General features: G+C 43.8%; 1 protein-coding gene and 3 pseudogenes across 1 annotated transcript; all 4 read left to right on the forward strand.

Annotated features, from left to right (window-relative positions):
- The first annotated feature begins 24968 nt into the window (after nucleotides 1-24968).
- Nucleotides 24969-25313, forward strand: LOC103265217 (annotated as a pseudogene).
- Nucleotides 25314-38229: 12916 nt separating this feature from the next.
- Nucleotides 38230-78162, forward strand: LOC103265220 (annotated as a pseudogene).
- Nucleotides 78163-88932: 10770 nt separating this feature from the next.
- Nucleotides 88933-90346, forward strand: LOC103265221 (annotated as a pseudogene).
- Nucleotides 90347-96209: 5863 nt separating this feature from the next.
- Nucleotides 96210-119509, forward strand: LOC103265222 (interferon-induced GTP-binding protein Mx2-like). Its single transcript, XM_021714946.1, has 13 exons — nucleotides 96210-96443; nucleotides 97253-97445; nucleotides 98326-98463; nucleotides 100667-100821; nucleotides 105213-105351; nucleotides 107990-108188; nucleotides 110446-110524; nucleotides 112664-112786; nucleotides 112968-113109; nucleotides 114480-114638; nucleotides 115269-115345; nucleotides 118062-118316; nucleotides 119261-119509. Exons 1-13 carry the CDS (start codon nucleotides 96210-96212, stop codon nucleotides 119507-119509), a joined length of 2142 nt encoding a protein of 713 aa, XP_021570621.1.
- Nucleotides 119510-123840: the final 4331 nt, after the last annotated feature.

Below are 123840 nucleotides of genomic sequence, written 5' to 3' on the forward strand. Positions count from 1 at the left end.
ATCGCCGGAGCCCAGCAGGTCGAGGCTGCGGTGGCCGGGAGCAGCCACTGCACTCCAGTCTGGGTGACAGAGTGAGATTCCAACTCAAAAAAAAAACCCAGAAGAACAAAATAGTAAAAACCAACAACAACAACAAAATCAAAAGATGGGCACTCAGTCATTCACATACACACATAAACAGAAAACAACAAAAGAGGAAAGAAACAGAAAAAGAAAAGAAAAAAATCTGGGGGGATGCAGATCAAACTTTCACATACACATTCATCCACAAAGAAAAAATATTTTAAAAGTAGATGAATTCAGAATGAATGTGCCATAGATTTTACCAGAGTGTGCAGTCACAATATGATGGGGCATGAATAGAAATCAAATTCAAAGAGATGCCGGCCTTATTTTATATTTCTATTTGTGGGATATCTGAAAATTACTGAGGCTCAAACTTGGCAGTGACTGCCACCCTCAGCAGAGGGAGTACGTGAGCTAAGATGAAGACAATATAGAATCCGGCTTTGTTTCCCTAAACTGAAACTCACAAAGAAAAATAAATTACTGATTCAACTGAAAAAAAAAAAGTAGGTGAACTAATGAACAGTCAAAAAAATTTTTAAATTAAAAAAATAATTGAAAATTAAAAAAGAAAAAACCCTACCCTCTTGTTGCAAGCTCTGTAATTGTTCCTCTAATCAGGTATTTTCTGCAGAGCAACCTCTTTCACTCTCTCTTCAGGGAATGAAGCAGGGAAGGAGGAGAGGCAGTGGAGATGGGTGGGGCTGAAGTCCTCCCCTCCCACTCTCATATGGTCAGGGAGATCTCCTCCCATGGGGCGGTATGGGATTGTCTCTTCCCCAGGTATGTACTCTCACCAGGGGTGCCCCAGCCAGGCCTATCCTGGAATGGAGTTCTCCTATTGTGGCTGACATTCAGGCTCTGTCTGGGTTTGTCCCTCTCAGTCATGGCCCAGCTGTGTGGATCTGACTTTCAGAGGATTCCTGGGGAGGAGGGGGTTTGGGTCAGCTCTGGACTCACCATTGATCTCTTTGGAGTTCTTCCTACCTTTTCTGGCCACACCCTTTGTCCCACAGCTGGATCAGGGTAAGGGGTGGGGTGCCTGGAACTCAGCACTCATCAGGTCCCTCTGAAGTTTGTCTTCTCAGGATATTCCCTCTGGGCCACTATCAATCCCTGAGTAGTTGATCCACCAGTCACAGAGATCAGGTCTGTTGCTCTGTGGTAAGCAAGTCAGAACACTTCCTGCCCCGCCTTCAAGATGGTGGTGGATTGCCTCTCTTGTCCTCTTCATTGGGAACTTGCCTCTGTACTCCCTCTGCAGCCCCTGCCATAGCCCTGCCAGGTGCTGAAGTGGTGAGGCAAAGCCAGGAGCTGGCAGTCTCTCTCCTGCTTCAATGATGAGGGAGAGCCTGGGGCGATAGATATTCCCCACAGCTTTTTCAAAAGAAAACTTCTGTCTGTTTTTCAAAACACAATGGTGCTTGGCTTCTGCAACCTGGGAAGAGCCAGGGACGAAGTAGATAAGTTGCAGTACCAGCTGTTGCACCAGGGGCCTGGCCACGCTCACAAGCCCCACTTAGATAATCTCTCCCAGCATTTTCTTCCCAGGAAGGGTTTGTTGACTAAAAAAAGAAAAGAAAAAGAAAATGGTGCTTGACTTCTGTGTCCTGGGAATTGCTAGTGTCCAAGCCCAGCAGCTGTGGCACCAGCCACTGCACCAGAAGAGCCCTGGCCCCTAGCTCCCTAGCTGTCACTCAGTCAGCCACTCACATGCCCACTCACTCACCAGCACATACACAAAATTTTTCATACACTCACTCACACATTCGCATAGTCCGACTGGCTCAGCCACCATCTTCCCATCAGACAAACTTTCAATAGAGAGGTCAACAGTACAAAATCAAAGTAATCTATCTACATTCCCACTTCCCAGAGGTAGCCATTGCTAACAGCTTGTCTGTCTTTCCAGAAATAAACAATGCTTATGAAATAATATATAATATAGAGAGAATCATAAACAATTAATTTTATCATAAACAAGCTATAACAAATATAAATCATAAGTTGAATCCACAGATGCATAACCCACTAATATGGAGAGTTGATTATATATCCCACTAATATGGAGAGTTGATTATATATAGATAGATAGATAGATTGATGGTGTGTGATTGGGAGATGATCAGAAAGATGATAGATAAAGATGATTTAAAGTCAATGGGTGATTGTTCATCGATTGTATGCAAATACTACATCTTAACTATGTATCTATGAAAGTATGCATGTATGTCTGTATATATACGATGTATGTATGTATGTATGTATAATCAACCCTCCATATTAGTGGGTTGTGTATCTGTGGATTCAACAAACTAGATTTTTAAAAATTGGGAAAAAAGGATGGTTTCTTCTGTACTGTAGATGTACAAGCGATTGTTCTTGTCATTATTTCCTAAGCAATAAAGTATAGCAACTATTTACATAGCATTTAAACTATATTAGTTGTTACAAGTAATTGAAAGATGATTTAAAGTCAATGGGAGATTGTTCATTGATTGTGTGAAAATACTACATCTTAACTATGTAACTATGTAAGTATACATGTATGTATGTATATTTATGTATCTATCTATCTACTCTCTGTCATCTTTCTGACCATCTCCACTCACACACCATCAATCTATATATTTATTTATTCCCACTTCACACTCTCATTTTTCCCTCCTCTCACAGACAACCATTCAAATGCTATAGATATATCTTTTATTCTTGTGAGTTATTGTTAAATGTGATTATACTAATAATCACATTATAATAAGGAAAAGAAGTATATATGTGCATTATATATATGTGTATTTGTGTGTGTAAACAATATAGATAGATTGATAGATAGGTGACAGATAGATGATCAATGTTCTCAAGAGTACTTTTGTATGAGGTTGTCTATAAACTGAAATTCTTAGTAGTGGAATGTTCAGTTTGAATTCCCATTGATGTTGTCCGGTGACTCTTCACAGAGAACAATTTCTATGCCTACCAATAGAATCTGAGTTTTCTGACTAAAAAATTGGAGGTCTTTTCATTTAAAATTGTTAGGTTTTAAAACAAAACCCCATCATGGACTGAATGCAATGTGTGCAGAGACATGATGGTGTCAAAGACCTTCCCAGCAGGAGTGAACATCATTTTGATCACATTCCATGGGAGAGAATGTTTTCACATGATCATACCTTCCTGCTGGGGCAGCTGGGAAATGTATTCCACCCACGTTCCACTAGAAACTCATGATTACAGGAGGAGAGCCTAGGGTAGACATTAAGTGGCTCTGCCAGCCCTGTCAAGTGGTTGGACATGATCCTGAGGTACGTGGAGGGTTTTAGAAGTGCTCACTCCAAACGGTGACAGCCACCCACTGACAAAAACCTCTTCCAAGCACTCCTGCAGTGGAGGAAGGAGTGGGTAGTTAACTGAAGACCTGCTATGTGCCAGTCAATAGGCTTGGTGTTTTACCTGGTGCACTCAATACACACCTGCTAAGTGGGCCCCAGGACTCCCATATGCACAAGATTTAGAGATGTGCAGGGACCTTCTAAGGCAGAGGACTTGAATCCACATCTATGTGAATGCAAGGTCCACACAGTTCTTTCCCACAGCTCTGGTCACGTTGGCACATACCATACATACTTCAAGTGCTCCACTTAGATTCTTGCTGGCCAGATGTGAAGTACATACTGCCACACATTCCTTCTCTAACTCGGACTCTTGTCATTTTCCAGGTCTACTTTAACTCCTTGGCCTGCTGCCATGGCCTGGGAGGTGTCCTCCCATGGTGGTCAGCTGAGGGCTTCCTCCACTATGCAGTTCCCAGCTGCCTCTGCTGAGGGCTTCAAAGTTCCCCCTCATTGGGGCCTACAAAGTTTATTCCTTCTGTTTCCAGCCTCGCCATGAAACCATCAAATGACACGACACATTAGTGCCTTGGACATGGACCATGTTGCCCAGGAGCTGGATGTGGCCAGTCTGCAGGCACATGTCACTGGAATCACCTTCTTCAACTTGGAGCAGGAGGTGTGCCTCCACTGTGGGCAGGCCGTGAACCCAGCGCTGCTCAAGGTGCTGCGCCTGGTACAGCTCACCACTGAGTAGCTGGGGCACTGTCAGGATTGCCTGAGCACCAAATCTGCCCAGCTGGAGGGGCAGCTGCAGGCCAGCTGGGACCAGCAGCGGCACAGCCATGAGAGGATGGGCTGCCAAGCTGACAAATTCAAGAAGGTGCAGTTGGAGAGCTACCAACATGAAAAGATGATTGACACTCCACAGCAGCTGCTAATGCAGAGAGGCACCCTTGACCATCACTGGGTGATGAATCTGCACCAGGCAAGGAGAGTGAAAGCCCTCTGTGCTTGAGCCACCAGGTCACCGGAACAGCACTGCCCTGGTCCATGAGGCCACTGTAAGCCATTCTCACTGGTTAAGGGCAGATTTTAGAGATGCTGCTCATGGCTAGAGTGACTGAGGTTGTCAGGAGGTTCTACTGCATTTGTGTGTGTGTTTATGTGAATGTGTGTATATGGAGAGAGGGTTCGTGTATGTAAATAATGAGTGTGTTGTGTGAAGGTGTGTGTGAGGTGTGTGTGTGGTGGGGTATGTGTGTGGGCTGTGTACAATTCATGTGCAACAGGAGACTAATGGAACCAGGCCCATTCTAGAATAGTGACGCATGATCCAACCGTGTCCTTGGCCATTACCCAGAGTAGCATTGGAAAATTTCAACTAATCTCCATGGAAAATGTGAATTGGGGATATTTGCCCTTAATAAATTATCAAGATGGCCAGACCCCCAGTCAGGCTTTGATGATGTAGGAACATGTCATACTGGTCCAGGTTTTCAGAAATTGTATAGTTTGTGGATGGGTGGGTGACCTATTTCTACTCACACTTCTGAAACCAAATGTGTGTTTTCCCCCTTAAACCAACCATTCCCCAACACCAATTGCTTGTCCTGCAATGCGATTCAATTCTGAAACTTTCTACATGGACAGATCACAGAAGGTAAAAGGATCAATCCCACTAGACTAGCCCCACTTCAGATGCATGGGCTTCTTATACTTGCAAGTCCTAGGCCTCCTGTACTTCTGACCAATGGGCTATAAATTGAGTTTCCACAACTTCATTCTTGGGTTAAAAACAATTGTTAGAATGGCTCACAGAAATCAGAAAGAAGACACCTGAAATAAAGATTGAAACTCCTAATAGTCAGATGGAAGAAATTCACAGGGAAAGGTGTGGCAGAATGGACTCAGAGCTTCCATGCCCTTTCTAAGTGTGCCACCCTCCTAGTACCTCGGTGTATTCACCAACATGAAAGTTCTCTAAATCCCATCATTTAGTGTTTTATGGAGGCTTTGTCATGCTGGCATGATTGATTAAATAATTGGTTATTGGTTATTAAGTAAATACCCAGTCTGTTTCTCTTTCCTAAAAGATGGAATGTATGGCCAAAAATTCCAATTCTCTAGTTATACTTTGGTCTTTCTGGTGATCAACCTCCAACCTGAAGCAGCCACCAGTCATCTTTTTATCATGCAAAAGATACCATTTTAGTCCATGTAGTATTCCTCTGAAAGGAATAACAGAGTCTGGATTATTGATAAAGAAAAGATGTTTCTTTAACTCAGAGTTCTGGTGGCTGAGAAATTCAAGATTGGGCATTGTGGTGTGGACTTCAGGCAGCTTCCACTATGGAGGCAGGCAAAGGGGAGCTGATGTGTGTGGAGAAGAAACCAGAGAGAGAGAGCATGCACAGGAAGGTGCCAGGCCCCTTTTAAAAATGCATTCTCTCAGGAACAAAGAAGAAAGAGAATTCATTCATCCCCAAGACAGGGCAATTCTCTATTCATGAAGGATCTGCCCCCATGACTCAAAACCTCCCCAAAGACCCTCCTTCTTACAAAGACATACTGAGGATTAACTTTCAACTTGAGTTTTGGAGGGGACAAACATTCAAACTATAGCCAGCGCTCTTATCTTTCTGGAGAGTCCCAGGATCTCAGAAGCTCTTGTGTCATGAACCGGGGTCTAAGACCAACTATTATTAAAAATATGGGCCAGATTCGGTGACTCAGCCTGTAATCCCAGCGCTTTGGGAGGCCGAGGTGAGTGGATTGCCTGACCCCATGGGTTCAAGACCCACCCGGGCAACTTGGCAAGACCTCATCTCTACAATAAATCAAAAATTAGCCAGGTGTGGTAGTGCATGCCTGCAATTCTGGCTACTCGGAAGGCTGAGGTGGAAGAATCGCCGGAGCCCAGCAGGTTGAGGTTGCGGTGGCCGGGAGCTTGCCACTGCACTCCAGTCTAGGCGACAGATTGAGACTCCAACTAAAAAAAAAAAATGCCCTTCTCACCCCTATCACTCAGGAAGTTATAAGTATTTTAGGAGCTCTATGACAGGAACTAGAAACAAAAACTAAATATATATTTTTATTATACCAACATATTACCATGGCTCAGAAGGAATCATGATGATATAGTGTTGATTGATAAAGTGATAATTGATACACCTGATATACTGTTTATAATTAAAAGAATAAGAAGCTTTGTAGTAGTGAGTCACATAGCCACACCTATTTTCAAGGGATACTGGGATGTAAAGTGTTGATTCTCATTGGTCCCAGTATCACAATTCATTTTACTAAGAAAGAAAGGGAAAGTGTGTGTGGAGGACAATTCGCACTTTATGTCCCATTTGCCTATGTAAAAAGATGGCAAATAATCTGCACTATAACTCTGATTTACTGCCAATGACAGTCCCCAAAACTGTGCTGAGAAGACCTCTGAAGATTTACAGTGAAAAGAAGATATGATAGGTTGATCATGTCTGAAAAGTTTTAGGAGAGGGCTGTGATCTTATAGAGGCTATGTATTTGCTAATCTCCTCCTCTTGTGGTTCCCAACCCTGGGGTGAAACTTAGGCATCGGTATATTTTTTATTCTGAGAAATTTCACACATATACAAAAGTAGAAAATAACAGAATGAACCTTCATCTACACACTATGAAGTTCCACAGTTATCACCCCATGAACAACGTTGCATCCTGTTCTCCTACCCACTTTCCCTTGCTCCTGGATTATTTTGAAGCATATTAGTCATTTAACCTTATTTGAAATATTTCAGTGTGTATCTCTAAAAGGAAAGGACTCTATTAAGCATAAAAAACACCATCATCACACTCTGCAGAGTCAACAGAAATTTCTAGTACTGTCAAATATCCAGTCAGCCTTCACAGTTTCCCAAGGCCCTGATAGCATTTTAAAGTCCCCAGGTGGTCCTAAAGTGCAGCTTGCGTTGACATCACTGCCTTACTCACTATGTCTAACTCTTCATTTCTGAAACTGCCCAGGAGTCCTAAGGAAATGTGTTTTCATAAAAGGAAAAACCAGGCTGACTCGGGTGATCTAATCCTTCACTCCCCATTGTACTCCCCTATGTCGTACAACCTGTGTGACAAGAAGTTTGTCAATGTCACCTGTCTCCAGGGCCATATCCAGTGCAGGCATGCAGACATGGCTGAAAGTGTTAGTCCAGACAGCAGTCTGGAGCTCTCCTGGGACTGTGGAAGGTGCTGGGCTGGTCTTCAGTGGGTGGCATCACATATACCACTCAAACCTGCCCTCAGAATCTCATTGTTCAGTTCAGGATGGGGTGATCTCACCATCCACCATAGTGGGATCCCACGTAAGCTGGAAAGGTGTCCGACCATGGGTGGAAGGAAAGGCTGAGTGTCAGGTAGATTCCAGTCTTTGCTATGTCCCTATCTATGATGTAATCTTGGACAGAGCTTTTTTCTCTGTATCTCAGTGACCTTCATGGTGAATGGGGATGTTAGATGGAATGACTCTGAAGTGTTCTTACCTTCTAGTTTTCTGAGAACCTGAATTTCTCTGTTGATAGTTATGAATAAGCTTCAATGGGTGTCAAAGGGCAGTGAGGTCAGTTCTTTGACTTTTCTATGTACCTGAGATTATCCATTTAATTTAATCATCTAAAATGAATAGCAAGGCTGTATTTTTTAAAGTTTTGGTTTGTATTTCAAAATTAAAAAATAAAATGTTGAAAAAAGAAAAGAAAGCGTATTTAGAGAGCAGATCAGAGAAAAAGAGTGACTCTACCTGTCCAAGACTGGAGAGGGGGACCGGATGCTTAAGGAACATTTGGCCTGCTATATTTCTTTTTAGCTTTTAATTTTTTATTTTAAAGATGTGGGGAGCCAGGATCAGTGGCTCAGCCTGTAATCCCGCGCTTTGGGAGGCCGAAGTGAGTGGATTGCCTGAGTCCGCAGGTTTGAGACCCGCCTGGGCAACTTGGCGAGACCTCATCTCTACAATAAATCAAAAAATTAGCCAGGCATGGTAGCGCACGCCTGTAGTTCCAGCTACTTGGAAGGCTGAGCGGAAGGATCGCCAGAGCCTAGCAAGTCGAGGCTGTGGTAACCAGGAGCGGCCACTGCACTCCAGTCTGGGTGACAGAGTGAGACTCCAACTCAAAAAAAAAAAAAAAGATGTGGGATACAATTGGGGTTACGTATATAAATGTTCATTATGCAGGTACCCTTGTTGATGAGGTGTGCCCCCCCTTCCCCAGGCAGATTCTCACTACTGCCAATTCCACTTCCCCTATCCCTCCCAGCAGTTTCCCACTACTGCCAATCCATTTCTTATAGTATTGTGATGATAGTTCAAGGTTTGCTTATGAGTGAGAACATATGATACTCAGTTCTTTGTTTCTGTGAAAGATCACTCAGTATTATAGACTCTAAGTCCATCCAGGTTGCTGTGAAGTTCATGATTTTGTTCTTCTTTATGGCTGCATAATATTCCATTGTGTATATGTGCCACATTTTTTTATCCAGTCCTCTTTTGATGGGCATCACAGTTGGTTTCATGTTCTTGGTACTATGAATAATACTGCGATAAACATACATGTGCAGGTATCTTTTTTATAGAGTGATTTGAGTTCTTCTGGGTATATTCCCAGTAGGGGGATCACAGGGTCATACAGAAGGTTGATTTTTAGATCTTCTAGGAATCACCACACTGTCTTCCACAGAGGCTGTACTAGTTTACACTCCCACCAACAATGTAGACGTGTTTCCTATTTCACCATATCCTCTCCAGCATCTTTTGTTTTTTGAGTTATTGATGATAGCCATCCTGACTGAAGTTAGGTGGTATCTCAGTATAGTTTTAATTTACATTTCTTTGATGCCTAGTGAGGCTGAGCATGTTTTCATGTATCTGTTGGCTGCTCATATGTCTTCTTTTGAGAAGTGTATATTCATATCTTTTGCCCACCTTGTAATAGGGCTGTTTGTTTGTTTGTTTTCAGCACATTTGAGTTCCTTGTAAATCCTAGATGTTAGTCCTTTGTCAGATATACAGTTGACAAATATTTTTTCCCAGTCTGTGGGCTGTCTCCCCACTCTCTCAATGGTTTCTCTGACTTTGCAGAAGCTTGTCAGTTTGATGAGGTCCCACTTGTCTATCTTATTTCTTATGGCATAAGCACTTGGGGTTTTGATCAGGAATTGGTTGCCAGTTCCAATTTCCATAAGGGAAATTTTCTAAGGTTCTTACATTTTGAGGTTTTACAATTAGGTCTTTGCTCCATTTAGAGTTGATTTTTGTATATGGTGACAGGTAGGGATCTTGTTTCAATCTTCTGCATGTGATCAGCCAGTTTTCCCAGCACTATTTACCGAATAGGTTCTCCTCTCCCCAGTGGTTGGTGGTGGAGGCTTTCTTGAAGATGGATTGGTTGGGAAATTGAGATTTTGCTTCTGGAACCTCTATCCTGTTTCATTGGTCTCTATGCTTGTTCTTCTACCAATACCAGGCTGTTTTAATTATTGTAGCTTTATAATAAAGTTTAAAGTCTGGGAGTGTGATACTTCCTGCTTTTTTTTTTTCTTCTGAGAATTATTTTGACAATTCGTGGTCATTTATTTTTCCATATGAATTCCTGTATTGTCATTTCCAGGTCTGAGAAGAATGGTGCTGGTAATTTAATGGGTATTGCGTTAAATCTGTAGGTTGCCTTGGGTAGGATGGACATCTTAACAATGTTGATTCTTTCAATCCATAAGCATGGAATATTTTTCCATTTGTTTGTGTCATCTTTGATTTCTTTGAGCAGTGTTTTGTAATTTTCCTTGTAATGCTGTATTTTTTATAAAGAGATTTGCATACTTTATATACACTTTTTGAGGTTCTCAAGAAAAATATCTATTATAACATAAGAGAAATATAAAATACCATATATCAAGTTTTTTTCCTGCTTTCCATGATTTTATTTTATCTTTTATTTTTTAGCTTTTCAATTTTTTTATTTTAAAGATGAGGGGTACAATTCAGGGTTAGGTACATTAGTGGTCATTGTATAGGTGAAGGTTGTTTCTCCCAAAGGTTCTCACGTTCCCTGATTTGGGACCAGGTACCCTCATTAATGTTATGTGCTCCCTGCATCCCCTGACAGTGACCTGTTACTGCCAATCTCTTTGATGTGGTATTATGATAAATATTCAGGGTCCACTCATGAGTGAAAACGTGTGGGACTCAGTTCTTTGTTTCTGTGATAGATCGCTGAGTATGATAGACTCTAAATCCATTCAAGTTGCTGCAAAGTCCATAATTTTGTCCTTTTCATGACTGCATAATATTTCATCATGTATGTATAGCATGATTTTTTATCCAGTCCACTATCTCTGGGCAGCACAGCTGGTTCCATGTTTCTGCTATTGTGAATAGTGCTGCAATAAACATGCATGTGCAGAGTGATTTAAGTTCCTCCGGGTATATTCCCAGAAGAGGGATTGCAGGATCATAAGGAAGGTCAATTTTTAGTTCTTTTAGGAATGGCCATGCTGTTTTCCATAGAGGTTGAGTTAGTTTGCATTCTCACCAACAGTGCAGAAGTGTTTCTTTTTCTCCGAATTCTCACAGGCATCTGTTGTTTTTTTGTTTTATTAATGATAGCAATTCTTACTGGAGTTAGATGGTATCTCAGTGTGGTTTTGATTTGCATTTCTCTGATGATTAGTGAAGTTGAGCATTTTTTCATGTGTCTATTGGTTGCTTGTATGTCTTCTTATGTCGTTTGCCCACTTTTTCACAGAGCTGTTTGTTTCTTTCAGCACATTTGAGTTCCTTGTAAATCCTGAATGTTAGGCCTTTGTCAGATATGCAATTGGCAACTATTTTTTCCCATTCTGTTGGCTGTTTCCCCACTCTATTGATGATTTCTTTTGCTTTGCAGAGGGCTTTTCAGATTGATGAGGTCCCACTTGTCCTACTTATCTCTTATGGCATGGACTTTTGGAGATTTGATCACCAATTGGTTGCCTATTCCAGTTTCTGTAAGAAAATCTTCTAAGATTTTTTAAGCTTGGAGTTTCACATTTACATCTTTCACATTTATGTTTTTGTGTATTGTGATAGGTAAGGATCCTGTTTCACTCTTCTGTGCATGGTCAGCCAGTATTCCCAGCACCATTTGCTGAATAGGTTCTCCTCTACCCAGTGGTTGGTGGTGGAGGCTTTGTTGATGGTGGAGGCTTTGTTGAAGATGAGTTGGTTGAGAAATTGAGGTTTTGCTTCCAGAATCTTGATCCTGTTCCATTGGTCTATATACTTGTTCTTGTACCAATTCCAGGTTGTTTTGATTATTGTAACTTTATAATAAAGTTTAAAGTCTGGAATTTTGTTACCTCCCACTTTGTTTCTCTTGCTGAGGATTATTTTGGCTATTTGTGGTTGTTTTTGTTTTCATATGAATTTCTATATTGTTGTTTCCAGGTCTGAGAAGAATGATGTTGGTAATTTAATGGGTATTGTATCGAATCTGTAGATTGTCTTGGGTAGGATAGACATCTTAGCAACACTTATTCTTCTAATTCATGAGCATGAAATATTTTTCCATTTGTTTGTGTCTTCTTTGATTTTTTTTGAGCAGGTTTTGTAGCAAAGATCTTTCAATTATCTGGTTAGAAAAATGTCTTTTTCTTTCTTTTTTTTGGTAGCTATTGTGAATGGGATTATGCTTTTTATTTGTTTCTCTGCCTGCTTGTTGTCAGTGTATAAAATTGTGACTTCCTTTTGCATATTTATTTTGTATGCTGAGACTTTGCCAAATTTTTTTTATCAGTGCAAGGAGTTTTTTGACAGATTCTCTTGGGGTTTTGAGGCATAGGATCATATGGTCAACAAAGAAGGATAACTTGACTTCCTCTTTTCCTGTTTAGATATCCCTGATACCCTTCACTTGACTGATTGCTGTGGTAAGGACTTCCGACACTGCTGAACAGGATGGGTGACAGTGAGTAGTCTTGACTTATTCAGGTTTTCAGGGAAAACACTTCTAACTTCTGTTTAGCAGCATGCTGGCTATAGGTTTATCATAGATGGCTATTACTATTTAGAGGAATGCTCCCTCTATGCCTAGGTGTTCAAAGGTTTGGTTTTTTTTTTTTCATCTAGAAGAGTTGATGGATTTTGTTGAAAGCTTTTTCTGCATCTGAGATAACCATGTCGTTCTTGTTTTTACATTTGTTGATGTATTAAATTGCATTTATGGCCTTGCAGATGTTGAACCAGCCCTGCAACCTGGGGATGAAGCCTACTTGGTCATGGTGGATGATTTTTGAAATGTGTTGTTGAATCCAATTTGCTAGCTTCTTGTGGAGAATTTTTGCATCTATGTTCATCAGAAAATGAATCTGTAGTTATCTTCCTTTGTTGGGTTGTTACCCCGTTTGGGTATAAGTGTGATATTAGCTTCATAAAATGATTTGGGGAGAGTTCTATCTTTCTCAATTGCTTGGATTTGTTTGTTTGTTTAGAGTCGGAGTCTCACTCCATTGCCCAAGCTGGAGTACAGTGGCATGCTCATGGCCACCACAGCCTTGACCTGCTGGACTCAGGTGATCCTTCTACCTCAGCCTTCCTAGTACCTGGAACTTACAGGTACACACCACCACACCTGGCTAATATTTTATTTATTGTAGACATGAGATCTTGCTAAGTTGCCCAGGTTGGTCTTGAACTCCTGGGCTCAGACAATCCTCTCGCCTATGTCTCCCAAAGTGTGAGTCACTGTGCCCAACTGGAATACTTTCAGCTCTTCCTTGTATGGTTAGTGGAATTCTGGTGGAAAACCATCTAGTCCAGGGCTTTTTTTGTGTGTAGGTAGTTTTCTTTTGACAGTGTCAATTTACTCGGTTGCTGTTGTCCTATTTAGGGTCTCAGTTTCTTCTTGTTTCAACCTTGGGAGGTTGTGTGATGTCAGAAAGTCCTCCATTTTATTTAGGTTTTTGAGTTTGTTTCTAGACAGGTGTGCACAGGAATCTCTGATAATCATTTGTATTTCTTCAGGATTGGTCAAACTGGTTGGGAGTCTATCATTTTATTTTATTTTTTCAAAGTACAAATTGAATTTTAAAATAGTGCCATTTACCTAATGACTTTGTTTTTATTACATATTGATATATAGATTTTTGGTTCTGCTTTGGAAGTTGCTTAAGAAAATGAGATATTCCATGTTGTAAATAATTTGTATTGGTTAAAATATGTCTTTGTTAAAGATTTTTAAGACAGCTAGTAGGACAAAGAAAGTTAAAACCATTGGCAATATCACCAGCAGTTAATATTTTAGTGTATTCCCTGGCATATTTTTTTCTGTAGACATATAAAATCATATTGTATATACTTTGACTATTGCTTATTTTCATTTCAGAATATGTCACATTTTACAATGTCATTTACTTATCTTTGAAAATGTGATTTTTAAAGGCTTACTAGTATTTCATCATTTGACTATCATAATTTATTTCACAATTTCTCCTGTTGAATGTACAACTGATTCAAAATTTTTCTAATATACATCCCATGATGATTGATAGTCTTTTTCTAAGTTTTAAATGTTCATCATTTGTATTTTTAATTTTTAAATATTTTTGTAGCGACAAGGTCTTGCCCTTTTACCTAGGCTGGTCTCAAACTCCCGGTCTCAAGCAGTCCTCCCGCTTCAGCATTTCAAATTGTTGGGATTACAGGCATGAACCACTGTGCCTAGCAGATATTCTTGCATGTAAATCTTTGTGAATATTTTTTACTACTTTCTTAATGTAGAGTGCTGGCAGGAGAGAGGAAAATGTGTTCTTGAGGTTTGTTTTGCAACATTCATGTTCATGATCTTTCTATTCTGAGGAAGCTGGCTTCCCAGATGCCCAGCTCTCCTATTACACACTCACCTTAAACCAGTTAATTCCCCACATTAATTTCCTCTCAACTGAAAATTGCTTGCTTCTAAAATCTTCACACTGAGAAAAACCATACCTCTTTTCAAATAAAAGGCTCAGAGTTTTAAAAATAGAACCATCTATCTCATAATCAGTAAATAGACTTGAAACTTACAGATTTAAGTATAATTGATGTCCATTTTATTAACCTTTAACTCTTGCTGGCTGGGCTTGGTGGCTCACACATGTAAATAATCTCAGCACTTTGGAAGACTTAAGTGGGAGGATGACTTGAGAACAGGAGTTCAAGACCAGCATGGGCAACATAATGAGACCCTGTCTCTACAAAAAAAAAATTTAAATATTAGCCAAGTGTATTGGCCCATGTCCGTAATCCCAGCTACCCAGGAGGCTGAGGTGGGAGGGTCACTTGAGTCCAAGAGTTTGAGGTAACAGTGAGCTACACTCCAGTCCAGGTGACAGAAAATACCCACACCCTATTTCAAAGAAAAAGAAAAAGAAAAAAAAGAACACTTGCTTTGTCAGCATGTGGCTTAGTTAGAATGTTCTTTTATGATTCATTCTATATCATTGTTTTTAACTTAAAAACTTCAGAGTATACACATAAAGTAGCCTTGTTTAACATGTTCCTTTATAATGCATGCTGCCTTTTTCATTCAAAATTGAAAACTATACACTTAAATTATACTATTTAAATTGCTCTTTGATATCTCTCAGGATGCTTGGATGATATGTTCTTTGCATCAATAATCAGTGCTTACACATTAGTTTCTCTTTTACTTCTATTACCACAGTAATTCCCACCATGTGTCGGTACTGTCAGAATACTTATTTTAAGTAACAATACAAAAACAGCTCACATTTGTGGAAGAAAAGCTCACAGAAGAGCTTCAGGTCAAACAATGGGGGACCCAAGGGGAGCTAGAAGTCCAGTGGAGGCCAAGAAGCAGTGACAGCTCCAGGTGGGGATGAAGAAGAAACGCCAAGGAGACCCAGGTCATGGAGTACCTAGGAGACCCTCGATACGCATGACCCTACAGGGCCAACATTCCAGCTGGCTTCCCGAGCTGGGTGTTAGAGCTAGGATGGTGCCTTCCTGGACATGGCAAATGATCTTGGGTAGTCTGGAAAGGAAAACTGAATTATTTTTGCAGACCTATGTGGACAAAAGGAGTGAAGAGAGAGGTAGTTTCTTGCATTAGTGAGCATCCTCTGAGAGCATTTGAGCCTGAATTGTGACTTTTGCTACTGCACTGTTAGGTTTTGGAGGACAAAGACTAGATCTGATTCTGAAAGCTCCAGAATTCAGCCTAGGGGAAGTGCTCAGTCAATGGTTGTAGAATGAAGGGACGGAAATGTGGTCTGCTCATTCCTTCATGTATTCATTCATAACTTATCCCTCACCAGGCATTTATTGAGCACCAGCTCTGCCAGATCTTTTGAGGAATGCAGGCATAGCTTGTCTTCTTACACTTTGCCTTCTTGTGTTTATGAATGGAAGGTTTGTGGCAACCTGGCCTCAAGCGAGTTCCTCAGTGTCATTTTCTTTTTTTTTTTTTAACTTTTAAAATTTTTATTTTAAAATCATGGGGTACAATTCAGGGTTAGGTATACAAATATTCATTGTGCAGGTATCCTTATTGATGAGGTGTTCCTCCCCTCCCCCAGGCGGATTACAACTACTGTCAATCCCACCTCCTCACCACCACCCATCCCCGCCGCAGTTTCCCACTACTGTCAATACTTTTCTTATAGTATTACGGTAATTGTTCAAGGTTCACTTATGAGTGAGAACACGTGATACTTAGTACTTTGTTTTTGTGAAAGATCACTCAGTATTATAGACTCTAATTCCATCCAGGTTGCTGCGAAGCTCATGATTTTGTTTTTCTATATGACTGCGTAATATTCCATTGTGTATGTACCACATTTTTTTATCCAGTTCTCTTTTGATGGGCAGCATGGTTGGTTCCATGTTCTTATTATTTTGAACAACGCTACAATAAACATAAGTGTGCAGGTATCTTTTCATAGAGTGACCTGAGTTCTTCCAGGTATGTTCCCAGTAGGGGAATTGTGAGGTCATATGGAAGATGGATTTTTAGAACTTTTAGGAATCGCCACACTGATTTCCAAAGAGGCTGTACTAGTTTACACTCCCAACCAACAGTATAGAAGTGTTCCCTTTTTGTCACATCCTCTCCAGCATCTGTTATTTTTTGAGTTATTGATGATGGCCATTCTGACTGAAGTTAGATGGTATCTCAGTGTAGTTTTAATTTGCATCTCCTTGATGACTAGTGGGAGGCTGAACATTTTTCCATTTATCTGTTGACTGCTCGTATGTCTTCTTTTGAGAACTGTCTGTTCATATCTTATGCCCACTTTGTAATGGGGCTGTTTTTGTTGTTGTTGTTTCCAGCATGTTTCAGTTCCTTGTAGATCCTATGTTAGGCCTTTGTCAGACATGGAGTTGGCAAATATTTTTTCCCAGTCTGTGGGCTGTCTCCCTGCTCTCTTGATGATTTCTTTGACTTTGCAGAAGCTTGTCAGTTTGATGAGGTCCCGCTTGTCTATGTTATCTCTTATGGCCTGGGTACTTCAGGTTTTGATCAGGAATTGGTTGCCAGTTCCAACTTCCATAAGGGTGTCTCCTGTATTTTCTAAGTTTCTTATAGTTTGAGGTTTTACGTTTAGGTCTCTGATCCATTTAGAGTTAATTTCTGTGTATGGGGATAGGTAGGTGTCCTGTTTCAATCTTCTGCATGTGGTCAGTCAGTTTTCCCAGCACCATTTACTCAGTGCCATTTTCTAATGTCATGTGCTCACTCCATGACTCTGCATCCCATTTTGGTAATTCTCACAAACAGTTTCCTTGCCAGTATATCTGTTATGGTGATCTGTGGTGGTGATCTGTGAGGTTACTATTGTAACTGAGTTCACATAATTTTTAGATGTTCTGGAATATCAGAAAATTCATTTGGCTTGCTTTACTGCAATATATACTGTATTTCAATATTCTCTTTGTTGTTGTGTTTTGGATCCAAACTTGCAATATCTCCAAGGTATGCCTGTGTCAAAAAAAAGAAGACAAGTCCATGTACTCAGGGACTTTATAATTCAGATAACACTTGCTTGAGCATTTCTCAGTCCAAACAATGGGTACTGTGGGACAAATTGTCTCTGGGCCATAGTGACTTACATGGACAAGGATCCCTCAAAGGTTCTTAGAAATATTTGCTATAATGCGGATTTAATGTAAATATTGTTCTCGCTATTCTCTATAGGAAGAGAAATCGCTCATCAAAGGGAAATCAAGGTTAAAAAAGACATTTGATGAATGGAAAGAAAAAGAGAGAACCAAAGTTCATGAGGAGCTGACCAAGCTAAAAACATCACTGTGGAATGAATTTAAAAGTGTTGCCAACCAGAACGCTATGCTAGACCAGATGCCCAACATAAAAGGTTCTTCTAAGTTGTTTTGTTGAAAACATGCATATTTGTTCTCAAAATTTATTTCTTAGCTTATACTAGTTTTGTTCCATCTGTTGTGAGGCTCAATGTCAATATCAGAGGCCAGTGCCCAGGATTGAATCACAGCTCTATCACATCCTGTTTGTGAGACTTGGGTGAGTTAGTTAAACTCCCTGTACCTCAGTTTGTTTTCTGTAAGATAGGTTGCTGAAAGGGTTAAATTAGCCCATATACAGTCCTTAACATTATCTGGTGTCTAGTCATAACTCTAGATAGTCGTATTTTTACAAAGAGCTTTCATCATTGGATAAGAAATGAGGAGTGATATAAATGAAAGCATCTCTCTCCCAACAAACATTCTCTGAGTGCTAAGTACATGCCAAACTCTGTGTTGGGACCTGTGGAGGTTCCACATAATAGCTTACATATAGGCTTCAACTGTATTCACAATCTTTTAGCCCCTGTGCAGTGTTTACTTTGTATCTGCCCTCTAATCTTCTCAAATACATTCTCAAAGTGAATGTATCTAGTTTATTAATTTCCTTTAAAAATCTCTCTCTCTCTCTCTCTCTTTCTGTCTGTCTTTTAAAACTATTATCACTACTTCTTTACAGATGAAGAAATTGAGGCTGCATAACTTGCTAAAGGTCACTCATCTAGGAAAAATTGAAGCCAGGATTTGAACCTAGCAATTTAAATTCCAAAGGCCTGTTCTTCTACTGGATACACTATCAAATGCATGCAGAAAAATCTTATTTGCATTATTCCCAGACTCTATCTTTCTATATAAAACTGTATGATTAAAGCTGTATCAAGGAATGAGTTTGGAGAAAGAATATTTTTTAAATGTGTTCATGTATCATTGGTCCTTTTAAATCAAAGAGAATCTTGTTTTTGACACTGAACTGTCTAAGAGTTTTCTCGCCATCATTCTTTCTTTTGTCTGATGACACACCTAGACAGTTCCTTTCAAACGGGGATCTTCAAAGGACATGAGTGGGGTATTGGGTGATCCAGCATCTCAGTCTGAGATGGAAAACCAAGGATGGAAGGTGGTGGGATTGAAATGAGAATTCTGTGTATGTGTGTGGCATGGGGGAGCAGTGGAGGGGCTCTCTGCAATGACCCAAGCCCTCTCATCCTAAATGCTTCCCATTTGGGTCAGGGATGATTTTTAGAAGACAAGATGTTGTTCCACCATTTCCCTCATGCTCCTAATATCACCCATCACTTCCAATCTCTTGTCTCTAGACTCCCACACTTCCTCTCACACAGTGCTGGCTGGCAGGATTTTTTTTTTCTTTTTTCTTTTTTTTTTTATTGTAGAGATGAGGTCTCGCCAAGTTGGCCGGGTGGGTATCGAACCCTCAGGCTCAGGCAATTCACTCGCCTCGGCCACCCAAAGCGCAGGATTACAGGCTTGAGCCACCGAGCCCGGCAATATTTTATAAACAAGTATTGATTGAATTTAAAGTTCTCTTTCAGAAACCATGTCACCAAGGATCAAAGGGTCACTTTTGATTAGAAATTTAAGTTTTAGGAAATGAGGACATGGCCTATACCATTCATGATTTCGTAATTTAGCTTGGATCACATTCTCCTAAACTGAAACATCATATCCTTTTTAAAAATGTGTTCTTTCTCTTATACCATTTATGTTTTGTTGTTTGTGTCTCATTCCTGTCTCCCAACATTCTGTTATTTTTCATTTATAAATGTATAGGAACAAAACTGGATGTGCAATTGTCAGTGTAGTTGGGTAATCATTTTATTAATTTTTTTTTAATTTCAGGAGCAAAACAGATAAGATTCCATTTAGAATTATCATAAAAAGTCTCAGTAAGATAGTCCATTTTCAAAACTCAAGAAAAGACTCCATGTTAAGAGGGCTAATGAGATTTTAATTCCTTGTGAAATTAGTTCTCCTCAAAACATTTCCCCTGATACAAAAGTGTGAGAGCTTGCTTTGGCCGGGTTACATGACTGAAGAGAGAGCACTAGACAAGCTATAGGGTAAATCCAGAGTCCAAAGGAGTCTAATGGAAAGAAAAATACCATGAAGCTTTGTTTGTCCAAGAAAGCCAGCTCTATGGTATGTCATGAGCAGCAGTCTGGAAACAAGAACTGACACAACAGAAAGCCAGTGTTGGACAAACATGTGCTCCAGCATTTGATGCTAGGAAAACATTAAGGAGTTAAGACGTGGCTAACGTTTAAACCCAATATGGCTTTAGCAGTTATTGAGAAGAGTTAGCCAGTGTGAGATCATGTGAAACTCGGGGGCTTGCAGTTCCTTAAAGCTTCAATAGAACTTTTGAGTTTTACACTGAATAGACATGAAAATATGTTGCTTTGGTCACTGCAAGAGTGATAAATTTAATAAAAAACCATAGGCAGGTGGAAAGGCATCCTCTCGTGGATCCAATTTTCTGAAGGAAACTTCAGGTCGCATGCCGTTAGCTCAGGCATCACCAGATATTGCTGACACAGCTCCAGGCTGTGTAAAGTCATCTCTTTCTTGAGACAGCCAGGATGTTTTATGTGGGGGAAGGGCAGGAGTCCTCAGAAAGTAGCCTGGGGTGCCTAAGATCCTGCCATAGGTCCTGAGTCCTGTCTTCTTCAGCTGATTCCAGACTGAGGAAGGAATGGAACAGTAACTAGGGAAGATTGGGTTTTGAGTATAGTGGAATTTGAGTGAAATGAAAATGACCCTCTTTCATTCAGTTCTTCCATCTTGCTTTTTCCTATGCAAGGGCTGAGACTTAAGGAGAGCCCTAGTAAAAAGGATTGCTGATTTGTGTGAATCTTTTTAGGTAAGCAGGTATCTAGTAAAGACCAGTCGGGGGTTCATGGTGACTGACTAAGGTGTGTTCTACTGACAATGTTCAAGATGTAAAAGACATCATGATTAGATTTTTCATCTACATAAAATGATGCCCTGGCCTTCTCAGAAAATGTGGGCATTGGAGTCCCACTGTGCGATGCAGTCCAACTTTGTATTGCTGATAAAGATATGTGAAGAACGTATCTAATGTATACAGTAGGTCATGGCCTTGAGAGATACGTTAGAATTCCAAGTGAGCTGCTCTCTGCCTTTCCTCCCAAAGCAAGTCATGGGCCTTCTTTTCTTCCAAGTTTTCTATATATTTAGGAAAGCTGAAGGACAGCAAAGTTCTTTAATTTCAGGCCTTCTGTGAAAATATGAAAAGTGTACAATAGGTTTCTCAGGTGAAGTTGGAGATATGCATGCATATCAGATTGGACTAAGATCTTTTAAAAAATACATATAGTTGTATCTCTTTCCTAACATCTTTTCTTCCATTTTGATCCACTTGAAACGACTCTTAGAAAGTCTGACTCCTTCAAAGTATGAATGGATTTAGGCCAGACTCGGTGGCTCAGCCTGTAATCCCAACACTTTGGGAGGTAGAAGTGAGTGGATTGCCTGAGCCCGTGGGCTTGAGACTCGCCTGGGCAACTTGGTGAGACCTCATCTCTACAATAAATCAAAAATTAGGCGGGCGTGGTAGAACACGCCTGTAATTCCAGCTACTTGGAAGGCTGAGGCGGAAGGATGACCAGAACCCAGCAGTCAAGGCTGCAGTGGCTGGGAGCATGCCACTGCACTCCAGTCTGGGCAACAAAGTGAGACTCCAACTCAAAAACAAAAACAAAAAACAAAAAACAAAGTGTGAATGGATTTAAGGATATTTGAAACTGATTCAGTACTATGATGGTCAATGCTTAGCAACCAGTTCTCTGAAGTAAAAAAGCTTTGACTGGAAGCATTGACCAATTTCTGTGGTGTAAATACTCCCACTATGGCTAATTTCATGTGGTCAGTGTGAGGTCACTGAATGGAATTGAGAAGACTTGTGCACACTTTGCTTTCACAGGCTGATAGGTGGTGGCAGAGCCACCACTGGGTGACTTATACTCCAACGTCTTTAAGATGGTCTGTACTACTGATAATTCCATGGCAGGGAAAGGTAACTGGCACAGGCATTCAATCATGCTATGCTTCTGTTTCTTCTCCACACTATTATTGAGAAAGTGCTTGCAGTCTACCAGTAAGCAGTAGTGTTTCTACTGATTGTTGTTTCCCGTTTCCTACTATAGAAAAGTCAAAGTGAACTTTGTTCACTTTCCTGGCCTATTTTTCTGTTACTGTGTTTTCCTTACCACAGTGTGAGCTTGTATAAAGCATGGAAATCAACCCAGCCCTTGGTAGCTCTGGTTGTGGCTGTTTGCTTTGTGTTAAACCTCCAATGTGTTTATCGTGGTTTGCTATTTAGAAATGAGTCATGTTTATGGGGTCAATTTTATTAAATTATCAATCTTTTCTTTATGACCACTCCACTGTGAGAGGCAAAAGAAACAATCCAGTGTTTTGTGGTACGTTTATGGCCCAATTTTATATTTCATTTGTGACCCACCTAGAATTTTTTTGGCTTAACCTATTAAACACAGATCCTAGTCCCTATTTTCTACCAAACTGTTTATCACTTGTTCCAGCATCATTAGTCAAAAATCGACCTCCCTTTTTCTCCCTCAGCCTAGATTCCATTTTTTCCCTATCTTTGTTAGGGCTGTCTATTTTTTTTTCCATTGCTTTGCCTAATCATGTGTCAGTACATGTTAATTTCTGTAGCATTATAACATGTCTCAATACTGGGAGGGGAGCACATTCGACAGCATTTAATCACTTTGGGAACACTGAGAGAAAGGGAAAAAATACAGAACTGCACCAAGAGCATGTGGATGAGAATAAATAGGTGGCTCTTTTTGGGTGGTCTGAGGGAACTTGGTTTCCTGTGACCGCCACTTATAATTCAGCATCCTCCCCTCACTCCAACAACCTTCCTAAAACTGGTTGGCAGATATTATGTTGCCATATTGTTCCTGGCTGCAGAAGGAGTCAGCTGTCTAGCCAGGGCCTGAATTCCATTCTCACTTCTTCTCAGGCACAGCTCAAAAATGTACCCAAATTGGAACGTCATTAGTCTTGTTAAAAAGCTACCAGCTAGCCTAGCACAGGAGCTCACACCTGTAATCCCAGCACTTTGTGAGGCTGAGGCATGAGAATTGCTTGAGCCCAGTGTTTGAGACCAGCCTAGGCAACATAGCAAGACCTCATCTTTACAAAAAAAAAAATAGCCAAGCATGGTGGTATGTGCCTGTAGACCTAGCTACTTGGGAGGCTAAGACAGAAGGATCACCTGAGCCCAGGAGGGGGTCAAGGCAGTGGTGAACTGTGATCTAGCCACTGCACTCCAGCCTGCCACCTGCCCAAGTGTCAGAACCTTCCCCTGTTTCAAGTGAAACCCTTGATCATTATTTGCCTCTATGTGCTGGTCTTGCTGACACTGGGCACGTAGAGGCCCTTCTAGATATTTGACCTACCGACCATCCTCTATTCAACAGGTACAGGATGAGATTCAGAGACTTCAGCCATCCCTTTTAGATCACAGGGAATCAATTGCTCAGCTGGAACAACAGATCCCCTTCCTCCAAGTCCAGCTTCAGGAATAAGAATGGTTCATGTCCTCCCAGGGCTCCTGGGAGAAGACAGTAGCTTTGTTCCTTCTTTCAGTCAGGTATCTTCCTAGAGAGAATCTCCTTGAATTCTTCGGGGTTCATCAGTGCTAGCCTTATTTCTCAGTTTCCTTAAGGGGAGAGGAGTTCTCTGGAGTGGGGGCACAAAGTGATGAAAATGTGACTGCCTCTTTTCAGGCTGTAGAGACGCCATCTTGCTTGGGGGCTGCCACAGATGGGGTCACTCTAACAGCAAAGACCACATAAAGTGCCTAGCACCTCTTTGACCTTTGACTCATTACCTCACTTAAGCCTCCCTCCTACCTCTCAAGGTAAGCTTTCTTTTCTCCTCACTGCAGGATAGGTATGTATGAAAATTTGCATATGCTGGTTTTGTTTTATCTGAAACATTTTCCAATGGAGAATACATTTACATTTGTTCCAAAAGCAGGAGAAATGCTTTAAGGTCATCCAGTATAGTCTCACATTCCCCCATCGCCATTCCCCACCTTCCCAGATAAGACTATTATGGCTTTCTACAATGTTCTACTAGAGTTTATTTATGCCAATCTCAATAGATAGTTTAACTTCATCTCTGCTCTTATATCTGTGGGAGCATATTAACATATTTTCTTCACCTCCATTTTCACACAAAAACATTCATTGAATGATTTTTGAATGATCTCCATTTGCCTGAATGTCCTTAAACAGGTGATCACATCTAACCAAGATCCCATTCTCTCATGGTCTTAGCAACCTGCGTTTCATACTTACATTTTAGGAACAGTTCAAAAATGTTCCCAAACAGGAAGATAATTGGTTTTGTTAGAAAGCCACCTGCCCAAGTGTAGAAATCCTTTTTTCCTGCTTCCAGTGAAACCTCTGACCAGCATTTCCTTCCAGGTGCTGGCCCTGCAGACACTGAGCAGTCAGAGGTTCCTGCAGATATTTGTGCCCAACAGCTGCAGGAAGAGATCCAGAGACTCTAGACCTCCCTGCAAAAGAACCAGAGGGAGGTAATTGCCCAGCACCCTCCAAGGCAGATCAGCACCCTCCAAGGCAATCTACAGCAACAAGTCAGGCTCACTGTCTCCCAGCAAAAGACAGTAGGTCTATTCTTCCTTTCAGCCAGAACTTGGTGTCTCCAGGCCTCTTTCCTGAGAAGATCTCCTTGAATTCTTCAGGACTCATTGGTGCTAGTATTATTACTCAAGCTCCTAAAGGAGAGAGTAGTCTTCTAGCATGAGGGGCACAAAGTAATGAGGATGCAGCTGCCTCCTTCCTGGCTGAAGATGTGCCATCTTGCTTATGGGCTGTCAGCATACAGGGTCACTGTCACAGCAAGGACCACATAAAGTGTCCAGCACTTGATGCTTTACTCATCACCTCACTTAAGCCTTCCCACTGTCACCAAGATAGGCTTCCCCTTCTCCCCATCTTCATTTGACAGTTGATGAAACAGGCTGGAGAAGTTTGGTGGCTCACTCAAGGTGACCTGGGCCTTTACATATGTGATGGGTGAGAGTCAACCGTAGGCATGCAGCTGAAATATGAAGCTTGTTGTCTTTAACAAAGTATCGCTTTCTCTGGGGCTGTTGCACAGGCAGTGGATGTGGGAAGCAGGCTCCAGGCTTCATGTACTACAAGTTTACTGGCTTTATGCAGAAGTTGGCGGGAGCATGGATTTCCAAGGCCTATAGCCCACAGGGATTAAAGCCCATGGTTTCCACAGAAGCACTGCCTATCATATTCACCACACCCACTAAGCTGGCCTCTGAGTTCATTGCGTATGATTATGCCAGGAAATACAAAGCTCTGGAGCTACAGAGGTTTTTCCAGATATCTGACAGTGTGTCCATCCACCTGAAGTGAGGCCTGCCTGACCAAATTCCGTATCAGACCACCATGGCACTGATGCTGGGATGTACCCTCTACTGCCTGGTCACCCTCTACATGGCGTCGCAGTCCAGGAGCAAATGAGTTAGGTTGCAGAGGACTGGTGTGCTTTTTTGGCACAACCCCTTTGATTTTTCATTGTTTGCATTAAGATTTTTTTTAACTTAGATTACAACATTTTTGCAAGAAAAATAGAAAGATAGGAAGGCAGTGTTTTGGTTTGTTTTTGAAAGGCTTTAGTTTGTCAGCTCATTCAACAGTTAAAACTGTTGTTTAAGGAAATGCTGCTGCATTCTGTGTTTGTGCATCTGATTTCCCTGAAGATTCTGGATGAAGGTTGCACACAGGCTCATTTGCATCAGTCTGTGCTGAGGACCTTGGGGATTTGGGGTTGCAATTTTGAGAATGTTGGGAGCCAGCCATGGAGGTCCACTGAGCGTTAGGGATCAGGAAGGGCTGTTGACCCCAAGACCACTAGGATGCGTTCGGGAGCTATTTGACCCCATTTCCTCCCCCTTTCTACTCAGCACTAACCAGATTAAGCTCCTGTGAGCTCAAAACATAGAAACTCAGATCAGGACAAACACAAGCTAACTTTAGAAGCTCATTGCTCCCATTCTTCCACAAACTGCAGTTTTGGCTTTCACACAACTTATAATTCAAACTCATGTCACATCTAAGAGCCTTAGTATTGGTCACAGGCTTCTGGGTCATGATCTTAGGATTTATTGAAGGTGTAAATTGTAGAATACAGTTTTAGAAGACAGCCATTTTTTGAAAGAATGCAGCTGGGTTACTTAGAGGTAGCCCACTGTGAACTTTGGACTGGGCCACATTCCAAACATTCTGGAATGGGCCACTTTCGTTTGTAAAGTAAATACTTAAGCTTCTAGAGAATTGTTTAACTTGGCATAAATCAATCAGCTTAAGATGAAAAAGGTTTATAGAATATGTCAGTCATGGATTAGGTTATCCTTTGTTATGGGATTTTAAGATTATCATATGAAAAGGGTTTAAAGGCAATCATTGATTAAGTTTTCATGGATTAAGGTTTCTGGTGGGCGGGGGATGCCCCTCCCACATCTGACTTTGTGTATGAAAGACCCATTGTAATTCCCAATAAATCAACATCTCTTCTGCACTAGACTGGAATCCAGTCTCTTTCTTTCTCTTCTTCCCCCCAATCACCGATGCCATCTCCACCTTTGGGGTACCCTGAACCCAGCTGGAGCCGGACTCCGACAAGTGGTGCCCAACGTGGGGCCTCAAGGTAAGCTTTTTTTTCTATTTCGGGATGGATATGACCCCTCTGTAGAGACAGGCAGAGCAAGGAAGGGTGAGCAGTTTAAGAGCCATGGCAGAATCATGGGCCAGAGTGAATTTGTTCATAAGTATTCCGATGTCTATTAGTATTTTGCACATATTGTCCGATAGAGGAACCAGTTGTCTTGACTCTTGTATTTTGTATGCCTTAGCTTTATGAAATATTATCCAGGATGTTTTAAACCCACAGTATGATTCCTCCAAAATTCCAGCCAAAAATAAAGACACTCCCCTGCTGGCCATAGCCTCGGCACCTCCTTTAGACGATGAATTTTTCCCCGAGGAGGAGATGGAGGAAGTGATTGGGTATCATAAGCAAAAAAATCTTGCTAATGTTGTCAAGGCACCTCCTCCCATACCCCTTACTAGAAATAAGGTGAAAACACCAAAATTCACACCTGGGTATGTGTCTCTGGCTAATGTAGGTATGCAGGGAGCCAGAAAAAAGGCAGAAGAAGAGGGAGATTTTACCTTGTCTTCTTGCTTTCCAGTAATTTATATGGAAGAAGGCACAGTAAATGAGGCACCTCACTGGGAGCCGCTACCATATAAATTAATTAAGGAACTTAAAGAGGCTTGTACTCTGTATGGTCCTATGGCTCCTTATACTATTACTATTATGGAACAATTTGCCACTCGGTGGATGACACCACAAGATTGGTGACAACTTGCTAAAAGCTGTTTGTCAGGAGGAGCCTATTTACTATGGGAAACTGAATTTGAAAATCAGGTAAGGATCCAAAGGGCTGTTAACCCGCAGAGGGATCCAAATCAGTTTCATATCTCTAGCAATATGATGTTAGGAAGAGGATTATATGAGTCAGTTGACAGTCAACTAATCTTACCCAAGGAAGTTTTACTCCAGGTAAATTCTTGTGCAATAGCTGGGTTCGGTGGCTCAGCCTGTAATCCCGTGCCTTTGGGAGTCTGAGGTGAGTGGATTGCCTGAGCCCATGGGTTCGAAACCCGCCTGGGCAGCAAGACCTCATCTCTATAATAAATCAAAAAAAATCAGCTGGGCATGGTAGCACATGCCTGTAATTCCGGCTACTTGGAAGGCTGAGGTGGAAGGATTGCCGGAGCCCAGCAGGTCGAAGTTGCGGTTGCCAGGAGCGGCCACTGCACTCCAGTCTGGGTGACGGAGTGAGACTCCAACTCAAAAAAAAAAATTCTTGTGCAAGTAAGGCTTGAAAGAAGTTGCCTATTAATTCTACTCAGACCACCTCACTATCTGATCTTAAGCAGAAAACAGATGAAACTTGTGAGGAGTTTCTCTCTAGACTTACAATAGCAGTAAATAGAGTAATCTCTAATGCAGAAGCAGCAGATATCCTTATTAAACAGTTGGCTTTTGAGAATGCTAACAGTACTGACTTTGTGTATAAAAGACCCGTTGTAATTCCCAATAAATCAACATCACTTCTGCACTAGACTGGAGTCCAGTCTCTTTCTTTCTCTTCTTCCCCCCAATCGCTGACGCCATCTCCACCTTTGGGGTACACTGAACCCAGCTGGAGCAGGACTCCGGCATGAGAACAGAGTACAGAAGCTTTTCTGGATTTGGATGTGGATGAGGAGGGAAGACAAGCCAAGTTTAGGTGCATGAAGTGAGGGGTTTGAGTCAGTGTCACCACGGGGGGGAGTTTCCATCTTGCAGTAAAATGTTAACAAATTATTTGTAGCCTGCCTGTATTCATTAGGCAGTTCGCTTCAAAGGGTTATTTGCCTCATCTCAGATCCTTCATGAAATTTTATGTGTGATTGCTGTCTATTTATTCCACCATGGGAACAGAGAACACCAGTCTAGTGCTGCGGTTTAGACCATTCATTTTGTTAATGCAGCTAGCTATGCAACAAATTCTCCTTGATCTTTTAAAAAGTTATAGCTTTAAAGTGTGATTTATTCTTGCTGTGGAATAAATACATGAATGAGAAATTTCAAAAAAAATTTTTTTTAAATCTCAGACATAACTTCTTTCTTTTAATATTTCTTTAAATTTCAATAGCAATGGTGTATTATATGTATTATGTGGTATTATAAATAATTTTGGTCTGGGCTTTAAGTGTACTCATCACTCCCACCAGTGTACATTGTACTTGATAGATAATTTTTGACCTCTTCTCACTTCCTGTTTCTGAGTCTCCAGAGGCCATGACACCATTATCTATGTCTTTGTCTCTCCCTAATTGAACTCCCACTTATAAATGAGAACATGTGGTGTTTGAGTTTCTGTTTCTGAGCTAGTTCACTTAGGATGAAGTTCTGCAATTACATCCAAGTTGCTGCAAAATACATTATTTCATTCTCTTTGATAGTTGAATAGCATCCCTTGATGTATATAGGTATCACATTTTCATATCCACTGATTAGTTGATGGGCATTTAGGTTAATTCCACATCTTTGTTAGTGTGAATTGTGTTGCAATACACATGAGGGTGCAGGTGTCCTTTTTATATATTGACCTGTGGTTCATTGTATAGATGTCTAGTAGTGGAATTGCTGGATCTAATGATAGATATACTTTTAGTTTATTGAGAAATCTCCATACCACTTTCCATAGAGGTTATACTACTTTACACTCCCACCAACAATGCATAAACATTCCCTTTTCTCCACAATTATGCCAGTATTGATTACTTTTTGATTTTTAAAATAATGACTATCCTGACTGGTGTAATGTGGTATTTTATTGTGATTTTAATTTGCATTTCCTGATGATTAGTGATATTGAGCATTTTTTCAGATGTTTGTTGATCACTTGTATAGCTTCTTTTGAGAGCTGTTTGTTCATATCATTTGCCCACTTCTAAAGGGGGTTATTTGCTTTTTGTCTTGCTGATTTGAGTTGTTTATAGATTTTGAATATTAGTCGTTATCAGATGTGTAGTTTGAGAATTTCTTCTCCCAGTTAAGTACACTTAAAGCCCAGATCAAAATTATTTAATAGGTTGCCTATTAGCTCTGTTGATTATTTCTTTTGCTGTGCAGAGGCTTTTTAGTTTCATTAAGCATCACTTGTTTATTTATATTTTAGTTCCATTTGCTTTTGAGGTTTTAGCCACAAATTCTTTGCCTAGACTGGTGTCCTGAAGAGTTTCTCCTAGGTTTTCTTCTAGGATTTTTACATTTTCAGGTCTGACATTGAAGTCTTTAATCCATCTTGAGTTAATTTTTATATATGGAGAGAAATACGAATCAAGTTTCATTTTCCTGCATGCAGCTATCCAAATTTTCCAGAACCATTTGTTGAATGGGGTGTCCTTTCCCCAGTGTATGTTTTTGTCTGCTTTGTCAAACATCAGGTTGTTGTAGGCATTTGGGTATATTTCTGGATTCTCTATTCTGTTCCATTGGTCCATGTGACTGCTCTTGTACGAGTACCATGCTATTTTGGTTGCTAGAGCATTGTAGTATAATTCAAAGTCAGGAAATGTGATGTCCCCAGCTTTGTTCTTTTTAATTGGAATTGGGTTGGCTATCCTGGGTCTTTTTAGATTCCATGTGAATTTTAGGATGGTTTTTTTTCTAACTCTGTGAAAAATAAGACCGGTATTTTGATAGAGATTACACTGAAACTGTAGATTAATTTGGGTAATATGGTCATTTTAACAATGTCAGTTCCTGCAATCCATGAAGATGCCATGTTTCTTCATTTGTTTGTGTCCTCTACAATTTCTTTCATCAGGGTTTTGTAGATATCCTTGTAGAGAATTTCATCTCCTTGATTAAATATGTTCCCATGAATTCGAGTTTTTGGGTTGCTATTTCAAATGGAATTCAGTTCTTGATTTGATTCTCAACTTGGTCACTTTTGGTATATAGCGCTATTATGGATTTGTGTGTGTTGATTTTGTATCTGAATCTTTACTGAATTAATTTATCTAGTGTAGGAGTCTGTGTGATTCTCTAGGTGTAAGATCATATCATCAGTATGTAGGCATGGTTGAATTTTGTCTTTTCACTTTGGATATCCTTTACTTCTTATTCTTGCCTGATTGCTCTCGCTAGGACTTCCAGTACTATGTTGACTAGGAGTGGTGAAAGTGGGCATCCTTGACTTGTTCCAGTTCTGAGTGGGGATTCATTAAACTATTCTCTGTTCAGGATGACATTTGCTGTGGATTTGTTGCATATGACTTTTATTATTTTGAGGAATGTTTCCTCTGTGCCCGTTTTGCTGAGGATTTTTATTAAGAAGAGATGCTGGATTTCATCAAATGCTTTTTCTTCATCTATTAAACCATCATATGATTTTTGTATTTTATTTTGTTATGTAGTGGTTCACATTTATTGACTTGTATATGCTGAATAACCCTTACTTTCCTGGGATAAAACCCACTTGGGCATGGTGTATTTTTTTTTATGTGTTGTTTAAATCAGTTTGCTAATATTTTGTTGAGGATTTTGGCATCTTTGTTCATAAAGAATATTAGTTTGTGTCTTTTCCTGGCTTTGGTATCAGAGTGATATTGGATTCATAGTTTAAATTAGGGAAGATTCCCTCCTCTTCAATCATGTGGAATACCTTCAGTACAATTGGTACCAGGTCTTCTTCGAAAGTCTGGTAGAATTCAACTGTGAGGTCCTTCAGGTCCTGAACATTTTTTTTTTTTTTTTGCTGGGAGACTTGTACTTACTGTTTGCAGTCTCACTACTAGTTATTGATCTGTTCAGGGTTTCTCTTTCTGCTTAATTCAAAGTGAGAGTGCTGTGTGTTTCCAACAATTTATCCATTTTTTTCTAGATTGCTTAGTTTGTTCGCATAGAGCTGTTCATAATAGTCTCAGATGAACTTTGAGTTTGCATTGTTTCAGTGTAATGGTCCTATTTTCATTTCTAATTATGCTTTTGAATCTTCTCTCTTCTTTTCTTCACTAATGTAGCCAGCAGTCTTTCAATTTTGTTTATCTTTTCAAAGAACCAAATTTCTGTTTCATTGATCATTTGTATTATAATTTTTTTAATTTCAACTTTATTGAGTTCTGCTTTGGCCTTTGTTATTTATTTTTTCATCAGCTACCCTCAGGTTTGGTTTGTTTTTCCTAGTTCCTTGAGGTGTGATGTTAGGTTGTCAATATACAATTTTTCAGTCTTATTAATGTAGCCCTTTAGTGCTATGAGTTTTCCCCTGAGCACAGATTTGGCTATGTCTCAGAGGTTTTGGTAATTTGTTTCATATTGTCATCCACTTTGAGCAATTTTAAATGTCTATCTTGATTTCATTTTTGACCTAATGGTCATTCAGGAGCTGATTGTTTAACTTCCATAATTTTGTTTGGTTTCGGAAGATCCTCTTAGAATTAATTTCTAATCTTATACCAATGTGGTCTGAAAAAGGTGCTTGTTATGATTTTGACTTATTTGAATTTGTTGGAATTTGATTTGTGGCCTATCATATGACGAATGAATTTGTTGGAATTTGATTTGTGGCCTACCATTCTTGGAGAATATTTCATGTGCTGATGAAAAATGCATATTCTGTAGTTTTGAAATGCAATGTTCATTAAATGTCTGTGAATTCTAGTTGCTCTAGGGTCCAGGTTAACTTCAATGTTTCCTTGTTGATTTTCTGCCTTGATGATGTGTGTATTGCTGTCAGTGGAGTGTTTAAGTCTTTCAGTATTATTATATTACTGTCTATCTATTTTTTAGGTCTAGTAGAATTTGTTTTATTAAGCTGGGGACTCTGGTGTTAGGCACCTATATATTTTAAATTGTTATGTCTCCTCATTGGATTGATCTTTTAATCATTATATAATAACCTTCTTTGTCTTTTTTTGCAGTTGTAAATTTAAGTTCTGATTTTATCTGATATGAGAATGGCTACTACTGTTCATTTTTGGTTTCTATTTGTGTGGAATTTATTCCCCCTTCCTTTTACCTTAAGTCTATGGAAGTCTTTGTGAGATAAGAGAGTCTCTTAAAGGCAGCAAAAATTTGGTTTGCTTTTTTTAAAATCCATGCTTCCAGTCTATACCTTTTTAGAGGGACATTGAGACCAATTTACATTCAGTGTTAATAATGATAGGTAAGGTACTCTTCCATTCATCTTGCTAGTTGTTATCTGGATACTCTATCTATCAATCAATCTATCTATCTATTTCTTTTTTTTTTCTATTGTATTGATGTTCCATAAAGCCTGTGGGCTTCTGGTTTTCAGCATTTTTCTATTGGAGTATTTCCATCTTATGCTTCAGTATTTAGAACTTCTTTGAGTATTTATTGTAGAGACAGTCTAGTGGTGACAAATACCCTGTGTTTGTCTGGGAGAAGGCTTAATTTCTTCTTCATTTATGAAACAATTTCATGGGATACAAAATTCTTGACTGACGGTTACTCTGTTTGAGGAGTTTTAAGATGGATCCTCAAACCCTTCTGGCTTGTAGGGTTTCTTCTGAGAAGGCTGTTGTTAGTCTGATAGATTTACCTTAGTAAGTTATTTGATGCTTTTGTCTCACACTCTTAAAATTTTTTTCTTCACATGAATATTGCATAACCAGATGATTATCTGCCTTGGGGACAATCTTTTTGCAATGAATCTTCTGTGGGGTTTTGGGCTTATTGATCTTGATATTTAGATCTTTGGCAAGGCCAGGGAAATTTTCTTCCATTATTCCCTCAAATAGCTTCTCCAAACCTCTTGTTTTTTATTCTTCCTCAGCAACACCTATGATTCTTAGTTTGGAGATTTTACAAAATCTTGGATTTTGTGTACACTTTGTTCCATTCTGATTGGGTTAATTCAAAGGCCTTGTCTTCGTGTTCTAAGATTCTTTCTTCTGTTAGTTCTAGTCTTCTGGTAAAATTTTCCACTGTATTTTATACTTCCCTTAATGATACTTCCATTTCTAGAATTAAAACTTTTTTGTTTAAGGTGTCTATCTCCTTGAAGTATTTTTCAGTCATGTCTTTTATAGTTTATAAAAATTTTATGTTAGTTTTCAATTTTCTCCTGAAGTTTGCTGATCAATTTTATCATCAACCTTTCCATTCTATGTCTGGAATTTCAGAAAATTTATTTTGATTAGAGTTTGTTGCTAAAGAGTTGGTGTGTCTTTGGAGGTGTTGAAGTACTCTGTTTTTTCATATTATCAGAATTATATTCTGGTTTTCTCTCATTTGAATAGACTATTTATTTGTAAGGTTAGAGGGTACTGACACAGGCACTGTAGGATCCCTTGATTTTATAAGGTTTTGGTGTGGTGAGTTTCTCAGTTGCCGGCTGTGGCCATCCTGTGCTGGCTACCTGAATTGTCTCATGGCATCCTGATTTGCCGGAGTGACTGGGAAAGTGGTGTTAATTGGGGTTTGACATCAGGCCTTTCTCCAAATTGAAGGACTATAATGTTATAATGTTTATAATAGCTATACGATGTGGGGCTATAATGTTGACCTCCAGCCAGGAGATGGTGCTTGTGGGAGAAAGTCAGCTGAGATGGTGGCTGTAGGCTTTCTCCTGTGTTTGTGTTGCTTCAAAGAAATACCAGCCAACTTAGGAGGAGGGGAAGGCTCTGAGGATTATCCAAGTTCTCTGTTTTCAGCCTTTGATGGGACTGTGGGGCATGTGGGAAGGAACTTGAGCATCCTGCAAGGGTGGACACTTAGCTACCCCATTGGGGACTAGGAGGGTGTTCCAGGCCACTGGAGTAATGGTATTGTTCAGAGTGGGCACCAAAAATTTTACACAGGGAGTGAGGTTGCTATGGCAGCAAATCCCATTCAGCTTTTTTACCTTGGCCTCAAGCAGTTTTCCTTGTGAATGTAAAGTTCAGCTGGCCTCAGGGCCTCAGGTGTTTTCAGGAAACCTGCCCCAGACAGGAATTGTCTACGGTTATGGATTTTTTCCTTAGATCCTGTCCCCTCCATGGCCAGATAGAAAGTAGCTACAGCACCTACAAGTGTGGAGGATCTCCTTGCACTCTTCAGGACTCATTGATGCTAGTCTTATTACTCAGGCTCCTTAAGGAGAGAGGAGTCCTGCAGCATGAGGGGCACAAAGTGATGAGGATGCAGCTACCTTCTTCCAGGTTGAAGTACCATCCTGCTTAGGGACTGACACAGATCATGTCATTCTCACTGCAGAGACCACAAAAGGTGCCCAGCCCCTCTTTGATAATTTATGTATTACCTCACTTAAGCCTTCCTAATGCCTTCCAAAGGAGGTATCTCCTTCTCCCCACTTCATTTGACAGCTGGAGAACTGCGGTGCCTCACTGGAGTCTACATGGAGCACTCCATAGATGACAGGGTGAGAGTCCACCCTAGGCAGGCAGCCGGAAAACAAAGCTTGAGCTCTGTACATGTTCTCAGACATAATCTCTTAAGCAGTATGTTTTCCACATATGAACAGTCTCTGAGGAGGTTGTCAGAGAAACAAGTGTGATGAAGAGGCACTTGCTCGCTTAGCACCTTTCTCCTGAAAGTGACCCTTGTGACTCTTTACTCTTCACTAGTACTAAGAATTATCTGCCCAGCTCAGCTCTTCCTCCCAAGTACCAGTCTGTGGGAAAGCTGTATCTCCCCTGCACTGGGCCCCTCCTGTGGCCTCAGTTCTGACACCACTCACCTCCTGGCCCAGCTTCCACACAACTTCCCTGGAAGCGTCTACTACCTACTGTAACAGTCTAGACCCTGTACCTCTTGGTCTTTGTACTTTTCTGCATACCCAGGAACACTTCATTCAGTCAACATATCTGCCCATGCCCCTGCTGCTTTCCCTAACACTCTTCCCCCTCCCCATTCCCACACTCCCTCAGCTCTTCACTGTTGTGGCCACCTCAGGTTTAGTCTGGAGGTTTCCTCTTATGGTACCCAGAACCCTTGTTTGCCAGTGATTCAGCTGGCTAAAGATAACACCATGGCCTAATAGGGGTTAATTTTTATTATAGCACCAATAAAAATTGCTATTAGACTTTATTAGCAGAAATTTATGCCTTTGGCATCCAGACTCTTTTTCTGTCAACTATGTTCAGTGTGGTAACTGTTGACTCTCAGAGTTCCAAGCATTCTGCCATAGCCCCAGCCACACAACTTATTTGGTAGAAAGCATTGATGAAAAAGACTCTTCGCAAGACTTCTGTCAAAGATGTTTCTCTTGGGCAGCTACAGCTTCAAGGAAAGCTGTGAAAATAAGCAATTCATTTCACATTCCCTAGCATAGAGGTAGGCATGAAAAAGAACAGTGGAGGTTGATGTTGGACAAGTCCTATGCCACTATGTGCCACGGCAGGTAATGAAAGCCACCCAAGCTTAGACAGAAGACAGCATTTGTCATTAGGTGTAACATGGTAACCCCAAATCTGAGTGGGCTTGTACATAATGTTTACCTATTTCAAAGAAGTCACCAGGAGGTCCAGCAGGGAAAGACAGTGTTTTTTTATTTTTTTTAACTTATGAGAGACACCAATGGCAGCAGGTCAGTGAAGAGGCCATAGCTGAGGGCAGTAGAGCAAGCAGTTTTATAATCAAAGCAAGCAAGTTAATTATTCAAATTCCCATACGGTGTTTACAATTACATTGATTAAGAGTGATGACTCCATTGTTTTCAGCTTTGCTTGGTCTCCTGCATCCTATGACTCATTACTGGGAATAAGCCTATCCTCAGAGACCAGCTTTGGCCAGTGGCCACTCCCTGGGGGAGGGGGCAGGGAGAGGCCTGATATGGAAACAGTCCAGGTCAGACAACACCTCATATAAGGGTAGAAAGAGCATCTCACAGAGCTTAAGGCAGGATAGCAGTTGAGTCTGGCAATAAATGAACTGGATACGTGAATGTGGGCAGGAGTTTTCCTCTTGGTGCATCTCTGTATCTGCTTCAGTTTTCTGTTTTACTCTGAAGACCAGCTTCTGCTTCTTCCATGTGGCAAAACAAACAAATGAATACACCATGTAAACCTAAAACTGGTTGCCAACAGCCATTAAGGTCACTCATGACCAGTCCAGGATCTCTGCCTAAACCACACAGTTAGCTCTGGCTGTGCTCTCGCTATTCGTGTGTGGCTGCCGTTCCCTCAACCACGTGAGAAGAGGAAAGGAGAGACACTTCTTGGAAATTTAGGGTTGAGCAGACAGTTCCATGAACAGGCCTCCTGACAGGGAGCATATCTGGCCTCCTTCCTCCCAGGAGGTGTTCTACTCTTCCCATGTTGCAAGAGGGGAGCTTCTACCTTGCTCTGGCTCTTTTCCATGAATTGTAACAATAATACTGACTGTGTGCCTGGCCTTGTCTTCTTCCATTGGGCTCCCTTCTCCATCTAAATCCTTCCTTGAAGAAGGGACGTTCTTACCTCCCCCCAGCTTGAGTATATGCACCACGTTGCCACCCCTTCTCACACAAGGACATAGAGTTGTGTTGGGGGGCTGGGGTGATGTACCTGATCTAGTTCCCAATGGGTAGCAGGAAATAGTGGCTTCCCATTCCTCTCTGAGCAGCATTCCTGCAATATCACCTCCTAGCTGAAACCTGCTCTATCTCTCCTCTTTGCAGATCCAGATGCTGTCCCTGAAGAAGAAGGTGGAGGATAAATCTGCATGGGGCATTTAGTAACAGTTCTGGCTGTTGTCTTGGGCTTTTCTCCTCCTTTCCTCTTCCCAGCCAATCGATAGGTTGAGGATTGATGACAGCAGCTTGTGAGACATGTGGTAACCACTGGGCAAGGGAGGGAGTTTGGGAGAAACTGTGGCCTGATGTTTGTGTTCATGGCTGCACGTGCAACTGACAGGAGGTCTCTTGCCTTGCTTGTTCCTCTTTGTAGAGGATGGAGGCCATAGAGAGGGCTGAGGCTTTTGGGGGCAGTGACTCATAGAGCAGGGTTCCTCATTCATGCAGGCTTTTCTCATTCATCATGCTAGTTGTAAGGCCTCAGAGTAGCTGGTGACCTTCACCTTGTTCCAGTGTGTAGTGAGTTTACCCCACATCCATGTAATGTGGGCTGTTTGGCATATTCTCTCTCTCCTCCTGGGGACTCTGGTGTGGGGATGCAGGCATATGTTGTCACAGAGTGAAGGTGCAGGCATCTAGAGGTGGCCAGCAACACACAGGAGATGCTGCTGCTTGGAGGGCCCTGGAACCCCCCTTGGGAAGCCTGGCCCTTCATCCTCTACCCTAGGTCCCCCATCCTATGTCTTAACTTCACTTCTTCCTTCTCATGTGATCTCACATCTCTTCCTGTGCCCTAACCTGGGGCTAGACATGTCTTTCCCAGCCTTGCAGCAAGTTCAAAGAGGCACTACTGCTGGGGTCCTCAACTTTCATAGGGCTGGATTTGGAACAGTGTCATTAAGAATAGCTGTGTGCAGCATGCGTCCCCAAGTGCTTCAGATTCATTACCTCATGACATTGACCCTGTGATTGAATTTGGAAGGGGAAGTGGTTATTATCTTGAGTTTCTAGGTGAGGAGACTGAGGCTTTGGGTTTGATAACTTGCCATGTCCTGCACAGCTAGCTAGCAGATCTGACCTGTGGATTCTGATCTTCCTGCTCCAGGCTCTGAGGTTGTGGTTATTGCTCCATTCTGCCTCTCTTCCATAAAGAGGAACTGAATGAAGGGCTTGTTGCTTCTGGTCAGCACTCATATGGCTCCCTCACTTTACATTGGGGATGGAGTCCAGTCCACTGGAGCCACTAACTGTTCTTCTTCTCTTTGGAGACCCAAAAGGAACCAAAGGCTACAGACATGGAGGAGGATACTCCTGAGGAAGGTGGGCACTTCTTTTCTATCCTGGGTGTCCAGAGTAGACAAGAAACATGCTGCCCTCATCGTTGTAGAGTTTGTCTCTACTGAATTTGAATCCCTGAAGCTTGACTGGAGGGAATCAAGCACACACAATACTATATCTGAAGAACCCCATCTGCTGGGTGTATTACACACAGACACTAACATGCAATCTGCTGGCTCAGTGATGGGGAAACCCAGGCTCAGAGAGGGTTGATGACTTGCTTAGAGTCACAGAGGTAGCAGGTAGCTGAGTCAGGGTTTGGAGCAACATCTGATTCACAGCCCACCCCCTGCCTCTCACTGGTGACTATTCAGTGCAGCAGAAGAATTCACTGTGCTGATGAGGACTTTGCTGTCCTATTCTGCACTGAGTGTGTTGGAGACAGATCACACCCAGCCCAACTAAGGTGCAGGAGTCCACCTGGGCTCCCTTCTCAGAATACCGGGGACCTACTGTTTCATTTGCCTGACTCCTGGGCTCCCTTCTCAGAATACCGGGGACCTACTGTTTCATTTGCCTGACTCAGTGACTGATAGGGATTCACAGAACTCTCAACCAAAAGTGGCCAAGAAATCAAAAGAAAAGTGAAACATATGGGCATGTGCCCCAACTGCAAGAAGCTCCACAGACAGGAAGAGGAGGGTCCAGAGAAAGATGGGAGTGTTGATGGGGAACCTGCTGATCAGGGCCTGCCCACTCCAGCAAGGCTGTGATGTGACAATTCCTGTTTCCCCAAAGACATGCCAGGAAAGGACTTGACTGTGTCCTCAAAGAGTCCCTCAAGGGGATTTCATTTTAATATATGAATATTCATATATTTTTTAAAGGATCATCTACTCCATGCACTTTTTAAAGAAAAACAGTAGTATAAGAGGGTGTCCAGTGAGAAGTAGGAGTCACTCCTGGCCAACTCTCTAGCTCCCTCTCTAGAAGTTTCACTGTGGATGGTTCCCATGTATCCTTCCATTATGCAAGAGGACATGGGCAAACACAAGGACATGCCTGTCCCCATCCTTCTCCTTTCCCAAATGGGAACATGCTGCATACACTGTTCTGCAGTTGGTTACATTGTTAATGTACTCCAAAGAGTATTTCAAGGACTTTGCAGTCTTCATGGGATGGATGACCGAAACTTACTTAACCAGTCTTTTACTACTCTCCCCTCCACCCCTAGTGAGTTAACCTCAACATAGAGTTGTAAGATTAGAATGACACATGACTTGAGAGAAGATATCTGTTGAGTGCTGCAAGGTCCTCAAGTGGAATGAACCAAATGCTCAAACAGGGAATGCAGAGTTCTGAAGCACAGGGGGATGAGATGGTGGGTCAGAGGAAACCCTGCCATGCCCTTGTTGCTACAGTAGAGGTTCCACTTCCTTGTCACACTGTGCTGTGCCCCTTCATGGGCTCGGCTCCTTCTTCCCATTTTGAACCAACAGGCAACAATATCACTTGGGAACTTAAGTGAAACACAAATTTGCACATTCTCAGGCCCCATCCCAAGCTGAAACAGAGGGTCTTGGGCAGGACCCAGTAGTGTGTGTTTCATTCACCCTCCTGGACACTGATTCTTGCTCAAGTGTGAGAACCACCATGGGACCAGTGGCTCACTACCACTAGCTGCACATTAAGAATCACCCAGGAAGCTTGTAGCTATCTGGAGGACAATGCTGCACCCCACATGACCTGAAGCAGAACATGGAGGGGGTGGGCTTTGGGCATGACCAGCATCAAGGCTCCCCACGTGATTCCAACATGCAGCCAAAGTTGAGCCTCATGTCCAAGTGTAAACGTGATTGAGCAGAATCACCTGGGCTCGGCAGGTGGGGTTGGTGGTAGGCAGGACTTGTTGTGACACAGATTGCTGGGCCCCACCAGTAGAATTTTTAAATCAGTAGGTTTGGAGTGGGAGCTGAGGATCTGCCTGTCTCATAAGCAATTAGGTGACACCAATTCTTGGGCTCACATGTGGGGACCACTGTCCTCGAACAATCATTTCTCAGACTTCACTGTCTTTTAGAATATCTAGAGAACGTTAAACATCAATCTCAAGGGTTGGGGTACCCCCTGAGAGGACCTATGGCATTAGCCTGAGTAGTTCTAACATACAGCCAGGGTGGAGATACTTCAACCTTGACTGAGCTCCTTGGGGAATTGGGACGGACGGTGTCTCTTCTGTCTCCAGCATCCAGAGCTGGCTTGTACACATGCATGCTACTTGCTCAGTGAATGTGCACTGAGGAATAAAAGTGCTTGGTCCAGTCCTTACTATAGGGGCGCCAACAGAGGACCTGAAGAACACTCTGGGAGGTCTTCTCTGACTATTCTAGACTGCCTCTTTGTCAGACTTAAAACATTTCATTGTAACTGCTTAATTTATTAACCTATGGATTGATAATTCTTAAAGAGTGGTCTGTGGCTCACCTCCATCATAATTATCTGGGCATGTCAAGATGCAGATTCTAGGGCCCTTCCACAGTCCTATGGAACCAGGATTTTTGGAAAGGGGGCAGGGAGTTTGGAACCCATGCCCAGGCAATTCTCATGTATGCTGCTATTATAGGGAAAAGTCCTGATCAAGTCAGTAAACTTGAGGGAGCAAGATTCTGACTATCTTGTCCACCGATTAATCACCTGACCGGCACTGAGCCTGACATAACATAGGAGAACATCCGGTGGACTAGGATTATGCCGCAACTGGCAGCAGGAGGGCCTCACATCTGTGATCAGAATGGAGCCAAGGGAACAAGCTGCTGCCAGGGCTCAAATGCAAGCCCAAAAGTCCTACGTTAACCTGTGGCAGGACTGACTGAGCTCATATCTTAGAGGTCTAGACTGTAGAGGAAGAGAATGCTAAAGGTGAGTGGAGGGTCCAAGGCAGAAGTGTTCAGGAGCACAAACACCATAACTTCTGACCCAGGAATGGACACTTGGGAGGAGTTAGTAACCCTAGGCTAATAGGCTGGAGACCAGGATCAGTGGCTTGGCAAGCACAGTGTGGATCTGGGAATGGAAGTCATAGGTACCCAGGCTGACCTGGAAGATGATCTTGTGCTACAGAGCTTGAAGACTCCTGGAATGCTGAACGGAAGGTACTGGCAGCCCCAAGGCCTGACTACAGCTTGTGGATAAAGATCAGGAAAATCCTGGAGAAGGACCTGGAAGACAGGATGAAAAGCATGGGGATCAAGAGAGTGTTTGACACTGTTTGAAGGGCCGACACCTACTATTTAGACACAAGGTGTTCTCCAACTGGCAAATGACAGATGGTTTTTACACTATAAATTCATCCATCTCATCTATTCCAAACTGGGCTCTTTTGGTGTCCAGGAAGGGAAACCTACATGACTTTCATCTTAACCTCATGGTAGCAGTGTGCTCCTTTCTCTCTGTCTCTTGCAGTGGCTTCTCAGGATTGACCCTACTTGGCCAGTGATGCCACCCGAGTCCTGACTATTCAAGGTTTTCTACTTAATGGACCTCTATGTCTCTGATGAAATCTTCTGCCAGAGAGCATTTAATGGGCTCAGTCTGGCCTATGGACACATTCCTCTTGGGCATGTGTCCATCTCCAGGTCCATCATCTGTGACACAGGTGACCATCCCCCCTAGGCAGGTAACTGTGGGTGGGCAGGCACTAGAGCTATAACTATTACCAAATGATGTGTGAAGGCCAATGCGCTGAACCAGAGCATGCATGTTATTGTTGGAGGCATCAATGAAATCTGTGATTAGATGAAAACACACTTTCTATCAAAGTAGCCAAGCATCACCACCTCATTGAAAATACGATTTGCATAGAGTGAGTTAGAAAAATTAGACATCTATGTCACTTAGCAAAAATACTCACTTAACTTGACTTTCTGCAACCTCTGCTGATGGAAACTTTTCTTGTGAACCTGCAAGAACCCTCCTCTTGGATTCAGAGCCTCCTAAGACTCTCCTGTAGGCTCTGGGTGAATGTCAAAGGCCCAAGCAACTTGCCATCGATTTTGGAGGGATCATTGGCTTTTGTTGCATGCATAGCCATGGACAATGCTTCTGGCATAATGATAGTGCTTGGAGGTACAAAAATGAGCCAGCCATGGTCTGTCATCCTGGGACTCACATAGGTGGTAGAAGATCCTGTCCTATCCAAGGCTCTTACACCGTGATGCAGATGGAGTGTAATACAGTCATTTCCACTGTCCTGCTATGTATATTTCCAAGGGGCTTGCAACCTCAAGCCTTTACACTTCCAGCAATGTGTGAAGCCACTGTTCACCACTCTGACCCTCACTTTCCATGCACCTCACTTCCACAAGAAAAAGACCAGGTGCTCATCACACACTCTCAGATCAGCAGCAGGTGAGAGAGACTTGGGGGAAGGAGAAAAAGGGGACCTCCTGTATGTAGAGGTTAACTTAACTTCTGTCTCCTCTAGGATGAGAAGAGAATCTCAACCCAGACCTTCAGATGCCTGCAGTCCCTGCTGAAAATCCCACGGGAGAAGACAGCCCAGAAATTTCCTGAATTTCTGAGTTTGAGGGCAAATTTCCTTAAGGAAGTACAAATCAGAGTGAAGGAGTCAAGGGAGAATGGGACTGTGGTGTCACAAGCAGATGGTCAGCCTTCAGGTACATGTGGGAGAGGGCTTGTTCAGGGGCTGTGACTGAATGGGTTGCGTTTTATGCCAAGGCTTATTTGCAGTTGAGGAGAATCTGACCCCTGCCTCCCATCAGGGGCATTTCTCAGAAAAGTTGAGCTGGTAGGGTTCTCACAGGTACCTGTGTCCAAAAGTCCCAAGTTGGGGAGACAGATTTGGGAGTGGGGGTGGGAGCACTTGCTCAGCATTACTCAGGGACATTGGAGGAGAGCAGAGCTCGAGCCTGTGGTCATCCTGAACTGTCCCTGTGCAGACATGCTGCCTTCCTCAGCAGATTTATTCTACACTACTTGACTTGCTTTGATCACAGCTGAGCTTCACTCCAACAGAAAGTGGCCCCTTCAGTTTTGGGCTCCACACACCAGGCATGTCAGCACTGGGAGACAGGCCAGAGGACTGGGAGCACTGAAGCTGCAGGAGGAAGCAGAGACAATCAAATGAAAACTTCCTCAGAACTAAGCTATCACTGCTCTGAGTAGCAGCAGGGCAGGAGAGACAGTGGACAAATTCTCAGAGGTCAGACTTGTTTCCCTGGGCCAGGCGTTGGCCACTAGTTTGTTTGTCACTTGTCCCAGCCCCTGTGGATCACGAAATGAGAAAGCCCTGGGGTTCTGGTGGAGAGCTTAATTCTGAGAATGAGGCCTTGAAGTCTCTGTCTTCAAAGATCCTATGGAGCAAGGGAATTTGCATCCCTAGGTCCAAAAGGCCCCATTTCTAGAAGCTTCCCAGATGCTCTGGGTTGCTGTGATTGGGGGATTTGGAGGACGGGTTACCATGGGTCTGTGTCAGCTCGTGTAGGGCCTGCCCTGCTCCTTTTCCCTCTCCTCAGACACATGTGGCCAGACCCAGCCTGGGCTCTTTACCCAAAGGCATTTTGCAGAGAGTTGCTTTTAGTTGCTCCTTGGACCTGTCGTTTCAATTTTGTTTTTCCTCATGCAAAGTAGAAGGAAATAACCCTAACATAGCAATCCTGGAGCTTATGAAAATTATTACTTGGACAAATATAAAGTAGCTATTTGGTAATTAAAAGTGATATCATTTTATATTAAAATGTTAATCAGATAATAGGATATTTGGGATGAGAATATAGTAAAAATTATGTTGGTAACCTGGGAAACTATTTAGATTCAACTTCTGTTCTTTAAATCTCTAAGGAGTGGACAATTAGTTTTGCACGGAAATCTCAGACACAAGGGTATTTGTCCTGGTTGCTAATCTGTCTGTCACACTCCAATTCAAGCTGATATTCTTTTGCTCATTCCTTCAAATGTTCATCCACTCATTCATTCATTCATCTAATCATTGATTGAATACGGTATTTGCTGAGGTTGACTCTGTGCCAGGGCCTGCCATACCACCTGGGAAACTGGCCAGGACTAGGCAATGAAGCCAAGCACAGAGGTGGTGGGAACTTAGAGGAGGGAAGAGACAGGACATGGGGAGGGTGAATGGACACATCCTCAGAGTGCCAGCTTCCGAGAGAAAGGAAGGATGTCTTGCTCTTTGTTTGTGTTCCCCAATCCCAGTTGTTCCTGTAGTAAGAAAGCCAGCAGGGGGCACTTTTCCCAGCCTTCCCTCCCCTTCCCTGGCCCTTGAGTTCTGCCTTCTCTAGTCACATCATTGAGGCATGGGATGAGTGCTGCTACCATGGCACTCAGTAGACATTTTATGTAAACCAGTCTTTTCCTGGGTCCCACAAGTGCTGTGCTAGTGCTCTGCTTATACCATGTCTCTTGTTGTTTGGGGACAAGGCTGTGGGACATGGAGAAAGCAGTGGAGACAGCCCAAGTTTAAAACAGACTGATGATCTGGGCTGACATCCACCACTTTCTTCCACGGAATTGTGGGCAAGTCTCTTGATCTCTTAAAGCCTCTGTAGGAAAAATGATCGTCTCCAACAATACTCTGGTGGCCAAATGAATGTTGTAGGAAAGTGCTCTGCTTGGTCTCTGGCACACAGTAACTGTAAGTTCTTGCTACTTTGCCTCACATGTTTCATTTTGTCTTCCCCTTCTCTTCAGGTCACTCTTTCCTGGTAGGCCCACTTCTGAGTAAATACACTCTCTGAGAGTAGTGTGCCTTTAACCTTTGAACAACAGAGGGGAAGAGGTTTAAACCCCTGTGACGTAAAAAACCATGTATAACTTTTACCTGCCCCAAAACTTAACTATTAGTAGCTTACTGTTCACCAGAAACATTATCGATAACATAGTTGTTTGTTTTGTAGGTTGTATGTATTATATTCTGTATTCTCACAATAGGGTGAGCTAGAGAAAAGAAAATATTATTAAGAATATCACAAGAAAGGGAAAATAAAATGACTCTTCATCAGTGGAAATAGGTCATCATAAAGGTCTTTATCCTTGTCGTCTACATGTTAGTAGGCCAAGAGGGAGGAGGAAGAAGAGGAGAGGTCTGTCTTGTTGTCTTAGGGTGGCAGAGGTGGAACAAAATCCATATATAACTGAACCTGCCTGATTTAAGCCTGTGTCGCTCAAGAGTCCTCTGTATTTCTGACAGTTTTGAATTATACTTAGAAACGCATGTTACATGGTGACAATCCACACGTCATAGTTTCACAAACAGCACTTACTCTGACTCCTTGTGGTGCACTTTCCTCTCCTGTTTCCATACAAAATTGGGGATTCTGGACCCCCTCTGCCCCTCAGTGGGTCTTGATGCAATACGGGAAACAGGGACTGTGTGTAATTGCCTGCCTTGGGCACTACCTCCTGCCAGTCTTGTGTTTGTAGGAGTTTGCCAGTGCATCTTGATGGCTATGCAGTGACCTCTGGTGGCACCAAGGCTTTCCTGCAGGGCTAACTGAACTGGGGTTACTGCAGTTTGGGGTGGTGGGTGGACAGGTTGGGTGGCTTTGGTGAAGTCCTCCCCTAGAACTGTGCCCGGTAGTGTGCTACAGACATACTGAGTCCATCTTCAGACCTACTGACCCCTGCTGATCACCCATAATGGCAATGTGACCCTGGAACACTGGTTGCACTGGGATCCCAGATCCAAGCAGTGAAACACCTGGGGTGAGGGCAATTAGAAGATCTTGGTGGCTCAGTCTGTAATACCACGCCTTTGGGAGGCTGAGGTGAGTGGATTGCCTGAGCTCACGCGGGTTCAAGACCCGCCTGGGCAACTTGGCGAGACCTCATCTCTACAATAAATCAAAATTAACCGGGCGTGGTAGCGTGCGCCTGTAGTTCCAGCTACTTGGAAGGCTGAGGCGGAAGGATCGCCAGAGCCCAGCAGGTCGAGGCTGCAGTGGCCGGGAGCGGCCACTGCACTCTAGTCTGGGTGACAGAGTGAGACTCCAACTCAAAAAAAAAAAGAATATCTGGTGTGGTGTTGATGGTGCACCGGCATGGAGTGGCTTGGCCATTTCCCACATGTCAGAGCCTCCTTCAACCTCTTCTCAAGCTTGAGAAGTGAGGGCATACTCTGAACATCATTTTTCTTTGTGTTTTTAGTCAAAAGCCAGCAGAGCACATGATTGGTGGTGGTGCCTCCTGGACTTGGTCAGCCTTGTTCTCAGCTTCCCATGGGCTTCTGTAGAAGGAAAGGGACAGAGAGACACATGAATAGGAGGTACTTGGGACCACCTGAGCTCTACAGAAGAGACTTGGACTCTTCACTCTCAGCCACGGCAAACCCACCTCCCCTTACCTGTCCTTTCCCCAAGTCCAGCTGCCACACTGTAGAGACTGGTCCTCAGATGGCAGGATTGCCTCCCCTGAGCCCACTTCTAAGGGAGAAGCCAGTGTGGCTGCTACGCTCCAGGGTGACTCTGGGCTGAGGGAGGAAGCAGGACTGGCTTTGGGCTACACAAACAAGCTAGCAGTATGGTGACATTTGGCTGTGTATGTTTTCTCCTGGCCTGAGCCTCCCTCATTTCTTCTGGGCCACACAACTGCCTGTTCAGCTCCAGGGAAGACTGGGAAGGATATTCCATGCAGTGTGTGTCTCTACAGCCCCTGAAATGTTCTTCCAGGAGGGTGTTCCAGCAGGAGAATGACAGACAGAAGGACTGGGATTGTGCTGAGAGCTTGGAGGAGATACCTGGAGATGCCCCAGCTAAGATGGGCTGGCTTCCTTGGATGAGTGGCCTGGACATCCCGGGTACCCTTTCTCTAGCCTAGATTTTTCTAATCCCCAGAAATCCCTTTCTGCTTCCCAGGGGCTCACTGACAGGCATCTCCTTCTCTTTTGGCTGGAGAGAATGATCCTCCTTCCCTCATATGTGTTTTTCAAGGATAGCAGAGTTTTTAGAAAGAGTTTGAAGCTGAGGCTGAATTTGTTCCTTATTTTTCACTGAATTGTTGAATGATTGAAGGTTGAGATGAGCCCACCCACCCCTCTTTTCTCCTGCAGCTTCTTTCTGATGAAGAGGAAGCATTGTGGCTAGGCCCATGGAGGCCAGAGCCTTGCTCTCTGAGTGGCGACATGGTCCAGGAGTGGCTGAGGCACAGACTTCCTGTTAGGGGTAGATTGGAGAAACATCCACCACTGGAGGCCAAGGTGGGAGGCCTCTGGTCTCCCCAAATCCAGATCCTGACCTGACTTGTACACAGGGCTGGGTTGGCACAAACAGACCCTGGGTACACAGATCTTGAACAGGCAGCTGTGGGGAGGTTCCAGCCAGGTTCTCAGGCCCAGGTGCAGGGAGGGTTGGAAAGAAGGAACTAGCATTGCCTTTTTTTGCAGTGGCTGTCCTCAAGTGAGCCATGGGCAAGGGATGTTGCAGCCAAACCTCTACCTGTTCCCTTCATGAACAGGAGGCAGAGAGAGCAATATGGGGGAAACAGAGAGTGATTCTCCTCATCTTGACCCACCTAGCAGGCACAAGCTCCCCTTCTATGGAACCTCAAGGCAAGAGAGTTTTTCCTCTCTTTTGTCACTTCCGTGCTTAGCTCTGTTTGGGTCACTTCGCACGGTTCTGCTTTTTACTTTGCACAGCCCTGAAGAGGAAAGACTGAGCTGTAAACGTGCTGACAGGTGTCAGAACTGAGCTTTGGCAACCTTGTGACTAGCTCAAGGCCACAGTGCCAGCGTCAGGGCAAGCTGAGGTCTGTGTTATGGTTTTGGAAGTCAGTGTGTGAGAATCCATTTATTTATTCGTGTATTTATTTACTTATTTATTATTTGTTTGTAAAACAAATTACCCTCCCTCCCCCAGGAAGAACTCCCTTTAGTTGTGTTTCTAATTTTAAGAATTCCTACATAGTTTTTTATGCTGTTTGGGTTCATTTGCACCAGATCACAAGTTTTTGGTCAGAGAGGTCCCTCACCAGGGTCAAAGCAGCCTCCAGAGAAAACCTCATTTACAACGTGAAGGGAAAACAGTTTTCTACAATGAACATTTTGACAAATAGAGTTTTCTGTAACACATGCAGTCAACACACATAACGGTTTGTAGCAAAACAAGAGTGAAACGTGGATTCCTCACAAAGTTTGAGATGAATGGGGACAGCAATGGGAGGTGCCAGTCAACCTTTACAGAGGGCTGCCTTTGGGGCACAACAGCCCTATTCATCTTACAGGAAAGTTCTTTGCCCTTTTAGCTAAGAGGCTTAGGCAGAAATTCACCTTTTTGTCAAAAAGGGCATTGTGGAAACTCAAGCAAAATGTTTTGGTCACTACAGTGAAAATATTCATTCAACTTAGCATTTTTTAAGAGGTGGCAATGATTACTTGAGCATCTTTCTTCTCAAAACAACTGTGTCTACTCCCATTCATTCAAAGTTTTCTTGCAAAGCTGCTAACTGAGGCCTGTAGCTTCTGGCTTCTGGTGAACATCCTATACAACGGTGAGTGAAAGGATATGGAACTTAGAGTTCTTTCCAAATCAGTAAGTAGAAGCTTGGGATGTGAGCCTAGGTTTACAATCAGCAAAATCCCTGCTTTTAATAGACTCTGTAGTACTTGGTCATGTCACCCACATAAACCAAGCGACTGAGCCTACCAATCCATCAGAATACCCCAGAACCAGATCCCTGGAGGACTGACACCCTGGAGGCAAGGACAATAGGGTGGCAAGATCTTGGGACCGGAGTCAAGAGTCTTCAGAGTCAGTTCTGGCTCTGTCACTTGCTTTCTTCTTGTCCTTTTGTGAGAGGTTTTTGTTCTTTGTCCAGTGAGGTACTTGGAAAGATGATGAATGAGAGGATTAGGAACACCCTTCCTGTAATACAGTAAGTGCTTCAAAAACATTTCTTGAAGGAATCCTTGGCCAAGGGCTAGTATAGCTCCAAGAGTCTGCTCAGGCTTTCATTTCATGGAAACCTGAGAAGGCTGTACTGCGTTGCCTTCTTCTTCTCAGTCATGTCTGAGATCAAGACATCACCTTGGTAGACCAGGTACCAGGGATCTGTTGATGATTGACCTACATCACTGCTCAGCTCCTGCTTCCTACAGAGTTCACAGAAAGTCCTTTTTGCCTGCAATCCTCTTGTGTTGATCTACATTTATGGGACTTCGTCTTGTTTCTGTGTGATGACCCTGAGAAACTAACTGCATGTCATGCTCCAAATTGAGCAGAGGTCCTGCCTCTGCCTCTCATTAGAGGGAAGGACAACTCCCTAAGCCTCCATCACCAGCCGTGTCATTAAGTATGTAGTTATATTTCCAGAATATTCTTAACATCTGTTCACTAAGCACCTGTTAGCCTACGCCTTCTCTGCGTTCTTGCCCCTCCTCTTTGTGGTTGCCTGATCTTCTTCCTCCCTTCCTCCTGATCCTTGCCCTCATTCCCTCTGTGCATGCTGGAACTTGGGCATGACCCATAAATGCAACTTTCATCCTCTGGACTTCTCCCACTGACACAGCCCACTTCTCCCTCTTGCAGAATCAGTGGTGCAGTCATTGGACAAGACCGGGTAGCACAAGCTCAGAGCTTGGGCTAAGACACCTGCTGGAGGGGATGGTCTGTTTTCAAAGTCTGATGCCAGGCCACAGAGGACTGCCAAGTGAGAAAGAAAGCCTCAGGTAGGATGTAGGACCCTTGCAGCTTACCCTGCAATTCCCCACAGAGCCAGCACCGAGTTTGGGGGGCCTAGGGTGTGAGTTGGGGATGTGTCTAGCAGGTGTGACCTTGGCCCTAGTAGGGACAGTGCAGGTGACCTCATCGTCTCCCTCTGCCACTGTGACGTGGAGAGATCCAAGTGCAGAATCCTTGTTGTGTTCATGTTAGCATTCACACGCCTTCTGGTGCTTTCTATAAGCAGCTAGTCATTAGGTTTGGATTCTCACATCTCCTGCTTCTGAGAGAGCCTTAGAGTTGACTCTGTACCTGGCTTCCTGCAGTAGCTGCTCTCCTGCTCTGTCTCAGCCCAAGTCCGGCTTCTCCCCAGTCCTTCACCCTGCCAAGCAGTCTGTGCAAGGTGCAGTCTCCCTCACGAATAGGTATTGCAGAGGACTCACATTGTATCAGAGTGGGTCTCAACATGGGATGGAGTATTTAGATACTTTTGTGCCTCCTGGCTAAGAATGTCTTTCTGGCCTTGCCTTGGGCTGTAGCTGCCTTCAGATTTGCAGATTTGAAGCTCAGCTATGGAGCTCCCTTGTGATTATCAGACCTTCCTCACTGCCTTTCTCTCCCCCTGTCGGGACAATCTCCACATTCCTGTTATTTTCTTAGGTAGAAAACTTCAGAGTTTTCTTTATATCACACTCCTTGCTTGTGTTTCTCAATCAAAAAGGTGCATTTAGAGATGACCTGGTTATTGCCTTAAAATTCAGAACAGTAAATCATTCATGGGTTTTTGAGAGCATTTCCCCGCTTTTGACTACACACGTGTTTAATTTATCACATACACACTCGTGTATGTTTCTGACTAACAGGCCCAAAGGATTGAAACAAACAAAAGACGCAGAAAAACATGTCCTGTTTTCCACATTGTGAAAGAGCACCGGGCTCGGTGGCTCAGCTGTAATCCTGCGCTTTGGGAGGTTGAGGTGAGTGAATTGCCTGAGTCTGCGGGTTCGAGACCCGCCTGGGCAACTTGACAAGACCTCATCTCTACAATAAATCAAAAAATCAGCCAGGCATGGTAGCGTGTGCCTGTAATTCCGGCTACTCGGAAGGCTGAGGTAGAAGGATCACCAGAGCCCAGCAGGTCGAGGCTGCCGTGGCCGGGAGCTGCCACTGCACTCCAGTCTGGGCGACAGAGTGAGACTCCAACTAAAAAAAAAAAAGAAAGAGCACCAACAGCCCCAGGTAGGCTGAGGCACTAGTCAGATTAGGCTTGCTGCCCTGTGCCCTGTGGGATTTCTGGTTGTCTGGCCTTACATTACTGGACAACATATGTAGAATGGCTTATGTTAAAGCCAGGTGGCCAGCGGAGCACTGAGAATCTGGAGGGGAAGGCCTGGTCTGCTACATAGGTGACTGTGGTGTGGGCATGGCCTGGTCCCTTGTCTGACTCTGAGCTGTCCCTTGGCTGCAACCCAGACCCTTCCAGGCAAATGGATTCCTGGTGCTCCTGAGCTCTCCTCATGCTTCTTCACTGAGAGAGTTCACCAGGCCTGAGAGACCCAGTATGAAAGGAGGTGGGTCCTTTAACCGAGGCTGCATTCAGCTCATGAACTTGGAAATGTTGAGTCTTTGGGTTTCTGGCCCTGTCCATGTGGGGCATTAAAAATCCACACAAAGATTAAATGAAAGGAGAGTAGCTGAATCTGTGCACAGGCCTTTACATGGCACTTGCCTTGGGTGGTGAGTAGAATTTCAGGATATTTGGAATCACTCTGACCCCAGCTCTTACGTCGGTTGCAAGGCAAGGAGATCTGAGGATGCAGGAGGAGCAATGTCTCTGTGGTGCTCCCTTCCTCCTCTGTATCTGTCTCCTTTCCATCCTGCATCTCTACCCTGCACTGTGCTCAACTCTCTGCCAGCCTGCTTCCTTACCAAAATGCATCTTCTCCTCTCATATCCCCCTGCAGCTTCATGAAGATGACAGCGACTCGGTAATCTCTTCCTCAACACCTGTGCTGTAGAACTTGGACCAGAGAGAAAAACCTAAGCCCTTGTGTTGCTCCCAGAGAAATTGATGCTGTCTGGGTGTGTGTGAATGCAGTGTGTGTATGAATGTAAAAATATGTGTGTGTCCTCGTGGAAGGTGTGTATAAGTATGTGTATGTGAGTAAAAGATGTATATGTGTCTAAGGGTGTGTATATTTATGGAAGGGGTGAGTGTTTGTGTGTATAGATGGGGTGAGGGTTCATGTGTGTATGTAGAGAGTGTGTTGTGTGCAACTGTGTGTGTGTGTGTGTGTGTGTGTGTGTGTGTGTGTGTGTGTGTGTGTGTAGAATCCATATGTAACAAGGGATTGGTGGAGCCAGACCCATTGTAGATTAGTGAATCCATGATTCACCCAAGTGACAGTTTATTACCCAGAACAGCATTGGAGCATTTCAATCTATATCCATAGAAAGTGTGAATGGGGGCATTTGCCCTTTAATAATCTGCCACAGTGGTCAGGCTCTGTGTCAGGTTCTGAGGATGTAGGCACAGGTCATACTGGTTTAGGTTTTCGAGTAATCTAAACTTTATGGATAGGCAGGTGATCTATTTCTACTCACAACATTGTTGACACCAAATGCATGGTTTTTTCTCACCCCAACCAATAATTCTCCAACACCAGCTGGGTGTCCTACAGTTCAATTCAATTCTGAAACTCTCTACACAAAGTTAGCACCAGATTCCACAGGTGAGGGGATCAGCCCCACTAGACTGGGCCCACTTCAGATGCCTGGGCCTTTTATACTTGCAAGTCTTGGGCCTCCTATACTTCTGACTGATGGGTTCTAAACTAGGGGTTCCCAAACTTCATGCTCAGGTTCAGTAACTTTCTAGAATGACTCATAGAACTCAGGAGGAAGATCCTTATTATAAAGAATGAAACTCCTAATAGTCAAATGGAAGAGATTCTCGGGGAAAGGTATGGGGGAACAGACTCAGAGCTTCCATGCTCTTTCTGAATGTGCCATCATCCCGGCACTCCAATGTATTCAACGATATTACGTTCTCTAAATCCCATCATGTAGGATTTCAAGGAGCCTCACCATGCAGGCATGATTGATTGAATCATTGGCTATTGAATATTAAACAAATATCTAGCCTTTCCCTCCTCCACGAATGTTGGAGTGTAGGACTGAAAGTTCCAAGTCTCTAATTATACCTTGGTCTTTCTGATAGTCAGCCTTCATCCTAAAGTTATCTATGGGATCCTAGTCACTATCCATTGTATTAGCATGCAAAAGATATCATCTTAGTTAATTTAGTATTGGTATAAAGAAATACTTGGGACTAGGTTATTGATAAAGAAAAGAGGTTTATATTTAACTCAGAGTTCTGCTGGCTGGAAGGTTCAAAACTGAGCATCTATTGTGGGCCTCAGACTGCTTCCACTTATGGAAGAAGGCACAGAGGAGCAACTATGTTTGGAGATCACATGGCAAGAGAGGAAGCCAGAGAGAGAGCAGGAAGGTGCCAGGCTCTTTTTAATAACAAGCTCTCTCTGAAACTAATGAGAGTGAGAATTCACTTACAAACAAAGGGGCGCATTAATCAATTCATGAGTCATCTGCCCCATGACCAAAAACCTCCCACTAGGCCCCACCTCCTGCCCCTGCAACACCAAACTTTTCATTTCAATATGAGATTTCAAGGGGACACACATTTGAGGGGACAAACTACAGCACATACTCTTAACCCTCTGGTGATTCCAAGGATCTCAGAAGCTCTTGTGTCATTATTGCAGAAGACACTACTCTCACCTTTATCACTCAGGAAATTATAAGTACTTTAGGAGTTGTATGCCAGGAACTTAGGGCAAAGACCAAACCTATATTCTTATTATATCCCAATATCACAGTGGGTTAGAAAGAATCATGATGAGAAAGTGTACATTGATGAAATGATAGTTGATATGTTGTTTATGATTAAAAGGGTCAACAAAATCCCTTTAACTAGTAATTCACATTGCCACACCTGGTTGCAAGGATGCTGGGACATAGAGGGCTTGTTCTCATTGGTTTCAGGACCACAATTTCTATTACTAAGAAAGAGAAAATGGATTGCAGGACAACTGGAAATTTGTGTCACATTTGCCTAAGTGCAAGGATAGCAAATAATCTGCCCTATAATTTTGATTAACCAACAATTTCATTCCCCAAATTGCTGTTGAGAAGAATTTTGAAGTTTTGCAGTGAAAAGATGATGTAATAGATTGGCTGTGTCTAAAATACCTTGAGAGAAGGACATGGAATTGCAGATACTATTTTCTGCTAGCCTCTGCCTCCATTGGTTCTCAACCCTAAGGTGGAACCTAGTATTGGTAGGTTTATTTTAAAAACTTTTTATTGTGGGAAATTTCAAACATATACAAAAGTAGGAAATAACAAAATAATGTTCATCTACACACCATGCAGCTCAACAGTGTCGTTGCCTCTGGTCCCCTATCCATTTTCTCCAACTCCTGGATTATTTTAAAGCATAGTAGCCATATAATTTTATTTGTAGCATTTCAGTGTACATCTCTAAAAAAGACAAGGACTCTGACTTCTCAACTTAAAAACAACACCATCATCACACTCTGCAAATCAACAGAAATTCCTTAGTACCATCAAGTATCCAGTCAGTTTTCAGTTTCCCAGGGCACTGGCAATACTAAAAAACTCCCAGTGACTCTCATGGGCAGCTTGGGTTGACGTCACTGTCTTACTCAGTATATCAAATTATTCACCCCTGAAGTAGCCCAGAGATCCCAAGGAAATAGGAGTTGTGGTAAAGGGAACATCCCAGGTTGACTCAGGTGAGCTAACCCTGTAGTTTTTATTTCTTCCCCTCTGTGTAGTGCCACTTGTGTGACAAGGAATTCATTTGTGCCACCTTTCTCTGGGACCATATCCAGCACAGGTATGCAGTCATGGCAGAAGGCTGTGAGTCCAGATAGCAGTCCAGTGCCCTTCAGAGACTGTGGAAGGTGTTGGGCTGGTATTCAGTGAGTGGGGTGACAGGCACCACCCAAATCTGCCCTCAGAAACTCATTGTTCAGTTGAGGATGGGGTGATCTCACCATCCACCATGGGATCCCACACAACCTGGAAGAGTGTCAGACCACAGGCGGAAGAAAGGGCTGAGAACCAGACAGGGAGATCCCAGTCTTAACTTTGTCCCTATCTGTGATGTTGGTCAATGCTTTCCACACTGTGTCTTAGTGACCTTCATTTTGAAAGGGGCTGTCAGATGGAATGACTTTGAAGGGTTTTTACCTTCCATCCATCTGTGAGTCTGTAATTCCCTGATGATAGTAATGAATAGACTTAATCGGTATAAATGAGCAGTTCATTTCTTTGACTTTTCTTTGTATCTGAGCTATGGTGATTAGTCACTTTTAATCTACCATTTCAATTTACAAATGAGTAGCAAAGCTCTATTTTCTTCCATATAGAGCTTTGCTTACTTTATATATATTTTTGAGGTTCAACAAAAAATCTATTAAAGCATAAATAAAATATAAAAATCTTATTAAATAAAACATCTCCCCCTTTCCATCACTTTAATGTCCTTTTCAAAGAACAAATCAAGTTTTAAAAGTCAGTACCATTTACCTAATGACTTTGCATTTATACATTTCTCATTTTTTTTTTAGTTCTGTTTTGGAGACCACTTAGAAAAAAACAGATATTCCATTTCTTAAATAATTTGTTTTGGATAAAATATGTATTTGATAAAGAATTTAAATAAGAGAAAGTAGGAAAAGGAAAATGAAAACCATAGATAATATCACCAGCAGTAAAAGAAACCATCAAGAGAGCAGGGAGACAGCCCACAGAATGGGAAAAAATATTTGCCAACTGTATATCTGACAAAGGCCTAATATCTAGTACAAGGAACTCAGATGTGCCAAAAGGAAAAAAAACAAAAATCCCCATTAAAAAGTGGGCAAAAGACATGAATAGACACTTCTCAAAAGAAGGTATACAGGCAGCCAACAGACACATGAAAAAGTGCTCAGCTTCACTCATCATCAAAGAAATGCAGATCAAAACTACATTGAGATACCACCTAACCCCAGTAAGAATGGCCATCATTAATAAAACAACAACAGATGCTAGTGAGGATGAGAAGAAAAAGGAACACTTCTACACTGCTGGTGGGAATGCAAACTAGTGCAGCCTCTTTGGAAGACAGTGTGGTGATTGATGAAAGAACAGAAATTGACCTTTCTTATGACCCAGCAATTCCCCTATTGGGAATATACCCAGAGGAACTCAAATCATTTCACAAAAAAGATACCTGCACATATATGAATGTTGCAACCCTATTCACAATAGCAAAAACATGGAACCAACCATGTTGGTTCTATCAAAGCTGCACTGGATTAGAAAAATATGGTGCATATACACAATGGAATATTATGCAGCCATAAAGAAGGACAAACATGGACTTTGCAGCAACTTGGATGTATTTAGAGTCAATCATACTCAGTGACCTATCACAGAAACAAAGAACAGAGTACCCCATATGTTCTCACTCAAAAACAGACCTTGAACAATTATCATAATACTATAAGAAAGGGATTGGCAGTAGTGGGAAACTGCCAGGGAATGAGGGGTAGGATTGGCAATTGAAGGAAACTGCTAGGGGAGGGAGGGGCACACCTCATCATCAAGGGTACCTGCATAATTAACTTTTGTCTACTTAACCCTGAATTGTACCCCACATCTTTAAAATAAGATTAAAAATTAAAAATATATATGTTAGCAGCAGTTAGTATTTCAATGTATCCTCTTATTTTTCTTATGTAAACATATAAGATCACATAGTACAGATTTTGACTTCTGCTAATTTTCACTTAAGACTGTTATACTTTGCAATGTCATTAAATTATCATTGAAAATGTGATTTTTTAATGGCTAAATAGTATTCCATCAAGCTGTTATCATACTTTATTTTACAGTTTCCCCATTGAATATACAGCTAACTCAGTCTCCCTACTATATAACACATGATGATTGATATTCTTTTTTCTAAATTTTAAATGTTTATTATTTTTATTTTTAAATTTTTTCATAGAGATGAGGTCTCGCTCATTTGCCCAGGCTGATCTCAAACTCTTGGTCTCAGAAAGCCTCCTGCCTCAGCATCTCAAGTTGTTGGTATTTCAGTTAGGAGCCACTGTGTCCAGCAGATATTCTTGTACGTAAATCTTTCTGTTTCTTATTGTCTCCTTAATGTAAAGTGCAGGCAGGAGAGAGAAAATGTGTTCTCGAGGTACCTTTTGGGAAATTCATGTTAATGACCTTTCTATTCTGAAGCAGCTGGCTTCCCAGATGCCCAGTTCTCCTATTCGAAACTCACCTTAAATCAGTTTATTATCCAATTAATGTCTACTGCAACGAACCATTGCTTGTTTCTAAAATGTTCACACTAAGAGAAACCATATCTCTTTCCAAGGAAAAGGCTTAGAATTTTAATAGCAGTACCATGTATCCAATAATCATTAAGTATACTTGAAAAAGTAGCAAATGTTTAATTGGTGTCTTTCTCATTAGCACTTAACTTGCCGTGTAGGCATGGTGGCTTACAGAGCAAACTCTGTTTCTAAAATACATACATACATACAAACATACATACATACATACATACTCTTGCTTATCAGTTTATGCTTTAGTTAGGATGTTTAATGATTCATTCTGAATCATTTTTTTAACCTAAAAACTTTAATGAATATGCTTCAACCAGCCTTGCTTAATATATCCCTTTACAATGCATGCTGGCTTTTTTCATTTGAAATTGAAAACTATACACTTAAATGATACCATATTACTAAAAAAAAGTAAGTGTAAACTATGAGTATTACTTTAAATTGCTCTCTGATGTCTTAGAATACATGGATATGCTCTTTGTGTTAATAATTGGTGCTATACTGGGTTCGGTGGCTCAGCCTGTAATTCCACGCCTTTGGGAGGCTGAGGTGAGTGGATTGCCTGAACCCGTGGGTTCAAGACCCACCTGGGCAGCGAGACCTCATCTCTACAATAAATCAAAAAATCAGCCGGGCGTGGTAGCACATGCCTGTAATTCCGGCTACTTGGAAGGCTGAGGCGGAAGGATCGCCAGAGCCCAGCAGGTTGAGACTGCGGTGGCCGGGAGCAGCCACTGCACTCCAGTCTGGGCGACAGAGTGAGACTCCAGCTCAAAAATAAATAAATAAATAATTGGTGTTATTCTGCCTCTATTACTATAGTAGTTTTGCCTTTCCATTTCCAAGTGTCAGTACTGTTGGAATACTGATTGTAAGTGACAATACAAGAACAGCTCACATTTATGGAGCTGTCGTGCCAGGCACTATGCTAAGCACTCTGGACGATCACATTTCACCCTCAAAACAACCCTCTGAGTGAGGCACTATTGTTATCTCCATTTTGCCGTTTGGGGAACAGATGGTCAGGGAGGTTATGTCCTTTTTTTTAGGTCAAAGACAAAGCTGATGTCAGCCCAAGGTGTGACTGAAAAGGCAAGAAACTACTTCCTAGATGTTTTGACATAAATGGGTCACCCTGTCCTTGCATGGACCCCACAGGAAACCAGAGGAAGCAGGAACAGCTCTTAGAAGAACTACAGACCAAGCTAAAGTGGACCCAGGAGAGCTGGAAGGCCAGAGGGGAGCCCAGAGGCAGCGACAACTCCAGGTGGGCATGAACAAGAAATGCCAGGGAGACTAGGGTAATGGACTACCTAGGAAACCCTAATGCACATGACTCCACAGGGGCAACATCCCAGCTGGCTTTTCAGAGTTGGGTGTCAGAGCTAAAATGGTGCTTTACTGGACATGGCAAATGATTTTAAGTAGTCTGGAAGGGAAAACCAATGTTTTTGCCAGACCTATGTGGACAAAGGTAGAGCGCCTGACAGTGCTGACATCGTAACAGTCCAGAAAAGCTCAATTCCTTACGTTCAGATGAAAGGAAAGTGAGTCAGTCGTGGTCATTGTGGTGGTCAGGTGTGTGTGGTGTATGGTGTGGCATATGTGTGTATGTGTGCTGTGGGTGTGAACATAGTGTGGTGTGTGTTATGTGTGTGTGGTGTGTATGCGCTTGTGTGTATAATGTGTGGTATGTGGTCTGGTATGTGGTACATTGTGTAGTAAGTGTGGTGTGTATATATGATGTGTGTATGTGTGGTGTGTAGTATGTTGTGTGGTATATATGTGGTATGTGTGTATATGGTGTGTGTGTGTGTGCTGTATGCAAGGTATGTTGTGCGGTATGTTTATATGTAAGATGTTTAAAACTGTTAGATGCTCCACAGATAGTGTTTTTGTCATCAGCACTCTTAGACCCCTGTAATCTTTCTTTTATTGTAATGCAAATACACATTGCCCACCAAGAATGTCACTTGTGATGAACAGTCACAGCAGTGATTCCCAACCATTCTGAAATTGTTATGCTTGTCTATGGTCAGACCATCCTGAATGCGCCTGATCTCTTCTGAAATTGTTATGCCTGCTCAATATCCCTCCCCATCTTTGCTTATTTTTCAGTTTGCAATAAAAATCAATTAAATTAACTTTGTGTCTCTAGGGAAATTCTCAATGACCCTCATGAAGTTTGGAGATCTCCCCCGCTCAGGTTTTCTCCACTGCAACTGGGAGTTGCTGTTATGTGCTGGGAGAGAATGGTGGACACACTATGGTCACACAGTCGGTGCCTCTGGTCCATCACTGTGAGATGCTAACCAATCTTTTATTTTTCATTTCAGCTCCAGCTCCCAAAAAACAAAAATATGACCACTGGACCCATGCCCCTCTAACACATATGCTTACCAGTTACTCAGTGGGGATGGCAGAAACAAGGCCAAAATCTGCTTTGAGAATGATTTGTAAGTACCAGTGTTTAGAAAGAAAGCATAGCTGTCTACTGCTTCTTCCCTGTTCTCTGAGGTTTATCAAGGAACATGTTCTTGGTTGCAGGCAAAAGACTGAGAGTGTTCAAAGGAAAATGGGAAGGCCATGCTGTATTCACTGGGGCAGGATATTGATTCTAATGGTTGTACATGCCCCGTGGTAAACTGTTTTACAGTTTCATTCAACTGCAGTTGGAACAAAGCTTAGTGCTATATTTTGTGCTTTACTTTGACTAAGTAAAGAATATGCCATTCAGAGTCATGGGACACCAACATTCAACTGACATAGTTTTTTCAGTTTTGTTTTATGATCCTCACCCTGATGGATTAAGCAGGTGTGGTTTTTCTCTGTACCCTACACCTCATACTTCTTCAATATTCTGGGAAAATGAGCATAGAATTGGTATTATTTCTTTTTATATGTTTGATGTAATTTTCCAACGAAGCTATCTGGGCATGGAGGGTTTGGGGTGATATTTTTAACTACAAATTCTATGTATCTCATAAGTATAGGGCTATTCAGGTCATCTGCTTCTTCTTGAGCGAGCCCCAGTATTGTTTCAGTGCCTCTTTGATTTATAGTACAACCAAGCTCACCATAGTCTTTGTTTGTTCAGACCTGAAATCAGTCATTTCTCTAAAGGGATAGTTCGCTCAATGGGACATGACATTGAGAGACAAATCTGGACAATTTGTATGCTCATAGCCCCCAGGATGAAATCATTCCTAAGCACTTTGAGTGGTCAGAGCCAAGAAGTGCATTTTTTTCTAAATCACGAATTGACATTAGAATTTCCTATTCAGATGTAAGACCTCAGGGTTTTTTCCTCCTTAAATTGATTTTACACTTTTTTACACTTTAGCTCTTTTCTCCTTACACTGAAATCTTGGTTCCTGGTAGCATTAATGAAATTGCAACACCATTACTGCTAACAATACAACTACTGAATGAAGTTTGAAATTTTTTTGCAGTCCTTTTTATCTTTGAAAATATTCCATTAAGGTTATACGGTTAGAATATTATGACTGTATTTGTCAGGATTCTCCGGAAAGACAAAAGGAGATACAGAGAGAGAGAGACACACAGAGATACACACACACACACACACACACACACACACACAGAAAGAGGGGAAATTAGAGAAAGAGGGAAGTGGATTTATTAGGAAAACTGGCAGAGGGTGACAAGTGCCACCACAGGTTATCTGCAAATTGGAGACCCTAGAATGCTGGTAGTGTGGCTCAGTTCAAATCCAAAAACCTCAAAACCAGAGAAGCTGACAGTGTAACTCTCAGTCAGAGACTGAAGGCCTGAGACCCCAAGGTGCTATTGGTGTAAGTATTGGAAGCCAGAGGCCAAGAGCCTGGAGTTCTGATGTCCAAGGGTAGTACAAGAAATCTATCTCAGCTCTAAGAGAGAGAGAGGGAAAAGGGAACTGAAATTGTCCTTTTAGAAGGAACCCACCCACTCCCACAGAAGCAAACCTACTCCTGCAATAATGATACTAAACCCATTCATAAGGGCAGAACCCTCATGGCCTAATCACCTCTTAAAGGTCCCACCTCTTAATACACTTATAATGGCAATTAAATTTGGACATGAGTTTAGGAGTTGACAAACATTCAATTCATGGCAATGACCAGAGTCATATAAAATAGTTATTTTCCCCATTATTATGTTGCAGTTGGATTAATTTCAGTTTACTTTCAATTTTAAGGTCTTTCTGTTTTTCTTTATATTTAATTTAGTTTTTGAATATGTAATGCATTTACATGGTTCAGACAACATCATGTGTCCTCACATGAGATACTCACAGAAATCTTCCCTTCCCTCTACTTTTTCTCCCCACCTCTGTTCCCATTTCCATTAATTTTTTATTAGTTTTTAATGTATTCCTTCAGTATTTTAATGGCAAAATAGTTATATATGTATATATATTAATAATACATACTTATGTGTGTGTCTTATATACATTTATATATGCATGAATTTGTGTGAGTATATATGCATATGTGTATATACTCATTCGAGAGGGGACCTGAAAAAAACTGGAATTATCTTTTGGAGGGCAGACCCCTTGTAGTACACTCAAAATTTGTTCCTCCAGATCAAATAGTCAACCAAAAGTTTTTATCTGAAAGTTTTGAGAAGGTTGTGTCACGATTTGTGGAAGAAATGTCCAAAGTTGTGGAAAACAGGTGACTGGTTCTCCCACCATGACAACGTACCTGCTCACACTGAACTGAGTGTTCAGCAGTTTTTGACCAAAAGTTTCATGACCCTCGTGCCCTACCCTCCCTATTCACCCAGTCTCATCTGGAAAGTTTTTTTGTTTGTTTTTCTCCCCAATGAAAAAAGTCCTTAAAGGGAAATGTTTTGCCGATGTGGAATAGGTGAAACAAAAAACAGCAGAAGCACTAAAAGACATCCATATTGATGGGTTCAGAAACTGTTTTGAACAGTGAAAAAAGTGTCTCAATAGAAATATTGCATCAAATAGAGAGTATTTTGAGGATGACTGAAGTTTAACATGTAAGAATAAATACACGATTTTTTAAAAATAAAGTATTGGGTTGTTGGGGTCCCCCTCACACACATACATATATACACACCTATACACACCCACATATCCTTTCTTACATAAAAGGTAACAAACTCTATACACAGTTTTGCTTTTGTTAAACTGAGTTTAGCCCAAAGCTGTCTCCTTGCATATTTGGGGTTGACCAAGAGGTTTCTCTGTACCCTTTCACATGGTGAACTGTAGCTGCAACAGGCTGTAACCCACTCTCGTGCCAATCATTTAGTTGGCCAAAAGTTGCCAACTATTCAAACCAGATTCAAATAAGGACAATACTGAGCTGTAACCAATATGACTGTGTCTGTCCCTCACTTCTGTTTGTCATTTTCCTTTGGTTTTTTTGGGGGGGGGTCCATAAATCTTCTTTTACCATGTGGTTGCACTGGAGTTTCTGTGAGTCTACTCTGTTTCAGCAGGCTGCCTGATTCACAAATTGTCTTTGCTCAGTTAAACTCTGTTAAAATCAATTTGTCTTAAGTTTTTTTTTTCTTTTGACACTTTCTTCACTTAACAGTGTAATAGCAATTACTGCATATCAGTTCATGAAGCTTTTACTCATTGATTTTTATTGGTCTATGGTATTCCATAGATGGATATATCCTAGTTTATTTAACTAGTTCTGCACTGATAGATATGTTTGAAATTTTGAAATCTTTTGGTATTACAGATAACACTGCAGTTAATAACCTTGTGAATTTTTTTTTTTTTTGAGTTGGAGTCTCTGTTGCCCAGGCTGGAGTGCAGTGGTATGCTCATGGCTATTGCAGCCTTGATCTGCTGGCTCAGATAATCCGTCCACCTCAGCCTCCCAAGTAGCTGGAACTACAGGAACATGCCACCATGCCCAGCTAATTTTTTATTTATTGTAGTGACAAGGTCTCACCAAGTTGTTCAGGCTGGTCTCAAATCTCTGAGCTCAGGCAATCCTCTCACCTCTGCCTCCCAAAATGCTGGGATTTTATAGGCGTAAGCCACTGTGCCTGGAAATTATAGTTTATTTTAATTATAATAAGGTGAAAACTTGTGTAATCGGTTAAGAAACAGACTAGCAGTTAACAAGCCCTCTGTGTACCCCTTCCCAAATGTACCCCCTCATTCCTTACCACCCAGTGGTGACCTCTGCTTTCATAGTGGTCATTTTCTTCCTTTTCTTGATAGTTTTACTACCTAAGCACGCATTACAAAACACTGCTGTTTAATTTTGTCTGTTTTGAACTTTAAATAGAATCATAAACCACACACTCTTTTGTGTCTCACTTTTTTGCTCAAAATTATAAATTGTGAGATTTATCTTTGATGTTGAATGTAGTAGCTATTGCTCATGAATTTGCATTGCTGTGTGATATTTTATTGCACGAATATACTGCAATTTATTTATCCATTCTACTGTTGAATGATATTTGGGTCATTCCCAGTTTGGTGTTATTATGAATCGTGATACTGTGAATATCGTTGTTTTTGTCTCATTGAGAGAGGAACTAGCTAGAGAAAAGCTAGGCAGACAGATAAGGTGGGTCCCCCAATAATAATGTAGTGAATTTCCAGCAGACCTCTAGGGCTGATACACCCAAGTTGGTAAATAAGCTTCCTAAAAGCCTCTCAAGCTAGAGCTTAAGTACTCACTGCTGGGTTAGAAAAACAACCAATCAGCTCACTGTCAAGTGCTGACCAATCAGCTCACCATTAGTACTTACCAATCAGCATAGCTAGTGATGACCAATCAGCTCACAGCTAGTGCTAGCCAATCGACTGAGTCTTAGGGCTATATAAGCACCAGGTTGCAGCGCCAAATAGGCAAACTCCCGGTGTCCCCCGCTCAGTGTGGGAGCGCTTCTGTCCTCTCAATAAGTCATTCTTTCTCAACTTTCTGGCTATCCATATCTCTCATTCCTCATTGTCAGAACCAAAGAGCTGTACAGCCTGGAGGCTGGCTTGCCAGCTGACAGAGCTGACTGAACTGGAAGAGCTGCTGGCAGATGAAACTCCAAAGCTCAGACACTTCTGGAGATGCAACATTCTCAGAGCTTAGCTCGCCAGCCCATTAGAGCGAACATTCTTGGGGCCAACCTTGCCGGCCTATTGAGCTGACCCTCTCCGGGACTCTTATGGCCGACCCATTGAACTGACACTCTCCAAGCCTGGGCTGATCTGAAAAATCTGTATCATCATGTACAGACATTTCTGCTGAACATTGGAGGTTTCTTGGTGGAGGGTATCCCACAGCTAGCCTCAAATTTGGTGATACTCTAGTAGGACTCATAAGGCTCAATAGCAGGTTATACTAATGACAAGATTTATTACAGCAAAAGATACAGAGCAAAAGCCGCTGTATGGTCTGATGGTGGTGAATTTTTGTAATTTGTTTCTCTGAAATATTGTTATTTTTATCTTCATTCCAGGAGGATATTTCTGCAGGCCATGTCAGCCATTATTTTCTTTCAGTACATTCAAAGTACTATTCCACTGTCCTCTGCCTTCCATTTTTTTCTTTTGAGAAGTCAGCTGAAATCTAATTGTTGCTACCGTGAAAGTAACTGTCTATTTCCCCCTCCGATTTTCTTTCAGAGTTTTTCCTTGCATTTGTTGTCCTGCAGTTGTACCCTGATGTGTCTTTTGTTTATGTATCTTCTCTGGGGACTTGGGGGCTTCTTAAATATGTATGTATTGAAGTCCTTAATCAAATTTAACAAATTCTCTGCTATTATGTCGTCTGTCCCATTCTCCTCTTCTTCTGAGATTCTTAACAAATATATGTTAGTCCTTATTATTACTATGTTCTCCATAGCCTGCAGTCTATTTTGTATGTTCCATCTTTTTATCTCTCTGTCCTTTATTTGGGTGAGCAGAACTGTTTTCCAGTTCACTAATTCTCTCTTCCACTATGCTTAACCTGCTATTAAACCCATCCAATGATTACTGACTTTAGGTCATTATGTTATTTTAGTTTTAGCTTTAAAACTTCATTTTTGTTCTTTTTCAAATCACATGTCAATTTTTATAATTTTCAGTTCTGAAGTTTTCAGTATTATCAATCATTTTGTTTAATATATTAAGTACAGTTATTTTAAAGTCTGAGTTGGATAACTACCATTGGGAGCCCCTGTGAGTCTATCACTATTCTCTGTTGTTTTCTGCCAATTCCATTGGTTCTCGTTTATGTTAGCTTCTTTCCTCATGTGCCAGGTTACATTTGAGAGTGTGCCAAACAATACATTTGAAAATTTGTTTTTTAAAAACATTGAGACATAGGATAATATTTTTTCTTCTGAGGATTTTTCTTTGCTTCTGCCAGGGATCTGGAAACCTTACTATAACAGGAAAACCTGAATACATTTTAGACATTGAGAGTTTCTAGGCTGCTCAGTTGACTTAAAACTGGGCTGAAAAATATACAAGTTATGATTTACTTCTGGTTCACTCTGACTTTTAGAATTCAATCTTTTGTGACCCTAACCCAAATACTATGGCCCCACTTTAGCTTCCAACTCTGTCCCCCTGGCCTCACCTCATTGTCAAAAGTGTTGGTCACTTCCGTAGGCACCTTTTCTGGAGTCAGCAAATTCTCCTTGGTTAAAAGCAGCTTTAATTGCTGACCCACCACCTTGAAATTTAGTCTTCTCCCACATCTTGGCTTGGGAAGTTCCTTAATACCTTATTTGGTCTCAATATATTCAACCAGATCTTTAAAAGAAATGTGTCATGTTTTCTTCTTTTCCATATAGGAGAGTGGGTTCAGCTTTCCAATTTTCCAGTATCAGAAACAGAAGTTTCTTTTTGCTTCTTTTCAAGTTTTTATAGAATACTCTCTAAAATAGTTTAAAAGCTCAGAAGACTAATAGAGGAGTTTAGGTGCACATGTCAAGAGCAGAATATTAAGTGTCATATTCATTACTCCAAAGTATGGAAAAAGAGGAAAGCTTCCAATGTCCACATGAAGTGAACATGTCATTGATTCTAAAACCTGACAAAGAGTACATGCACACATACACATAAACACAACACAGCTTCTGTGATCTTCAGGAATAACTACCATCTCCTGGAAAGTCACTTGGTTATCCTGGTTTTCAAGCATAATTCCCCTGAATTTGACATTTCATATTCTCTATTACAAAAAGTAAAAATTAAGTGACATAGGTATTTATTTCAAGAGATAAACTGGATTAAAGTTTGTGGTTGGATGAAAGTATCACCAAGACTCAAGTGAAGCCATCACTCCACTAAGAGGGAGAAGGAGGTATAGGAGTTGATGCTACCAGACTTGGACTGGGTTCTCTTACTGACCCATCTCTCAATGCTTCATACCTGTAGGGAAAAATGAAAGCTCAAGAAGTGGTTGAGGATTCAGTGAAAGGAGATTTGTAAGGAGGCTGAGCTAATAAATATCAGTCTTTTTTCTCCCTAACCATTTGTCTAAATTAGAAGATTAAATGCAGTTTCCACGTGCCCTGGGGAACTGAGTCCATAAGAACTAGGGATAGATGTGTGTGGCTCAAGAATGGGGTGATGTTGTAAGGGTCTGTACCAAGGTCAGCATAGATCTGCAAGGAAATGGTAAGCAATGGTAGATGAGACAGAAATTCTATCAAGCAAAGACTTCACAAAGCAGAAGGGCCACTCATTTCTTGTTGTTTTGTCTTATTTACTTTGGATTTTAGACATGCGGGGGACAAGTGAAGGTTTGTTTTATTACAAAAGTAGCCTGCGCACAGGTGAAGTTTGGGCTTCTAGCTGGCCCTCTCTCCCCTTGGTAGTGGACCAGGTACCCTTTGTGTTGCCATGTCCCACCTCCCTCCTCCACCTACCTCCTCCTCCCTCCCTCCTCTAGCAGCGTCCATCAACTGCTGATCCCTTCCTTGTGCTAATGTAACTAGTGTTCAGGGCCCACCTGTGAGTGAGAGCATGCAGTATTCAGTTCTTTGTTTTTGTAATAGTTCACTTAGTATGATGGTCTCCAGTTGCATCCAAGTATATATATAGTATAGCATTTCATCGTGTGTCTGTACGGTTTTTTTTTTATCCAGTCCACTTTCGATGGGTATCAAAAAGTTCCTTGAGTAGCACTTAGTTACATTTCAGGTTCATAGGAGAAAAGTCTGGAAATGTTGCCAGAGGAATAAATATTGCCGTTGACAACTGTAAGTTATTAAATGTTTTCCTTAAAACTTCTCTAAAAGCTCTATGATTAAATTTGCAAAGATACTTTGAATTTTCAAGACTTTTGCACCTGAGCTAGTCTAAGTTTATATTTTAATGCATTTCTAAATTATACATATTCAATTATTTTTACAAGTCTCACTTTTCAGATTTTTATAGCTCCAACAACAACAACAAAACAACTGAAAACCAAATATAATCAGACTTTATAGAAAAAGAAAGAGGAAGGCGAAAGGCAGAGTTAAAACCAGATGAGCAGGCCAAGGAGGCTGAGCCCGTGGCCTTAGCTTAAGCCTCGCATTTGCTATAAGATTCCTGGTGGCTAAAAAGTGGGTGACACCACAGGCCAATTTACAATCTAAGTGATAAAAGCCATTAGAGTCTCAGGGGAAACAAAACATGACCTTCCTAGAAAAAACCTGTCACGATTGCCACCGAGGGCCATAGGCAATAAGAACCATGGCAGCTTTAGGAAAAGGATATCATACAGCATCCCTGTGAGTGAGCAGATGCCATGGTCCAGTCTGGTGTTTCTGTGGAAGGAGGTGAATGGGCTTGGCTGTGCTGAGGGGGGAGTTCTGCTGCATCTGAGGGATAAGGTGGATGGGCTTCCTCTGAGAGGGGCCTTGGCTGAGAGGAGGCTCTGTTGTGTCTGTGAAAGAGATGGGTGGGCCAGGGCTGGGAGGGGAACTTTGGTAGTTCTGTGGTATGAGGTGGGTGGGCCAGGTCTGAGCTGAGGGGAGTACTCTGAAATGTCTGTGGGGTGAAGTGGGTGGGCCTGGGCTGGGTTAAGGGGGGAGCTGCAGTCTGTCTGTGAGATGTGGTGGGTGGGCCTAAACTGAGCTGAGGAGGCTCTGTTGTGTCTGTGAAAGAGATGGGTGGGCCAGGGCTGGGAGGGGAACTTTGGTAGTTCTGTGGGATTCGAGGGGTGGACCTGGACTGAGGGCAGGACTCTAGTGTGCTATGGGATGAGGTGGGTAGGCCTGGGCTGAGGGGGGAGCTCTGGTGTGTCTGTGGGATGAGGGGGGTGGGGCTGGGCTGAGAGGGGAGTTCTAGTGTGCTGTAGGTTGAAGTGGGTGGGTCTGGGCTGAGATAGGAGGTCTGTTGTGTCTGTGGGATTAGGTAGGTGGGCTGGGCTGAGGTGGAAGCGATGGTGTATCTGTGGGATGTGGTGGGTAAACCTGAGTTGAGCTGAGGGCAGCTCTGGTGCGTCTGTGGGATGCTATGGATGGGCCTGGGTTTAGGGACAAGCTCTAGTGTTTCTATGGGATGCTGTGGGTGGGCCTGAGCTGAGGGGAAGCCCTGGTGTGTCTGTGCGATGAGGTGGGTGGGCCTAGGCTGAGAGGGGAGCTCTGGTGTCTCTGCGATATGGTGGGTGGGTCTGGGCTGAGAGGGGAGCTCTGGTGTGTCTGTAGAATGAGGTGGGTGGGCCTGGACTGAGCTGAGGTTAGAGCTCTGGTGTGTCAGTGAGATGAGGTGAGTAAGCTGAGACTGAGGAGGGAGTTCTGGTGTGTGTGTGCAATGAGGTGGGTGAACCTAGGCTGAGTGGGAACTCTAGTGTGTCTGTGGGATGAGATGGGTGGGCCTGAGCTGGAGGCAGTGCTGGTTTGTCTGGACTGAGGTTGGTGGGCCTGGACTGTGGGGGGATCGCTGATGTGTCTTTGGGATAAGGCTAGTGGGTCTGGGCTAATGGAAGAGCTCTGGTGAGTCTGTGGGATGGGGTGGGTTGGCCTAGGCTGAGGTGGGAGGTGTGATGTGTCTGTATGATGAAATGGGTGGGCCTGGGCTGACAGGGGAGCTCTAGTGTGTCTGTGGGATGAGGTGGGTGGGTGTGGGCTGAACAGGGAACTCTGGGGGATGCTGTGGATGGGCCTAGGCTGAGGGGGAAGCTCTAGCAAGGCTGTGGAATGAGTTGGGTGGGCCTGGGCTGAGAGGGGAGGTCTGTTATGCCTGTGGAATGAAGTAAGTGGTAGTGGGCTGACGAGGGAGCTCTGGTGTGTCAGTGCAATGTGGTGGGTGAGCCTGGACTAAGGGTGGAAGCTCTGGTGTGTCTGTGGGATGAGGTGGATGGGTCTGGACTGAGCTGAGGGGAGTTCAGGTATGTCTGTGGGATTAGAGGGGTAGACCTGGGCTGAGGGGGAGTTGTGGTTTTTCTGTGAGATGAAGTGGGTGGGCTTGGGCTGAAGGGGAAGCTCTGTTGTGTCTGTGGGTTATGGTGGGTGGGACTGATTGAGCTGAGGAGAGTTCTGGTGTGTCTGTGAGATGCTAAGGGTGAGCCTGGGTTTAGGGGTGAACTCAAGCTTGTCTGTGGAATTCTGTGGGTGGGTCTGAGCTGAGGGAGAAGCTCCAGTGTGTCTGTGCAATGAGGTGGGTGGGCATGGGCTAAGGGAAAGCTCTAGTAAACTGTGGTATGAACTGGGTGGACCTGGGCTGAGGAGCATACTCTGGTGTGTCTGTGGGGTGCTGTGAGTAGACCTGGATTGAAGAAGAGGTCTGTTGTGTCTGTGGAATGAGGTAGGTAGTAGTAGACTGAGAGCAGAGCTCAGGTGTGTGTGTGGGATGTGGTTGGTGGGTTTGAGCTAAGGGAAGAAGCTCTAGTGTGTCTGTGGGATGAGGTAGGTGGGACTGGGCTGAGGGGAGGAGCTCTGGTGTGTTTGTGGGATGAGGTGGGTGGGTAGGTGGGACTGGGCTGAGGGTTAAGCTCTGGTGTGTCTGTTGGATGAGGCGAGTGGGCCTGGACTGAGCTCTGGTGTGACTGTGGGATAAAATGGGTGGGCTGGGCTTAGGGGGAGCTATGGTATATCTGTGGGATGTGTTGTGTGGGCCTGGGCTAAGCTGAGGGTGGAGCCCTGGGGTGTCTGTGTGATGAGGTATGGGGGCTTGTGCTGAGGGTGGAGCTCAAGTGTGTTTCTGTGGTGAGGTGAAATGCACCTGGGCTGGGAAGTGAGCTCTAGTGTGATGTAGGAAGAGGTGGGTGGGCTTGGGCTTACTGGGGAGCTCTAGTGTGCTGTGGGATGAGGTGGGTGAGCCTAGGATGAAAGGAGAACTCTGGTATGTCTGTGGAATGCAAGGGGTGGGCCTGAGCTTAAGGGGGAGCTCTGGTGTGCCTTTGGGATGAGATGAGTGGGTCTAGGCTGATGGGTAAGCTCTGGTTTGTGTCTGTGGGGTGAGCCCGAGCTGAGGCGGGAGCTCTGGTATGTCTCTATGATGCGGTGGCTGAGGGGAGAGCTCTGTTGTGCCTGTGGGATGAGGTAGGTGGGCCTGGGCTGCGGGGGGGGGGAAGCTCTAGTGTGTTTGTGCGGTAAGATTTGTGACCTGAGCTGAGGGAGGAGCTCTGGTGTGTCTATACGATGAGGAGGGTAGGCCTGGGCTGAAGGGGAACACTAGTGTGTCTGTGAGATGAAGTGGGTGTGCCTGAGCTGATGTGTCTGTGCGATGAGATTAGTGAGCCTGGGCTGTCGGGGGAGTTCTGGTGTGTCTGTGGGTTGAGGTGAGTGGGCCTGGGCTGAGGATCGAGCCCTGGTGTGTCTGTGTTTGAGGTGGGTAGGCCTGGGTTTTGGTGGAGCTCTGGTGTCTCTGTGGGATGAGGTGGATGGGCCTGGCCTGCGCTGAGGAGAGAGCGCTGGTGTGTGTGTGGGATGAAGTGAGTGGGCATGGCCTGAGGGCGGAGCTCTGGTGTGTTTGTGCGATGAGGTTGGTGGACCAGGGCTGAGCAGAGAGCTGTAGTGTGCTGTGAGATGAGATGGGTAGGCCTGAGCTGATGTGTCTGTGCGATGAGATTAGTGAGCCTGGGATGAGGGGCGAGCTCTAGTGTGTCTATGGGATTAGGTGGGTTGTCCTGGGTTGATGAGGGAACTCTGGTGTGTCTGTGGAATGCAATCTGTGGGCTTAGACTGAGCTGAGGGTAGAGTTCTGGTGTGTCTGTGGGATGAGGTAGGTTGTTTGGGGCTGAGGAAAGAGCACTGGTGTGTCTGTGAAATTAGGTGGGTGGCCCTGGGCTGAGGGGGGAGCTCTGGTATGTCTGTGGGATGAGATTAGTGGGCCTGAGTAATGGGGGGGGAGCTCTGGTGTGTCTATGCAGTGAGGTGGGTGGGTCTGGGCTGAGCGGGAACTCTCGTGTGTCTGTGGAATTACATAGGTAAGCCTGGGCTGATGGTGGAGCTCTAGTGTTTGTATAATGAGGTGGGTCAGCCTGGGTTTGGGGGCCAGCTCTGTTATATCTTTCAGATGACGTGAGTTGGCCTGGGCTGAGGGGGGAGCTCTGGTGTGTCTGTGGGATGAGATGTTTGTGCCTGGGCTGACAGGTGAGCTCTGATGTGTTTGTCAGATGAGGTGAGTGGGCTTTGGCTGAGGAGGGTGCTCTGGTGTGGCTGTGGGATGCTGTGGGTTGGCCTGGGCTGAGAGCAGAACTCTGGTGTGTCTTAGGATGATATGGATGGGCCTGGACTGAGTGGGGAGCTCTAGGATGTCTATGTAATGAGGTGGGTGGACCTGGGCTGAGGGGGTAGCTCTGGTGTGTCTGTGGGATCAGGTGAGTGGATCTCTAGTGTCTGTGGGATGAGGAGGTTGGTCCTGGGCTGAGGGTGGAGCTCTGGTGTGTCTTTGGGATGAGGTGGGTAGGCCTGGGCTGATGCGTGGCTCTGGTGTATCTGGGGTCAGATAGGTGGGCTTGGGCTGAGGGCGGAGGGCTGGTGTGTATGTGATATGTGGTAGGTGGGTCTCGGCTAAAGGGAGTGATCTTGTGTGTTTGTGGGATGAAGTGCGTGGTCCTGGGCTGGGCTGATGGAGGATCTGTCTGTGGGTTGTGGTGTGTGGCTCTGGGCTTGCTGAGGGGAGCTCTGATGTGTCTGTGGTGTGCACTTGGTGGGCTTGGTCTGGGGTGGGAGCTCTGGTGTGTCTGTGCAATGAAGTGAGTGGGCTTGGACTAATGAGAGAGCTCTGGTAGTCTGTGGGTTGAGGCAGGTTGGTCTGGGCTGATTGGGAGTTCTGGTGTGTCTTTGGGAAGTGGTTAGTGGACCTGGGATGAGCTGAGGGGGGAACTCGAATGTTACTGTTGGATCAGGTGGGTGGACCTGGGTTGCAGGGGAGGCTTGCTCTGGTGTTTCTTTCAGAAGAGGCTGATCGGGGAGGTAAGAGCGTTAGATTAATTGTAACCCAAAGCATCCTAGAACAGTTTCCAGGCACTGTCTTCCTTACCTGATGGTAGTGACACTTCTCAAGTGATGACATCCCTGTCACTGCTGGCTGGGTCATCTATGGTGTTTCCTGGAGAGAGACATGGAATAAATATGCCATACCCTGGGCTGTGGTGCCACAGATGTGCCCTGGGTTCCTTGGACTATCTAGTAAAATGCTTCTTTTATTTTCAGATGTAACTGGGAGTGTGACAGCAATCCAATATTTTGACATGTATTAAGGGGGTAAGAAAACTGTTCCTGTTAACATTCAGATTAATTTTAAACATAAAATTAAGATTAAAAAAACACAAAAATGTCAACCATATTTATTTTGTCTACTAAAACAAAAATGCCCACAGTTCTCCTCAGTGTTCTAGAATGGTCTTCTATAAATCCTGCTAGGCTCTAATTGAATTCATATAATAAAGTTAGAAGGCATTATCTAGAAGAGTTTTTTCTTCTATTTTACTTTTCCTCAGTATTTCTCGTTTATGCTTAAATGGGATAAAAAGAAAGAATAAAAACCTTCTGTTAAAAAAAAGTTTATGTAAAATAATGTAACCAACATCCAGCCCTGACTGCCATCAGCCCTTAAAAGCTGTCATAATTACTTCTGGTGGCTCATGGTGCCCTGCTAGGCCTAAGGCAAGCTTTCCCAGAACCCACATGTGCCATCTCCTTCCATGGTCTCTCTTCACTGAGACATGGATCTTGACTGCAGTTTTTCACCAGGATATACCAGCTTCACCTGTTTTTGAGCTGGCATTTTACTCTGTCACCCAAGTTGGAGGGCAGTGGCATGCTCATGGCTCACCACAGCCTCAGCCTTCTAAGTAGCTGGGACCACAGGTGCACACCACCATGCCCAGCTAATTTTTTTATGTTTTGTAAAGACGAGGTCTTGCTGTGTTGTCCAGGCTGGTCTTGAACTCCTGGGCCCGAGCAATCTTTCCACCTCAGCCTCCCAAAGTACTGGTGGCATGAGCCACTGTGCCTGGCCAAGCTTCTCCTATTTTTTTTTAAACTAAGAGTTGTTACAACAAGTCTTTGTCAAGATGATGGAGAAGAGGAAGAGGAAATGCCTCCATCCCCCATGAGAACTGTGCAGTTGTGCTCTGCAGTTATCCTAAGCCAGACCTGACAACAATGCCACATTGCTGAGTACTAGAGTTTGAGATTTACTATTTTCTTCCTATAAGGCACTGATAAGTCTCTTAGCACACACTTGGCCATGTTGGGCTTGGTCTGCATTTCTTGTATTGAAGCCCTGTGGCATCTCTGTCTCGCACACGTCAGAGTATTCTAGGATAGTCATGCCTTGGGCCTGGCTTTTTGTCGTGATTGCAGAGAATGTTGCTGTGCTTCAGGGTGAGAGTCTGGCTAATGGAATCTCTGCCATCTGATTCTTGCCACATTGAGCTCCTGTTACCTCGTTTATTGTTCAGGGAAATCTCCTGTTGCCTCATTTATTGGTCAGGGAAAGCTCCTTGATTGCTTCTCACTGTAACCCTGAACAACCGTTGCATGCCTCCTGTTAGTCCTCTTCCTTCTGTGCCATGCCACTCTCCTCAGATGGTCCCCACAGAGCCCCAGCACACATTTTCCCATAAAGACCTAGTGCACCACCTGCAGGGTTCTAGGAAGCCCAGGATTCAGAGCAGACGCAGCAGTAAGCGAGAAAGAGGCCAGGCATCTGGGGCAGAGTCTCCACTAACAGCATAGATCCTAAAACTGACTTGCACTGACCCAAGAGATAACTCTGGACCCATGACAAAATCCATTCAGAATGCTCCTCTGAAATTCCTGCTCTTCATGGTAACCCATGCCAATGGCAGCAGCAGGTGAGTGCCTGCAGGTTTGTCATGGTGCTGGGCAGGAGAAGGCAGGACAGGAAGTGCCAGTAACATCCTCTGGGCATAGCAGAGAGTCCAGGAGCAAGTAAGGGGCTTTTGTTAAGGAAAAAGAATAAAAGATCATGACAAACCTAAAAATTGTGTTGTATTTCTAAAAAATAAAATCACTAATGAGTGGAGCACATACGTACTAGAACCAAGGAATATTTTTGGAAGCAAGACAAAGTTACAGCTGACCATAATTAGGGTAGAAAAGCTAGCCTCCAGCCAGTAAGGCTAAACCCAGGATAGTATCTACAGAAATATGGAAGGAAATTGAGGTAATGCCTTTATGGAAGGAGGAAAAGAAGGATTGAGAAATACAAACAACCAAGACTTGACTAGAAGTAGATTTAGCTCAGTGCCAACTAAGTAAATGTGTGTCTCTGCTGTTGAATTTCTAAGAACTTTCAAAGTGCTTATTTGCATTGTGAATTTCCCAGATGGGGCTACTGATGACAGCATTTCCCAAACTTATCTGACCTCAGATTCCTTTTTTCATGGATAATCTTACCAAATTGAAATTCCCAGGAAAACACTTTAAAAGCTTTGAGTTAACTCATTTTGGAAAATCTAAAATTGTTTTTTCTTTTCCTATCTGCCCTCCTTCCCTTGCTTATCCTGAATAGCACTGTTTGTAGTGGTAGTATTGTTTTACATTCTTTTTTTTTAAAATAAGAAAAAGGGAGCAAGGGGTGGGGGGGAGGCAGAATTGGCAGTAGTGAGAATCTGTGGCGGGGGGAAGTCCACAGTGCACCACACCTCATCAAGAGTACCTGCATAATGAACATTTGTATACCTATCCCTGAATTGTGCCCCACATCTTTAAAATTAAAAAAGTAAAAAAAAAAAAAGAAAAGAAAAAGAAAATAGTAATAGTAATTGACAGGGCCAATCTGCAGAATCTTGTGACCCATATTTTATGGTTCTTAGATTAAAATCCAACTTTTAAAAATTAAAAAAAAGGGGGAGAGCAGTTTTAGCATTTGTTTTCGTCTTCTATCCACCTTATTTTGTTATCAGTAAACAAGAGGTACAACAAGGTTTAAAATTATGTTGGCTGAGTATGAGGATGTGACTGAACTCCAACACACTGGGGCTTTTCAGAATTTAGTTAAAATTCTGGGCCCCAAATTGAGGTTCAAAAAGGTTCTGGATGTTATGTGGTTAACTAGAAATTTGATATCCTAAAACAGCTTGTGTCTTTTAGTTGCCACCATGTGCCTAGAAAGAGATGTGTTGCTGTAGAAACCTCTGTCCAAGAACGCACAGCATAAGACATCCAGAGCAGTGCTTCCCTGCCCTCGGAGTTCCCACAGGATGCTCACACACTTTCTCCTGTACTCTATAGACTGAAGGTCAATGCCAAGAACACCATAGAAACACTTGGAAGTAAAGAAATCAGGAACATGCATTTCAAGTCAAGCTGAGTATTTCTTGCAGCAAAAGGTTTCAAACTCCCGGAATTGAGAGAGAAACTGTGAGTGGTTTTAAAATGTACCTTCTCACCACCAGTGACTGTAGTCCATGAAATGACATAAAAAGATAGCCAGTAGGTTATAACTTCCTGTCTCCAAACATAAGATGTTTGTCAACCTTTCTCATTAGACCAGTATTAGATCTTGATGGAAGTTTCTAACTTTTCCAATCTCTTTTAGAGTAGAACATTCTGAATGGGCCATTGGTATTAGTTTTCCATCAGGCTGCAGTCAATATGGCCTACCCATGTCTCTCTTTTCTTGGGCAGATGTTTACCTCCCCAAGCTCCTGAAGATCAATGCCAAGGACACCATAGAAGCTCTTAGAAATAAAGAAATCGAGAACATGCAGTTCAGGTTGAGCAGGGGACAGTAGAGTACTCACCTCTTAGGGTGGCTTAGGGTATTTAACTGAGATGGTGCCTGTGAGGCACGCATAAGGGCAAGCACCACACACACAAATACTCCACAGATGTCAGTTTCACTGTTGTTGTGGTAGTAACTTGTTGCATGATTGATTCTAAATCCCTCCCTGTGGTCTTTTATTTATTTATTTATTTTTAAAAGCAGGATTTATTGAGAGGATAGAAAAGCTCCCACAGTGGGAGGGGACCTGAAGGGGTTGCCCCTTGTGGTCTTTATCAAAAAAATAAATAAATAAAGAGCGATGGAATGAACATTATAGCTTAACCTAGACTGCCTTAAACTTAATCAGAACACTTGAATTAGCCTATAGTTTGACAATTTATCTAACACAGCCTGTTTTACAATAAAGTGTTGAATATCTATCTCATGTACACTATTGAATATTATACTGAAACTGCAGTATTATATTATATTATATAGTATTATAATATATTATACTATATTATATAGTATTATATTATATTATAGAATATTATACAGAAAAGCTGCAGTTTCTGCTGAATGCATAAACATACCATTGTACAACATTGAAAGTTGGGGGTTGATTTTACTCACCAGCCAAGTACAGCTACTCAATTGAACGGCATAGATTATAAAATACTTTCATCATCACTGCAGAAAGTTCTAGAGATGCATGAACACCTTGTTCAAATATTATTAAGGGGGGCACACCTCATTAGCCAGGGTACCTGCATAATGAACATTGGTATACCTAACTCTGAATTGTACCCCACATCTTTAAAATGAAAAAATTAAAAGTAAAAAAAAAAACCCAAAAAACTCCCAACAAATACTATTAAGAAACAACATACAAACATACAGTTAGATAGAAGGAGTAAGACCTAGTGTATGATAGATAGCAGGGTGACCATAGTTAACAATAATCTATTGTACATTTCAAAGTAGTGAGAAGAGAATAATTTGAATGTTCCCATCATAAAGAAAAGATAAATATTTAAGGTGATGGATATCCCAATTACCCTGATTTGATCTTTACACATAAGGTACCAAACATACCCACAAAATATGTACATTTATTATATAGCAATAAAAATATTAAATCGAAATGCACAAAAAGGAAGACAAATACCCAGCTTAGGCTAGCCAAATTCAGTTCTTGAAAGTGATTCTGTTTGTATGACTTTGCTCATAGCTGATACTGATGAAATATTTGTTGATTAGATTAGTGAATAAATAATAAAGTCCATGACTGGGCATGGTGGCTCAAGCCTATAATCCTAGCACTTTGGGAGGCCGAGATGAGAGGATTGCCTGAGCCTGCGGGTTCAAGACCAGGGTGGGCAACATGGTGAGACCTCATCTCTATAATAAATTAAAAAATTAGCTGGGCATGGTAGCGCACACCTGTAGTTCCAGCTAGTTGGAAGGCTGGGGTGGATGGATCACCTGAGCCCAGCAGGTTGAGGATGCGGTGGCTGTGAGCATGCTATTGCACTCCAGCCTGGGCGACAGAGTGAGACTCCAACTCAAAAAACAAACAAAAACCGAAAAACTCTTTTCATTACACAGATCAATCACTCTGGTAATAAGAACAGATATTCTTGCTGGTCTGCAGAGATCCAGATAGAAGGCTGCATACTCAAAGAGCCAAGCTAGCTTGCCAGAGTCATTAATAAATGTGTTTGTGTAAACAAATGCAATGGGATGGCAAGAATCTTATACCTTTAAATCCTACAGTCAATATTTGATGGGTATCTGGGGTGTGTTGTAAACCCACGAATATTTGCTAGTTGCATCAAATCTTGGTACACAGTATTTTTATAACAATATTCACTTATTGAAGATATCAATAAGCAGGAAAGCCAAGTGAATGGGAATTCTTAATTTAATCTGGGAAGGAGGGTTGGGGAAGCAGCTGTTTTCAGATCTAAGTGTAATCCCTATGCAGTCCACAGTTTTGCAGAGAGAAAATCTTTATTCTGTTATCTCCAGGCATACCCTAGTTTCTGACAGTCGTCTTCTGCTGGAAGAATGAGCAGCAGTCTAGAGGGCTTAGCCAGCTTTCTTGGTCAACTTAAGTTGAACTCGGGAATCTTTCCTGTAAGTCTGAATTTATTCATTCCACAAATCTGGGTGCTGCCTTCCTCCTGGCGCCAGGAGTGCATTAGTGAGCCAGACACAGTCCCTGCCGCCATGCCAGGGTGTTGAATGGGGTGGGAGGATGGGCTACTTTTAAGAGGTGACCTGAAATTCTCAGACTCTTCAGGGCCAAATCATTAGACCCAAGAATCCAATACACCCCACATGCAGTGAATTGGTGCTGTCAGATGATGGATGTAATTCAGAGGTAAAAAAAATAAAGTCGCTTCCAAGAGTCTGTTCTAACCTCCTTCCTGGGCGTGGTGACCAGAAAAACTCTGAGGAGTTGATGGCAGGTTATTGTTGTTTCTCTGAGCCTCCAGTATCTCATCTGTAAGACAGAGAAATTGGGATAGCTGGATGCTTTTCAAACACTTTTATCAGCAGGCTCCTTTTAAAAACAGGGTGGTACATGGCACCCTGAATTTCAGCATTCTTACATAACTTTCTGAAATCTCAGTGGATTACATCAGTGTTGATTTGTTGTTTGTTTAATGTGGGCCACAGGTCAGGCCTGGTTGCAAAAAGCTAGGCTGAAGGGGTGTCCCCTGTCAAGAACAGACACCAAAGAGAGCAGAAATCCAGGTGCCCATTCCTCCCACAGGCTTCTGCCAGGATGTGTCAGTCCCACTTACCCCTACCCCAGGCCCCAAACACATCAGGCACCAGGTCAGCCCAGGCAAGAAAATGTCAACCTTTCCCTCAGGGGCACAGCAGATCATGTGGCAGTGGGCAGCACAACAGCCCTCCTTCAGGGAAGGGGGTGATTATTGTGAGTGGAAACATGATGATCCAATGACTGCTGAAAGCCATGAAGTGCCCCGACCCAGGGAGGAACATCACCTGGCCTGCTGACCCCTGCCCTGGGTAGAGGCTCCCAGGAGCCTACGTGTCTGCAAGAGAGTCTGTCTACAAACCACTGGATGGGGTCATGGCTCCAATACTGGTAGGGACTTAATCGTGTCCCCCAAAATTCCTGTGTTGAAATCCTAACCTATAGTATCTTAGAATGTGACCTAATTTGGAAGTAGGATCATTGCAGATGTAATAAGTTAGGGTGAGGTTATACAGGAGTATGGGGACCCCTAACCCAAAACAGCTGGTGTCCTTATAAAAAGGAGAAATTGGTACACAGATACCCACACAAGGAACACCATGTAAAGACAAAGGTGGAGATTTGGGTAATGCATCTACAAGCAAAGGAACACCAAAAATTGCCAGCAACCACCAGACGCTAGAGAGAGGCCTGGAATAAATTTCCCCCTACAGACTTCAGAGGGAGCCAGCCCTGCTGACACCTCAATCTTGGCCTTCTGGTTCCAGAGGTATGAGAGCATAAATTTCTGGTTTTCAGTCACGCAGTTTGTGGTACTTTGTTATGGCAACCCTGGAAAACTAATGTAGGCCCCTTTAAGGTTTAAGCTCTGAGGAACACATAGAAATTTTTTATACTAAAAAAAGGAGAAAAAGAGCACACTTTTACTCTGGCTGAAATTACTGTACAAGAGGGACCCCAAAAAACCAGAATTATTTTTTGGAGGGTGAGCTCCTAGTAGTACAGACTTCTCCCACTAGGTAAGTGTTCTAGGAATCCCTTGGCATCAGTGTACCAGGTAGCGTAGTTGTGAGAGACTGTGTTCAGTTTCAGTTTATTTTTCTTGGAGATTCTTTAACACAATTGTCCATTTCCTGATGGGTGATTTACAAACACACCTGCCCACACTGCCCTGAGTGTTCAGCAGTTTTTTTTGTTTTGTTTTGTTTTGTTTTTTATCAGTTTTTGACCAAAAGGGCATGACCCCCATGTCCCACCCTCTCATCCTGAGCAACATTTTTTTGTTGTTTCCCCAGATGAAAAAAGTTATCAGAGGGAAACAAAAAACAGCAGAAGCGCCTAAAGGCATCCAAATTGACAAGTCCAAAAACTGTTTTGAGCAGTGGAAAAAGTGTCCCAATAGGTTGAATTGCATCAGGTACTTTGAAGGTGACTAAAGTTTAAACATGTAAGAATAAATACACAATTGTTTTGTAATTAAATTCTGGGGTGTGTTGGGACCTTCCCTTCATATTTTTAAAGCATGGTTGATCTTAATTAGTTATCATTATCTGGGGAAAGGTTCGAGGACACTCCTGGGAGGCAGAGTCCTGGGATGCAAAGTTCTTGTGACCAGAGCCCCCAATCCAGTGACAGCCCCTTTGCTCTCTGCTGCCCCCTGCAGCTCACTGCTGTGCCCTGCATGTAGGGCATGTAGGGCATAGTTCTATTTCTGTCACGTTGATGTGTTTCCCTACTACAGGGTCTTTAGTGTGGGGATTGTCATTCCATCCCCAACAACTCAGGGCACAGCCAATCCTAGGCCTGTCCCTCACCGATGGACTCCATGCATGAGGCCTGGCCTCACTGGATGCTTCTCCAGCACATTCCCTGGACCCAACATCACTAATGTGGACCCTACCAGTCACTCCTCACACGGAATCTGTGATGGAACTCACTCAAGTGAGGCACAGAGAGGCTGAGACCAAAGATCCAGGTCACACAGATGGGAGGGGAGGATGGGGCTCAACCCCCAAGTGCACCCTTTGCTCCTGCACTCTGCTGGGACAGATGCACCCCGTTAAGAATGTTCCTTGTCCCTCCTGGTGTTGCTGGTGAGGACTGACTGGAGGGGATGCTGCTTTGATGGGAAGAGCAGAGGGGCCTCTGAGCTGGCCCAAGTCATTAGTGTCACTCTGTCTGGCTTCTCTGATGCCTTCACTTTGCCTTTCTTGAAACAGTGGACACACTCTGGGCCTATTAAGAAAGATGATCCCAGTGGAACCAAACACCATCACGATGCCAAATCTGGTCTTCGATTCTATACTCTTTAACCTGTGTCCAGGGCTCTCTGGGATGATGTGGTTCAGGGACAGGTGATCCTGAAGATGATCTTCTGGTAATCTCTAATGCCAAGGTTTTGAAAAACATCTTTAAGCACTAAATTTTTTCTTTAAAGTTAAACTTGGCTAGGCATGGTAGCTCACACCTGTAACAACAGCAGTTTGGAAGGCCGAGGCAAGAGGACTGCCTGAGCCCAGGGGTTCGAGACCAGCCTGGGCAACATGGTAAGACCTTGTCTATACAGTAAACTAAAAAACTTAGCTAGGTGTGGTGGTGCACATCTGTAGTCCCAACTACTCAGACGTCTGAGGCAGAGTCCTGGAGGTCAAGGCTGCAGTAAGCTGTGATTGTGCCACTGCAATCCAGTCTGGGCGACAGAGTGAGACCCCAACTCAAAATAAATAAATACATTAAGTAAGTAAATAAATATTTCTTTAAAGTTAAACTTGCCCTCAAGGAAGATCAGTAAAATAAATTAGCAAAAAGGGAGCTCAGGGTATTTTTTAAAATGTATAATGTTAATTTTTGTTTTGGAGAGGATAGTGAATGTGGAAAGAAGGGCTGAGAGCCTGCGTCCTCTCTGCAAGACCCAGTCCTGGGGTACTTGGTTCTCTCCCTGGGATCCAGAGGGTTCCTCAGGTTTCCATACCTCTTGGCTCTGGTGATGAGGATATCTGTCCCTCCTAAACTGCAGTCACAGGTCAGGATGCCTTAGGGACCACTTGGCTATAACCTTCACTTTTACAGGTAAAGTCACTGAGAATCAGAAAGATGGCATGGTTGTCACAGAGATTGTGACTAACTCAGGGCTTATATCCCATGGGAAGGAACCATCTTGACTGTGAGGTAGGAATCCCGGGTTTGGGTGCTTGTGAAAAACTGTCAATGCCCCTTCTTTGTGTTTTCAACACCTAACAAGGGGAGAGGTGGCATCTGTCAGGCGGCAAGCTAAGCAGGACAGCTCAGAACTTTCAGATCATATACCTGAGCACGTACCTCCTTGGCTGTGTGCATCTGTGAGGTCCAATAGAGCCACTGCATGTGGTTATTAATGAGTTCAAATTATACAGAATCCAGTTCCTCAGTCACACTAACCACAGTTCAGATGTTCAGTGTCCACACGGACTGTATTAGACCATGCTGTCAAGGCAGAGGGCTCCAGTGACCACGCTGCTTCTGAGCCACCAGCTCTCCATGCATGCACCCCACACCAGCCTCTCCTGGACACTTGGCCTCAAGGGACACGCACTGATTCTTTGGCCCTAATCATATCTGCTGTATCAGACTCTCTGGGGTAATCTCCTACTCTTCACAGCTCACCTGAGATTCTGATGCAGCTCAAATTTGAGGGTCACTGTCTCAGTCACTTGGGAAGCATGTTGCTAATTCAGTTTCATTTCTGTGGCCAGACCATTTAGTTTCATTTCTCCCACTGTTTGTTTGTGAGGGGGCAGGGAAGGACATAACTCACACACCATATAAAAGTGAGCCAAAAAAAGGGAACAAGGCAATTTGCCTGTCTCTGTCCTGAACTGCACAGGTAAGAGTGGGACCTGGTGTGGAGAGGGCTGTTGCATGTCTGACATGCAGCAGGTGTGTACCTTTAAACAAGACTTCCTGAGAGGCATGACATTTTCCTGGTAAACATGGCATGTGTTTGGAGGCAAGAACCATAAAGATGACTTTCTGATGTTGCCCAGTGTGTGATACAGAAAAGTCCCGTGTTGGTCCCAGTCCACAGCAGCCCTGTGCACAAAGTGGGGCTTCTGGAGGGAAAGCAGCTGGACCCAGGGCACAGGTTGGTCACATCCTGAATCTGGCTGAAGGCCTCGTGGCTCGAAGGAATGGCTTGCTAGGTAGCCTTGCTCAGTGTCCCACAGAGTCTGGGGTGGAGTGGGGGAGCTTTGTGCCCCAAAGCCTGGTCTCTGAGGGTTCCAAGTGCCCCTTTGTTTATGGTATTTGTGATGCAATGACATGGCCTTGGCAATATGCTGGGAAGCCAGCTGTCTCGGGGCAGGAAAGAGGATGGGGCCTGATCTCTAGCTCTTGCCAATTCCCGTGGTGTGAGTGTTCCCACCATAGCTGGTTCTTAGTCCCATAGTGTAAGTACTCCCACCATGACAAGTTCCCATCCCCATGGCATAAATGCTCCCAGCACAGCAGGTCTCAAATCCTGTGGCGTGAGTGCTCCTAGCAAGGCCAGTTCCAATTCCTGTGGCATGAGTGTTCACCCCACAACCAGTTCCTATTCCTGTGGTGTAAATGCTCCTATTACACTGGATTCCTAGGCAGCAGGAGTCACACCCTGCACATAGAGCGGGAGTTTCTGGAGGGAAAGTAGCTGGCCCCAGGGTACAGGTTGGCCCCATCCTGAATCTGGCTGAAGGTATCGTGGCTCCAAGGGATGGTTTGCATGATAGTTTTGTTCAGTATCCCACAGAGTCTAGGGGTGGGGTGGGGAGCTTTGTGCCCCAAAGCCTGGTCTCTGAGGGTTCCAAAGTGCCCCTTCACTTGCGGTATTTGTGATGCAATGACATGGCCTTGGTGATAAGCTGGGAAGCCAGCTGTACCGGGGCAGGACACAGGATGAGGCCTGGTCTCTGGAATTTGCCCTGGCTGCCTGCACTTCAAGGGCTGGTCTATTTCATAATTGATACTGAGCAGAAAGAAAACATGGTTCTATTGATGACACCTTTAGAAACCTTTCTTTCTCATCGCATTTACAATTTTGTCTCTAGTGCTCTAAAAAAGAGTGGGGGCCTAAGCTAGCCTTCCTTGCATTGTCTCCCCCTTTCAGTCTCTCTATTTTTGTCTCCCTGATAACAGTTGTGACATCTTTCTTTCTTTTTCTCTTCCTCTTATTTTTTATTTTAAAGATGCGGGGTACAATTCAGGGTTAGATACATAAGTGGTCATTGTACAGGTAAAGTGTGGGTACCCTTATTGATATTATGTGTCCCACCCTGTGACCTCTTTTCTTTATTGAGGTTTGTGCATGTTACCTGGCTTCCACCCTAACAGACAAGCTCCCTGCATAGATCTGTGTCTTCTTGACTCATGTGAATTCCAGGGACTCAGAATGCTCCAGACATACCTTTGAATGAGTGAATGAATAACAATTGGATCTTAATAAAAAGGGGAGGGGCACAGTGGCTCATGCCTGTAATCCCAACACTTTGGGAGGCTGAAACAGGAGGATGTTTGAGGATAGGAGTTTGAGGCCAGCCTGGGCAATATAGTGAGACCCCATCTCTACAAAAAAATGCAAAAATTAGCCAGGTATGGTGGTACACACCTATAGCTCCAGCTAATCAGGAAGTTGTGGCAGGAGGATTGCTTGAGCTTAGGTGTTGGAGGCTACAGTGAGCTATGATCACACCACTGCACTCCAGTCTGCACGACAGAGTGAGAACCCATCTCTAAAAAACAAACAAAACAACAACAGAAACAAGAGGTGCACACTGGGAGATGAATTATAAGGTTGTATCCTGTGGTCAGGCACCCATGACCCTGCATTATGCAAGTGATGCTGGAGCTGGAGCGAAGGGACACAGCTAAATAGCCCCCAGAGCCCAGGATGTGCACAGGACTGAGCAGAGCTCTCAGGCTCTTTGCAGGTCAGCAGTGGTGGGCATGCCCTGCAGGAGCTGCAGGTCACCTTAGCCTTCAGCAGACTTCACCACATCCCTCATTACCGTGTCCCCCTTTCCAAGGAGCGGTGGTCACTTTACACCAGAAGACTTGATAAAGCTTCCAAACTCAATGGAGAATGTGGATGTTTGTCCTCTAATCTTGAGGTCCAGAGAGCAATGCCAGATATAGGTAGGAAAGGGCACTGGAAATCCAATTATTGGCCCTGGGTGGGGACCTCCATGAAGCCTCTCACATTCCTCCATAACCTGGCATCCTCATCTGCAGGTTAGGCAGGTCTTCCTGCCCTCCCTGCTCATAGGCTGTCTTGGGAATTTGAGGAGATGATAGAAGGAAAAACCTCCCAGGACCCAGAATGTTCCATTCATGTGTGGGGTGTCAGGGCACGTCAAGCATTTACTTCTGACCACCACTGCAAGGACTCCACACCCCAGCACTGCCCTCCTGGGGTCCCAGTCCTGCACCTTCATCCACAGGGCTCTTCCTCTCCAATGACGTTCCTGGAGAGAGGGACTTCTCTTTGCAAAGGACTTTGGAATTATGAAGTTAGGGCTCTGAGCATGAGTAGGGAAATCGTCTCCCCTTTGTGGTTTTTGTGTGTTCTCCAGCCCTTGATGGAGATTATTACAATGAGACTCCCTGGTGGAAGATGGAAGAGCACCACTGAGCACAGCATCAATGGGCATGTCCTCTCTCAAGTCATGGGCTTCCCAGTCATGAATGGTGGGACAGAGCTGCCTTTCCAATGCCCCAGGAGGCAGGTTTATGGACTTACTGTCTTACTCTTCAAATTTTCAATCAATACCCACTTGTTAGGGGATAAACTGTGTCCCCCAGATTTCCCATGTTCAATACCTAACCCCCAGAACCTCAGAATGAGACCTTATTGGAAAAGGGGTTAAGATGGAGTTGTAATAGAGAAGGTTGGGCCCTAATCCAATGAGATCATTAAAAGGGGAGATTTGTGTCGGTGACCTGCACTGACCAGGGGGGGGTTAGGACCGCACCGGTGAATCAGAACGGAGAGAAGAAACCACACGGAGGCAGCTCTTCTGGGAACAGTCTGGCCAAGACTGAAGCCAATTTTATTCAAACTTTTTCCAACTTATATACCATTTTCTATAATCTCCAGCAGTGTGACAATTACTTGCTGGGGGCATACAAATTCATTGATGTGTAACACGCTTTACAAATCATGTACCATCACAAGACTTTCAGGTTCCCAGTGAACAATTACAATTCCATGATGTATGAATCACAGGTGCACAATTTCAATACAGATTGTTCAAAATGTTCTCCACAATGTTCAATAAATCATTCATATTATACTCTAAGTTCTAAGCCCTGATTAAAAAACTTTCCAAGTTAACTCTAAGTTCAATCCAATTTTACTAACTTTTAATATTTTTGCCGATTAATATTATTAACTTAACACTATACTATAATCTATAAGTTTACTTAAATGACTTAATTTTATTACCTTAATTTTATACTATTTATTTTTATAATTCTTATAACCTACTACATTTCTATACTGCCCTATGATTGTATATTAATTACCTATGAACTTATCCTTAACCTAAAATTTTATCACAACTTCTATAAATTTCAAATATCTAAACTATTGTTTTTTATACTTTATTAATTACTTATCTTATAATATCATGTCTAAATTCTAATACAACTATTATCCTATTATAATCTATTACAAACCTTATCATTAGTACTAATAAGTATAAAAATTATGAACTTACTCTATGTTCTATAAAACTTAATTTAATGACATTTTAACCTAAAACCTAAATCTGATTGCCTATTACATGGAAACTACCTACGTCTCAAAACCTGCCATGCCACTTAAAACAATGAACTGCACAGTTGCCATAACGACAGCCGGGGACTGAAGCAAGCTGAAAGTTACTGCACGTACAAAAACCAAGAACGTTCTGCTTGACCAAAAGCAACATAATACAACTATTATCACAGTTATAACGTCTAATCATAACCCCAAATGAAACTACATACTGGAACAAAATCTAATCAATCAATTTACCAGGAAATAACAGCTAAAAAATCTTAAGAAGAAAAACAGTTTAGAAAGAAAAAGAGATATAAAATAATTCTGCTGTGCATTTTTTATAGGATATAATAAGATTTTATTTTAGACTGTCACTTCCTAATATTGAAAATTCTGTTGTCTTATAATACACTGGTTACTATTCATATGTACACACTTGATGTTATATCCTTGTCTCCGAGGCGACCTTCTGAATAGGCCTTCATAGGCCTCAGCTGTGTGGTTACATATGTTGGCTCCCAACAGATTTGGACACAGACACATACACAGGGACAGCCTCACTCCTCCCCGTCCTCAGCCTCAACTCATTTCCATCATCCTCACTCGCCTCTCAACGTGCACACCCCCTCACCCTGCCTCAGTGTCCACCAGTCCTCCCATGTTTACTCTTACAGTGGAGATTCTCAAACTTTCTCTGTTTGTGTTCCGAGTGTCTCAATAATTCATTGATGGTGCCCTCTGCCCAACAGAAATGCCTAACAGTTCTATTTATTAATTAGGTTGGACCAAACCACTCAGTAACAGTAGAAGACTGTGTGGGTCCAATAGAGGCCTCCATGTATCCCTGGGGATAAGGATAAGGACCCCCATAAGTTTGCTGATGTACCCCTGGGTGCCTCAGTTCATAGTTTGGGAATCAGTCTTACAGTCTTGATTAACTACCCCCGTTTTTTTTTACTTGCATGTCATTCAAGGGGCTTATCTATGGCTTAGGTAATCTCACCTAGGTAATTTGGGGGTGCCTTCAACAGAGGGGAGCTGTCACTGAGGACCCAGTGGCAAGGCTGTCTTTATTAAGATGAGGTCTTTGGCTCCTAAGATTTCAGCCAATGCTCTTCAAATTCTCTCACTTCTCACTCTTAGGTGGGTGTGGCTAGAAACACAGGAGAGTCCTCCCTGGTCTCCCTCCATCCTCCCTTCATGGTCCCTTCTGCCGCCCCACCCTTGGCCCTCTCTTGAGGCACTTCTTCCTTAGGGTTGCAGGCCCAGGCTCCTGTAAGTGGGGTCCTGCCCTTTGCACGTCTGTGGAGTCTAGGTTGGGAGCAGGGCAAGGCAGGGGTCCCTCTCGGATGCTTTGGGTCCTACCCATTGAGAGGGAGGAAGGGAAGCCCCTCCCTGGGGCTACCTCAGTGATACTTGCGCAAGATCAGTTGTCTTCCTCTTGCCCATAGGGGCCATCTCTGGCACCCTGGGCTGTTGTGCTCTCAGTCCCTTGTGACAGTTTTAATGCCACTCATTGGTCTGAGTACCCACCCCATCCTGCCTCACGAGAAACCCAGATGTTGACATTTCTCAATACTGCGCTTCCTGAGCCTCTGCAACTGACTCAATGTTGACATGACAACCCGCATCCCTCCCCAGGCACTTAGCTCCACCCCCAGAAAAAAAGGAGAGTGGACTGAATCCCAAAGATTAGTTCTTGCACAACATGCTCTAAGCTGTTTTAAAAAGTACTACCCTCCCTCCTACCCTTCGCCGCCCCCTGGCCGGGCCGCACTGGGGCGCCGCTAGACCCGCTCCGCTCCAGGAGTTGCAGAGCAACCGAGGTGACGCTCATTTCCGCGTCGGCCCTGGGGCGTCAGGTTGCGGCGCCGAGGGTTGGGCGGGCCGCAGAGTGGGACGGAGGCTCATTTTTCTGAGGTTTCTGAAAGTGTCGTGAGACAAAATTCCTGGTGCCAGGGGAGCAATGGAAGGCCACAAGTCAGAAGAAGAGGAGCTGCATGTCCTACGACTGAATGTGGGCGGCTGCGCTTCCACAGCCTGGCGCGAGTCCTTGTGCAGCTTTAAGGACTCTATGTTGGCCTCTATGTTCAGTGCTCGCTTTCCTCTAAAAACGGATGAGTCAGAGGTTTGTGTTATGGACCGTGATGGACATCTATTTAAATACCTTTTGGATTATCTTCATGGAGAAGTCCAGATTCCCACAGATGAGCAACCCGCGTTGCCCTGCAAGAAGAGGCTGATTACTTTGGCATTCCCTATCCCTCCAGCTGTCTGACCACTTGGCCAATGAAATGGAAGCATATTCTTTAAGGCTTTAGCAGACTTTTGTGATTCTTATGGTTTAGTTTGCAATAAACCAACAGTTTGGGTTCTCCACTATCTTAACATATCTGGTGCAAGCTGTGAGAGTAGAATTATTGGTGTGTATGCCACGAAGACAGATGGAACAGAGGCTATTGACAAGCAGCTGGAAGGATTCACAGTAAAAGCATTTTTTTTAAAAAGAGGCAGGAAATAACGTCCAGTACATCTGGAGCTGTTATTCAGCAGCAGAGTTGAAGATGATGGACGCCTTCGATGCTTGGGAAGGAAAAGGTGTGAGCTACTGGCAGGTGCCCCACGAGCTGATCGAGTGCTGGACTCTGGAGGAGTGGCTGCTGCTGGGAAACCTGCGCCACATGGCCCCTGTCCGGAAGAGGCGCCTGGTCATGTTCCCTGAAGAGGAAGATGTGAACTGTAAGCCTGGTCCTAGGCCCATCCAGTTTTGGGGCCCTTCCACAAGTACCCAGATTAAAGTCAGGAACTCGGCCTTGGTCAGGGTGTCCCTGGCGACTGCCGCCTTATCCTCGGCTCGGGTGAACACACAACAGTGTCACAGTGGCAGTGGTGGAATAGCAGCTTCATGTCGGGTAACTTCCAAGGCCGTGTCCCTGGGAAGTACGGGGACCCCAGTACTCACCCAGGCATCCCTTGGGGCTGGGGGCGCTGAAAATGGAGGTGCACATTCACCTGCAGCAAAGGTGCTGCTCCCCAACAGGAAGGCCACACCCCACCGTGAGATAAAGCTCAAGAGGACTCCTCCACGTGCTGCAGTGCCCTCCCGGCCCACACCCCCGGTGGGCCATGCCTGTGCCCTGGAGCCACCTCCCCTCCTCGAGTCCTCCAGCACTCAAGGAGTGCAGACTGAGCACAGGACTGACCAGGACACTGAGGAGGCTAATAGAGAGGGTGGTGGACTGGGAGGCTCCTGTTCCCTGCACAAGCTTTCAGCCCTTTCCATATGTACAAGTGACACTTTAGTGATGCAGTGGGAGGGGCCGCCTTATGTTTATATTGGGATTACTGTGAAAAAACCGAACGGTGTGAGATAGGGATGGAGAAGGGAACACTAAGTAGATGGGTCTCTGTTTGCTTCTCATTTTCCCCACTTTTAATAATTGTCAATGGACAGTTTGAATTTCTGGTTTTTAATTTTTTAATCGTTTAATTTGTATTAAGGCAACAAAATACTACTAGAAAAGCCCACTTTGTTGCTGAAATGAATGTTACAGCAGCCCGGGGCTGGGCGTAAGGTTTGGGCTTGGAAGTTCCTATCCGGTGAAAAGGAGAGGGCGATGCTAGCACTTCTCTGCCCAAATCACAGCCGAGAGATGAGAGAGAGAGAGAAAAATGGAGGTGGAGTGAGCTGCCTCAGGCTGCTCAGGCTCCAAAGAAGACAGCGGGTGGAGAATGATGGGAGAAAAACGCTGCAATGAATGGAGGCACACAGACCCACTCCACTGAGCTTTCTGGCCTAGAGTGGCTTTTCTTCCTCTGTTTCATTAGCAACTTTATTTATATGCAACGGAAGAAGATCTCTTGGGATAAGAACTACGTGGCATGCATTTGGAACAAATTGTTAAAATATCTTATTTTTTTGAATAATGACATTCTGAAAGTACTTTGAAAGAAGTTAAAAGTTGAGCTTTTTAGCTGAAGTTAATATTTGTTTTTCAGAAATGACCATTAAAGAGTCATTCTGATTATACAATATGATTTTTATGCATACAATTTCCATATGACTTGAATTTAATATTCTTAAACAAAATATTTTGATTTATCTTCTATTTTTCCATGACTATTCAATTGTGTGTGTTTGTCCCTTGTAATTGGGTCACATATTTCTACTTTCAGTGAGTATACGCCCTCACTGTGCAAGTTCATAAGACAGGGTACTTTTTACTCAAATGCTTATCATTGCCCTTGCATTGCTTTGAAAGAGTGAAGTAAATGTATTCAGAACAATACTTTTTACAAAATAAAGCTTTTCCACACGATGAAAAAAAAAAGTACTACCACAAAACTACAACACTAGAATGAAACCTGACAAGTGTCAGGGGACAGGAGCCAAGAAGCACGTCTCCAACTGGTCATGGAATTAAGTTCTGAGCCTCCCACAGCCAAGGCTAAGAAAGGATAAGAAAATGGTCACTCTCACTCTCGAACAGAAGGGGGTTTCTGGATTCACCAGGAGAGCAAACTTTTCTATCTTGGACTTCTGCAAATTGATTTGTTGTGACTTTATGTTAAGGAGATTAAATAAATCCATGGATATATTCTTGAGAGCAATTTTATTTAAAATAATAATAGTAAAGGCCAGGCATGGTGGCTCACACCTGGAATCCCAACCCTTTAGGAGGCTGAAGAGGAAATATCACTTGAGCCCAGGAGTTCAAGACCAGCCTGGGCAACATAGTGAGACTTTGTCGGTACAAAAAAATTTAAAAATTAGCCAGGTGTGGTGGCATGCACTTGTAGTCCCAGCTACATGGGAGGCTGAGGCAGATGGATCACCTGAGCCCAGGAGGTCAAGGCGGCAGTAAGCCGTGGTTGTGCCTCTGCACTCCAGCCTGGGCAACAGAATGAAACTCCAATGTAAAAAAAAAAAAAGATTAGATCTGAAGGGATGTGAAAACACAGAATGGCAGTGTAGGAAGTATATCTTTCCCCATACTTCTTGGTTGTGCTGGTTGAGTACATTATGATAGGTGTAATTGTGGCATGCTGTGTGTGTCTTTGGGCATAAGGATGCTTATCATATGGATCTTAAGAGAATAAAAGGTGTTCGAATCATATGCTGGAAAATATATGATACGGGATTCAGTAAGAGAGTTCTCATGATTTTTGCGGTTCCTGGAGTTGGAAATGGGCACAAGAGGTCAGGTTACCAAATGGACTGTTGCCTGAGTCATTCTTAGTGGTGGGTTAGGGGAAAATGTGTTTTAGTCTAAAAAAGGTAGAAAAATAAGTAGATTCCTATAACATGGTTCCAGGACTGATATTTGATCCTGGAAAAGAGAGGATACTAGCCATAAGTATCATGTTTAAAAATATACACAAAGACATTCATTTGTGTGGAAGTTACAATAAGTTTGAGAATCATCTTGTTGCATCACCCTGAACTGAGGTTGTCCACTTCTGGAGCTGTCTGCTTCATCCACAGGCCTTTGTCCTGCTTCTGGAAGTTTTGTGGCTACCCTGTCTGAGGTGGTGGTATGAGTCCACCCACTGATTTAGATTTGTAGCCTGTTTCTACTGTGACCCGTGAGCATTTGGGTCAATACCCCAGAGTCTGAGAGCCCTGCATTTGTCACGAGGGCCTGAGATGGTCCCTCAAAAAAGAGAGTTTTTGCCTTGACATGTCTTCCAGCAGACCCAGACATCAGGCTGGACAAGTTTAGGTGACATTTCCTTCGAATGACATTTCCTTTGGGCACAAGACTTAGTATGTGAGGTGTGACCTTGGCAACAGGGCAGAGCCAGGTCTTGTTGGAGTTACTCCTGATCACTCAGGGCACCCCATAGTGATTTCATGGGGAGCCAGACTTCATAAGCCCTCAGAGCTGGTCACACCAGCAGCCTGTTGCCCACTCAGCAGATTGTTGACCCAGGAGTTAAGTTGTCATCTTCTGCTTACTGATAAAGACCAAGGCTGCATAACCAGTAAAGCTGGCTCAAAACTCAAGGCCCAGGAAGGTCAAGGGCTTTTTTTAGTCACACAGTTTTACCTTCATCGTTTGATTGACTTTCTATTTTGTGACCACTGTGATGATTCAGACAGTGAAATGTCTAGTTAGAAGAAGAACCCTCCAGTACCCAAGTTCCACCACCTCTTGACAAGAAGATAGATATTGTCCATGTTGAAAATAGAAAGTGTAGCAATAGGCAAACTTGCCCATGGCCCTGAATCCTATCGCACCCTTACAGACTTGCCTGGGTTATATTGTTTGCAGATGAGACATGACTCTACCACTTCTAGGTCCAATTCTAAAAATTTTCCTGACCAATGTGTATTGGGTGTAAAACCTAATGTGTTTTTTTTTCTCCATAATGTGAACAGTTACAGAGTAATTTAACTGGGAGGAATCATGGCACTAATGGGCAGCTTTCCTGAGATTACCAGTTTATATCTCTATTGAGAAAGTATTTTTGAGATCACCAATATTATTTTCCAAACATTTGCATCGGCTTTTGTGAATCAGTTATAAATAGATCCAATTTTCCTCCTGAAAGTTTAGCAGATAGATATCAATTATTATTCTAGAATTACAAAAGTAAAAGCTATTTTTTTTTAGTATGAAGTCAACAAGAACACAGCCCTTGACTTCTAGGATGGTCTCTCAACTGGGGGCTTCTACCTGAATATCTGATATCTCCTCCAGATAACGGGTAATTTCTCATAAGTTATGCTTACTCATTTTTTGATGGGAGTAATTACAGATGTCATAAATCCTCTGTCTCCATGACATCCCCAAATCATGAACAAGTTCAAATGCCTGTATTACCTGCTCTCTGTACAAATGTTTACCTTTTCACCTTTGAAAATGATACAGCTTGTGCTCAGGGCCACAAGTTTGGTCATGGGTTAAACCTCACATTAGGCAATAGAGTGTTTGGTGGGTGCCTGACACTGTTTCCTGTACATTGTGAAAAGGAGAGCCATTCATGTACAATATCAAACATCAGCATTGACTTAAGAGCTGACTGTGAGATTAGGCTTTGGCATAATTAACTCTTGAGCTTCTGCTAAATAACCTTGCAGTTGTTTTTTATCTGTCGGAGGGGATATAGGTATGGACTCAGGATTTGAGCTATGTGGAACACAAAATGAATGGAAAAATATTAGGTAAGTGGTAGGTTGTCTAGAAGCAACAGGGATCACACAGCATATGTGGAAACTGTCTAGTTCAGGGGAAGACAAGCACTGCATGTGGGGAAGTTACAATTCGTGTAGCTGCTTCTGCCTGGCCTATAGGCAGGGGTGTGACTGAGCTCTGGAGGGAGGGATAGGCTGAGAAAGGCAACAGCTACTGGTGGGCACAGCTCTGCAACTCAGCGTCCACGCATCAGCCTGATCTTCCACCAACACACCCAGAGAAGGGGCTGGCAGAGGGAAGGACATCCAAAGTTTCTGGAGAGTTCTGAGGGACCTTTTAAAGAGGAGTTCTCATGGACTTCCATAAGTAGTGCCTGTCTCAGGATCACAGCCTCCAGTAGTGGCCAGGAAAAGGTCTTGCCCTGGCAATGCCAGGAAACTCCAGAGCACACCCCAAGCAGGAGGAAAGAGAGATAAGAGTGGGCTCAGCTCTCACTCAGCTCTCACTCAGTCACTCAACCACTGCCCATATCAGTATTAAGTTGAGAGACAGTGGTAGCTTGGATCAAGATGGTAGCAATGGGTATAGTGACAGACAGCCGGCTTCTGGATGTTTTGACATCATAGTCAGCAAGTCAGCTAGTGGTGGCTGTGGGGCTGAGAAGCAGAGAGGAGTCAAAAGAACGAGCAGATCTTTGACCAGCACAGTTAAGAGGTTGGAGCTAGCCTTCATAGAGATGGGAAGGCCTGGAAGTTGGGGCTCATAATGTGCCGGGAGCAAGTGCTTTGACTTGGTCACTATGGTATCCACATGACAGAAAGTGCCTGGCACATAGGAGGTCATTGCATGAGTCCACTCAGGCTACTGTGACTAAGGACCATAGCCTGGGTTGCTCAGACACACAGCAGACATTGTCTCACAGTCCTGGAGGCTGAAAGTCCAAGATTAAAGTGTCGGCAGGGCTGGTTTCTTCTGGAGGCCCTGAGGAGGGATCTGTCCTCTTCCCCCAGCTCCTGATGACTGCAGCATTTCTTGGTGCAGGGGCTGGACCACAGCACTGCAGTCTCTGCCTCTGTCTTCACACGGCCTCCGTCCTGCAGGTCTCTGTGTAGCCCATTTCCCTTTGCTGTCTCTTATGAAGGATGAGATTTAGAGCCCAGACTGAATCCAGGATGATCTCATCTTGAGAACTTTACCTTCCTTATGTCTGCAAAGAGCCTTTCTCCAAAAAGGTCATGTCCACAGTCTCCAGGTGGACATAAATTCTTTTTTGGAGGCAGGTGGGGGCACCATTCAACCTTGATTCACTTTAGAGGGGAGGAGGGTCCTGTAAGTCAGAATGGGAAAGGGTTCACGTTCAGAGTCCCCAGCCTGGCCCAGAGTCCTGGCCTAGGCCAGTCGCCGGCCCTCTTGTTATCAGTCTGTTGACCTAGAAAACACAGATAAGCAATGAATGCATAGACTTGTTGTGACAATTAAACATGTGTGTCCTAGCACAGTGCAAGGTGAGACCAGCAGGAAATGTCCCAGCTAATCTCAATAGCACTAAATTAATCTGAGCACAGGCCACAGCCTAAGACATGTGAACCCCCAGACACTTGCCTCTCCCAAGGTCCCTAGCAGCTGGAACTGAGACTGGTGTGAGACAGTGACCGCACAGGTCTGACTTCAAGCAGGCCCGAGAGGTGCTACCTGTGATCTCCCCACGCCTAACGGCTCTCCCACCAGGTTCTGAGCCATAGAAAGCTGATGTCGTAGATGACAGGGTCCATCAGATGTGACAGAAAAACACTGAGACTCTCCCCTGGAAACATGGAGTCCATTGCCCCTGTCCCCAAGCCCTGGGCCCCTAGAAACTGACTTGTCCTCTGTGGCTGCCAAGAGTTCCTCCTGTGGACAAGAGGCCTGTGATGGGCCCTTGATCTCTACATCTGTGTGCAGGGGAGGGTTGTAGAGTGGCGTGATGAGGGGCTTGGGGGAGGACTTCTGGTGATGTGTGGACCATTCTATCTCATGTCTTTCCAGAGCTTGTCAAGAAGCTTGGAGGTAGGTAAGCACTGCAGAGAAAGTACCCGCCAGCACTGACCAGGAATAGAGAATGCAAAAGGACCAGCACACCAGGGGCTATGGGAGGCAAAACACAGTTCCTTCCCGACACAACCCCTCAAAATTTATCTTCCCGCCACCGTCACTTGGCAAAACACCAGGACAAAAGATGTCGCAACCAAACTGGCAGGTTGAGGAGATGAACACTGACTTGCCAAAAGTCTTCAGTTTTCTAGATTCAAACTTTCAGCAGCCACCAAGAACCAACAACCAACCCTGGGCAAAGGTAAGTCCTGTGGACAGATTTTTTTGAAGGGGCATTCTGGCCACCATTGCAGGTGGCTGGAGAGTAAGCCCACCATGGTAATAAAGCCAACTAGTCTACACACTCCTCCTGCTGCTAGTACAGTGTCTCACAACTCTTCCAGTCATGTCCCCCAAGTACCAGGGATGTAAACAGACCCTACAGCAGCAATAAACCTCCGATATATGAGTCTGGGGACTTCTGTGTCCTGAGGTCTCCTTCCTGGGACCTCTGAGAAGTGGGTCTGGGAGCTCCTGTTCTTTGTCCTAGGGTCTCTTTCCTGGGGTCTCTGAGACATGGGTCTGGTAGCTTCTCTTCTGTGTGCTGGGTTCGCCTTCCTGAGGCCTCTGAGATGTGGGTCTGGGGGCTTCTGTTCTGTGTGAGATCTCCTTCCTGTAACTTTTCTTCCAGCTGCCCCTGCAACCATCACCACCACCAACCAACCAACTCCACCTTCTCCCACTGTCAACCAACTCTTAGCCCCAGGGCCCAGCATCCCTATCTTCCCTGGCTGGGCACTCTTGCCCCCTTGAAAACCATTCCCTGCTCAGTGCTTCCAGCTCTCCCTGGAAGCACCCCTCTTCCCTGGCAGCCAAATCTCCCAGCATCCACAGAAAAAAGGCTTCATTAGGAGCAGAAGGAAGGGTTCTCGCCAGAGGCACCTCCCTCCACCTCCTCCCCCTCCTGTGTGCTGTCCAACATCCTAGCTGCACAGATTCTGCCACTAATTCCCTGTGATGGTGAGAACCTGTCAGGGACCAAAACAGTGGTGTGTGTTCTGCCTTCTCCAGGGACCTGAGAACAGTCTGTTCAGCCAGTATGAGAAGAAATTGCGCCCCTACATCGACCTCATTGACTCCCTGCGGTCTCTGGGTGTGGAGCAGGACCTGGCCCTCCCGGCCATTGCCGTCATAGGGGACCAGAGTTCTGGCAAGAGCTCCGTGCTGGAGGCGCTGTCAGGAGTCACCCTGCCCAGAGGCAGCGGTAAGGATGGGCCAGCTTTGCTCCCTGTGGGTGGTTTGGGGGGTGGCATCTGAGTGCACAGACGGGTTCCTGTCCACATTTAAAGGGCCATTGCTGCCCTGTGTGCCTCAGGGTCCGGGGGCCTTGCTGTTTCTTCTTGTGGTCTTTGTAAGAGTGTAGAAGCGTGTCTCCTTTGATCAGTTTAAGTTGGTAGCACATGAGGTCTTTTGAAAGAATTTTCTTAAAGTTTTGAAAAACAATTAGCCAGGATCATGGTGTAACAAGACACATTGACATTGACATTGACATTGGCATTGGCACTGGCACTGGCCTTGGGAGGATCTTTTTGTCCCTCCTTTGATGCTCAGCTTCTTCCCCAGGCTCTTGCCACCTTCTCCCTGCACCCCCAGTCCCAAGTGTTTGTTTGGGGAGCTCTGGGAGGGGTTAGCTGTGCCTGGGAAAGTCTCGCTGTGTCACATTCCCTCTGCCCCCTGCCCAGGGCTGCCCACCAGGATGCTTGCAGAGCCTGGGACAGACACCTGAGGCACTGGCCCCAGCTGCAGGGGAGTCTGGAGAGGTGCTAGAACCCTGGGATTCACTTGTATCACTCACGAGGCAGGGCAGCATGGTGGGGACAGTGGCCATGGTCAGCTGCTGGTGACTGCTAGAGCCCAGGATGCTCACTCCAACTGCAAACACTTCCAGAGGATGGTAGCGCCTCCTGGAGTCCTGTGCCACTTTGTACCTGTCCATTCCAGACCCATCTCACATATTGCCAGGCCCAGAAAGAACCAGAGGTTCAGACAAAGTCTCTGGGGACAACAGAGCAGGTCCTGGGAGCCAAGGGAAGAGCAACATTTCATTTAAAGGACACTTAGGATGTTTGTGGACTCTCTCTCAGGCATCGTGACCAGATGTCCGCTGGTGCTGAAACTGAAGAAGCAGCAGCAAGAGCAGGTGTGGGCTGGAAGGATCAGCTATCGGAATATAGAGCAGCAGCTGGAGAATCCCACCCAAGTGGAGAAGGAGATCTACAAAGGTGCGCTCTTGTGGTCAGTCTCCTGGGAACATGCAATCTCTGCACAGGGCTGCCCTCATGCTGTCACCTCCACCATCCCTCTAGACTCTTCTCCAGGTCACCTCTCATGGAGTCAGCCCTGTTGAAGACCCGCGCTGGCTTCTCTTGGTGGCCACAGCCCACATGGCTGGCCTGCCCCATCCTCTCTCCCATCTCTTCTCCATCTTGGGGTTCCCTCTGCTCCATGAGAAAACATGTCCTCTCTCCCTTCTAGGCTCTTCCATGTGCTCATACCACAGTTTCCCCTCCTCCTCACCTACCTGATCCCTCCTCATTCTTTGGGTCTCAGTTTACCTGCTTCTTCTTTAGAAATCTCTCCACAGGACTCCCAGTCCTACCCTAGATGTCATGGTCATTGCTGGCCTTCCTGAGTCATTGTTCTAACCCTGGGGACCACATGGAGGCTACATTTCACTCAACCTCCCCCAAACATGAGTTCTTTCCACCTGCTGTCCCTTAAGGCACAGCTGGCACATGGCTATTGATCAAGTTTCCCAGTGCTTGTTCTTGGCAAGGATGGATTTGTAAAAAGACTCGATTGCTCCTGGAGTCCATGGTCATACCCCCCAGAGGGCCCCTGGTGGTCCCCCATTGAGTACATAGCCCTGCTGCTTCAAGAACTGTTGCCTCTCTTCCCTACCTACAGTTTTCTCCCCTTTCCCAATTCCACAGCCCATCTCAGGGCTCAGCCAGGACAGGCAAAAAGTAACACTGAACGAACCAAGAATCTCTGTAGGAATAAACTCAGCTCGAGGAAGGCTTTCTACATTACTGAATAGCATACTCAGTGTCTGGAGAGGAGGCATTTAGATGTCCCTTTTTGGAGAACCCCGTCTGTCTGTGTCAATGGGCTCTTCAGGGATCCCGTACCAAATTGAGAAGTCCTGTCCCCCGTTTTAGTGCTCACCCCTCAAATACAGAAGCTGCTGGAGACCCTCATTGGTAAGTTTCCCAACTTCAAAGGTAAAAGTTCTGCACCCTACTGTGCCCACCACAGCTGCCATGGTGCTGCCCTTGGCACATCTTATAGCATTTGTTGATATTTGTCTGGAATGTCTCCAATGGTGAGCTCTGCGGGGCAGACTTTGAAAAGCTGTGTTTAGCAGAGTGCCAGGACATCATGGGTGCATGCTTGGCAAAGGCTTGGGGTAAGAATGAGTCATGAGAAAACCATGGCCAAGACATCTTTAGAATAGCATCTCAGAACACTCCTCTGAGATGTGTAAGTTGGGGAGTGTAAGTTGGTGCAACCACTTTGAAAAACTCTTTGGTAATCTCCACCAAAGCTGTTGGCAGGAGGCCACAGTTTCTCACCTTGTGGACTTCTCTGTAGCTACCTGGTGTCCCTGTGACATGACAGCCAGCTTCCCCTGGAGCCAGCATCTAAGAGAAAGCAAGGAAGAAGCTGAAATCCTTTAGGAACTGATCACACACTATCATCTTCACTGTATCTGTTTGTTTGAAACAAGCCCCTATGTTTAGTCCACACTCAACCTTCCTCCTTTTGTGGGAAGAATGTAGGAGAATTTGGGGGCATATTTTAAAACCACCATAGCACTTACTGGAAAATATTGGAAAGCATGAAGTTAGAGCAGAACCCATACACAATCCCATGCCTAACATGTTGGAATGTTTTCCTCTGGTCTTTTGGGAAGTGTATGTCCATGGTACCTTCATGTTAAACAGCCAACTCAGTGGCTTCTGAGATGATTCCTCAAAATTCTATGAAGTGTTAGGAGCCTGAGGTAGGAGGATTACTTGAGGCTAGGAGTTTGAGGCCACCCTGGGCAACATAGCAAGACCCTGTCTCTATGAAAATAAATAAATAAATGTATATATATACATATATGTGTGTGTGTATATATATTAGCTGGGCATGGTGGCCATTCTTGTAGTCTGCAATACTCAGAAGGCTGAGGCAGGAAGATCACTTCAGCCCAGGAGTTTGAAGTTGCAGTGAGCTAGCATCATACCATTGCACTCTAGCCTGGGCAAAGAGTTAAGGCCACATTTCAATAATAATAATAATAAAATAAATAAACACTAGGGATTCTCTGTTGTTCCCAAGCCCTGGAAATAAGTAGTTACTTGCCAAGTACAACTTCTTGCTCTCGGATGAGTCATTAATTCATACTCTGGGTTTCTCCTCTGCTGGCCTCCATAGCCCAAAACATTATAGCAGGAAGAGGCTTGGGCATCAGCCACGAGCTCATCAATCTGGAGATCACCTCCCCTGAGGTTCCAGACCTGACCATCATTGATCTTCCTGGCATTGCCAGGGTGGCGGTGGGTGATCAGCCCCAGGACATCGGAGATAAGGTGAGCCTTTTTAGGATTTGGGAATGGGCCCAGTGGCAGTGATGGGACTTCAAAGGTGCCTCCCTATAGCAGGATGCTGGTGTGCCTTCCTGAGCCTTGACACTGAGGGATGAGGGAGGAGTTCAAGCAGGGGCCTCATGCTTGAGCTCTGACTTGGGCAAGTCATCAAAACAAGATCAGTAGACTCAGGGTGACTTGTAGGCACTTGGGACAGTGCACACCCTGCCCACTATTGTCATGCAAGACTGTAAGCCCAGTGTTACCAGCTCTCTTATTTGAAAGAGAGCAGAAATTTGGATTTCTACATGAATTCTGACCATTTTAGCAACATTTAAAAAAATTCACATTAGCTAAGTGAGTCAGAATATAACTGGTGTAAGAGGCCTAACTTTTGTCCTATCTCAACATGCCTTCCTCACTAAGCTTAATCATTTCTAGCATTTGATTTAAAGTGAGAGATGTGTGACTTTTCCTTTTGCCCAAAACACTAAGAGATCATTGTAGAGTTATTAATTGGCCTAATTTCAATATTGTCATGCGTCTGGGAGTAGGGGGGCCCAAGAACAGGGAGAGAGATGGAGGAGCAGTCAGAACACAAGCAACATTTATTGGCTAAGTTCTTCATTTTATGTGGTTGTGGTTTGTGGTACCCCAGAATGATTACAATAGTAAAATCAAAGATCACTGATCACAGATCACCATAACAGTTATAATAGCAATGAAAAAGTTTGAAATTAATATGGTGAGAATTATAAAAATGTGACACAGACACACAAAGTGAGCACGTGCTGTTGGAAAAGTGGGCCGATAGACTTGCCCAGCTCAGGGCTGCCACACACTTTCAATTTGTAAAAAAGCACAATCTTTGGAGTGCAATAAATCAAAGCTCAATGAAATGAGATGTATATGCTCCCCTTGTGACCCTTCTCCAGCATAAGTGCTGCCTTCAAGAGGAAAAGAAAAGTATGTTCCCTTAGGGAAAACTGCAATGGGAGAACAGGAACACAGGACTAGTTGGGAAACCATGAAAAATATCATTGTGGCTGCAAAAAACTACAAGTCAAAAGAATGAGGGGACAGGAGCTGTTACAGAGGAAGGGAGGAAGGAGAATGCCAAGACCAACCTGGGAATCCATCCTAAAAACCTTTCTCTATCAAGTTCCCACCATGCTTGGCTACCTCAGGGCTGTCCTGGACAACACTTTTCTGCAGGTCCTGTGCATTCAGCTCCCACCAGTTCTGTGAGACCCCCAGAGCCTTGCCCTACCCAAATCTGGCTGAGGCTTCAGGTGACCTCTCTGAGCACCAGGAAGTCGCCGTTGGGAATTCCCCAATTTTTTAATGCTGTTCTCTCATAGCATCCTTGGTATATGAAGGAACATTCCTCTTTCATTTCCTAGAACTTGTGTCCTTTGCTTTGCTCATGAGCCCAACCTACCTAGGCACGTCTTAGTCACAGAGGCAAAACTTCTCGCACACAATTGTGTGCCTTTCTGGAGTTCTTCCCACCCTTTCCCTTATATTTGTGTGTCTTTTTCTCAGACTCTTCATTGTCTTTGATTCTCAGAGGCAGTGCCAAGGTCAGACTACTGTCATCATTGCCCCATCTTTCCATCTTCTTGAGAACACATGGGAATATGAACTTTCTCAACAAGAACACATTTATCTTTGCCTGTTGCTGGTTATGCCTTCCCCTCCATGTGAAGGTTGATTTAACGCACATGAAAAATGGAGCAGGCACTATTCTTTGCCTGACTTGCCTCCCCAGCTTGTTCCTGTTAAAGGTCCTTCTGTTTCCACAGCCTTGTTGCATCATTCCACTTCCCTGGCTGCATGTGCAGAGATGTGTTCATCCACCAAATGTGTTGATTTCCAAGTGTAATTTATCATTCCCTCTTTCTTAAAAGTCTTTTTCTCTGACCTCTGGGCAAATTGACTCTGGTCCTTTCCTTCCCTCCCCTTGGTGTCTCCTTAGCCAATTCTTCCTGTCTTCCCTGACCTCCAGATGGCCTTAGAACACACTTCTTCCCATTGAAAACTCTCTCTTTGTATCTCTAGTCTCATGACTTTGGATATCACTTCCACAATTCCTAAGTTTCTATAGCCAGTCCTGACCTTAAGACTTCTATCCCTAACTGCTGACTCACCATCTGTCCTTGAATGTCTAATGGGCACAACAGACCCAGAGGGTCCAAGCAACACCTGATTTTCCTCCCACACTGGCCTTCTCCACAGACGTCCTCATCTCAGACAATGGCACCTCCACCCTTGCAGTGGCCCAGGCCACCATCGCTGGTGTCAGCCTCTACTTCTCTCTCACACATACGTCCAGTCCATCTACAAACCCTCCTGGCTCTGCTTTCAGTCACATGCACTGGCCCACCACATCTCTCCCCACCCTCGCCTAAGTCACTACCATTGCCAGCCTGGGTTACTGCCTCTGCACTGAATTCCTGTTGGGGTTTTCTGCCACTGCCCTTCCCAGCAGCACCCATCCCAAATGTGTTACCTACATGGCCTGTATGTTTTAAAACACGAGTCCTATTCAGTCACTTCTCAAAGTTCTCCACCAGTTCCCACGTCAATCAGTGTAAAAGTTTTGAGGTTCAACATGATCCGGCCCCTCTGCTTCCTGGACCATATCTCCTGTCACAGTGCCCACACCCTATACTCTAAGTCCTCCACCTGAGCACATATTCCACCCTCTGCCACAATGCTCTGCTGCCTGCATCTCCATGAGGCACATCTCTATGTCTTTCAGGTTCTGCTTCAATGCCACTTGTTAGGGTTGCCTTCCCAACACTCTGTGCCCCATGCCTGGCCTTTCCGATTCCATGTGCCCTCCTGAGCATGGCTCCATATTGAGTGTGCATTGCCTGTATCCCCTTCTTGGATGTAAAGCCCTGAGGGACATTGTCTGTATGTTCCATGCTGAGTAGATCCCAGGATGGCCCCATTATCAGGTGGGTACCTGACAACTGTCTGTTGAGTCCATAGAACACGATCTTTGTGATGCTTCCCTCTCCAGGAAGACTGTCCTGGGGAGCAGTTATCACTCTCCGAGATCCTACACATGAGTGAGTGTTTGTTTACCACCCTGATTCCCAGCCCAAAGCTCTTGTACCCCCAAGAGACACTGGCAATGTCAGAAAGTATTTTTGGTTGTCACAGCTCAGGTGGGGAGTGGGGTTTGTTACTGGTTTGGATGCTACTGGCATCAGTGGGTAGAGACCAGAGAGGCTGCTCAACAGGATACCCCCACAATGAAGGGTTATCCTTATAAACTGTTAATAGTGCCAAAGTGTAGACCCCTGGGCTGTGGGGTCTGCACACTTGCAGATGTCAGTGGACTGCCACACAGATGCGCCAGAGGGTATAAGCATGAGCAAAAAGTCAACTTTTAACTTCAGGACAATTAGCACAACAGCCTGCTCATCAAGGCTGCTTGTAATGTTACCCAGTTATATCTTCTCATGGCCAAGGATTCCTGGAACCTGTTCATATTTGTCAATTGTATTTGACCCCAGCACTACGTCTCTTATATATTGCTAGCTAGTGCTAATGGGATGCAGGATTTCCATGTTTTAATGTACAGTATTATCTTCTGTGCACAATTTAAAATAATTATATGAGGCAGTGTCTGAGTACAACTATTTATAAACTGTGTCAAAATATAAGGAAATACATCCCAAGGCACTAGCCTTTTCCATGTTTGTTTGTTTGTATTGTCTGTGGGGAAAAATAATATTGAAAATTAGTATTTTAAGGCTTATGTTGTTTACACCTCCATTTTTGCTTACAAATTCTAAGACACTTTATTGAATTTCTCTAATTTGAATGAGCCAGACCCCTTTCAAGAAGTTTATCTAAAAAGTCATTAATATTAAGGACAGACATGTGTAGGGATATTATTGATCTCAGACACTCGAGGACCTTGCTGCTAGGAAAACTATATCCTGTGCTCCTGCTACTTGGAGCTTCATGCTGGACTCTGCTTGGGGACACTGGGGAAAATAAGATATCACTAATGGCCACAAGGGTATCTCTGGGCTTCTGGAGCAGACATGGCACATACACATAACTCTGATAAAAGGCAGAATCTCTGAGGCATCTTGGGCAAGATCGGAGAGGAAGAAGGGTCTCACCTAGATGCCAGAATCAGAGGGTCTTCAGGAAAGAAGAAATGCCAGTGACAGGCTTGAAGGAAGTCAACAGACAGCAGGGCAGGAGAGCTGAGGCAGGTGTACAGAGGAAGGGGACGGGACAGGCAAAGCCAGAGGTCACACACTGGGATAACGTTGCCTTTGCACCATTATATCAGTCTGTGTGGCTGTATTGTTGATGACCAGAGGTAAGATGTGTGCTCTTTCTTTGTGATTCTTTGGCATCAGATCAAGGCACTCATCATGAAGTACATCGAGAAGCAGCAGACAATCAAACTGGTGGTGGTCCCCTGTAATGTGGACATTGCCACCACAGAAGCACTGAGAATGGCTCAGGAGGTGGACCCTGAGGGAGACAGAACCATAGGTAAGAAAAAAGAGTCACACTTCTAGAGGACAAAAAAGGAGATAGAAACACCTCATCTCTTTAGAAGGGCCTGGAATGTGGTGCTGTTGGAGAGGCTCTGCATTCTGTGCTGAACACAAGAGCTGTTGTGCTTGTTCATTGGGGATGGCTTGTTGACATCCGAAGCACCTCATATATTCTGCCCAGTAGATCTGTTTAATACTAATATATCTATAGCAATTTAGTACCACTTCTTAGTAATAGTAAGTTTTCTGGTCCTTTAATTTGCCACAAACTTAGATAACCAAAAGTTCTCAATAAATGTTAACCATTATTATGAATTCAGTCAATCATTATAGTATAGAGTATACACAATCAGATTCTAGTGGAACTCAAAGCAATATGACAACAGAAATGCCAATTTTCTGTGCATTCTAGGTCACATATAGAAATGGAGAAAAGCATACCAGTTGAAAAGGGAAATGGAACTACACCCATGTTCACTGCTGTGTTACAGTAGCTAAAGGTGGGAGCAACCCATGTGTCTATCGATGGGTGAATGGATAATCAAAATGTGGCATATACATAAAATAGAATATGATTTAGCCTTAAAAGTGAAGGAGATTCTGCAACATTCTACAACATGAATGAACCTCGAGGACATTATTCTAAGTGAAATGCAAGTAACAAAAGGACAAGTAACGGTGTGATTCCACTTATGTGAGGTCCCTAGAGTGGTCAGATTCACAGAGACAGGAAGTAAGATGATGATTGTCAGGTGCTGAGGGAGGGGGAAATGGAGAATTTGGGACAAAGATTCTATTTGGGAAAACAAAAAAAGTTCTGGAAATGGATGGTGGTGATGGTTGTACAACAGTGTGAATGTGCTTGATGCCACTGACCTATGACTGTAAATATGGTTAAAATTGTAAATATTAAACATGCTCCTGCTGGCCTCCTGGTATTCATCTGGCCCATGACACTGCCCTCTCCACTGGTCTTCCAACATGTAAATTGGGTCATGACCCTTCTTTTTATATTCTCTACTGCTCCAATCTCAAGTGTGTATAAACCCCAGACTTCTTTACCTGGGCAGCAGAGCCCTGGTTCCCTGGTCCCTGATTGCCTCTCTGATCACAGTTTTCATTGCTCTCTGTCTTGTTCATGACACTCCAGTATGGCCTGGTCATCCCATATCCCTCCTACACAAGGACCTGGAGTGCTCCTTCTCCATCCTCACTGGGCTGGTTTCTTCCTTCCTTCAGATCTCAGCTCAAATGTAGTCTCCCAGAAAGGAAGGATGGCCTTCCCACTGCACCGCGCACCTCAGTTATTCTCCAGCTGATCACTTTATTTAATTCTCTGCATAGCACTTATCAATATCAGTTATCCTGCCTCATTTCTTGTATATTACTAGATTAATTTCTCTGGAGAGAAAGTTTCAGGAAGAGGAAACCAGATAGCCAGACTTAACCACAAACTAAAACTAAGAGAAAATAGCAGAAGGTGACATTCAGTTTTCTAATATAAACAAACAAAAAAATGCAGCAGCAATTTGACACTCAAACAACATAAACAAAAATAAGAAACTTAGAATGCAAAGCTTTCAGTTCAACATGAACAGGAAGGTATGGAGACAAAAGAGTTGGTAAAGAAGCTAAGGGAGAACAGAGGAGGTGCCATGAAAGAGGGCTGAGTGAGTCTGTGCAGGAGACACTGGAGAGGGACATAGTCTCTCCCTATGCTGGGGGATGAGGTATTCTTGGAAACATGGCGGATGGAGCCAGTCGGTTCTAATTAAGTGTGCTGCCCTGATATCAAGGCACCCAGTAGGCACCCAAGAAACATTTGTTAAGTATTAGGGAGACCAAAAAAACTCAATTTATTTATAAAAAATTATTTATTTATTCTTATATCTTTAAACTTCAGTCATCTTCAAAATACTCTCCGTTTGATGCAATACACCTATCGAGATGCTGTTTCCATTGCTCAAGACAGTTTTTGAACTTGTTCATTTGGATGTGTTTTAGTGCTTCTGCCATTTTTTGTTTCACCTCTTCCACATCGGCAAAACGTTTCCCTTTGAGGACTTCTTTCATCCAGGGAAACAAACAACAACAACAAAAAGCTGCTTGGGGCAAAATGGGGTGAATAAGGACACAGAGTTCATGCCGTTTTAGTCAAAAACTGCTGGACATTCAGTGTAATGTGGGCAAGTGCATTGTTATGGTGGAAGAACCAGTCACCTGCTTGCCACAACACAGGACATTTCTTCGGCAAATCATGATGCAACCTTCTCAAAAGTTCCAGATAAAAACCAATGGGTTCCTAGAACTCTTACCTAGTGGGGAAAGCCTGTATTACAAGGGGCCTACCCTCCAAAAGATAATTCCAGGTTTTGGGGTCCCCCACATAAATTATGTATGACACAGAATGAATTGAGTGAGAGGATGAGTAGGTGAGCCAAGAGAAACATAAATAAGAGGGTTGATGAAGGAATAATGATGGAATGAGTGGATGGTTCTCAGGCACTGGAGGAGCAAGACTGTAGAAGATTTTGTTGATCATGACCAAAAAAGGAGCCTGTAGCCTAACCGGGGTCAAATATATTTGAGGAGACAACTGATCTTTCCATTGTTTTTCTTCCTCCATCTCACAGGGATCCTGACCAAACCAGATCTCGTGGACAGGGGCACTGAACAGGTTGTCATGAATGTGGTGCGTAACTTCACATACCCTCTAAAGAAGGGCTACGTGATCGTCAAGTGCCGAGGCCAGCAGGAGGTCACAGACAAGCTGAGCCTGGCAGAGGCAACCAGCAAAGAAAGGATGTTCTTTGAAAGACATTCGTATTTCAGGTGAGACTCTTTAGGAAAGCTCTGCAACTGCACTCCACAGGAGCCATGCCCACTGAGCAGAGCTGGCTAAGATGATAACGAAGCTGTATATAAAAATGAACACAGCTGGGCTTGATGGCACACACCTGTAATCCCAGCACATTGGGAGGCAGATGTGAGAAAATTGCCTGAGTCCAGGGGTTCAAGACCTCATCTCTACAATAAATCAAGAAATCAGTTGGGTGTGAAGGCACACACCTGTGGTTCCAGCTACTTGGAAGGCTGAGGTGGAAGGATCAACTGAGCCCGCCACTGCACTCCAGCAGTGGCAACTCCAACTCAAAAAAAAAAAAAAAATTAACACAATGTAGCATAATGTATTTTTGCCTTATTTCTGTGTTAAATGCATTGGCTTATTTAAGCAAATTATCATTGCCTGGATTCGAATAATGGTGCTGGTTAAAAGGTGGAATGTGACATAAAGAGCACACAGCACTTTGACTTCTGTGAGAATATCTCCACTTGCTTTCTCATATGAGTCCCACAAAATCTTAAGAGGTACATAAGGCAGGTGATGCCCTTCCCGCTTTTATAGATAAGGATAATAATATAGATATATAATATAGATAGTGAGTGAAAGCAGACTTTTAAATTCCAGAAACCTGTGTCTATCATCATAAATGGCACACATTGAAACCTGCTCTAAGGTACACTCCTCCTTTTTAGAGCTTGCAACTAACTGGCTTATTAAACATAAATCATCCTATGGAGACTGTGTAACCATGATCTTGCCTAGACTTGACATCTCTACTTGGATGTCCAATGATGTCTCCAGTAAAAATGTCACCAAAACAAAACTGTCGATTCTGTATCCTTTTGAGGACACTGGGATTTTTCCCACTGGATTGAGCACTTTACCCCTTCATTTTATTCAGGAACTTGCTATTCCTGGATGAGTTGGGAGTGGGTGATAAGACAGAGGTCACTTTTGCTTTAAACAGGTATATACTGGGAAAACCATAAATCTGGGCAGAGCAGACTTACTACTTGCTTATTATGTATTCTTGGGAAATGGGTCACTCTCTCTGGGTTTTCACTGTCTCATCTGCTCAAGGGAACCTTACTACTGCTTCCCAGTATTATGGTAGGATTAAATAATTAATCAGAGTCTCTGGAGTGTTTGTTAAAATCCTGCTTGGTCTGTCCTACCCTGAGGTCTGGATTGGGACCCAAGATTGTGTTCCTAACAAGTTCTGGGTTGAGGCTGATTTAAAGACCACACTTTAAAAGTCACTACTCAAGATCTCTGGGAAAGTTAAATCTTAGATTAGAAAGTGCATTGAAATGCTTTGTAGTTGAACACTCGAGTTGAAATCCTTGCATGTCCACTGCTGAGGGTCGGCCTTTGCAATGAGAGGCACTGAATGCCATGCTAGAAAAATGGTCCTTCCATAATTCATACTACTGGCAATCACTCTGCAGCCAGACTGCCTGACAAGCTGGCCACCTCATCCCTCTATGACTTGGCCTTTCTTTCTCTAAAATGGGTTGTTGAATGATGAAATACATTCATATTTATAAAGCCTTAGAATGGTGCCTGGCACTTAGTAGGTACCATACAATCATTTGTTATGAGAAATAAAATACTAATTTGGGCAAACCACTTCACCTCTAGAAGTTAGATTTGTTCTGTTTTCCTGTAGGTAAGATGACCTACCTCATGAGTTTTTTGGGATGATAAACAGGGAAAATAAATAGAACCTGGATGGGCACCATGGCTCATTCCCATAATTTCAGGATTTTGAAGGTCAAGGCGGGAGGATTGCTTGAGCACAGGAGTTCAGGACCAACCTGGGCAGCACAGTGAGATCTCATCTCTACAAAACATCAAAAAATGAGCCAGATGTGGTGATGTATGCCTGTTGACCCAGCTGCTCAGGAGGCTGAGGCGAAAGGATCACCTGAGCCCAGGAGGTCAAGGCTGTGATAATCCATGATCGTGCCACTGCACTCCAGACTAGGTGACAGAGTGAGACTCCACCTCAACAAAACAAAACAAAACAGAAATGAATGAACCTTCCTGGACCATGCTTGCTGAGGTGTGAGGTGTAAGCTGACTCCACAAGCTGCAGGCATCTTTCCCATGCACCACCTGACCCTTCTGATGGCACATGTAGTGCCAGGGAGCTGAACTCACCCACCTATTTATAAAAGCTGGTACTAGAAAAATGGTCACAGAAGTCCTTGCTGAATGCAAAAGCGTTGTGTCTTGTTTCAGTGTTCTCCTGGAGGAAAGTTTAGCCACGGTGCCCCATCTGGCAGAAAGACTCACCGCTGAGCTCATTTTTCACATCAAAGTAAGTCAATGGGCTGGGTGACAGGTGGTAGAAACAGCAGCCTGCTCAAGTCACTCTCCAGGCCTGGAGTGGGCTAAGATGCCCTGACCTGTTCAAATAAGCAAGCAGATAAGTACAGTCTGCAAACTGCCTCCCTCACAGCTTACAGGAGTGCTCCTGAAATCAGGATGTAACAACCACATGATGTTGAAACAAAGGTTGAATCAGTTCATTTGGGGCAGCAAAACTCTAATACCAGTTTAGCAATGTCAAAAGGAGTAACCACTGAGGTAACAAATTTTAATTTTTTCAATAAATTAACACTTCATAGTATTTAAAAAAAAAATGTCCTGCCTGGGCACAGTGGCTCACACCTGTAATTTCAGTGCTTTGAGAGGCCAGAAGTTTGAGAACAGCCAGGGTAACCTAATAAGACACTGTCTCTACAAAAATTTTTTAAAAACCTTACCAGGCGTGATGGCATGTGCCTGTTGTTCCAGCTACTGGGAAGGCTGAGGGAGGAGGATTGCTTTAGTCCAGGAGTTGGAGGTTGCAGTGAGCTATGATTATGCCACTGCACTGCAGCCTGGGCAACAAAGTGAAACCTCCACTCAATCATAATAAAAATAAATAAATAAATAAATTTTCCTATCCTCAAACTTGTAAGAAATAGTTTGTAAGAAATAAATTTGTTTTTATAAATTTTCAAAAATAGCAACTACAGACAAAGTTCTCGTGGCATCATAAATCATAAGAAAACTTTGGCTTAGTACTTATTGAGAAATCAATATTTTTAGTGCTTGCCTAAACCTTCACAAATGAGGTGAGCATCATGGGAAAATATACGTTTACCCTTAGAGCAAGGATGATTCCAGGTTCTGGGTCCTGGTTCATGCTACATTGTGTGTCAGACAAAGCAATGCATTATTTGTGCCGGGAAGCACACATACATAGAATGTCTGGCCAAAGGGGCCAGTGGTTCTCAAACTTTAGTGCACACAAAAAGTACTGGGGAGTTTATTAAAACTCAGATTCCTAGGCCCTAACTCCAGAGTTTCTGACTTACTAGGTCTAGGGTAGGAGCCATGATTTGCATTTCTAAGTTCCCAGGTGAACCTGGAACATACTTTGAGGAGCACTGATTCAATTAGAATCCCCTGAATTTGAAGGAAAGGCTCTAAAAGCTATATCCGTGCCTACTTGAAAAAATATATATTTTTTGCAAAACATATGTTTTATTTTGATAACTTTTTTCTCAACATTTAAATTTTAAATTTATAATATTTTAAATTAATTTTTTAAATCAAGATTTAATTATGATCATGACAATTTGAAATATCAGAAAAAAATGCTAATATATTTCTGCTTATAGGTACAAACTATCCCCAAAAAAAGATCCTATGAGGGTTTATCCATTTCTTGGTGGGACCCATCTTGTCTGGACTTGTGTTAATTCACAAACCACCTCTAAGTCCCAGTGAGCTCCTCACTGGCTACAACCTCCTCATTCACCAACCAGGAACTGGGGCCACTGCTCCCTGAGGTGTCCACCTGCAGTGCCCATCTTCAGGGGCTGTGTAGCTGGGGGACAGGGTGAGGTTCGACCCTCTGCCACTCACTAGATCTGCAGCCCTAGCAAGTAATTGGATTCTCTGAGCCTTAGTTTCCTCTCTGGCGACAGAGGCAGTGTACTGCAGAGTGGAGCTTAAACAAGATGCAGAGTGTGTCACCAACACCCAAAACACACCACTTACCTGTTCATAGCTTTCAAATTGCCACCAAAACCCCATTTTATTAAAGAAATCCAATATTATATTCAAATGTTCTTGTTCTCCAAATACAAGACCCCAAGACAAATCAATCAACAGCAACAAAACAAAAGCAAAAACTGGCCACCACCCGATTCCTCTCTACTCCAGTAGCCTAACAGATCTGTAGGATTCCAACCCGGGTCATCCAAGCTGTAACACATGCTTTTGCACGCAAAACCTTCCTTCTTCTGGCTCCTCGACAGGTTTCCATCTTAATGAAACACCCTATAAGAGGAACCCCAGCTCCTCTCGAATGCTTTAAAATAGGGGCCTACCCAGATACCTAAGAAAGCTGTCAGCCAGTCTCCTTGGGCTGCAGAGTTTCATTACTCGCAATTGTTTTGTTCAGAAATCACTCCCACTGCTAGAAAAGCAAATAAGGGACAGCCACCAGAGGGCAATCGAGGAACTACGGCGATGCGGAACTGAGATCCCTATGGAGGAAGCCAGCAAGATGTCCTTTCTGATTGAGGTGAGGATTCCCATGGGGCTCCAAGTGATCCTGTGTCCTTCCCTGGTAGCCCCATAGGTCCTGGAGGTAGCCATCAATGCCTTCCTCCCTGGGACAGTGCCAGGACCCCTTGCTTTGCCAACCAGGTCTCAGTTCTTCCATGTGATTACAGCCCAGACTCATGCCTTTATATCATTTTCAGATGATCAAGGCATTTAATCAGGACATTGAAAAGCTAGTGGAAGGAGAAGAAGCTGTGTGGGAGAACGAGAACCGCTTGTATAACAGAGTCAGAGAGGAGTTTAAAACCTGGGTCCCCATACTTGAAACCAATATCCAAAAAGGTAAGTCCTGGGGCAGGCACTCCCCCAAAAGCAGTGTCATATTTATCAAAACCAGAGGCTACTTCCCGCACAAAGCAAGCATGCAGAGAGCCGAACATGCTCATCCAAGAGACTGTGGGTCCCTTAGTAGTCAGTCAGTCATGCTTCCCAACCACCAAGACCCTTCCATATGGGGCACTAACCTCACAACTCAACAAAAGGCAATTCTGCTGCCTCTGATGTCCTTCTTGCTCCTTCCTTTTGAGGCTAAATGATGTTTAGTGCCCATCAGAGAATGCTCAGAGCAGCCCAGGGGGATATGGGCTGGCAATCCTGGGTGCCTTAAAGGGAGCCCTCACCCAAGCCAGGGTCCAGATGAGTCTGTGGGGGCCCCGTGGGAAGGCCCTCCAATCACTATTGTGTTGAGTGCACACCTGCTGGCTGACAGTGGCACTTTCATTGTGTGTCTCAATATCCGCCTTTGAGTTTAGCCTGGTAGAAAAAGTAGCCTGGGTTTATTTTTCATTTTGGTGGACAGAGAACAGTATGGGTGCCAGAGGGCAGAGAGGAGAAATCCACATGAAATCATTCACCAACCTTCACCCTAGAAGTTCTATGGTACCATGATCTGGTTTTAGCAATAAGCAAAGACTAGAGGAAGTGGCAGTTTGTTAACTACCAAAACATGTCCAGGGCCACTAACAATTCCTTCTACCCCAAACTTCCCCTTCTCTTTACCCCTAATCCAAGATCACAGGGATTTCTGATTAGTCATGAGCCTCCTGGCTTCACTTGGCATAGTCCTAACTCCCATGTGATCCAGCCCAGATGCCAATAGGATGTGTGTGTGTGTGTGTGTGTGTGTGTGTGTGTGTGTGTGTGTGTGTGTGTTGTTGTTGTTGTTATTGTTGTTGTTGTTGCTGCTGCTGCTGCTGTATCTTTGTTCTGGCATTTGCTAAGAACAACACTGTTGACTTCCATGGGGGGATCTCACCACCTGCAGTTTGTGGATATAAGCTTGGAGGTCAGTGAGTAAAGTAGTAAAGTTTAAGTTTCTATTTTCACTTAACTAAACAGATATTTATTCATTCATTTATTCATTCATTTTTACCAGTTATAAACATTGAACCCCTCTTGATGATTCTCAATTGTAACACATTTTCATAGAATATTATTTTTGCTTTTCAAATGTCAGTATTTCTTGAACTGCAATTATCAGACACTGACTATTTATTTTTCACTATGAACAAAACAAAACTCCTCTGAAATGCTGCCTTGCCTTGAAAACTTGTCTCAGCAGGGAGCAAGTCTTTTAAAAACTGTTTCTACCTTTAAAAGTTCTGTGGACTTGTTAGAATAAATTCACCATAGTGGTCTGCTTGATGTTGCAGTTAAAAATTTTACTTATGAGGAATTCGAAAAATATGAAAAGCAGTATCGTGGTAAAGAGCTTCTCGGGTTCAATAGCTACAAGACGTTTGAGATCATCGTGCACAAGTACATCCAGCAGCTGGTGGACCCCGCTCTCAGCATGCTCCATAAAGTTGTTGGTGAGGACCGTCATGTGTGTGCTCCTCTCAAAAGATCGCTCTAGTGCCTTCCATAGATCTTAGCACCTTGAAGGGAGAAGTGGGATAGAGTCAGGTCTTCTCTCTGTTGTGCTAGTGAGCTATCTGTGTGACCCCATTGGCACAGCCTGGAGCTGGCTCCACTATAGATTCTTACCTTCCAAATAAGAACATGTCCCGAGGTCTCCAGGTGATTTGAAAGCACATCAAGCACCATATGGGCTTTCTATCCCGGTCCTTCGAACTCATGAAGGAGAAGGGTGGCAGAATGGTTTCCCTTGTCTTTGGCAGGGAGGTGGAGAGGGCACATGAGCTTCACCTATGTCATACGCAGCCCTGGACACAGCCACGTGAGGAGTAGTCAGATGCTGACTGTGGACAGGACACATACCCCATGGAAGAATGGGAAGTTGATAGGACCTTTCCAGGCTGGGTGGAAGCTGTCTTTGTTCCTAGGATCATGTCCCACCCTCTCCTCTGCTCTTGGTTTGCAGATCTGGGGAGCTCAGGCCTGGAATGGGGGTCAATGTATCATGGATTATCTTCCTTGTGTTTTTAACCTATTGAATTCCTGTTTGCATTTGACTGACATTTTGTTCTTTTTTTGGTCAGAAATTGTTCGGCAAGCTTTCAGTGACACTGCCCAAAAAAATTTTAGTGAATTTTTCAACCTTAATCAAGAAGTCCAGGTAAGCACCCAAAGTTCACTTGCTAGACACCTGGACTACTGGCTGTTTTGTCTGGCTCTGACCTTTGAGAGACGATTGGATATTTACTGTCACTTGGAGCTACGGGGCCAGGGTTGTAATGGCAGACTGGTGAGGCTGGCAATACCAAGAGCGTTTGCCTATTTGGCTACTGCTCAGAAGTCATCTTCACTCCCCAGGAGAAATGAAGCAAGGCATGTGACCCACTACTTGTTCTGTGTGGCCTTATGTAGCATGGCAGGACACAGGGCTATACCTAGGAACTGGCTGGTAGTTTAAATCTTTTTCAAGCATAAGGGACAGCATTGTCTACTAATCCTACTTGTACAACATTTGTACAAGTTTGACTTAAAAATACTGTCACAGCTCTTAGCAACTCTTCCCTGAACTCTTTCAGTAAAGGGAAATAAAGAGATGTTCCGACCCCAACCCAGGCTCTAAATAAAAAGCCTCTTCTACCCATGCCTGGGCTGGAGGGTTAAAACCTCTTTCTACAACTCAGGTGAGCAAAAAAGACAATTTCTGTCATTTTTCCTTAATGTAACTTGGTTTCTCCTTTTACCCCTTTTGTCAGTTGGTGGAAATTAAATCTTAGCTCTGACTCTTGTCAATTTTTCAGGGGCTGTGTCTGAGTCCTGGGTGCCTCATCATGGAGTGGGTGATGTGCCTGATTCTTAATCGCCAAGATGCCCGCCATCCTTCCTGGGCTTTGGTGGTTGGTCTCCTTGGTGCTGGAAGGCTTGAGAGGGTATTTTAGCAGGGGAGACCCTCAACTTCAGCCTAGTATCCAAATTCTTGACACCATCTTGAGAAAGAATTCAAGGATGAGTCAGAGTGAAGCAAAAGCAAAGGAGGTTTATTATAAAACAAAAGTACACATAGAGAGAGGGAGTGTGGGTATACTCAAGAGAGTGAGTCATGCCCTACAGGGCTTGAGATCTTTCTCTTTATAACTATCTCCAGCTAAGAGGTAGAATATTCTTCATATTAGGGTGCAGAATAGTCATGAGTTTTCTGAGAAAGAGGTGGGAATTTCCTGGAATTGGGTACCTTCTTTTCTGTCCTTATTTGATCAAAACTGAACTATCATGGCACTGGTGAGTGTGTCATTTAGTATGCTAGGGAGGGTTAATGGGCCTGGAGGTCGCTTGCTGGCAAATTTGTCACCATGTTGGATCTAGCAAGTCTTAGCTGGTTTGACTACATCCTGTTTTTATTGGCTCGTTGTAGCTGGTTGTTAACAGTTCCTCCTTGATTGGTCATGTGATTTCTTAACTTGCTGATTTTTTCCATCCTCTTGAGACCACCGGGTACTATTCCTGTCTCACTTTGTGTCCCTGTGCTCAGAGCTGGTTCCCTTGAGCTCCTGCTCTGCCCTATTGGGGCATAAGATGCACTCTGCTGTAGGCCCTAGCTGCCCTGAGGCCACAGAAACTTCAGCACCCACCAAAGACCTTCACCTCATTTGTGCTGCCCTTGGATAAACACAGCCTTGCAATGGCTCCCAGGACCATGCCAGGGCCTGTGGGACTCTCCAAAGCCATGGTCCACACACTTGCCCCACTGTTTGTGCTCTACCCTCCCTGAGCCACATCAGAGCCTGGAATACTAGTCACCTTCCATATTACAAATTTGGGGAAGTAAGGCACTTCTTACTTGCTGCTTCTGCTCTCAGACCTCAAACCTGTGAGATGGTCTACTGTCCACTGTTGCAACATATAAAGAAGGAAAACCAGCACCTGTGAAACTCCCTGGTGAAACTTCTCTCTAAAACTCAACCTGTCTCTCTCAAACCAATGCTTCTTCCTTCAGTTTTTAAAAGTCTGTTGAAACTCCAAAGCCAAGGCATGCTGTGTTAGTCAGTTCAGGCTGCTATCACAAAGTACTATAGATTGGTGGCTTATTATCAATTAAAATGTGTATCTCATAGTTCTGGAGGCTAGAAGTCTGAGATCAGGGTGTCAGCCCAGTCAGATTCTGGTGAGGGCTCCTTCAGGTTGCAGACAGCCACCACCTTCCCATGAATCCTCAAATGTAGGAAAAAGAGCAAGACAGCTGTCTGGGGCCTCTTTTATAAGGGCATTAAACTCATTTGCAGGGGCTCCACCCTCATGACCTAATCACCTCCTAACGTCTCACCTCCTAATATAATCACGTTGAGGGGCAGAACTTTAACACATGAATGTGGGAAAGCTCAGTCTATTGTAGTGACTCCTCTCTATTGTATCATTCCTTTCTTTCCCAGAATACCTTTGACTGCATGGGAAACATAAGAGTCTCAGGATTTCTGGGAAATATATCAAGCTACTACCCCACTGTGTTCGGTAGTACTGGAGTCATTCTTGAGGGCTGGAATTCAAGCAGTGTAGAGTCGCAGGAATGACTGATGCCTTCATAAAAATGTGGAGTCAACCTGATGCAGGAAGCAGAAAGCTGGCGGTGTGGGAGGGCACAGGGGTGGGGCAGAGAGAATGAAAGAGCAGGAGAGGGCTAGTTGGCAATGGCATGGGGGTAGTGATGGAATGTGGTTAATAAGGAGAGCACCAGGAGTGAGGTAGGACCTTCCAACAATCACTATTTCAAGTTTCAGGCCCTCTTTGACCTTGGATTATTTTAAACTGTGGGTTCATATAACAGTACTTAAATTGTTTATGCAAAAGGAAGGAAAAGAAGTAATGTGTTTGTCTTATCTAACCAGAAAAAGATTGAAGACTTCAAAGTGATATATGCAGAAAAGGCACAAGACATCATCCAACTTCAGTTCAAAATGGAGAATACGGTTTTTTGTCAAGATTGCATTTACAGCCTGATTCTGAAGAATACCCGAGAAGATGTTTTTCAATCACTGGCGAATCTTTCAAACAGTAGTCAGTTCAATTCCTCTGCCTCAAATAACCAGACTTTAATGTCATCAATTATTGAAATAAGTGTCCACCTGCACTCATATTTTCAGGTGAGTTCCCAGGTGAAAGGATCATTTCACTCTAGTGTCTGCTGAGCAAAAGGTGGGCTGTTCTGACCAAGAGGGACTTCACTAAGGGATAGAGAGAGAGACTACTACCTTTTTGTATGATGCTAATTACTTACATATTACCTCGCTTATAATTTTACGGGAACCCAGTGTAGACACTTTTGATTAATTTTCCCCAAATCAACTTTTTAATCTAGCAGATCATGTACTCAAAATTAATTCCAACCCCAAATTCTTTATATTTTATATGCAATATGTGAATTACATAATTACCATAATCAGAATACAGCAAAATACAACAAACACTAACAATACTGGCTATAATTTAGCTTTCAGAAGGCACTCGACTCTTACCGTGCCTCAAACTAACTAGCTCCACAAAACAGGAATGAAATTTCCTTTCCCTAGATTTTGCGACCCAATGAATTATGTGGCTTCTGCCCCTCCATTCAACAGGCAAATATTAGGGTGCCTAAAAAGGAAAAGGGAAAACAGCCCAGCTCCTGAAGCCCTTTCTTAATCAGAATAGAGAGTAGAGTACCTTTACCGTGGGTGTCTGGCTGCCAGGGAAGCTGGCCATGCATATGAAGACAGGGAATGAGGTGAGAGTTTGAAGCAGTCCCTCCCCAGAAGGGAGCCAAGGGAACCCTGGGTCAGCTGGTGTTTCCAGGGCAGAGGGACAAGAGCTCCTGGAAGCCCAGAGGTGGCCTGCTAGGGGGTTCTTAGTGCCAAGAGGATGCCTGTGGGTAAAGAGGCAGCCCAGAGAGGATCTCCAAGGGGTTCGAGGCTGATTACTGAAGTGAAAGGGGCAGGGGCACCAGGGCTTAGAAGGGCAGCCAGGCATGCATCCAAGAACTCTGAAGCATCTCTCTGCAACCACAGGCCTTGGGCCGAGGCTTCTCCAGTGAACCCTCTTATCCTTCCAGGAAATGGCCAGACGTCTCGCCAATCAGATTCCATTCATAATTCAGTATTTTATGCTCCGAGAAAATGGCGACTGTTTGCAGAAAAACATGATGCATATATTACAGGACAAAGATCGCTATTCCTGGTTGCTTCAAGAACAAAGTGAGACTGCCACCAAGAGAAAATTCCTTAAGGACAGGATTTCCAGACTCACTAAGGCGCAGCAAACACTCCATATATTCTCCTTGGAAGAATTTACTGAGGGGTGACAATGCTCATGGTTATTTTCTTACATGCATGTGTTCATTCTGCTTTGGGGTCAGACTCTTCTGCTGTTGTCTGTGTCCATCTAGGCTGTTCTGCCCTCATCACCGGAGCTTATATCAAACTTCCCCATGGACTCAACTGTCACCTCAGCTGAGTTCTTCCCTGACCTCCAGGAAAAGATGGTTTTCTGGTCCTGGGCCCCATAGCACACAGTTACAGCATTCTTAGATCAGCTATCAGTCTTTGATAATTTATCTTTGCATTCACCCATTAGATTATGAGACCCTAGAGGGGGAGGGTCTGTGTCAAATTCTTCATTTGTATTTGCAGAATCTTGCACAACACCCAGAGCACAGTAACCACTTAATATATGATGTCTTATGAACCAAAGTGAAGTGATGGGGACACCTATGCCATCACTTAAGCCCAGGCCTTTGTTGTTTAGTGCTCCTTAGCTGGTCACTTTCAGATGCATCCAGTCATGCCACCTGCTTCCCATCCTTCACTGTAATTATGTTTCCCAGCCCTCCCAGGCCCCATAGAAATGAGCTTGGTACTGTTTTCTCCTTGAATAGTTTCCCTGATTGCAATGGGTTTCCATTCCCTTGTTAAGTCTTAAAGAGGAATTTAATAAAGAGAATTTTTTTTTTTAAAATACAGAATTTCACACCAGCGATCATCTCTAGTGTGGAGGATGGTGGGCAATTTTATTCTTCTTTACACTTTTCTGTATTTTCCAAATAAGGAGCATGAATTTCTTAATAATAAAAAAAAAAGACAAGAGGATACATATCATTATTTGTTTGTTTTTAAACCCAAGTTTGAGATGGAAAGAGTACCTCTAAAACATTCTGCCCTTGGTCGGGGATACAGACAAGGAAGATACACAAGACATATTTTTTTCTTCATTTGCTGTAAAAGAAGTTGGAGAAGAAAGTCCAAGTCCAAATCACAGCTTGACTAGCATCCCCTAAGAAGCATTTCACTAACACATGACAGTGTATTATTAGTGTGCTATGGCTGCCATAACAAATATCACAGACTGAGTGGCTTAGATAGCATAAATTTATCTTCTCACACTTTCAGAGGCTAGAAGTCTGAGGTCAAGGTGTTGCTAGGTTTGGTTTCTCCTGAGGCCTCTCTTCTTGGTTTACAAACCGCTGCCCTCTCACTATGCTTTTTTCTATCTTTCAAGGATACCAGTCCTGTTGGCTCAGGTTCCCACCCTTATAACCTCATGTAACATTAATTACCTCTTTAAGTACCCTATCTTCAAGGCAGTCACTTTAAGGGTTAGGGTTTCAACAAATGAATTTCAAAGGGGTGCCCTAATTCAATCTATAACAGCAAGTAAGAAAATAAGCACATGCATTCTGAACACAAAATTTAATCAATGACCAAAAGTTTGGGAGAATTTATCTCTCATTCATAAGCCAACAATAACATTGATTAGTGATTGTCTAATAGTGATACTATACAGAGGAATGTTTCCCCAAGAGATGACTTTGCAGATTTTAGATTTCCTTCTTTATCTGCTGTGATGTTATGCCAGAAACAGGTGGGAAAGTCAGCAACATTATATAGGGTTAATAAAAACCCATCTGCTGAGATTTTATAGGGTGTGACTCCCCAGGTCCCTAAGTTAGGAATTTGGAAAAGAAAATAAAAAGAGTTTAGTCCTCAAGCAAGACAATTAAAGGCAACCCTTCAGAACAGGCAAGGATGCATGTAGCATATAATCTGTGTGATAACATCGAGGTTGCTTTGATCTAAAAGCAGGAGTACATGTTCTTTAGCTAAGGACAGTAAATAAAGTAGAAATCAGGAGGCATTCACAGGACTGAGGTTAATCAGAAGCCAACATGGCGGATGAGCATCCAAGATGGAGTCTCTTTTGTCTCCATACCCTGAATGTGCATTCAAATTAGCAGCAGTTACAAGTGGATTTTTAAAGGCAAAATAGGGGGGCAGAGAGTGAGCAAACACAAAGTTGTTTGTCAGAAATTCTCATCGATGTACAGAAATGGCATTGATTGGCAAAACACCGTCAAGCTATAGCGTATGGGTTACAGCATCCAGTGTGGCATTATTAGATTAATTCATAGCTACTTGTGGCAGTAGCAAGCAGTTTTAAGAGATGAATACAAGCTCAATTGCTGTCTCTTTTTAATGTCTCTCTGGGCCTGATAATTAAAAGGACATGCATGCCTCAGATAAAATTATTTTCTTTTCTCAAGAACAATGGAGAAAGGCTGCCCAGCTACCTGTACCTACAGTACCTCTTATTGTGGCTGGTTGGAAGCTGGGTGGGTTGCCCAGTTTCTATGGGATAAGCTTCATGGACACTCACTCATTTTTAGTACTTGGGAATTATCTGAAGTAGCATACTTACCCATAAATCTCCCTCCTTGCTCAGAGAGTCTGGAGAGGAACCACAGAGGCCCAGCCCCAAATACTTCTTGCACTGGCTTCTAAGATGAGAGATAGCTGGCACTTGTAGACACGTGTTTCAGGAGTGAGAATAAAAGAGGGATGGCCACCATCAGAAATATCAGTTCTGGGTCTCCTGAATGGGAAAGACTGCCCTGGGGGACAAGGCCTGACCCTTGACTGAGTTACACTCTCATGAGCCCCCATGCTGGAGGTTACCTGTACTAAGTGCCTAGCATGCACCTGGCACCGTGGGTACAGAAATCTATAGCACAAAACTGAGTTTTGCAGGCCTCGGCTAGCCTCAGGTTTGTGACACAAATAAGTATCAAGGAAAGCTTTGCTTGTTTGCTGTTATTATTTTTTAGAGAAAGGGTCGCTCTCTGTTGTTCAGGCTGGAGTGTAGTGCATGATCATAACTTACTGCGGCCTCTAAGTCCTGGGCTCAAGCGATCCTCCTGCCTCAGCCTCCCAAGTAGCTGAGACTACAGATACACTCCACCATGGCTGGCTAGTTTTTTAAGTTTTTTCATACAGACAGGGTCTCACTATGTTGCCCAGGCTGGTCTCAAACTCCTGGTCGCAAGAGATCCTGCTGCCTCAGCCTCCTGAGTTGCTGAGATCCCAGCTCAAGGATAGTATTAGTGGGCAATACTTTCACCATTTCTCCTTTGTATCAGAAAATGAGCTTTGACCACCTTGTCCATGAATCCTTCCTGAACACTTTCCTCTCGTCTACCCCAGCACCACCCCAAAGCCCTCTCCTGGGTGCCCAGTGCTCCTGGATTGAGCTTCCAGAGTAGCACATAGCTGCTAGTGCCTTGAGCTTATCCTTTGTTTACTCACCTGCGCCCCCTACCTGTCTCCTTATAAGCAGAGGCTTTGTCTTATTTATTTGTATGTACCAAGCCTCCAGCATAGAACCTAGCATGGTGCCCAATAAATGTTTGAGAAGGAATGGGAGAGGAGGGGAGGGGAGAAGAGGGAGGAAAAGAGGACAGGAGGGAGAGAGGGAAAGTGCTTTTGCTCCCCTGCTCCCCGGATCCCTCATATAATGGAATTTGCCACAATGCAATATTTCTTTTATGTGTGTAAATGCCTGTGGGCAGCTGGCTCCTACCTGGGAAAAATGATTTTGGAAAGGCCACCAGACCTTCCCCAGTATTGTAAACACCTGTGTTGGTGGTGCAGGGGCCAAGGAAAACTTCACCTTCACCCTTTGCAGTTTCCATGAAAAATCAGCTAATCAACTCACAAAAGGTAGATTAGGGCATGTTGGCTCCTACCTATAGTCCTAGTTACTCAGGAGGCTGGAGTGGAAGGATCGCTTGAGTCCAGGAGGTCAAGGTTGCAGTGATCTGGAATCATGCCACTGCACTCTAGCCTGGGTGAGAGAGTGAGACCCTGTCTCAAAAAAAAAAAAAAAAAATCGGCTAGGGTGGGTGGCTTAGCCTATAATCCCAGCAGTTTGGGAGGCCAAGGTGAGTGGATTGCCTGAGCCCAAGGATTTGAGACTCACCTGGGCAACTTGGCGAGATCTCGTCATTACAATAAATCAAAAATCAGCCGGGCGTGGTAGCGCGTGCCTGTAGTCCCAGTTACTTGGAAGGCTAAGGCAGAAGGATCGCCGGAGCCCAGCAGGTTGAGGCTGAGGTGGCTGGGAACCTGCCACTGCACTCCAGTCTGGGCAAGAGTGAGACTCCAATTCAAAAAACAAAAACAAAAAGCAAATTAATTAGAAAAGGCATGCAAATTTATTCACGTGCACATGGGGAAAGACCACAGTGATTATCTCCACCCCACTCCACTGAGGGTTCAGAAGCTTATATACCATCCTGAGGTTACAGAAAGATCAGGGCTTGGATGGTGACAAACCAGGTTATGGGGGGGGGGGGGAAGGGGG

Source organism: Carlito syrichta, unplaced genomic scaffold (assembly GCF_000164805.1).
Source record: "Carlito syrichta isolate Samal-C Ts95f unplaced genomic scaffold, Tarsius_syrichta-2.0.1 Scaffold305886, whole genome shotgun sequence".
Lineage (NCBI taxonomy): Eukaryota > Metazoa > Chordata > Mammalia > Primates > Tarsiidae > Carlito > Carlito syrichta.

Coding starts and splice junctions, on each gene's coding strand:
- LOC103265222 (XM_021714946.1), top strand. CDS start 96,210: ATGCAAAAGGACCAGCACACCAGGGGCTATGGGAGGCAAAACACAGTT. Junction 115,346..118,061: donor ACCTTAATCAAGAAGTCCAG/GTAAGCACCCAA, acceptor TTATCTAACCAG/AAAAAGATTGAAGACTTCAA. Junction 118,317..119,260: donor ACCTGCACTCATATTTTCAG/GTGAGTTCCCAG, acceptor TTATCCTTCCAG/GAAATGGCCAGACGTCTCGC.